General features: G+C 44.1%; 2 protein-coding genes across 7 annotated transcripts; one reads left to right on the top strand and one right to left on the bottom strand.

Moving 5' to 3' along the window:
• Positions 1-38,642: 38,642 nt before the first annotated feature.
• On the bottom strand, positions 38,643-97,796 carry CBX5 (chromobox 5). Of its 2 annotated transcripts, XM_055003369.1 has the most exons (5): positions 97,699-97,796; positions 67,800-67,977; positions 65,495-65,678; positions 49,094-49,191; positions 38,643-45,157 (listed from the first exon to the last, which is right to left on the bottom strand). In XM_055003369.1, the coding sequence occupies exons 2-5, from the start codon at positions 67,934-67,936 to the stop codon at positions 45,007-45,009; spliced, it is 570 nt and encodes a 189-aa protein (XP_054859344.1). In that variant the 5' UTR covers positions 67,937-67,977; positions 97,699-97,796; the 3' UTR covers positions 38,643-45,006. The 2 variants fall into 2 exon arrangements, with proteins under 2 accessions (XP_054859344.1, XP_054859345.1); XM_055003370.1 differs by lacking the exon at positions 97,699-97,796 and having other exon boundaries at positions 67,800-68,056.
• A 641-nt stretch (positions 97,797-98,437) lies between these two features.
• Positions 98,438-107,114, top strand: HNRNPA1 (heterogeneous nuclear ribonucleoprotein A1). Of its 5 annotated transcripts, XR_008598661.1 has the most exons (12): positions 98,438-98,552; positions 99,913-100,029; positions 100,238-100,384; positions 100,593-100,803; positions 100,907-100,999; positions 101,075-101,167; positions 101,682-101,753; positions 101,985-102,149; positions 102,828-102,976; positions 103,342-103,405; positions 106,668-106,739; positions 107,004-107,114. XR_008598661.1 is itself a non-coding variant. In XM_055003193.1 (11 exons), the coding sequence occupies exons 1-10, from the start codon at positions 98,538-98,540 to the stop codon at positions 103,396-103,398; spliced, it is 1,116 nt and encodes a 371-aa protein (XP_054859168.1). In that variant the 5' UTR covers positions 98,438-98,537; the 3' UTR covers positions 103,399-103,405; positions 106,668-107,114. The 5 variants fall into 5 exon arrangements, 4 of the variants coding, with proteins under 4 accessions (XP_054859168.1, XP_054859167.1, XP_054859169.1 ...); XM_055003193.1 differs by having other exon boundaries at positions 102,828-102,974; positions 103,343-103,405; positions 106,668-107,114; XM_055003192.1 differs by lacking the exons at positions 106,668-106,739; positions 107,004-107,114 and adding an exon at positions 103,641-103,969 and having other exon boundaries at positions 102,828-102,974; positions 103,343-103,405.
• Positions 107,115-107,674: the final 560 nt, after the last annotated feature.

The following is a 107,674-nucleotide window of genomic DNA, read 5'->3' on the forward strand; positions in this document are numbered from 1 at the left end:
CTACAAGTGATGAATGACACTTGAACGGCAAGTGGATTGAGTGGAGGGCAAGTGAACGGGGAGAAATACACTTGCCGTTCAAGTGTCATTCGTCACTTGTAGCTTCGCCCTCAGACTCTTACAGATGAATTTGTGTCTGTGTGGCGGGAACATCCGGAAGGTCAGTGTTGGCTTTGCATGTTGGTCATCTCCCTGCCCCTTCGCCAGGTGGCTACTACTACGTTTCCAGAAGGACCTAGACACCCCAGATGCCATGAGGGTCCTGGAGATCAGCGCCTTGGAAGCTGAGAAAATGAATCTTGCAGGTTGGATATGGCTGACACGCAGGGAAGGTAAGTCTTGTACTTGTTAAGCAGGGGTCATTTCGTAGAAAAAGAGCTGTAGGAACTCATTTGCATATGCCACACCCCTTGACATCACCAGCCGTGTGTCATTAGCATAACTGATTTGCATATGCCACACCCCCTGACATCACCTATCCTGGCTGTTTTGGACCCAATCCTGGCCATCCAGGGCCAAAATTGGGCCCAAAATGGCAAAAGGGGGCTGAAAATGGCCAAAAAGGGGTACAAAATGGTCAAGAACAGGCCGCTGCTGAGTGGAAGAGTGATCCACCACCCGTCAGAGGCCCGATCTGGGCCATTTTGGCCCCAATCCAGGCTGTAACAGGCCCAAAACGGCCGAGACTCAGGTGGGCGGGGTCACCTGACATGTGACCTCTTTGGGGAACTGCCAGAACTGCGTTCCTGCACATTCCCCCTCGAAATGAGCCCTGTTGTTAAGTAAGATCATGGAGTCATAGTGATAGGAAAGAAGGGTACTGTTCTGAAGATGGATAGTTAGAACACTGTTTGGCCATGGGTGGGGGTGGGGGTGACTCCCTGGTCATTCTTGCCTGGGGGAGCGCTTGTGGACCCACTTCAGTAGAGTTGCCCCCTGCTGTCAGTCTGAGAGCATAATGCATTCCAATGGTCATTCAGAAATTCCATGTATTCCTACTGGCATTCCAACAAACCCATGGATCCCAATGGCCATTCTCTGTCATATGTTTTAAGCTACCGCCTCCAAAGGAACAGCTCAAAGGAATCATATCATAACTGAAGGTGGCCTTTTGGACTGTGGGGTGGGAAGAAACAGAGCAGAAAAGAACGTGGGAGGGAATGTTTTAAAGAAAATGTTTATTCCATTTTGATTTTCTGGGCAGTTCAAGACATCGTACCTGGTGCAGTACTATTTATTCTCCCTGCAACCTTGTGAGATAATCTCGGTGAGAGAGGGGACTAGTCCAACGCTGCCCAGTGGGTTTAATGGCTGTGGAAAGATTAGCACCAACTTCTCCTAAGTCTAAGCTTAATACAATGTCCCTGGCATAACGGTAACTTTCCTGCACAATGTTAATTTTCATATCTTTCAATTCTCCAAATTTAAGTTGACTCAAATTCAATTTGCAATTTGAATAGTGGGCTGCAGTGGTTTTTACGGATTCTGGTTTTTGAATACTGTCACATTTAGAGGTTTTAGGGTGAACAAAAGTTTTAATAGCGAGGCTGGATAATGTTCTTCCCCTCCAGGCCAGAGGTTTTTTAGGTACTATTAAATGACATCCTATTATAAACCTATCATGTTTTTCATACCATGAAAATCCCATTTTAGATTTCTGCCTCCAACACATGTTTTTGTGTAAAAAAAAGTAATGCATTTGGGAATAAGATTGCCAGCCTCTAGGTGGTGGCTGGAGATCTCTCGGAATTACAACTGATCTCCAGGCAACAGAGATCAGTTCCCCTGGAGCAAATGGCTGCTCTGAAGGGTGAACTCTATGGCATTATACGCCACTGAGGCCCCTCCCCAAACCCCATCATACACAGACTGCACAACCAAATCTCCAGGAATTTCCCAACCTGGCATTGGCAACCATATTTGGGAATTAAATTGTTACCATTGCTGTGTAATTAAAATGTATTAGGGGTTTTGGAAGGAGGGAAGGGAAGGGAAGAAAGAAAGAAAAAGAAAGAAAGAATCTTTGAATCCAGTTTAAAAAAATCAAAATTTGGAAATGTTCAAAAGGGGATGTTGGCAAATTCTGAGTTTGTCTCATTTTGAATTTGTGTGAAACTTTGCTGCCAATCCCCGGATTGTAATTTTAAAAAAAACCCAAGCCCCTCTTTCCACCACACTCCATATCCTGGTCCCTCTTTACTGATGTCTCCTAGACTAGATCCTCTCTTCCAAACTTCCTGTGAGTTTAATTTGGGTATATCGGTATATCAGAGCGAAGCCTTGGGAAACACAAAATCCTCTCTCCTTGCAGATGAAGAGGAGCCGGATCCTTTCCCGTCCGTGGAGCGGGACGAGATCACATTCGAAGTGCTGCTTTGCATCGCTGTCCTAATCCAGAACCGGAAGCAGCTGCTCAAGTACCAGGATGTCAATGAATTTTTCTTGTTTGCAGAGAGGTAGATGCCCTACATGTTCTTTGCTGGTTTCTCCTAAGCTCTCATCTATCCAATAGATGGGCAGACACTGGGGATAAAAGTTTGTACCAGTGGAATAAATCGAGAGACATAATCGTGATTAGCAGAGAGTTCACAGCATTTCTCATAGACTGTCTCAGTAACCACTGAAACAACCCTTTAATGTAGGCCAGCAGACTGGAGCAGAGTCAAGGCTCAGGAACAGTATCTTTCCAGAAGCCAACTAGTGAGATCTGGGCTGGAGTGGACATCATAGCCAGCTCTGTAATTGCTGGAGCACAGTGGTTAAGTGGTTTGGTTGTGAATCAGCACTAGAGGTGGGCATGAACCGAAATATGAACTGAAGTTCGTCATGGACCGAGCTGGTTCGTGGTTCGCTAACCGGTGGTTCGTGGGAACTCATTTTGCACAAACTGTGATGAGTTTTAGCCCAGTTCATGTGGTTCATATTTTGGTTTGTCATGCAGACAGCCTGGTGCCAATCAATCAGTTTCCTAGGCAATGGGGGGAGGCTTTCTGCAGACCTGCCATTGACCCAGAAGTGATGTTTTCATGAACCAAACGAACCAGTTCACAAACTGGGGCAAGTGCGTGAAAGTTCGTGGTTTGTGAAACGCAACCAACACCAAACCACACGGTTCAGAATTTTCCCAGTTCGTGCCCATCTCTAATCAGCACTCTACGGGTTCAAATCTCACTACTGCCATGAGCTCAATAGGTAGCTTTGGGTAAGCCACTCCTCTCATCCCCCGCTCCCCAGCTGTATTGTGGAGATAATAACAACACTAACTTGTTCACCACTCTGGGTCGGGCACTAATCTGTCTAGAAGAGTGGTACATAAGTGCAGTTATCATCATCGTCTTCTTCTTCGGACATCATGTTCCGAAGTTCATCGCATATTCTGTTGGACACCCAGATCCCATTCTTGATGCTCAGGAAGGGACCCAAATGTCACAATCACCTTAAAGAAGAGGAGCATTCCATCACAGGCCTGTATAATACGTGACCTGTTGCATTCTGGCCTGCTCAGTGCTACTTGGCTTATTTTTTTCCAGCCCCAGGCAGGAAACCTTGCTGATACTAATGTAACCCCCAAAGTCAAGAGGACCAGGTTCAACATTTATCAATTCAAAATATAAATGCAATTTATTTAAACACAACTATGAAAACATTCCCAAAGCTATTAATACTGGATCAGTAACCAGTGACCCCAGAGTACCGTCCTACTCACAACCCCCGGGGTAAAGTGTGCAGACAGTTCTGTAGATTTGGCCAGAGGCTTTGCCTGGAACAGCGTCCCAAATATCTAGCAGGCCTTGCCACAGCAGTGCTCTTCTTGTGAAGATGCTGTCTGAATCCTGGGGCTTGCTGGTTGCCCTGGGAGCAGTCTCCCTTTTCTCCTAGCAAGATGAAGCGGGGCAGCTCTGTGCCAGGGCGCTGGTCTCAAGCAGTCAATGAGTTCAGCTGCCAGCAATTCCTGCTCTTGCTTGTTCAGCTCTTCCCAGCTATTGCAGTTCTTCCGGCTCTTCCAGCCAGTAGTTTCAGCTCTGTAATGATCTTAGCTCCAAAGCTTGGAAACAAGCTTTGCCTTCCAAGCAGCAGCAGCAGCTCTTCTTCCCTTTAGTATTTCCAGCTAGCCTAGTCCTGTATAACGCCACTCCTCTTAGTCATGGTCTTTTTTATATACATGCCCCATGGGCCTTTGCTAAACATGCAAATTAAACAACCCTAGGTACAGCTCAGTTATCTGTTAGTCTGGTCTATGTATCTGCAGTCTATTAATCAGGCCTAGGTCCTAGGCCCCAAACCCTTTTTCCAGTACAGGTTTACACTAAAGACATAGTTGCCTACGACTTGCCTGCCCCAAGACTACCCTCTATATAGATCCACTAACAGACAACAAGGTTCCTGTAACTGAATAGATGGCCTGGTAGATGTTTAATGAGATCTGGAACTATTTGGCCAACGTTAAGAACCTTGAAGCCTGATTAACTGCCATGGGAGCATGAAGTGCACGTTTAAATCTCTCCCTGTTATAACCAGCAGGACTTTAAAATGCTTCACTTTGGCCGAATAATGCCTGTAATGAAAAGAGAAACTGGGAAACCGTTATCCGCAAAATTCAAAACTTGGGGTCATCCACCGAAACTAATGGATAGCAGGTTTTTGGACACCTTCGAAGGAAGCACTCCAAATGACATAATTGCCCCAAGCTGCTATAATCATTCCTCACATAACTGTTGCTTTTTAAAGAAGTGTCAGGCAAATAGCAAAGGAGTTATGTGTACCAAAGAGAAGAGCTTGTTGAAAGCTGGAAATGCAGCCTCTGTATTTACAGACATGAGCTGCTTCTATATAGAGGTTTTCCCCACTTTGGTTTCCAAACCGGAGCATTTTGGGGGAAGGAGGGCATCCGCAAGATATTGTGCTCTAACCATCCATTCCCCATCCTCGGCTCACTTCCCCAAACCTGATCTGCTCCAGTCTGTTTGGGAAGAGCGTAGTCTAAGCGTGTTATCCTACCGTCTGCATGGTGTGCATTTTCAAAGGTCTCGCCCATATCAACGCCTTTTTCCTTATAGAAAAGAGTCCAGTAGCACCTTTGAGACTAACCAACTTTACTGTCGCATAAGCTTGTGAGAACCCCAGCTCTCTTTTTCAGATGCAAGATAGTAAAGAGTCCAGTAGTACCTTTAAGACTAACCAACTTTACTGTCGCATAAGCTTTCGAGAACCACAGCTCTCTTCGTCAGATGCATGCATAAGCTTTTGAGAACCACCGCTCTCTTCGTCAGATGCATGCATAAGCTTTTGAGAACCACCGCTCTCTTCGTCAGATGAGAACGATGACAGATGACCGTTACAAAGGGCTTTCCTTACGCAAGCCCTTTGTAGCTGTCATTTTCCCTGACATGCCACTAGAGGGCGTTTTTTAAAAAAATTGGTCATAACAACACTATAGCAACTATTAATTTTAATATCTTGCGGCATCGCAGAGGAAAATGAGAGCCACACAAGGAGATAGCAGAGGAAAGTGTGCAGAAAATTTCTGTGTGGAATTCAGTGTGCAATCAGTGGTGGAGAAAGGTACAGGTAGAATCCTCACCATGTGGAAACAACCAGGAACTATCAGATGATAGCAATAAATCTAAGGCGAGGGCGATGACCAGGGATACTGTGCCAGGTCGTCATGGCAGCCTCGATCATTCTATTTGATCCTTTCTCCTACCTCTGTCATCTGCCACAGCGCATGAGAGAGGGGGTAGATGACTCCTAGAGGTGGTCTGATGGTGTTTATTTTGTGACAGGTTGCAGGGTAGACTTCAACTGAGCTCGCTGAGAGGAGAAGATTGACACGGGGCCCATGAAAGCCAGAATCTAGCAGGAAGGGCACATCCAACCCTCGAGGAAGAATGGGCTCACGTGCCCCCAACAGAATGAAATGAGATCTCACACACACCCTTTGGAAGCTAGTCTCCGAAGAAGCATTTCAGTGGTGGTCTGGAAAGCCTTGTAATGAATAAACATGAAATCCTGGCTCCCCCTTCAAGTTTGCCATCTAAAATCAGTCTTGTAAAGTACTAATGGTTCAGGCTTCTCAAGGTCCTACCCAAGGAAAGCTGGGAGTTGTAGTTCTGATAGAGGTTTCTAGCAGATAAACTACAGAGCTGAACTGGTTTAATGTCAACTCTTCAAAGACGGAACTGACTGAGGTTCTTACAGATGTAGTTCTGTAAGGAGAACAGGGTTTTCTGACAGAATTTTTATTTGCACTCTCACCAAACTACACTTGCAAGGATTCTTTTGGGGGCGGGGGAAGAGATGACTGTTAACCTGGTACTCCTATATAGGTAAGGGGTTGTAGCAGACATATGCCCCAAAACGTTTCTGCAGTTTTACAAACAACAGCTCTCAAGGTTCTTTGGAAGAAGCCAGGGGGTTGCGTCCTTCAAAACAGTTCATGGAAGGAACTAGTAAGGCATATATTTCCTCCCGTTCCTCTAAAATCCACTTTGAGGGACCGTCATGGACAAAATGCATCACCGTTGAGGGGGCTGCAGTGAGGAGAAGGAATTGGGAAAAACTGCCTCTCCTTTCTCCTTCTCCATCTACCATGGGCACAACCCAAACCCGTTCTGCCCTATGTCCCCCCTGCTCCATGCAGCTCCTTGTTCGGCACTGCATTTTGTTCATGAGGATCCCTAAGAGGATTTTCAGGATAAAATGTGGGTTGCTTGGGAAGGAGGGGAGATGTGGATGGGGGGACTTTCCGTTGGCGAAATGGCACCAGGGAAAGAGCTCCATCACCCTTCCTCAGTGCCATGAGCGTGATCTACATTGGAAGTCCCTGCAGTTGCTTCTTAGGTCCACTGGAGCTTTTTTTTTAAGGGCCAGTCACGGAATTCTAATATCCTAAGACTACTGAGGAATTACACAATTTTAAAGTTGACAATTAGTAAAGTTAAATTGTTCAAGATTTCCTATTTCTTGGCTCCATCATCAACCAAAAGATTGAGACTTGGAAGAGCAGCTGTGAGGGAGCTAGACAATATCCTTAAAGATGAAAATGTCTCTCTGGGAACCAAGATCAAGATCATCCAAACTATGGTATTCCCCATGACTATGTATGGATGTGAAAGTTGGACAGTGAAGAAAGCTGACTGGAAGAAAATGGATTCATTTGAAATGTGGTGCTGGAGGAGAGTTTTGCAGATACCACGGACAGCCAAAAAGACAAATAAGTGGGTACTAGATCAAATCAAGCCTGAATCTTCCCTAGAAGCTAAAATGACAAAACTCAGGCTCTCGTACTTTGGTCACATCATGAGAAGACAAGATTCTCTAGAAAGGTCAATCATGCTAGGAAAAGTGGAAGGCAGTAGGAAAAGAGGAAGACCTAAAACGAGGTGGCTTGACTCAATAAAAGAAGCCACGTCCTCCAGTTTGCAGGATCTGAGCAAGTCTGTTAAAGATAGGACGTTTTGGAGGTCTTTCATTCACAGGGTCACCATAGATCAGAGTTGTCTTGACAGCACATAACACAACACACACAGAATTCGAATATCCTATGTATTTTGGCACGTAAAATGATGCATACTGGGATACAACCTCTCATCTTCAGATACATATCGTCAGAGGAACCTCTGAGCAAGCTCTGACTTTCCGAAAAGGGATTTTGGGGTCACGGGGGATAGCTCGATAAAAATGCCAGCTTTGTATGCAGCATCCATGAAAAAGGCTCATTCCATTTTAGGGGTGATGAGAAATGGAAGCTTAAAGATCAGCTGTTCCCATCTCCAACCCTGCAAAACGCTGAGCGTTACTGCATGTTGCCTGTCAGATATTGTCAAATATTGATTGATTGCTACTGCATAATCAAAGCATGCCAAATGCTGAGGCTGAACACGAAATAATTGCGGGATATTTGCACATTCATAGAATAGTCGCCAACAACGTTTGTTGAGGAGGATTTTTATCATTTGCTGGAGAGGGCGCGGCAGGAGGGGTCTTTTCGACTCTCATTGCTGTAACATTCTAATCAGGATTTCATGAAAGTGAAAACTGAAATGGAGAACAATTTATACTCGATGTAGCAAAGGGGCAAGGAGTAAGATAGGACTACACAGCACAGGCTTTGCCGCTGTGGGTGCAACACCAAAACCACACTTCTCCAAAAAATCCAGATAATACCGCAGTGTAGCCACAAGCATCCAGCTAGCAACAAGGCACTGACACTACAGCACTGCCTATTGTAAGGGATTCTGTACCACTTGGAGCCACATACACCGACTGTTCCAGGCAGCTGCCCTGGACGCCCCTGTGTCCCTGGCATGCAAGCAGGGGACTTATTCCAGCAATAGAGCCCAGGCTTCCCGGATGCCCAGGTTTCAGGGCAAGACACTGAAGCAGCTGCCCGCTCAGCCACCCCTCTCCTTGCTCCCTGGCTTCCTTCATTTTGCACCAGGCTGCATTAGTTACTGAGAGTACAGTGCAGGAGGGAAATAACAAACGGCCGCGTGCCACCCGCTTCCCCCTTTAATGCTGCTTTATTACAGCTGCGAGTTCAGGCGCAGGTGACGGCGCCATAAACCGCAGCTCGGGTGCTGGCAGAGAAGCCATTTATTAAAGAGAGTGAAGGCAAAGCAAACATTAAGAAGGGCAAGGAGATTACCGGGAGAGAAGTTTCTCACAAAGATGCAACACACTATAAAACTGGCTGAGACTCCTTCCTAGGCCTGTGACCTCCTGGAAGCTACGTCTTTCTTTCTTTTTCTCTCTCTGTTTCTTTTCTTTCTCTATTTCTTTATCTTGTATTTGTCTCTCTGAGTTTTTTTCTCCCCATTTTCTATTTCCATTTTCCTTTTTCTCTTCCTCATTATTTCTTTCATTTTCTTTTGCTTCATTTCCCTCTTTTCTTTTTTCAGTTCTCTCTCTCTGTGTTTTCTTTCTTTTTTCTCTGCATGAGGGCCACATACTGTCCTTATTGCTTTTAACATTGTTGCTTTTTAAAAACAGTTTAGAAAAATTACAACTAAGGATGTTGGAGGAAGGGAATATGATAAAGGTTTACAAAACTACACATGGGCTGAATCCACACTTACCAGCTAAACAGTTGGAATGGCGCATTTTATGACGTCATCACACCACGATGCCGCTCTTATGGCGCGATGATGTCAGAAAGTGTGGACATCATCATAAGTGTGGATTCAGCCATGGTGTGAGGACAATGGAGAGAATGCCTTTTTTGCTGTCTTCCAAAATATTAGAATTTAGGGGGCAGTGGATTCAGGACTGACAAAAAGTATTTCTTCACTTTGATCTCTGTGTCCCAATTGGGAGGGGAGTATTTAGACCGTTCCAGTCTAGCAAGGTTCTTCTTACATTAGCAACCATTAAGCTCTTGATGATACCAACCAACCACAGAGTTTGGAGAACAAAGGAACATAAAAAGGCATTTGTGCTGGTTTCCCCCAAACCAGGGGACTGTTCATTCTCTAACAGTCCATCAAAGTCTATTTTCTGGAAGAACTGTAACATCTTCCTCTCAGCTGGCATTCAAGGTCCAGGGTTAACAGTATGGAGGTAACTTTAATATGACTGAGTATTTCATTTGTATTACAATTTGCTTTACTTTCAAACTGTTACTTGTGCCAAATTCTTGGAGAGGGGGCTAAAAATGAAATTGAACTAGTCACTGTTTTTTAAAAACCTTTATTCTCCTATCTTTTTTCAACATGTTTTGCTTCTTTCCCCCCTTCCCCCCCTTTAAAAACAGCTGTTAGTGTTTGAACTTCAAAGGGAATTAGGTCATAAATTTGTCACTGTGATCATGTCACAATGCTCAAGGAAGATATTGCCTTATGTATTGTATATCTTTTGTGGCCACCTTGAAAACCGGATGTGAGGATCAATCAGGAATCTAAACTTGAAATGTAGAATAGTGTCCCGAACATGATCACCCATCCTCAGTCTTCATGGCAGATATTAGGTGTTTAACAAACCAATTACAACAATGTCCACTTGGCCATAAATAGAAGGGAACAGAAGGCCAATTCCTTGCCTCAAGACAAGAACACCCTACCACAAACGTCTAGGCAGTTCACCATATCTAATTCATTCTTTATAGTGTAGTCCTAAACAGAGCTACAACCTGACTTAAATGGACTTAGAAGGATGCAACTCCAGTTAGGATTGCAGAGTGCCACATGGCAGAGAGAGACTTACTGCAAAGAGAGTCTCCAGAGATTTCTCCAAGGAAATTCCAGAGTTATTGACCTGCCTGAGTCCATCGCTTCCTCTAACCCTTGTTAGCTGTGGTATCTGTGACATCTGGATGCAAACAGTCCATGAAGCATAAAAACAACTGTTTGTTGAGCAGCACCAGGCCTTGTGTATGCTTGGTCACAGAAATTGCTGTATAAGGCAGATTTACATCCCTACAAGGAGGATATTTCCCTCTATGGAACAGAGACAAACTAGAGTTTGTGCTTTAAATGGGATTTGTTACTTAGGTCTGGTGGACTAACCAGAGTTTCTGAAACAAATCATAGCTCGCTGAGCCTCTGTTTTCATAAACAGCTGACAAGGTGATACACCTGGGTCTAAATTGTCTCATTTGAGACTGCAGGTAGATGCTCATGTTTTTGAAAGCACCACCATACAGAAAAGTTCCCTGCCTACAGAAAATTAGCTTGTCAGGAATGAGACTAGGGTCCTTGACATCTAGTTTTCTACTTGCCTGAATTTTTTCCCCCCTGATAAATTCAGATATTCAAGACTCCTCCTGCAGTCTGGTGTAGTTCAGTTTGAGAAACAATAAATACGAAACTGGAGGTGTCTTACAGCACCTTCAAGACTTACCAAATTTTAATTCCGCATAATCTTTCATTAATTAAACCTCACTTCCCTCAGATACATTGGTTTACCACTTTATCTGTGAGAACGGGGACTCTGACAGAGCGTGGTGATGCTAATAATTCTTAGTACAGAGCTTTAAGTCCACACAGCATGTTCCAGGGAGATGTGTGTGTGTGTGTTTCCACCCTACAACTCCCCAATAATGTATAATTGACAAAAGCATGCGACATAATGTCATTGTGTTAATGTTTCCTCGCCTCCTTCAATCGGTAGTCAATAAAATGGGTGGGGGGACTCTAACACAATGACATCACAACACGTGTTCTTTCAATTACATTTTACTGAGAAGACATGGGTCAGCGAAGCCCATGAGTCTCCCCATAACATGTACTTTGGACTTTATGGTGTTCAAATGTTTCCCATACATTACCTCAATAATGCTTACAGCCACCTTGTAATGTGGTAGGTCAATATTTATTATTCTCGTATCATAGATGAAGGAGGGGGGATGACGCTGAAGGAGTAGGAGAGGATCGCCTGAGGCCACCGAGCCAGAGCGCGTGGCAGGGAAGGAGATCTGACTTGCCCAGTCTCGAAGCCCCTATGCCCCATCTGCTGGTTATACTGGACAGGGTAAGAACTTCCCGGAGTGCATATCGAAGACCATGATAAAGATAACATGGCAACCTGTCCTTTAGGAGAGGGGGCAGTTCTAACGCAGGACGGCAGCAGGGCCCCCCACAGATAATCTGAGGCCATCCTTCTCCAACGAACACAACCCCAGAAGTGGACAATGGGCCACAAACACAGAAAGAAGAATCTTTGCATTACATTTTTAAAACCTTTTCAATAGTTTACTGTCCGCCAAATGGCTTAGATTCAACAGAGCGTTCCTGCAGAGGGAAATATTTCTACCTGTGGAATTTGATTTCTTCTCTCTGCAGCCCAAATACCCCTCTGTGTGTGGGGGGGGGCATTGGGGGCTGCAACCAGAGGGGGGAGGATCCAAGACAGCAATCTTTAGGATGAGCTTAAGGGGGGGGCATGTCTAGTACATGTGTAGTACATGTCTGGTACATGTGCATAGGGGGCAGAGATGAATCAGGATGTCAAAAGAGTCTGGGGGCAGACTAACCTGAGGGTCCCCTTGTAGAACTGGCAGTGCCACGGTGCCTGCCCAGCTCAGGCCCAGGTAAATTAAAAACCTGCCTGGGTGGCCGGGAGGGAGAGCTTAATTTCCAAAAACGAGTTGCCAAGCAGCCCCACTAATCAGGGTTGCCAACTCCGCTTGGGGACATTCCTGGAGATGGGGGGAGGGCAAGTTTTGGAGAGGGATCTCAGGTGTACAATATAATGATCTATATCATCCATTTCCTCCAGGGGTCTCGGAGATCGGTTGCAGTGCCGGGCGATCTCTAGGCTCCACTTGGAAGCCCTTTCTGCTTCCCCTCCTGCTGTGCGTGGATTCACTCCACCGAGGCAGCTGCCCTCTGCCCATGCTCCGGAAACTATGAATCTTCCCAAGCGGATCTCGAGCAATGAAAGCCCAGGGGGTGGGAGGCACAGGGGGTGTCCGTTTAAACTATAGTACACGTGTCCTTGATCTTGGACACCCACCCACCCACCTCCCCAACCACTGTGGCGCCACCGCCCTCCTTTGCCTGTCCTTCTCCTCGCCCCAACAGGCGGCTGAGCTGTTCCTTCCTCCCTCCCTGCCTCCCTCCTCCTCCTCCTGGCAAAGGCAGCTCATTACCCGAAAGATATTGACAAACTGGAAGCAGTTGGGAGAAGGGCTACAAAAATGATGGAGGAGGCTGGGGGGACTGAGTTATGGAGGCAGATTAAGGGCGTTAAATATGTAGAGCTCGCCTGCGCGGCGATTAGAGGCGGGGAGCGCGGCGGAGAGGAGCGGCCGCCGGGGAGGGGAGCGGCCCCAGCTGGCGGGAGCCGGATGGAGGGAACAAAGGGAAGCCGGCAGCGAGGAGAGGCGAGGGGGGGAATGATGGATTCCTAAAGCAAGCGGCACCGGAGCCGGATCAGCCCCGCCCAGGCAGCAGCCCTCGCGCAATCCCCCACTTATTTTAGGTTCCGGGGATTTTGTGGAATAAACCCAACTCTTTTTGGTGTTTGGTTTGTCGTTCTCTCCATGTGGAGTCCTGGCCTGCCAAAATCCAGCAGGTTCCACGCTAGGCTTACCAACATCCAGGTGGTGGCTGGAGATCTCCCGGAACTACAACCGATCTCCAGGCGACAGAGATCAGGTCCCCTGGAGAAAATAGTAAAAAGTCCAGCAACGTCTTTAAAACTAACCAACTTTATGAGCATGAGCTCATAAAGCATGAGCTTTCGAGAACCATAACTTTCTTTGTCAGATGCTTTATGGTTCTCGAAAGCTAATGCAATCTGACAAAGAGAGCTGTGGTTCTTGAAAGCTTGTGCATCAGATGAAGAGAGCTGTGGTTCTCAAAAGCTTATGCGACAATAAAGTTGCTTAGTCCTAAAGGTGCTACTAGACTCTTTACTATTTTGCAACTACAGACTAACGTGGCTAACTCCTTGGGATCTATGACCCTGGAAAAAATGGCTGCTTTAGACGGTGAACTCTATAGGATTATAACCTGCTGAGCTTCTGCCCCCCCCCACAACCCCACTCTCTCCAAGCACCACCCCCAAAATCTCCAGGTATTTCCCTCCCTGAAGCTAGCAACCTTTCCACCACAGCCACCAACACGACCCATCAACAAGGCTAGGTTGCCAACCTCCAGGTGGAGGCAGGAGATCTCTAGGATTACAACTGAACCCCTGGCCACTGAGACCAATTCCCCAGGAAATGGCTGCTTTGGAGGGTGGGTTTTAGGGCACTGTACCCTGCTGACATCTCTCCCCTCCCCAAACCATGCCCTCCCTCAGCCTCCACCCCCAAATCTCCTGGAATTTTCTACCACAGGCTTGGCAGAAGCCTGACATCTGGCTAGGAAGAAATAATGGAGGGCTCCATAGATCTGTCTGGCTTGCTTTCGGAAGTTTGGAAGCAGCTTTGATAAGTTTGACTTATCAATAAAATAAAAAGTATTGCCAAACAAAAGAAGAAGATTTGATGAAGCTTTAAAGATGAATGCTGGTGGAGTTCTTGCCTGCTCAACTGGTGAATTTGTAAGCAAGATAATAGAAAAATACAACACACACACACACACAACCAGCACACCCTTTCTCTTCTCATACCAACCGTCCCCAACCTCCTTCCACCGCCAAGTTTTTCCAGCGTGGCTAGGGCAGGCCATCAATCCTGGCACGGTGTAATTAACATAAAGCAGAAGCAATTAATGGATTGCATTCCTAGTCCATTAAACCAGAAACGGATTTGGAGTTCCCCGATCTGACATTTAGTACCTTTTAGCCAGTTAAATACCAATTGCTTATTAAAAAACTGCACACTGATGTTTAGTGCCTGCTAGGATGAATGGCTGGCAAACAAACAGGCGAACGGGCACCGACTGCAGAAGCTGGCTGGGGACGTGCTGGCAGCACAGATCACGGCGGTCCACCTAGCGGTGGACGATAATGGGATGTCAAGAGGATTCCCGAAAAGAAGAGGCATTTGGAGTAAAAATGGCTTTCCAACAAATACTGGCGGGGAACTTGCAAATGGTTGCTGCTGAAAAGACTACAGTTCCCATCAAGACCTGTTCACACTCATTTTACTGTCTTCTGCAGCTATTGCAAATATCCAGTGCTTTTTTTTCCAGCAGGAACGTGGTGGAACGCAGTTCCGGCACCTCTTGAAAGTAATCACGTGTCTGGTGGCCCCACCCCCGTATCCCGTTTCCTCCCTGCACGCAGACCAAGGTGCCCAGCCCTTTCGCAGCACGCTGAACCTCAGCGGTGGAGAAACAGGAGCAGGCGCCACACCCTAGCTTGCCAGGGAAGGGCTGCCTCTATCACTGCTTCTTTAAGAGCCAAGCTACAAATGACGCCTGACACAGGTTGGACACTTGTCAGCTTCCCTCAAGTTTTGATGGGAAATGCAGGCGTCCTGGTCTTGTAGCTTGGCTCTCTGACTGCTGTCCAACGGACTTTTCAACTGTCACTTGTCCAACATTCCGCCAAGCTGCCTACATTTCCCATCAAAACTTGAGGGAAGCTGACAAGTGTCCAACCTGTGTAAGGCGTCACTTGTAGCTTGGAGTCTTCCCGCCCACAAGGGTGCACTGGGTGGTGAAGCAGCAGGCTTGGCCAGTCGGCACAGGAGATTTCCTGTCCCTTGAGCCGAGACCAGACTCCTGGGGGGCAGCTGTGCCCTGCATGGTCCTGTGAGTGCGTGCAAAGCACACGCGTGTGTGGTGTCAGGAGTGCCACCTGCTGCCAGGAGTTGCCCTGGGTGCTGGCAACACACACTACATCACTGAGTTCCACCACCTTTATCCCAGAAAAAAAGACCTGTAAATATCTACTTCCTCGCTTGCCCAACCCTGCTGCTGTTCCCCACTGACTCCCGCACCACTTATAAGCCAATGCTTCTCCCACCGTTGCATTAGTGTGATATAATGGATAGCGTGTCAGACTAGGACACAGGTTGGAATCCTGGTTCTACCATGGAAGCTCGCCAGGTGACTTAAATGAGCCAGTCACACATTCTCAGCCTAACCTACCCCACAGGGTTGTTGTTGTGAGAAAATGGAGGAGGGGAGAACTATGTTCTAAGCCCCTTAAGGGTCCCCATTTGAGAGAAAAAGGACTATATTGGTCAATCACATTTTTCCCACAATGCCAAGATGCAGAACGTTTATTTAGTTAGTTCAATGTTATCCCACTCTTCTTCCAATGAGTTCTCTGTGGTGTACATGGCTGTCTCCTCCATGTTTATCCTCACAGCAAGATATAATGACTGGCTCAAGGTCACCTAGTAACTTTCAAGGCAAGCAAGAATTTGGAGTAAGGGTCCCAGGATGGACCATGTCACCACTACACTACAATGGCTCTCATACTGTCCTTCTTCTCTGGTATCTCATAAATTATAGTCTATTTGCTGTCCCTATTTTTTTAAAAATGTTAGCCTACCTGTAAACTGGAGTGCTTTCACTTCCCTAATTAGGGTTGCCAGCTCCAGGTCAGGCAATTCCTGGAGATTTGGGGGTGGAGCATGGAGAAGGCAGGGTTTGGGGAGGGGAAGGATTTAAGCAGGGTATAATTCCATATAGTTCACCCTCCAAAACAACCATTTTCTCCAGGGGAGCTGCTTTCTGTGGCCTGGAAATGAGTTGTAATTCCGGGAGCTCTCCAGCCACTGACTGGAACCTGTAACAATTGGAAAGGAAACCCTTATCAGGAGAAATATAAACACACTATTAAACAATACTTGCAAAGAGAATCATTTATCAGAGTTAAAGTGCCCAAGTGCTGAACTTTTAGAACCATTCATATATTATTTATCATAGTACAACAACATCAGTCCTGATACATTCATCACAGTACAAAAAGCATCAGTCAAAAATCACACTGTACACCCCTATATTTACAACACTACAAATCCAAGGGTGTCCAGAAAAAATCCAACAGGTAAGTCCTTTCTTGATGCAGAAAATTTTACACACCGTTCTTAATTGCTGTTTCCTTTATTCTTTTCACAGGTATACCAGTGGACAATGGCAAAACCTTCCAAGCCCGAACTGAGGCCGGCTATCAAGTCACGCAGATTTCGTCCAAAATGGACTTCTTCAGGGGACTGGATCTAGTCCACAGTACCAGTTATCATTTCATTAAGAATCCATTCTTACAACCCAGAAAGCGGCGCTCATATCTTTAGTCACTGACTGGAACTTGGCAACCCTATGCCCTAACTAGCTAACCAGATACAGTAAATGTCGTTGGAACAGTTTGAGTCACCACTATTCTATAATGTATGACCACACCCAGTTCCCTTTTTGAGATTAAACACTGTTATGCTGAAAACTAAACAAGTAAATGGCAAAAAAGAGTAAGGCATCCATTTATAATCAAGTAATAAATAAAAATAATCTTTAAAAGGAAGCATTGTGGGCTATTTACTGACCCACCAGTATCCAAAGCCAACACACAGAGAGAGAAATCACTGAGTATGAAGAAGAATAGCCTTCAGTATTTTCTATTTCTAAGGGCAGAAATGGATTTTTGAGTATGGGAATCAGGGTGGGATCCAGCCAGCATTTTCGGTTAGTTTCCCCCAGTTCTCCACCTTACTACAACTCTCGATCCCACGTATCTTTTTCCATGGAGTTAGGATTATGATTCTCAGCAGAGGCTTTTTGGGTGGTCAAAGAGGACCCCTCCTCACTTTTTCACGAGTGGAAAAGCTGGTTGGAACATGCCGTAGGGATAGCCAGTTTGGTGTAGTGGTTAAGAGCGGCAGGACTCTAATCTGGAGAGCCAGGTTTGTTTCTCCACTCCTCCGCTTGAAGCCAGCTGGGTGACCTTGGGTCAGTCACAGCTCTCTCGGAGCTCTCTCAGCCCCACCCACCTCACAGGGTGTCTGTTTGCGGGGATAATAATAACATACTTTGTAAACTGCTCTGAGTGGGCATTAAGTTGTCCAGAAGGGGGGTATATAAATTGAGTGTTGTTATATTACAAACCCCCCTATTTTAGGATCTATTTTAGGAGTACAAAGGGTCTTGCAAAGTAACTCTGCCAGTGAAAGAAGGAGAGCAGTATTGGTTAAGATTTCCGCCTGCAGCCACAACACAAGATAAGGAAAGCTCTCAGTTGAAGTTATCCCCCTTCTTAATGTGTTCTGGAATATGCGGGCTTGAAAGTGTTAATGATGAAGCATGAGGATTTGTGGGCACAGTTCCAAAGCACTATACCTACAGTGTCACCATGGCAACATCTGCCATCCTAAAAACACACACACACAAGCCTTGTTAGCTAGGGAGCCCGGAGAGAGGGCCCGGAGGCACAAACCCCAACAAACTCTATAGGCTGCAGTTTCTTCCCTGCCACAAACCTAATCTGCCACAGATGCAAAGGTGTCAAGAGGGAGAATTACAGAGATGGAGAATCAGGGAATGAGAAACAGCTGGACTGTAAACAGGTACACACCCATACACAATTGCAAAGGCACGTTCACTCGCTAAAAATGTTACAGAATCACAAGCGTAAATAAGCGCACATTTGAGAAAAGATATAGTGGGTTTAATTCCATATGTAATCCTTCTCTACCCTTTATTTATTGCCTGCAGTTCTCTTAAAGGGAGAAAGGCTGTCTTTGCCACCCATCCGTTCACATGTGCATACCTCCTAGCGCTCTCCTGAATGGCGTTCCTTTAGTGATATCAGCAATAAGTGATGCAACTGCCCTTGAGAAAGGAGAAGGTGCGCCAGGCTCTGGGCCATCCTCATTTCTCCGCATTCTGTTCCACCACTATCATATAGCCCCTTCTGCTCCTCTGCCTTTTGTGCTTCTCATTTATTTCTGAGCAGTTCGTATGGTTGGGGATACACGTCACATCTGAGCGGCTCAGCCAACTGGTGGATTTCCCAATGAATCTGAAGCCAAAGCCCTTCAGCTCTGAAGCACAAAACAGCTCCGACTACTAGGTATCTATGAAATCAAAGCAGCTTAGCCAATGGCAAGGAGGGACTCACAGGCTAATAAGGCAATTGTCACAGGTTTGATGCTTTTCTGTCTTCTTAATTTCCTGTGATTTGGGGTTTGTTGCTAAAGCAATCGAATTCTGGCGATTGTGCAAGTCTTGAATTTCCATCTGACACCTTGTTTGCATATCTACAACCAAAGAAAGTATCATAAAGCATACACCATAAAGTGTATAGAAATTTGGATTGGGTTTATGAGGAGTGGGAAGTGGGGTTTTGGATTGGGTCTATGAAGAGCAGGAAGTGGGGTTTTGGATTGGGTCTATGAGGGCTGGGAAGTGGGGTTTTGTATTGGGTCTATAAGGAGTGGGAAGTGGGGTTTTGGATTGGGTCTATGAGGAGTGGGAAGTGGGGTTTTGGATTGGGTCCATGAGGGGTGGGAAGTGGGGTTTTGGATTGGGTCCATGAGGGGTGGGAAGTGGAGTTTTGGATTGGGTCCATGAGGGGTGGGAAGTGGGGTTTTGGATTGGGTCTATGAGGAGTGGGAAGTGGGGTTTTGGATTGGGTCTATGAGGAGTGGGAAGTGGGGTTTTGGATTGGGTCTATGAGGAGTGGGAAGTGGGGTTTTGGATTGGGTCTATGAGGAGTGGGAAGTGGGGTTTTGGATTGGGTCTATGAGGAGTGGGAAGTGGGGTTTTGGATTGGGTCCATGAGGGGTGGGAAGTGGGGTTTTGGATTGGGTCTATGAGGAGTGGGAAGTGGGGTTTTGGATTGGGTCTATGAGGAGTGGGAAGTGGGGTTTTGGATTGGGTCTATGAGGGCTGGGAAGTGGGGTTTTGGATTGGGTCTACAAGGAGTGGAAAGTGGGGTTTTGGATTGGGTCTATGAGGAGTGGGAAGTGGGGTTTTGGATTGGGTCTACGAGGAGTGGGAAGTGGGGTTTTGGATTGGGTCCATGAGGGGTGGGAAGTGGGGTTTTGGATTGGGTCCATGAGGGGTGGGAAGTGGGGTTTTGGATTGGGTCCATGAGGGGTGGGAAGTGGGGTTTTGGATTGGGTCTATGAGGGGTGGGAAGTGGGGTTTTGGATTGGGTCCATGAGGGTGGGAAGTGAGGTTTTGGATTGGGTCCATGAGGAGTGGGAAGTGGGGTTTTGGATTGGGTCTACAAGGAGTGGGAAGTGGGGTTTTGGATTGGGTCCATGAGGAGTGGGAAGTGGGGTTTTGGATTGGGTCTATGAGGGGTGGGAAGTGGGGTTTTGGATTGGGTCTATGAGGGGTGGGAAGTGGGGTTTTGGATTGGGTCTATGAGGGGTGGGAAGTGGGGTTTTGGATTGGGTCCATGAGGAGTGGGAAGTGGGGTTTTGGATTGGGTCTACGAGGAGTGGGAAGTGGGGTTTTGGATTGGGTCTATGAGGAGTGGGAAGTGGGGTTTTGGATTGGGTCTACAAGGGGTGGGAAGTGGGGTTTTGGATTGGGTCTACAAGGAGTGGAAAGTGGGGTTTTGGATTGGGTCTACGAGGAGTGGGAAGTGGGGTTTTGGATTGGGTCTATGAGGGGTGGGAAGTGCGGTTTTGGATTGGGTCTATGAGGAGTGGGAAGTGGGGTTTTGGATTGGGGTGGGAATTGGGGTTTAACCCTTTAGTCCTCAATTGGTAGATTTCTCCCACTTATCCTTTAAAAAATTGTCCTCTCCCCTTTTTAAGGACAACAACAACAGTGCAGGATGGCATGCTTTGCTAAGCAACACAAAGCAGAGTTTGAAGGTTTAAATCTCTTCACTTCCTTGCATGGCTTCAGTCCAAATCAGGGCCACACAGTGTGCAATTTGCCTTTTGCAGATAGACAGCGATACATGATTGTGGTGATGTCTGCTCATGCCTTGCAGAATAAAGTCTGTGGGGATCTGGCTGACTGGAGCAAGAATAATCTCACATGACTGAGGAGGGAGAACAAACCAACCCAAATTGGCAAGGATGCCAAAGTCCTTGGCATCCTTGGACTTGCAATGTTTTTAGGAGATGTTACGGCTTGGATCAGTGGTTCAGTGCAGATTTCACACAAAACCACATTTTTTTAAAAAAAAAACCAACTACAGTTAGTTTGTGAAACCAGGAATTGCCTGCTTTCACTCAAATCACCAGGGAATTACTCAACATCACGGGGAATGTTGATTATACATAAACATGTGCATTAAGTATGGCCTGGGTGGAATTTTTTGCCGGTTTTCCATCATCTGATTACGACCCTAGTAAAATTCTGCCAGGAGGTAGCCCTAAATGTGAAAAACAGTAAAGAGTCCTTGATTTCTTATTTCTCAAGGATTGCAACGAAAGGGGGGCACGAACCAGGAAAATACCGAACCGTGAGGTTCTTGGTTTGTCACATTTCATGAACTATGAAATTTCACAATCTTGCCCCAGTTTGCTAACCGATTCATTTGGTTCATGAAAACAGCACTTCTGGGGCAGCAGAAGGTCTGCAGAAAGCCCATCTCCACCCCTCCCCCCATTGCCTAGGAAACTGATTGACCAGCACCAAGATGTCTGCAGTGATGAACCAAAAAACAAACCAAACAAACTGGCCTAAAGTTCGTGGCAGTTCTTCAGAAATGGGCTCTGATGAACCACCAGTTCGCGAACGACGAACCTGCTTGGTTCATGATGAACTTTGGTTTATATTTCAGTTTGTACCCATCTCTAATTGCAACAGTTCCAACTTGTGTGTTCGGCCTCCATCCTCTGTCTTTCTAATGAAGGATCACACAGTCCTCAAACTAGCCCCAGCTTTTGCCCCAGATGCAAGCTTTCTTCTCTCCAAGCTGTTGTGACAAGCTGAATCGGTTGAATTTCTACATCATCAGTAGGTATTAAAGGCATCGGGCATCAGTCTGGGATATTTAATCCCAGAGAGTAACTTGTCACACAGGAGTTCAGCAAGCAAAGCTTTTTCTATCGTTTATCATCGTGCAGGGAAAAGGTTCAGATTTCCATATGTCAGGCACATTACTCAGAGCATGTGAATGTATTCCCTCCCCCCCACATCTAGGGTTACCAACAGGCCTGGAGAAAAAAAGTCCCTTGGACAGAGAATAGGATATTATGGATGTTATTTATTTCCATGTAATGAAAAACTTTGCTTGCCTATTACTACACTTTACAAAGTCATATTGGTCATACCACTACCCCATTCAAAGAAGCCTTGGATCTTATTTTCCTGGTGGCTCATGCAAATTGTGAAACTCTATAGGATACATGACTGTCACTGTCTGCTAACAGGAACACAATTTTCTCAATGGTTGTGGATTTTCTGGGCTGTATAGCTGTGGTCTTGGCATTGTAGTTCCTGACATTTCGCCAGCAGCTGTGGCTGGCATCTTCAGAGGTGTAGCACCAAAAGACACCTCTGAAGATGCCAGCCACAGCTGCTGATGAAACGTCAGCAACTACAATGCCAAGACCACGGCTATACAGCCCGGAAAATCCACAACAACCATCGTTCTCCGGCCATGAAAGCCTTTGACAATATACAATTTTCTCAGTTTCTGAAAGGAATAGGAGCAGAGGCAGTGTTTTTTTTAAAAGGTGTCCACCTGCCCTTGGGTCTCTCTGCACCTGGTCAATCTCCTTCTGTCTGGTCCAGTTCTTGTCCACGTGCCACTCTTCAAAGGCATCTGCAGCTGTGTCTATAGGGAAGACTCCCAGTGCCTTTAAATGCGAATGGATGTTGCCAAGGAGGCTATGAGTGGTCTGACGTCTCCCCTGGCACAGCCCCACCCCACCCCAGCAGATCTCTTGTGCTGTGCCCGGTTAAAGCCTTCCAGTGCCTTTGCCAGCACTATGCACCACGGACCTAATCCTTCTTATGCTTTAAAGAGGCACTTTAAAACAGTGGCACATCGTAAACAAGGAAGGCAGCGGCCCTGCCAGCTTCTCGCCGGACTGTCCAAGTGCAATATGGGATGCAACAGATTCCAGGGGCTTTAGCTGACAGATGGATGTCCCCTGCCACTTGTTTTCTGCCAGCGCCTGGGAACGAGAACCACTTCACACAGCTATTTCTTTTGAAAGCGGACACAGGCCGGCTCCTTAAGGGAGTCAGTCTTTTGAGTGCTCCAGGACAGGTCCAGATTTCTGAGCAGGCTTGCCAACCTACCCATATTTCGTTAGCTCAGTCAGCAGAACTGTGTTCGGTGCCCAATATTGCGGCTTCACCATGAATTAGGCCTAGGGAGATACGTCAGTATTTTTAACATCAAAAGTTGCCAACCCTCACCCAGCCCGTTATACACAACTGTAGAATGGAATTAAATCTGAATGGGGAGTGCTTTTGTTTTCGGAAAGGAGACACGTAAGACGGCCCTCTGATCCACAAACTCTGGCCCCTAACAACAGATGTGCCTAAATGGCACACTTCATACATGCTCAGAGGTCCTTTCTTTTTATTATGATTTTACATCATCTAGCTCTGATATTCAAACTCTTTATTTGCTCCGGGAGTTGCAAATAAATGAAGGAAGAAATAAATTATATTCAAGAAAATGGAAGGATTCTTGGATGTGCAATGCAATGCACGCATACAAACAAGGTTTCTTTGTCCATGGAGGTCAGACTACCCACTGTCTAGGGGAATAGGCAAGTTTTGCTCCCCGTAATACTGCCCTAGGGTTGCCAACCTCTAGGTGGGGCCTGGAGATCTCCTGGAATTACAACTGATCTCCAGACATCAGATTTCCGTTCCCCTGAAGAAAATGGCTGCTTTGGAGGGTGGACTCTGTGACATCATATCCTGCTAAGGTCCCTTCCCAAATCCCATCCACCCCCAGGCTCCATCCCTCCAAATCTGCTGAGATTTCCCAACCCAGAGCTGTCAATCGTACACTGCCCCCTTGTGCACTTTATTTTTGATCTTTAGACTGAATGCAGCCCAGTGGGCTGCCCTAAAGGGCAGGTTTATCGCAATGGAAGAACACCCAAGTTGTCATCCATTCATTTTGTCTCCTATTACACATTGGTTTGGAGATTCTGACGAAACTTTCCACCCGTGTAATTTTGTCTTTGCCAGTTCTACCCCCTGCCACTACAGATCCCTGATTCGTCCCTCCAGCCATTCTTGAAGGTCGCTTGTCTCCCAAGTCCGGCATTCCAGGGAGCTCAATGGGAGGAAAGAGGCAGTAAAGTGCTGTTCTGTTCTACTGACAGAAGTGCCTTCCATTAGTGGGAAATGATGCTGCAACCCATTGTGCTTATGGGCTGCTAAGGAAAGCCTGTTGCAGATTATCAAGAGTTCTTTAGACTTAGAGAAAGCTGGAGGGGATTACCAGTAAAAAAACACAAAGCCCCTGCATGCCTCCCTCTCTTGTTGAGCTCTGATTCTGTCTGATAGCCACTCTCCCTGGGAGCTGAGAAGGGGGCAGAGCAGGGGAAACGAGTCACTAGGCAGAGAAAGAACCAGACAGAAATATCAGCAGTTCTCTTTTGGCTTGAGCGTTTGCCTCTGATTCCCCTCTGCTTGTCTAAAGGGAGCATCCAGAAAGAGGCTACTATTCATCTGCTGAGACGAATGTACAGCAGGAGTCTTACAGGAAGGTCACCAGCCCAGCTTGCAGCCCTCCCTCCTTGAATTCTGTGTCTTGACGTGACACTAGAGCATGACAAAAACCTCGAGCAGGCTACGTTATATGGTAGGATACAGCCCTGGTTTTGCCTTCTCTTCACTGCATGAGCCTTTCTACAGAATCTTGTTTGGTGTAGTGGTTAAGAGCACAGGACTCTAATCTGGAGAGCCAGGTTTGATTCCCCACTCCTCCACTTGAAGCCAGCTGGGTGACCTTGGGTCAGTCACAGCTCTCCAGAGCTCTCTCAGCCCCACCCACCTCACAGGGTGATTGTTGTGGGGATAATAATAACATATTTTGTAAACCGCTCTGAGTGGGCATTAAGTTGTCCTGAAGGGCGGTATATAAATTGAATGTTGCTGCTGTTGTTGTTACTTATGCACAGCAGCATCTAAGCACAATCTCCCTAAAAGGTTGCCTGTCGCCCCACTCCTCAGTGCAAGATTTGATACCAGATAAGAATTTAGCATCCTGCAACCTCACACATGCCCAAGCACGTTTGCATGAAGCAACCAGGAGTTGGGGGCGGGGAGTCCATCCATGTGTTCAGGGATAATATGGCTCAGCAGATTCAAGACTCTTTGCAGGGGGGTGGGGGTGGCCATCACATTTGGAACAGTTCAAAGAATTCTAGGTCAGCAGCTCCAGAGGAGTTAGCTGTGTTAGTCTGTAGTAGCAAAATCGAAAAAAGTCCAGTCGCACCTTTAAGACTAACCAACTTTACTGCAGCATAAGCTTTTGAGAATCACAGTTCTCTTCATCAGATGTGTCATCTGACAAAGAGAACTGTGGTTCTCGAAAGCTCATGCTACAGTAAAGTTGGTTAGTCTTAAAGGTGCTACTGGACTCTTTTCGATTTAGGTCAGCAGGATTGCACATGGAATTCCTGTGTGATGTGGGCCACGGGTAATGTCCTAAGTACACCCCATTGCCATGAAATGCGACTGCCCTGTACACTGGTCCATTTTCATGCCGCTGCATGCCAATAATTGGCAAGCACACACCTGACACACAAGCACTGCTCATAAAGCAGCACATATGCTCATTCAACCGTATCGGTGCACCTGTGGAATGCTTCCATGGGTTACGAGTGTTACCCATATGGTTCATGTCACATATAAATTGGGTCTTGTTCCTGATCTCCATTTCAAAAGAGAGAGTCTGTAGTACACTGTCCTGCCTGGCAGCCCCACGCTCGAACCTACAAGCTCTTAAAACTTAATACTGGAGAATGAGAGCAGTCTGACTTCACTCCCATTCTCATTATACTAGAATCAAGGAGGCATAATCAATTAGACATAGGTTCCAGCTGTCAAAAAAGTAGTGTTTAATAAGAAATTTGCAGCTATAAGAAGTGTGATGCTTGCTAGCTCAAGAAGGCTTTTAAAAAAAAAGGATTAGACAAAGTCATGGAGGATAAGTCTGTTGGTTATGACTTCCAAAAGAACTTCTCTGTACAGAAACAGTATACATCTGAATATCAGAGGGAGGGAGGGAGGGAAAGGGAGAGAGGGAGGGGGAAGAGAGAGAGAGAGAGAATGAACGAAAGAATGAACAAACGAAAGAACAAACGAAAGAATGAAAAAACGAAAGAACAAAAGAATGAAAGAACGAAAGAACGAACGAATGAACGAACGAAGAAAGAAAGAAAGAAAGAAGAAAGAAAGAAAAAGAAAGAAAGAAAGAAGTTGCCATATTAGTCCTGTTGGTGAGCTCCCAAAGATACTGCCTTGCTGTAAATAGAATGCTGAGCTAGATGATATGGATCCAGCAGTGCAATTCTTATTGTTCTGTGGTGGCGCGGGGAACGCATCTTTCACATGCTCAGAGATACTATGCCTTTAGGTGTTCAGTGATTATGCCCCTCACACTGAAAACACATTCTCTGACTGAGCCACTAATCGCAAGCCTGTGTCATGATTAAACCCCAGCTGGATTCCACGCACTGAATGACTGCAAGTTGGAATCCTTGTCTAAACCCCACCATATCCTCTTTCTGATTGTTCGCTCATATATACATAAGCCCAGCAGTTGCAAAATCCATCCCTTTGTCCTGCCTGCCCTTTCCACTTCAACGAGCAGTGCCATCTTGTGGCCACTCGGAGACCTACCAGACACTTTATTTCACGCAAATAAACACATCCTGGCACATCATGCTCAACTCATTTGCTCATCCAACGCACAGCCAATCCAAAAAGCCCATGTTGCTTCATAATGTGGAGAAGAGTGTCTGAAGTGGGGTTGGCTGCTGCCTTACTTCAAGCCTTTAAAACCTAAGATGACAAAAAAGTGGCCTAGAACTGATGGGAAACTGCTTGCATCTTCTCACTGCATGCACAAATTAAATTCTGTTCCAGTTTGCCAGTCAATTATATATCAGTGCTCCTAGGATTAAAGGCAGTGAGGTGCTAGTATGTTGGCTGCAAGAAAGTTCAAATCATTACTGTGCTATGGAATCGAGTTGTTGTTAGCACTTATGCATCCAAAGCTGTGAGATGCTCTAAGGACTGGGTGCCTGTCTGACTGGTTCCTGTGGGAGGAGAAAGAGCACTGGAGAGATTTCTGGTGGGGGGGGGTTTCTTCAGCATTCGCTTTAGCAGACAGATGGAGGCAAAGAGGAATTCCTACCGGACAGCAGGTCCCTCACCCATCCCACTTCAGATTCCCAGAGAGAAAGGGAAAGATCTTGCACCCTGGAGTGGCTTCAGTGGCTCCCAGCTCCCCTTTCAGCTCAGAAAATTGTGCTCCCTTCTTCACACAGACACCCATCTGCACCTTTCCCAACTAGATAGGAAGAAGACTTCTTCCAAACCCTGATGACTGCTTGATCGAAATAATCTGACTCTCCAGAGCCATTGAGGAGATCCATACACTCATTAAGACACATTACTGTTCCTTTTGTCCTAACCAAAAAGTGTCCAGTAGCACCTTTAAGACTAACCAACTTTATTGTAGCATAAGCTTTCGAGAATCACAGTTCTCTTCATCAGATGCATCTGACGAAGAGAGCTGTGATTCTTGAAAGCTTATGCTACAATCAAGTTGGTTAGTCTTAAAGGTGCTACTGGACTCTTTTTGATTTTGCTCCTACAGACTAACACGGCTAACTCCTCTGCATCTTTTGTCCTGAGGCCAACTAAACTGAAAAAGGCCAAAAGCTAGGGGATGAACACAACTAAGAAAGCAAGAGCCCCCCAACTACAACAGACCATCAATCAACTCCAAAAGTTATTTTTTTAATTCAAAGTGCGCTAAGTGCATATATTACATACAAGTTCATAACCATATATACAATAGTCTATATTCCACCGATCCAAGATGCATACATTCCATCAATTCTGTTTACAAATGTTACTAAGACCGACTACTCCTTGAATAAAGCAAGGTAATGAGCTGTAAACACATGGGTAATAAAGTGCAACTAGTGCTGTGCAAAAAGTAAGCTATTGTCCGTTAGAGTATACAATCCTCCAGTCGACATCTGTCTCGGGACGTCTCTGCCCTCTAACCAGAGACCAAGCCTGCAACAGCATTATACGTTGATGAACATAATATTCGGTTCTCCTCTTTTGATATATGCACGGGTTTCCTTTCCTTACAATAATTTAAAAATTGAAGGAGTTCATCGTCCAGAATTTGGAAGAAAACCTGAAGAGGTATGGAGCCAAACTCGGGAAAAATCGCCCACGTAAAAAAGGTCTCGGTCTAATGTAACCCAACAGGCTCTTGCGAGGATAGAAAATAGATGTTGGGAGAGCATGTGTGGTGTCCTGAAGGGCTTGGAGGAAGAACGGGATTTTTAAAAGCAAGAAATAAAACACAAACAAATGCTAACTACAAAAGTGTCCGATATAAAAAAATTCACCACCACAAAATCTAATAGACTCCCAGGCTACTTCTGGAAAAGCTGCATTTTTCTCCTCTTGCAGCATACCTGAGGAAAGAGCTGTTATTGGAGACAGCCATTCCACAGCCTGGGGCAAGCACAGAAAAGACCCTTCCCTTTTAACTGGAGAGGACAGCTGAACCATTTTGTACACAAAGTGCATGCATGCGACCTTTGAACTACGGCCCTTTGTGGCAGGTTGAAGTTAGGAAAGGCATTCTGCATAAGTTTTATTATTCTGTTCAGCATTCCAGAGCTGAATGCTGGAATGGAAAACAAATCTGGTGGACGAAGCTTATTTATTTTATTTATGTACCACTTTTCTCCCTCATCAGGACTCAAAGCAGCTTTATCACATTGTTCTCCCCTCCTCCACTCTATCCTGACAACAACTACCTTGTGAGGTAGGTTAGGCTGAGAGATTGCGACAGGTTCAGGGTTATCCGGCAGAGCTTCAATGGCAGAGTGGGGATTCCACCCCAGTCATCCCAAATCGTAGGCTGACACCCTAACTACTATGCCCCACCAGCTCTTGGACCAATTAAGCTTTGATCACAGCTTAGCACAGTCATGTTTGAGTAAATCACTTCCTCTTCGGTTGAGCTGTTATCACCGAAGAAGCATCAAAGCGATCGAGATGATAGACAGCTGGTCAAAATGGCTGAGCTACCTCCATCCCATTCTCTCTCCCAAATCAATCAGCCCCTGGAGGGGGTAGGAAATCTTTTGTCTCTCTGACCAACACCTGAGGAATTCGCTTGAAGCCACACAGCTGACAGCTCCCAGATGCCGCCCCACCACAGCCGGTGCGTTTACAGCGAGCAACCAAGGGTCACGTATCATAAACCCAGCCGGTGCTACAGATGTCTTCATAATATTTTACGAGGCCATGCACAGCGTTACCCATAATTCAACGGGGAGCGTGAGAGAGCAATAAGACAGGGGGTTGGCAAGAAGGAGCAAAAGTTTTAAGGGTGCCCACAGCTGGAAGGAGGTTTTAGGGAGCCTCAAGAAAAGGGGGAGCAGCCAGACTCCTGTTCCCAATGCACCCAGCGCCCTCCCTCCCTACTCGGCTTCTAATCTGCAGCCCTTTCCCATAAGTTCGGTGCCTGTGTGCAGATCATGGCCTGAGGGCAGTGGCTCCTTTCTGGGGGTTGAAAAAGCATGATTGCTATTTGGACGGCACAGAGACCATACTTATTTTGCAATTGCTGCCACCTGTGATGTGTACTGGCAGATGTGAGATGAAACGGAACAGCCCACTCCTCAGGGATGGCGTGCAGCATGCTTGGCGGCAGGAGACAGCCCCCAGTTCATTCTCCAGCATCTCCCAGTTGAAGGATCTCAGGGCTAGGAAATGGAACTGCATGAACAGGCAATACTCCAATGCATGGCTAGAGCAGGGGTATCCCTCACCAGCTTAACATGGTCCCTGTGGGTGCCATGGGGCCTGTTGCTAGGTTTCCTGGTGCCCGTTTGACAAAGCATATCTTCCCCCAAAGCAAAGAACCCAAACTTGGCTTTAGGGTTACCAGCCTCCAGGTAGTGGCTGGAGTTCTCCTGGAATTACAACTGATCTCCAGGCGCCCCTGGAGGAAATGGCTGCCTTGGAAGGTGGACTCTATGGCATTATACCATTCTGAGGCCCCTCCCCTCTCAAACCCCGCCCTCTCCAGGCTCCACCTCCAAAATATCTAGGAATTTCCTAACCTGGACCTGGCAACTGTAGCTTTTCTACCCACCATTGGGGTAGAAAATGCTTCCAAAAGACAGAGCTGGATTCACCTTCGTGTTTGTAGGTAACATTCATTCAGAAACAGCGGCTTGCAACCCCCCTACAAAGGAAGGAAGGCTACCGCCCACCGGAGGGCAACAACTACAAAAATTTAAACACAATTCATAAGTGTCAATCTGAAAACTTTTTAAAGTGCTGGAAGTGCTCTATTATATAAACAATGAATACAATAAATACAATCTTATGTATACAATGTGTAACAGTAACATTTCTAGGAAGAGTTCAAAAAGTAGCTTGACATTGAACACCAATTTTCAATAAACACACCATACATAATATAATAAATCCAAACAGCTTATTGCAATAAATACTGGTTCCTATGGAAAAATATCAATTGCTAGGAAATTTTTTGCAAGTAACAATTTTTCTAGTCCATAAACATATTGTGATTGTATCTTCTTTCTTTATAGGTCCATATGGGAAAAGATGTGATGTCTGACTTCTTTAGAAGAAACCACTTGTACAGAATCTTCAAAAAGAGACTGTCAAGATGGAGCCTTTATCCACTTTCTCAAAGGCTCAATGTTATCAAGACCATCAAAACATCTTTTTGCCAAACAACTTCAATGACTGAGAGCCAAGCTACAAGAGACGCCTTACACAGGTTGGACACTTGTCAGCTTCCCTCAAGTTTTGATGGGAAATGTAGGCATCCTGGTCTTGCAGCTTGGCTCTCCGACTGCTGTCCAACGGACTTTCCAACTGTCACTTGTCCAACATTCCGCCAAGCTGCCTGCATTTCCCATCAAAACTTGAGGGAAGCTGACAAGTGTCCAACCTGTGTCAGGCGTCACTTGTCGTTTGGCTCTCAGAGATTGCCAGGCTAGTTTATGACACCATGAGTTTCATGACAGACTGTTTTCTGCGATGGCTGTAGGACTTTTTAAATAAATGGGATGGCATTGGTTGAAGAACAATGTTCAGGCTGTTTTATCATTGTTATCTCTTGTTTTATTTTACTCTTTCATTGTTAAACCGTGTGCACTGCTTTGAATGTTAGAATTGTGGTGAAATAGTAAAGAGTCCAGTAGCACCTTTAAGACTAACCAACTTTACTGTAGCATAAGCTTTCGAGAACCACAGCTCTCTTCGTCAGATGAGTAGAAGAGCAAGACTTGAGAAGCAGCAGCTCCTTAAAGACCAACCAGATGTCCAGGGTATGAGCTTTCAATGGTCAAAGCTCCCTTTGTTAGATACCAAACTCTCAAAGACCTTATATCCTGGAAATCATGTTGGTCTTTAAGGTGCCACTGGACTTTAATCTTGTGCAGTGAATTCAAGGCTGAGGGTGACATTTGAACCTAGGCTCCTTATTCACTCACTCAGCCACCATGCTATAACAGGTCCTCTGTTATCAACGATACTGAATGCAACAGCACTGGCTCATGTCAGGCATCTCAGCAAACCATGGTGTGCACCAAGCAGAGGTTAGAACCCGAGTCAGGAAAGAAGAGACCGTTCCCTGTTACTCGTGTGTATTCGTTTTCTCACCTCTGTGCATAAATCCACTCCTGCCTCTGGGCTGCGGCAGCCCGTAAAGATAGAACAGCCTCTGCAATGATGGTTCATCAAATCAGACACCACACCAAGTCAGGGTTACTACAGACTATATTTTGCAAGCCCGTTTTAAACCACAGCTTAGCCATTCAACCATTATTTGTTAATTCAGACACCATACCAAACTAGTTAATCTCCCTTAACTATGGTCTGCTTTAGTATGATGTCTGATGTAGCAAAGCGGAAGCCCACCATTCTGGAGAAGAAAAATACTATGCACAATAGTACGAAACTGATTGATTTGTATAGGAATAAAGTGAACAAGCGCTCAATAAATACTATTATAATAACAAGAAATATTTTATACAGAGAATATACAGTATTCAAATCCCAATTCAGAAATATCTTTCAATGTACATTCGTTCAAATGTGGGCAATGGTGATCAAGTTCATATATATAAATCCAACTACACCTGTGTCTTTCTTATTCTTCTAGGTGTGTGGATCCAGAAAAGGTATGTATAGTTTTCACAGGTAAATAGAAGACAGGTCGAAGACTGCTGTCTTAAGTATCAGATTCTCAAACATGAAACTTTTTTTCTTTCTTCTTATAGGCATCCACCTATAAGAAGATTTGGATACTGTATAAGATTTGGATACTCTATATTGTATATACGGTATATTTGGATACTGTATATTTATTGTTATTATAATAATATATTTATTGAGCACTTGTTCACTTTATTCCAATACAAATCAATCAGTTTCGTACTATTGTGCATAATATTTTTCTTCTCCCGAATTATGGGCTTCCACATTGCTTCATTGGTTTTGTATTCGGGAAAGCTTGTTCGGTATAGATATTGGTATGATGTCCGAGCTAACTTTGTTGTGATCCAGGAAAAAATATAGGGTTGGATCCACTGGATTAATTCCACTAACTATGGCCCTCTCTCCCATCACAAGGAGCCTTCCTCTTATGCAAGATAAAGAAGAGATATTTACATTCCTGTGGAATACATAGTGGTGCGCATCCCGGGGAATGCTTCTTGCTCCAGGAGGAAAGCACCATTCTCAGCGGAAGAGTGGAATTCGACCCGCATTCTTGTTGAGCCTTCGGGTTGCTATCTCCAATCTGGAAACTTTCCTGAAGATTTGGGAGTAGTACCTAATGAAGTCAGGGCTTGAGGGGAGGAGGGATCTCAGCGGGATATATTGTCAGAGTCCACTCTTCAAAACAGCTGTTTTCTCCAGGGGAACTGATCTCTGTAGTCTGGAGATCAATTGTAATTCTCAGAGAACTCCAGGCACCACCTGGAAGTTGGCTACCTAGTTGAGCCTGCACACCTTTTAGCCCATAAAAAGAGCCTAGGGGAAATATTGTATCATGGCCTGTTTTAGGCTCATTTCTGGACAGCATCGCATCATTCAGCGGTGAGGAGACAATATAAGCTGCTAGGTGCAGTTTTGATTGACAGCTTCACAAGGGATGGGGAGAAAATCTCTGAATGAGCAACCTTTTTCCCCCCTATGGAGCCAGAGCAAAACCTCCAAGCAACGCCCAGCAATGGGAAACCCCTTTGGTTTTTTCCAGGCAGACATGCCACCTGGTGGGCCTTTGGAGAGCAGCAAGCACTCTGTGTTTACAAAGCCATGTCAAATTGATTAATCTCTGACAATTAATAAACATGCACGGTAAATTCATAAAGTTTCCCGTGTACTATAAAATAGCAGTAAATTCCAGCCAACTATATGGTGTAGATTAACTGCATATAAATACAAAGAGTATAAAATATCACCGATAGTAAAAGAGTTCGTTACAGTCTAATTATATTTCCGACTTGCCTTTTTCATCCATCATTTTTTTATTCTGTTGTATAACTGATAGAGTGAAATACACCCAGCTACCAAGAGATCTGAGTAACTTTGCGTAACTCTATGCTTTTATTCTTTAATGAAGATTAATGCTCGCTTTAAAGAAAATTAATAAAAACCAACCCAACTTTAAAGTGAGTGAAACAATGTACTCGTTGCAACTTAACTCCACGTCTGCTTCCTTGGGAACAAGTGCTACTGAATTCAGCACCAGTGACTCCAGAGTAAGTATGTGCAGGGTCACAGCCTAGGCCACTGATGGCTTCCAGCTCACTGTGGTGTGGTGGTCTTATAATGATGCTCCAAAGGACAAACACAGAAGACTAAAAACTGTTGTGGAGGATAATTCTAACTGGGTAGCCATATTCATGTTCAGCAGCAAAGTGAAATGGGAGTCCAGTTGTTCTCTGATGTGCCACTGGACTCCTGCCTTGAGGGAGAAGCAAAGGAAAGTCATCCTACCAGGATCCCAGCTTAAGGGTTTAACTGTTGTTTGGCACAGACAGAAAGGTAACAGGTGCTGCCTTTCCCAGTGCCGCTTCTGCATCCTACATCCTACAAAAAGCATCAATTATAGACCCACAGAATGAGGCAGAGCAGGGGTAACATCATCAAAACAAGAATGGCCAGACTGCATCAAATCACTGACCCAAAACAAGGAGGGCTCACAGATAACAACCTTTCCCCTCCTGACTGGTCCAACCTGACAACCAAAGGCAGAATGCCTCTCAACTGGGCAGCCCATGGCCAGGGCTCATTTCGAGGGGGAATGAGCCGGAACACAGTTCTGGCAGTTCCCCAAAGAGGTCACGTCAGGTGGCCCCGCCCACCTGACTCTCGGCCATTTTGGGCCCATTTCGTCCTGGATTGGGGCTGAAACGGCCCAGATCAGGCCTCTGATGGGTGATGGATCACTCTCCTGCTCAGCAGTGGCCTGATCCTGACCATTTTGGGCCCCTTTTCGGCCATTTTCAGCCCCTTTTTGCTATTTTGGGCCCAATTTCGGCCCTGAATGGCCAGGATATGTGATGTCAGGGGGTGTGCAACATGCAAATCAGTTGTGCCAATGACACATTTCCGGTGATGTCAAGGGGCGTGGCATATGCTAATGAGTTATGCTAATGAGTTCCTCCAGCTTTTTCTATGAAATGACCCCTGCCCACAGCTAATAGCCAGCGAAGACCCATCCTCTGTATTTTGTGTCCAACCCCTTCAACCCCAGCCCAGCCAGCAGCCATCACTACTTTCTGTTGCAGGGAGTTCTACAAGTCAGCTTCTCGTTATGTGAAATAAGAGTGGGGTGTCGTGTTTAGAGCATTGGACTAGGATCTCGGAGACTCAGATCTGAATCTCCGCTCTGCCATGGAAGTTTGCTGGGTGACCCTGGGCCAGTCACATACTTTCAGCCTAACCCACCTCGCAGGGCTGTTGTGAGGATAAAATAAAGGGGAGAATCATGTACACCACCCTTGGGAAAGAGGTGGGAAAAAATGTACTAAATAAATAGGAAGCAAAATAAACAAGGAGCCTCGTGGTGGCACAGAATGGTATAATAATATAACAGAACAACAACATTTGGTTTATATACCGCGCTTCAGGACAACTTAACGTCCACTCAGAATGGTTTACAAAGTGTATTATTATCATCCCCACAACAAAACACCCTGCGAGGTGGGTGGGGTTGAGAGAGCTCCTAGAAGCTGTGACTGACCCAAAGGTCATCCAGCTGGCTTCAAGTGGAAGAGTGGGGGATCAAACCTGGTTCTCTAGATTAAAGTCCCATGCTCCTAACCACTACACCAAACTGGCTCCCAAGCCCAACTGCAGCCCAAGCTCCGCTCACAACTGAGTTCGATCCTGGTGGAAGCCAGGTTCACGTAGCCGGCTCAAGGTTGACTCAGCCTTCCATCCTTCTGAGGTCAGTAAAATGAGTACCCAGTTTCCTGGGGGTAAAGTGTAGATGACTGGGGAAGGCAATGGCAAACCACCCCGTAACAAAAATCTGCCAAGAAAAGGTTGTGATGTGACGTCCCCCCATGGGTCAGTAATGACTCGGTGCTTGCACAGGGGACTACCTTTACTTTTTACCTAAATAGGAAAACACCTCTTTTTGTCTGTCTCGCTTCTTTTTGTGCAGCTAATCCTAAAGTTATGTACCTCCATGGGCACTGAATCTGACACGTGTTTCAGACCCATGTGGTGCTCTGGATTAGGAGAATTATACTTTACCCCTCGGCCACTAATCTTCCAGAAGCCAGCAGAACATAACTGGAGCATGTAGCATCCGCCAAACAACAGGGGGAGTTCTTTACCACCTAAATCTATGAGACATCCTGCCCCCAAGCTGCCCCAAGCTATAAGCAGAAGAATAGGTGATAAATCTTAACAAATAAATGTAGTTGCTTGCAACAACAAAAAAGCAACTACAAATTGCATCACTAATGAATTGGGCTTCTTGATATCAGTTGTCCTTTGCAGTCCGTTATGGAGCTTTATTTTCCGTTCATGAGACCTTCTTGCTGGAGAAGCTAGAGCTCCCGGCTGGTGACTGAATAGGATGTCACTATGGCCGATTATGTACCTGCATTGCAGAATTGTGCTTCAGCCACCAGGTGGCAGTAAAGGAAAAGCTCAGGGAACCACCAGGTACAAAGAGGCTGGGTTTCCATACCAGGCTGCATGAAGCTTGGGGGGGATTTGCTCCCAAATCTCTTTCCAACAACAAAAAAAGGAGCTCGACTGAGCTAAGGTGGGAAGAGAGACGGGAAAACTGTCGTCCAAGGCTGAAGCAGTTGCAACACTGGCAAGACAGCAGTGGCACAGGCTGTCTCTATGTCTGGGGCTTTGCCTCCATCATTCTGACCCAAAGAGAGAGCTGAACCAGGACATTTGGTCAAATTTCAATTAGTTCCCCAGACAACTTAAGGCAAGGTACTGCCTTTCAGTATCAGACACCCACCTGTGACAAGGGGATACCGTCCACCTACCTTACAAACAGGATTGCCAATTGGCCTGGAGCAAAATTTGTTTTCCCTTTAATAAACTTAATTTGTGTGAAATGGTAGCTATTCATGACATGGAGGTAAATAACATCCAATTAAGCTTCTGCTAAATGGACAGGCCATTTTTCTTTGGGTCTGTGGGCAACTCTTACTTACAAATGCTATCTAGGAACCCTCACTATGTTAGGTTGGCTCCAGTGAGCTTCCACAGTAGAGTAGGAATCAAAGCCAGGTCTCCCCGATTTTAGTCTAACACTCTAATCACTACCCCATGTGTGCACAGGTAAGTTTGTGTATTACAAACAATACCAGATATTTTCATATCCATGCAACCTGCTGTGTGGTCTCCCATCATTGAGGGCCTGTCATCATGAATAAGTAAGGAGTCCAGTAGCACCTTTAAGACTAACCCACTTTATTGTAGCATAAGCTTTTGAGAACCACAGCTCTCTTTGTCAGATGCATCAATTGGTGCATCTGATGAAGAGAGCTGTGGTTCTTGAAAGCTTATGCTACAATAAAATGGGTTAGTCTTAAAGGTGCTACTGGACTCTTTACTGTTTTGTGACTACAGACTAACGTGGCTAACTCCTCTGGATCTATGCTCATGAATAAGATTATTCATTGTCACAGGAGGAGAGCAGGCTTTGCCTTCAATGCCTCACCAAACATAGTGCTATTTTTTAGGAAGGCACTAGGGTGGCAGAAAAACCTCAAGGACGCCATTGTGGGGGAGGCTGTACTTGCCCGATGCTGGCAACCCCAGCTGTTAAGAATCAACCAAGTCTTATGCAGCCCACAGGTTTCGCTACTGGGGTCTGTCTGTTAGTCACCCTAGGGCAGGGTCCTCCAACATGGTGCCCATGGGTATGAAGGCATCTATCCATACTTCCCCCGGCACCCACTGAGATTTGAAGAAATGAGGTAGGGCCATGGCAAGGCAGGGCTTATTATTGGCTGCCCTTGTTCAAATTAAAGGTTTCCTCTGCAACAGTGAGCAATTGCAACCACTGCAGGACCTGAGCTTTCCTAGGTCAGGGCACGGTTCCATTCCCCCTTCAGGCTTTCCTTCTTTCTCCCTTCTTCTCCATATTACCTTAATATCTAAAATAAGGCTGCTGTATGGATACAATATGGTGGTATCAATGTTTTGCAAACTGCAGCACTAAAGGAGTCATGTATGCTGTACAATTTCCCTACAAACTGATGAGAGAACCACAGGATTCACAACCAAAGCGTTCTTCTTCCCCCCAACTGCTCCCTCACCACTTTAGTAATTTTTTCCTATTAAAATGGGGAATGTTCTTCTTGGCATCTGAAGAAGTGAGCTCTGACACACACAAGCTCACGCTGGAATAAATGTTAGTCTGCCAGTCGACTTCTATTTTATTTTGCTACAATGGACTAACATGGCTATCCCCCAAAAAGAGCTGTAAAGGCCAGGATTTGCAAATCTAACGGATGGGAAAGAGGCAAGCCATGCTTGTTGAACACTTTTAAGCCCTCAAATGCAGAGAACGATTTACAATTCCGGCTTATTGACACAACTGAGGCACCTGGGCAGATACACTGATGCAATAGAAACTGCATTAAGCTTTTTTAAAGATAATGGCCAGTAAGATTTGCTAAGAGATTGGTGTTTTGTGATTTCTCTGTGAACACCCGTACTCAAATCATTTATGAAAACCGATTATGCCGTAGTCAGTATGCTTTCTAACATGACTAGTATTTTCATTATTTCAGTTTTTAAAAACAAAACACTAAACCTTAGGTTATTGAAAACAAGCCTTTAAATACAGGCTGGACATGGTCCAATGAGACATTATTGATACACTTTCTGATATTTTGCCTCTGTGAGTACTATGTAAATGTTCAATAGTGTAAACTTGTTGATCCCTGTCTGGTTTATACGCATTTTTCACTGACGTAGGATAAAGTTGTGTTTTGAATGTGGTATATGTGTTGGACCACTGAAGAAGACAGGAATGTTGAAATGCATTGGTCTTCTGTCCGAGGGTTGATAATACTGTTTTACATGTTGTTATTATTGGGGGACGTTTTTATAGTCAATTAAAGGATGCTTAGTTTAGATCTTACTGGTTTCCAAATATAGCAGGCTTGTTCTTCTTCAACCTTTGTTGCAGGTTCATTTCCCCATCTCCTTCTACAACTCTCTCAGCCTAACCTACCTGTTTATATATACCATGTAAATTTTCTAAATAAATAGCAAACCATGCTAAATGGTTGTGAAGATAAAATGAGGATGGGATAATTACATATGCCGCTCTGAGTTCCTTGCAAAAAGGGCAGCATAAAAATGTGCAAGGCACATAAACTGAAAAATCTTAGCTAGGCTACAAGACAGAATCAGCAGCACAACATTGGAGTAAAAGAGGAAAGGTTACAAAACACAGGTTTGGAGGTTGAGACAATTCTAGCTCTGGAAAAGCTGGAGACGAAGTATGTGGGGTTGCGATGGAGGGCGCAATTTTGTGCTTCTGCTACTGGCAGATTTCTATACTAGATACTAACGCACACATGGAAGAGAGGGAAGAAAAGACAACAGCCTGTATTGAAAAGTAACCATTTATTAGAACCAATACAAGAAGTATGAAAGAGAGGGGATGAGGGATACAGGGCAGAGGAGAGAGGTTTGTTTGTAACATGTCAGACAGTACAACAAACAACTTCTTGTTTTATAAACATTGTAGCGTTTTAAAAATGTGGCTTGGGGGGGGGGGGTCAGAGATCTTGGCTGAAACGTCACCAAAGAGGGTGGCTCATGCTCACTCAACACTCACGCACATGTGCGTTAATTGACAATCTTTTGAGGATGGCAGCACGCTACTGGGGTTGGGAGGGAAAGGCAAAAGTGCCACCCCAAGAAAAGTCCCTTTTCACTCAAGACGGCATTCAGCGAATGCTGCTTAAATTGAACCTGCAGCTACCCCCCATGCCCAGCACCAGGATCTTAGCTGCCCTCTCTCAAGAGTTGCTTCTCATATGGTCCATTTTATTCTCTGGCCAGATCCAACCAAGTGCTCATGGCTCAGCTGAACTGCTTGGCTTAAGCAGGAGTGGCGTTTTAGATGCTTCTGCAACCCTTTAGGCTGGGGGGAATTGTGACTTCAGTATGTTAGAAACGATTTAGAATAGCTGCCTGGCTGAAGCACGGCTGAATCTGGGCAGGGAAGAAAACGAAAGCACTCGACCATGAGTGGAAGAGCGGTTTCTCAGAAGGTAAGAAATCTGGACTTTGGCTTGCAAAGTAATGGAGAAAGATCTTTCATCTTAGGACGGGGTGGGCAGCTGAAACGGACTTCAGCGGGGAAACTGCTGGTGAACTGTGCCTTTCGCCTCTTGGAAATGCAAGATCATATACTAAAAACTCCCCATGTTAAGAATCAACCCTCCAAAGGCCTGTTTAAAAAGCCACCTTTAAAAAAAAAACTGGAGAAGGGGAATCCTGATACCCATACTGCTACAGCTGTAGGCAGGACTCTACAACTGTAGTGAAATCTGTACCTAAAATCCAACGTGCTGCCTCCGGAAAGGCATCTCTGATAAGACGGAATCCAGGGTCTCCCCTCCCCCACCCCCACCCTCTCCCGTTTCAATTGATGGGAGGAGACAGAGTGTCATTTCAGTTCATACCGCCAAGGCAAGATTTAGATGCCACCCCAGGTAAAAAGCAGACCGTTAATCAAAAAATTAATGAGTTTAATTAAAACAAAATTAATTCTCCCTCTCCGTATTTTATTTCTCCGAGGCGACTCTGGGCAACAATTCATTTTTTAGACAGCGTGCTAAGAAGAGGCAGCATCAGTAGACTGCACCTGCAAATTGAATGTCTCGGCATGAACTTGGTCTATGATGAATTCAGAGAGGAAGTACTCCATTAAAAAGAAAGCGGGTACTCAGGAGGGGGAAGGCGACCGAAACAATTTCTTTAAAAAAAAATTCCATACAAGTTACAAACCTCTGGCGAATACTCCAGATCTGAGATTCAAACCTCTTCCTAAATACACGTAATACCCTACAGCCTCAAAATATAAGACACCGAAAAAGCTAAACACCAATTATGTTCTGGTTTGCCACTGAAACACTGAGACCAGGAGCCAAAGAGTGAGGAGGTGGGATCAGTTCAGAGGCCACCTGAATGCAGCATGAATGGCTTAGAAATCCTGGACGTTTTGAACCGGCCGGCTAGTTCTACTGCGCTAAGGAACACACAACTTAGGGGGTCTTCAGATGAAGAGAAAGAAATGGGGGGGGGGGAAGGGAAAAAAAAGGAAAAAGATATCCCCTTCTCTGTTACACAAGAATATGGGCATTTGGATATACTTAGAGAAAAGAAAGTCGTCTTTTCTTAACAGCCTTTCTGCAACGGGGGGTGGGGGGGCGATAAGCCCTTTATGAACACTATCGAGTAACCTTACGGGAGACCTGCTATACGCCTTTTATTTCCCTACATTTTGCTTATTGAAAAGGCTGAAAAGGATTTTCAGTTTCTCCATCTTGGCCAGCTGAGGGGGCCCTTTGTGTGGCTGGCCAATGCTGGTGCATTTAAGCTTGGCAAAGAGCTCTGAGCACCTCCAAGCTGAGAAGGGCTATATGTGACATTTCAGACTAATGGGGCATCCCTCCCCTCCCAAAAAAGCGGGCAGGGGTGCATTTGACTCGCTAGCTATTCTAACAATTTTTTCCACCTGTAAAGTATCACACACATACACACACGCACGCACGCACGAAGGGGGAATTGGACTGGACGCGAGCAGATTTAACGGTTTAAAATCACACGCACGCATGCATCTCCAAGAAATGATAGCACAAATACTTGCAGAGGAAGGAAAGGAAGAATCAATGTGCTGTGCTAGGGATGGTTTCAAGACCCTCTCTCTCCTCGGACGGTGACATTACCAAACAACCTGCTGATTTCCCATCCGTTTCACCTGCGCTGTCTTTTCAGCAAATGCACGATTGCTTCTGAGCATTTGAAGTCTTCTTGATGCAAAAGGATGAACAGCGGCTTGCGAAACAGATAGCATTCATACTGCAAAAGTGATGGGCAGGGAACTGTGGGAGCTGGTGAGCACTGGTCATTTCCTGTTTGGTTTTTTTTTCTTTTTTTAACAAGGAAGGCCTGGAAGTTAGTTCCTCGCTGATGCTAGGAAGGGAAAGACCTACTCTGGCAACATCCCAAGCTGCCTCCACTCCCAAGAACCAACCTGACCTTGGCCTGCCCTGTCATTCGGCCCTTGGGGCAACGTTTGATGCTGCTCGTGGGCTGGCGAGAGAAACAAGCTCGAGAGCACAGAGGCATTCTTGGGTCCCAGCCAGGCTTCATTCTGCCGGGTCAGAACACAGGCAAGGGGCTTCCTAGGGCAGATTGCTCATCCAAAGCCTCGTTTCCACAGACCTTGCAGCAGATTCCCCACATGTCCTTTGGGCTTCGTTTCCCACTCTCCCCCACCCCCATTCCAGACAAGGCTGAGATTAGTAAGAACAAGACAAACAAAGAGACGCACCTGCACGCTCTACGATTTCGGGACAGGGGGATGCAGAGGAGAGAGGAAAGACTCAGTCCGAGCTCGCCTCTGGAGGCTGGATCAGCTGGTGGGCAGACTCAGTGCAGAATCCTCCCCAGATTGCCTTTTGCTATTTCACAGGCTGTATTTTCAACCAGACGTAACCACCTCTTCTCTGTGCTGCTGAGAATGAATGAAGTCTCAAGGCTTCAGGTACGCAAATGAGACTTGGGAGAATCCCAAGGCTTTACTTTCCCCTCCTAGATTCTTCTGCTCAAATGGAGGGCTAGTTAAAGAAAAGACAGAACAAGGCAGAGTGGGATTGGCTCTAAGGAAGTATAGACATTTGCACTGGATAAGAACACAACGCAAAAAGCGGCTGGCTCCAATCGCTATGAGGAGGGAGTAGTGGGCTTTCTGAGAACAGGTGTGTGTATGAGGGTGGTGGTGGAGAGATGGGGGAACTTCTTCATTCAAGAGGTCTACATGTAAAAAAAAATAGGGCCCCAAGCCCCTCGCGAGTTCCCTCAAAGTGACTGTTTGAACGACACTATTTATAGAAAATTAAATCCATCTTGCCTCACATATCCTGCTTAGGGCAGTTTGCCAGCCCATTATGTCTGCCTGGGGAGAGAAGGTGGCTGTGGAAAGACATGAACACGGAAGGACTAGCTCAGTCAGAGTTCAGAAGAGCCCATCGGCACCCGCACGTCAATGGAACTGCAATGAAAGGCAGCCTTCCAATGCCAGGCAAACAGGGGCAAGACATGGTAGAGACCCAGAGGGTGGGGCGCTTCTGATTCTCTCTGTTGTTCTTCATCTGCACGTGCAGCGTTCAGTTAAGCACAAAAAGTGTGGGGCGGCCTGCAAATCTCTGACTTATCTCTAGGATTTTGACACTTTCATGCCAAGAAAAGTCTCTCAAATGGAAATATTTACAAACAGGTTTCTGTTCCACCATTTCCTGCTGCAGAACCCCCCCCCCCCCCTATCAAACTAGAACTAACATCACAAGCTTTCTCAGCAACCCCACTTAAACACCCCCAAAGTATTAGAGTATTCTCATGCACTAGGCAGTAGAAGATTATATTTTCAGGCCCGCCCAGATGCAAAGCCCACTTGCTGCTTGACCTCTGGGGTAGCAAATGTTCTTGGCTCAGGCATGCATTCATTTAAACCCCTGAAAAGCGAAATTTGATATGTGATCCCAAATTATGTGCCAAGTGACTCTCTGGAGGATCTATCCAGATACAACACAAACTGCTTTCTGTCCTAATCAAAGTGACACGGCTACATCCAAGACAGAGGAAACTGTGAAGTTACTCTTGCTCTGGGAATTCGAGGTCAATTACAAATGAATGTAAAGTGTGTAGAAGAGGAGAATGTTACCACTAGTAGTTGAGTGAAAACTCCATGGAGGTTAGTACACCATATACCAACTTCCGATAAGCAGAAATTACTGACAGCACTGGAGGCATAGAATAGAAGAACCATCTGGATTGTCAGCTACAGGAAGACAGAGAAAACTGAGCTTTGGACTCACAAAACAGAACTGAGCAATTGTACAGAATGGGGATTGCTACCAAGCTTTTTAAGAAATGCCCCTTGCCCTTTCTACCTCTGTAAACAGGATCAAAGTGACTGGGGAAAGACAACAGACAAAAAGGGGATGAGAAGCCAGACCTAGAAAGAGATCTGATGGAAATGCAGAGACCAGAGACATTTCAATTCCACAGCGGAGAAACCTGGCCCGTTTCAAAAACCAATCCTTTCGATGTCTCCCATGAAGTCTATTACCAGCATGCACAACCCTTGTCAGCCCTCTGACATCCAGAAAATAGCGGGGGGGGGGGGAGAGAAGCTGGCACCAATTAATACTGTCAAACTTTTGCCTTCTGTTGTCGAGAGTGATGGCAAGTCTGTCTGCAAGGAGGAAAAGGGAAGATCAAACTATTAACGATCTGCTAAAATTCTGAAGGGCCCTATGTCCCGCCTAAATTACACAATTACAGGCATGCCATGTCAATTTTTTTTTAAAAAAACATGCACGTGAAATGTTATGGGCAAGGGGCGCTACAGAGGGGATTCCGCTACCTGCTTTCTGTGACCGGCCCTTCCCCACATTGAACAAGAAAGCGCCGGAATTCTAAGCACAGAATTGTTCAACAGCCACAGCACCAGTGCAGAGAAAGCCTATGTCTGGTGGCAGCTGAAGAGAAACAAATGCCAGCCCAGAGCAGCTCTTGCACCTTCAGAGCTGCTCTGGGCTCCTGACACACTATACCTGGCCAGAGGAGGCCAGGTGCGTGCAGTGACAGGGGCTCACAGGAGGCTTCTTCTTCCAAGTTATTTTGCTTTTTAAAAAATGCGGAAAATGTAACCAGAGTGAACTTTATTTCTTAAGAGATACTGGAAGGCTCAGGACCCAAACAAGAAGAGCTCCGTCAACCAGACATTATCATGCCAGGAACGTATGCCATATATACGGAGAAGCCCTTACCCATTCTCACGGTGACTGAGCGCAGAAACTAATCCAGTTTGGGGACCACAATGCTTGGCCTCTGAGGAGCAGTCACAGATGGCAAAAATTATCGAAGTATGGCACACAATGCTCACACCTACTAACACAAGTTACTGTGTGGAAAGAAAAATGGAAGACGAGGATACTGGGTATGGTTAGATGCACGGGCAGGTGTTAAAGGGGGGGGGGAGAAGAGCTGTCTTTTTTAGCAATACATTTTCTGGTGATTCCCTTTGCAGGTTACTTGCTCCTGCCTAGCAGCCAGAGAATGGGCACTGGGTAAAAATGACTGGGGCCACTGTAAGTGACGCTGGCACTGGGGCTCTTGGTGAGCTCTGCTCTCTAGCACTCTGGAACTCAACTCAGCAAGATGTCAGCTGTTCTTAAGCAATTAAAAAGGAGCCCCATGGAGACCTGCCTTGACCAACGGGGTGGGTGAGGGGTTTTTTGGGGGGCGGGGCATTCTCAGAATCAAAACTATGTATTGAGTCAGAGGGCGTCTTTCCCCAATACAGGTAGCTCTTGTCGCTTTTAAAGCCCTCTCTTAGAGCAACAGTATGGAATGATTTGCAACAAAGCAACATGATGCAAAGTGAACCACCAGGCAGGGGGGGAAAGGCCTGCAGGCTCTGAGAGGGCTTTCAAAGCAAGAATCATGTTCTGGATCGTGACATGAGGGGAGGGAGGAACACACACACAGCATGTCAATCTCTTGGAGCAAAACCGAACGCGACTAACACCATTTATGTTATGACTAAACCAACCAATATCAACGTTTCTCCTGTGGAGCACAGTAATAAGCACATTTTCATGGATGTGTTTGGGCTGAGGGGGAAGAGAAGGGTGAAATATGTACAACTGTGTGTGGACAGAAGACCCTGGTCACTTTAGCTCTTCACCGCCTCTCGCTCTTTGTTCTCAGCATCTTCTGGGTACGCATGCCAGGTCAGTCTCTCTTCATAAAACGCTATCACAATTTGAGGGCACTTCACGTTGGCTTCTTTGGCTAGAACCAGGTCAGCCTCATCCGTGTCTTTCCTGGAGAAAGTGAGCAAAAACAAAAGAACTGGCCGTTAGCGCATCAAAGCAGAGGCGTCTCACCTGACAGCACGGCGCATGCAGAGAAACAACACTCTGGGCTCACTTGGGACTTCAAATTAGGGCTGCATGTTATAAGTGGCGTATTAAAACTTTACTGATTGATGGGCACAGGTCAGTTTTAATCAGTGTGCTTGTAGCGTTGATTTTTACGGTTATTTTGGTCCAGGTGTACAAGGATTACTATACTATATCCCGTAAAGAAAATATACCCATTACAGCTATATAGAAATATTGTGATACTGTACTGACTCACACCATGTAATCTGCCTTGAGTCTCAGTGAGAAAGGACTATAAACGATGTCGGTAATAGTAACAGTAACAGTAATGATGATGATGATGTGGCCTTTCCTTCTAATAATGATCAGCAGCATTTGGTTATGAAACAGCTTCTGAAGCTTGCTCTAGTCCAAGAACGCTTCTGCTGGAATACATTTTTTTAAAAGTCTTTATGCTGCCACAAGATTTCCAGCTTGTTTTCTTAATAAATTATTTTACATTTTCTCCAGGACTTATCAATTAATTGTTCAAAATGTGTATGATTAATCAACCGATTTTTAATTGACGGATAGCCACAGTTACATTACTACTGCCCTGATCAGCAATTAATTTTCGGGGGGGGGGAGGGGCACTGTGATAAGGGAGCAAGGGACAGACCTCCTAAAGTTGCCTACCGCCAACATTTGTTTGGGGCTGGGTTGTTTTGCCCTGCTAGCTAGCTCCTTCCCCATCTCACTACTGGATGGGCAACAGGAGAGTCGGGTTGGCACCTCTCAGGAGACCTGATCTGGCTCATAAGCCTCCAAACAATAAGTCCTACAGTCGTGGTGTCCTGACTGCTGTTCTCATTCAAAAAGGAATCCCCCCTCCCTTCCCGCTGACTGATAAAGCGCAAAGATGAACTCCTCCACACAGCTCCTCTTCATCCCTAAAATGGAGGCCCAGATTAGGTTCAACTGCAAGAAGGAGGGGCTCTCTGCTCTTACTCTCCTATCAAAGAGGACCAGGAAAGGGGAAGGGGGGGAGGAGAAGCACAAAGAAGCATCTCCCACAAAGCCTTCACAGGAGCTCTGAAATTTCAGGGGGGAAAGGAGAGGGGAGGCCCTCTACGTTTCTTCATTCCTTATGCAAAGAGGGCGCCAGGGGGGGAAACTGCTTACGGGGGCGCACATTTCCTTTATCTCTGTCAGCACAGGGTTTCACCCTTGCATTTGTCCACCCTAGAACGCACTGCAGAGCAACTTGTAATCTGTGGGATTACAGGACTTGCACAGCTTTCCTTATTCAGCTGCCCGCTTCTTAAAAGTTGCTGGTGCTGCGCCTTGCATGTCTATCCCCTCCCCTTTCCCTGGTGCCATTTTGTTTCGAAAGGTTGGGGAGGGAGCTGCCTGCTTCTCAGACAGCACCGCATTTTAAGACGTATTTTAAATCTTAAGGGGAGCTGCAAATATCCACAACAACGGATCGAGGTACGATGCTGACAAAGGCACAAGTGCCGGGCACACCCAGTCCTACAATTGGACCCCTTTCCCAGCAGAGAAGGTGCGGAATTGTGTGACTGCAAAGTGGCTCCGCCAGCATAGCAAAAAGAGAACAGAGAGAGATCCAAAGTAATCCCCATCTCCATTCACTGCCTCACATCTTCTGGTGGTACCTCCATCTTAAGTAAAAATACTCCGCGTCCTCTGCTGATCCTAATAACGGAGACGAGGCATCGGCTAGCTCTTGGGTTCTGTTTGCACGTCACACACAATGGAGACCCCATCCACCTACCTAAATACTTACCCCATAGTTCCTCCTGACAAACCTGAAACTCCCCACACAAATGAAAAGTACCAGTTACCTAGCAACACACTAGGGCAGCAAATACTCATTGGCACAGTCAATTAGCAGGCCCCTCCATACATGCAATTATTGAGATCGTGCGACAAACAGGGATTCTGGGGCCAGAACTCTTTAACGGCTTGCCACTGCGCAGACCTCACACGTCTGCTGGCCCGATCCTGAACATCAGAAATCTTAAAACATGGATTTTTTTCTTCCAAGTTTATGTTCAACATTAGCAAGCCCCTACTGCTTTCCAGGGCGAAATTTTATTTCCGTTCATCACTGCAACAGGCCATTCATTTTGACAAAGCTGACTGAAAAATAAGCACAACAAATCCTATAAGATGGGGGAGGGGGAGTTGGGTTATTTTAAGCCATTTGGCCACTGACATATCGGAGAATATTCCGTATTTCTACAACTGATGGGAAAGTATTTAAAAGGTGTCCGTTCGTTCCACCAAGGCAAGCCATCATTCATTAAACGGCAAGCAATTGTCCTTTGTCTGAGATCCTCAAAACTTAAAATGATTTGGTTAACAAGGCCAAAAAGTTAATACATTTTATTAATGAATATCAAGTGATGTCAGCTGCAAAGATAAGATTTAAAAAGGAACATATATGATACAATGTAATAAAAAATTAGTGCAGACTTCGCAATATTTCTGCAGTGTCTTATAATAGGGGTTATTTCCCAAGCCAGCACCCAATATCTAGAAAAATAAGACATTATTTTGAAGTGGTTAATTTACCCATACTCGGTGTGGCCTAGAAGATAGTAAACCTACAAGTCCTGTGTTCAGATCTACTCCAACTTGGGCATGCCGCATTCCACTGGCCTCAATTCCTACCTGCAATATGGCAATAATGCCTAACGAACCCCTTCAGAATTTTTAATGAAATCAATGGCAGTATTATGAAGAACCTTGCACGTTCAAAATATCTTTTAGAATCAACACTGTAATCGGCACAGCACTGGTTTCCCTGTCCTTCTGCATTCAGGGCAGAGGGAAATGGCAAGCCATCTTACAGAGAGGCTATCAATCATTGTGCAGAGCAAGCCTCCCTTTGATATATTGCCTGGGACCAGGCCTTGTACACACAGCCATTTTTAACAGCAATCGCAACACAGGTGATATACTACAAAGGAAGTTTACTCCAATCAGTGACCGTGATGTTTCTGATGCACAGCAGCGCATTACAGTGGCCAAAATGTGCCAGAAAACACCTCTGGTGCTGTTCACTCCTTACGCACGGCATTTGGGAGCACAGCAAATTAGCAGGGGTGGCATGAAACCACCAGAGCATCATCATGTCCCCGTGTTCTCTCTCCCCCCCCCCGCCAAACCCCTTCCCCCAAAGAGCTGTGTGCAGCTGGGTTCCCTCCCCCACACCGCATGCAGGAAGCACCATCCATCTCAGCCCAGCCAGTTTCAGAGAAAGCAAAGCAAGACAAGAGGCTTATTCTCTGCTGCACTGCCACAGGGACCTCTCCCCCAGTACGCAGACCTGGTGGGGCAGGGAGGTGGAGGGGAGGCGGATTGTGTAGCAAAGGCAAGCTCCCTTGGACACAGCTGTGCTATAACCTCTGCCAGGCAGATAAGCTCAGGGCTCTTTGTCTTGGGGAGCTGTGGGGGAGGGGCAGCTGCTGCATATGTAGCACACAGCTAACCCTCTCTGCCTGCAGGGAGGCTTCCCGCCAAGATAAGCCCAGGAGCAAAAACAAGAGGCAAGTCAAAACCTTTCCAGAAGGATTTCCTGCGCTCTGACCGTTTGGGGCATGGAGGGGACTCGGGAGAAAGCGACAGAGCGATTCAGAAGGCGCCGGCTCCTGGAGAACTGTATTTACTGAGCAGAGGCTGAGCCCCTACTCGAGGGAGAACAAAGCCCCATCAGAGAAAGAATGAGCTGCCCCGGGGCCATTTGACCATGTCCTCTTGCCCGAGACTGAAGCCGCTGGCTGGCGGCTTCAAGGAGGAAGCCTCAGATCAGAAAAACAGACCATTTCAAAATAAAACAGTCCCAATACCGAAAGAATTAAGCACACTCACCATTTCATGAGGAACATTAAATCGCCGCAGGAGTCTGTGGCTCCGATGATCTTTTCCGGCTCCAACCCTCTTTCAAAGCCCCTGGCGATATCGGTGCTCTGGCAGAGAAAGAGAAAGAAGAGTTAAGGAATCCTTCCTGCCTCCTGCTCCTTGGCCATTTCTCCCTCAACCATGAAGCAGAGGGGCTTCAAAGGGTGCTGAGAACCAGGTGATAAACAGATGCCGAGCGAGGCTTAATGGTAATTAACAGAAGGGGGGGGGAGGCCTTTTTTGGCCTCTATTTTGGCTCTATTTTTTTTCCAATCTCTGATTTATGAAATGTTAGAGGGAGGGAAGCAGCAGGAGGAAGAGGAAGAAATCTTTTTTTTAAAAAAAAAATCACATATAGGAGTCGCCATTTAAAACAGGCGAGAGAGGCATCGACAGGCAGACCAAGGGAATTAAGTCATCTTGCCTTTGCAGCTGTGGCAGCGGCAGCAGCCATTCGTGATTTCCACAGCTCCCCATCCCTGTTACGCCTCCCCCGCTCCAGAGCGCACCACCTCTACGGGCTCACGCGGTCCTCGAGGTCTTTGTGCCGGTGCCGTCAATGGGTGTGTCCCATTCGTACGTTGTTGGGTTTTTGGTTGTTTTTTTTTTTTTTTTGAATTTGCAACCGAGAGCTTAAAGCGCCGGGGCCCCAGACAAGGGTCGGTCAGCTCCCTCTGCACATACCATCTGAAGGCTGGTAACAGCTTTCAGGCGCTGCAAGCCTGGAGCGAGAGCGTGTTCTCCCTGCTCTGCTGCAGGAGCAGCAGCAGCAGCACCACCACCACACGCTATTCTGCTGGAGATCCACACATTTGTTGCTTACACATACTCTGTCTAGCAGATGCTAACTGCAGACCAAGCAGTTAACAAGAGAGAAAGAGAAGAGAGAGAGAGAGAGAGAGAGAGAGAGAGAGAGAGAGAGAGAGAGAGAGAGAGAGAGAGAGAGCGCTTGGCTTTTTTGGAGACAATAAAACCAACCGCCAAATGAAGAAGTAGAAGGGAAAAGCGGTGTGTGTGTGTGTGTGTGTGTGTGTGGGAGGGGGGGAGGGATATCTAGCTGAGGGTAACCAGGAGAACACAGACTGCAGCAGAACTGAGTTAACTGGCTTAGCAACTGGGAGACCCAGTGGGAATTCATACATTCACAAACCAAGTAATCAGACTCAGAAGAAAGTCTGAACAACACTTTGCTTTCGCCTTTCTCAATATCCAATCCAAACTCCTAGCTGAGGGTGGCTCAGGGTTATGTTCACCCCGGCTTCAACCAAAAATATTTTTAAATGACCGCATACAAAGGCCAGAAGGAGCAGCTTCTCCAGGCCACTTCGTAAGTTACAATTCCCCACACAGAGATAGCGGGCAGTGGAGGACAATATGAAAAAGTTGTACAGCCACCACACTGGTCCATGCAAAAGCCCCCAAATAAGAACAGAGTCCATGTACTACCTTTTACTGGACCAACCGAACTGGCACACTTGCACAGTGTTTTGAGCTGATTTGGTTGTTCCAATAAAAGAGATAACATGGATTTTGCTCTTGAAGTGGCCTTTGAAATTTATTGGCAGAAGGGGAGGCGCTTAATGCAGCCCCTTTATTCAATGAGATATATTAAGTTCCGGAAGGGTATTTTAAACATTTCACTCCCAAAAGTTCTTATGGTAGCCGAATATAATTCTGCATGCAAAGATCTACAGCTATGGTCTCCTTGTAGACAGTTAGAAAAAGATAACACTGTTTTAAAGCATCTATGGCATCAAGAGATTCTCTTATACAGCGCAATAACAGAATTATGTGCTAGCTTTCTTTTTGAAATATTGCATCTTCAGCCACTATTTTATTTCTTGCTATTTCGAAAACAACTGTACTGCTCAGGAGAATAAAATACTGGGTTTTAAACCAGTTTTTGGTAAGAAACCTCCGCATTGTGTCATGGCACCCAGGAAAATCCCCGAATCCGTGTCCCTGCCCTTCATGCAATTTTTTTTTTTAAGTAAAAGTAAAATCTGATAATAATGGGTTTAACTATCATAAAATTCAAAGACAAAATTCTATATCAATAATTATAACTTGGAGAAAGTGAAGAGCTTGTGGGGGGAGGGGGATGCAGGGACACTCATGGGACCCTTGCTGCTCATTTCTGCACTGAAGTGTTAAACCCTCAAGTATATAAACTATTACTCAAAGTAAATTCCACAGTGTTCTGAGCAAAGGACAATGTTTGTGGCAGCAATCACTGATGGTACAGCACAGGATCTGACACACACAAGAGGGTGGCCTCGTTGTATCTTTATCAATCCAGATACTCCTCAGCAGGATTTGAATCCAGTGGCAACTTTAGAGCCCAACAAGATTTTCAGAGTCTCTAAAGTACCATTAGGCTTAAATCCTGCTGTTCCACTGAACATTTTTGCTGTTCTACTGCAGACCAGCATGGCTACCCACCTAAAACAGATCTGCCCCACTCACATATAACCAACAACAGCACTCGCAACTATAAATAACACACAATTTACACCCAAAAGTAATAGAAATTGCTTATTAGTTATTACAAAAATGTATAAAGTGCTCAGTGCCAAAGTGTACTTTACACAATATTTCACAAAAATTACACTACAGAATTCAAGCGTAAGTGACATCCAACAACGTCCCTTTAAGGTAGTCCCTTGAAGCTTCCCGAGTTCTTCAATTAGCGTATATTCTTGCTTTGAGAGCTCGAGACTTCCTTAAAGTGGGTATGGAATTTGTCCACATACAGTTTGAGATGAACATGGAAACCCGACACACGTTGAGGAGAATCCCAAACAGCAAACTGCAGGTAAGTACGGCATAGTAGCCAAATGAAACTGACTGATGACGCTCTATTCTTCTTTGTCTCCTTATACAGGTGGATTTCAAGGAAGGAAGGAGAGCCCAACCGGGGCCCCCCTGGCCCTACAAGCTGCTGGCTTGATCGTTCAGCTTGTTTCACAACACAACCACTTCCTCAGGGGCTGCTCTTGTAACCACCAATACAGTCAAAGAGTTCCATAATAGGACCAAAATTATTCATGTGCAAACATTCAACGCACTACGGGACCATCCCGCAGTGCGTTGAATGTTTCCACATGAATAATTTTGGTATGCTAGAAGTGACATCATCAGAAGGGGTGGAGCTTGGGAAGAGCCATCACCTGACCTTTGACTTGGAAGTGACATCACAAAAGTGACGTCACATCCTTGCTAGGCTTCACCCACTAAGTCCCCAGGTATTTTCTGGATCAGACCTGGCAAACCCAACGTTTTTATTGAAAATATGAAAGATGAAAAGAAAGAAGGGAAAAAGGAAAAGGGAGGGAAAGACATGGAAAGAAAGAAGGGAAGAAAAGGAGGGAGGGAAATACACGGAAAGAAAGGAGGAACAGGAGGGAAGGGAGGGAGGGAAATAAACTAAACTAAAATAAAATGTATGGCCATGCTGATACTCAGAAACCACCGGGAGCCACACAATATGTCTAGAAGAGCTACATGTGGCTCCCAAGCCGCAGTTTGGCCACCCCTGTGCTAGGGGAGGGGACTGTATGGGTATTTGTGGGTGAAATACCAAATGCAGGGCTCATGACCCTACTTAACCCTCTTATGTTATACATCACTCCCTGTGATTCACATGGGACTGGGCAGACCCACGCAGAAAGACTAAAGTTTGTCCCTAAGTGTAGAAGAAACAGGGGGCGGTTATCACAATCAACTGAACATTTGTCCTACTGGAATCCTACTCAATCTCACTGCTTTCTGCCTTCTCAATACTTTCTATGAGTATTGCATGTTAAATGTTTGTCTACTAAGCCTCCATCTCACCAGAGAAAACTTCATAAAGGAGACAGAACCAATTCTCAGACATTCAGTCAGTAGCATACGAAACAAATCTAGTTCCTCATGTCCACCTATCTGTCATGTTTGAGGTACAGGGTGCCAGAAACAACAACAAATTGGTGAAGCACTTATGTGATCTATGTGTAGAACTGCTTCTTTCCTCTGCATACACCGGGTACAGAGTGCTCCAAATCCAACACAGGCATAGAAACTGTGCATACTGTATGCATAGCCACCAAGGAAGGCAAGATGATCATGAACTATCTTGGATCATGAGCAAGAAGCACGTGCATGTGAGAGAGACAGGGAAAGTTGGTGCACAAAGCATCGTTCCCTTAGTCCGTCCCCTTCTCCCAGCCTTATCTCCCTGCTCGTTCATGCTGGCCTACCATCTGGCAGAAAGTAACCCAGCTTAGAAGCTCTGATGGAGGGGGGCAGATAAGAAAGGAGCTTGAGATGCCCTGTTCCTCTGCCTGCCTGACTAGCATTTAGTAAGGTAAAAATGTAGTAGCTTCCCATAATGAAACACAAACAATAATTAAGCCACAAGCAGAAGCTCCTTTCCTGTCTCTCGTCAAGTACAATGAGTGCATTGCTTTGCTCACGCTGCTGATGCTGTACATGCTGTATACTGTTCGTCGCAGCCTTGATCTGAGATGCCAAGTCCCTCAGAAGACAAATGCACGCCTGTTCATGGGCCTTTGCTTCCTTGCATTCTTCTCCCTTAACACAGCACTGCAGGCTCCTATGTAACCTCCAAGAAATGAAGAATGCCATCTCTGCACCAGGTACAGCCACTGTTAACATATGGAAGGAAAAACTGGGTAGTTTACAGTGCAAACCTAAGAAGACAGATCAAGATGGGTCGCCGTGTTAGTCTGTCTGTAGCAGGAGAGCAAGAGTCCAGTAGCACTTGTAAGAGTAACAACAACTGTGGTAGAGTATGAGTTTCAGATACCCGAAGAAGTGAGCTGTGACTCACGAAAGCTCATACCCTACCACGTATTTTGTTAATCTTATAGGTGCTACTGGACTCTTGCTCTGTCTTAAGAAAACTTACTCCGGTCTTCAGTTCACTGATTTCAATGGGCTTAGACTGGAGTAACTCTGCATAGGATTGCACTGTTACTATCCTATCGAGTACAGTTTCATCCTGCTCTTCTCCTCGAAGGAGTTCAGGGTGAAGTACATAGTTCTCCCCTCCTATTTCATTTTCACAGCAATCCTACAAGGGTGGATTCACTGAAGACGGTGTGACTGGCTTAAGGTCACCCAACAAGTTTCATGGTACAGTGGAGATCTGAACCTAACCTTTTCAGGTTCTAGTCTACAATTAACCACTACATCACACTGCCTTTACTACTGCAAAGTTACACTATTTTGGATACTCAAAGCCTGGCCCTGATATCTCGCCAGTGGTATTCATACCTTTCTATTTTAGTTAGCTTTGAGTGGTTGAGCCAAACTGTTATAGGGTTTTGGTCAAAAATGTATTTTTGTATAATACACATTATTTATTGATCAGTCACATTTGTATTACTGATCTTCCTCCAAGTAGTTCAGGGCAATATATATATATCATGCTATCCCATATTACTGTCGCAGCAACCCTGCGAGGTATACTGGACCAAGGAACATGCCCAAGAACACCCAATGAGCTTCACTGTAGGGCAGAAATTTGAACCCCAGTATCCCTGGTCAAAGCCTTGGGGAAAGGCTGTGGCTCAGTGGTAGATTTGAATCCGGTGCCTCCTTGTCTGTTCACATAAGCCTTGGCCATCATATCTTCCGTCTGTATGGGTATGTGGTGTTCTGTAAGGAGATCCTTGAAACTCCCTAGGCCCAAACTGATGGCTCTTAGCTCTCAAAAATTTACACTGTTGGCCCTCGCCTCTTTTGACCAGGTGTTCTGTGTCATTCTTCCCTGTGGGTGGGCTTCCCAGCCTAATAGGCTTGCATTCGTGGCCATCACTATCCTCTTTGGTACTCCGAGTGGGGGGCTATCACAGAGCGGACAGAATCCAGTCGCCAACTGATCTTCTGTTTGAGATTCGTTGGGAAATGGACCGTTTTTGGTCCTCTTGTGTGTATTATCACTTCTTGGTATGGCAGCATGCATCTCTGGAGGAAAAGGTCTTTCATGTCATCCCCTATCGGATCCTTTTAAGCGGAGATGCTGGGGATTGAACCTTGGACCTTCTGCATGCCAAGCAGATACTCTACTAGTGAGCCATAACTCCTGCTTTATGAGCATGAAAACCTTGACCACTGGAGGACCTCCTGACAGGATACCATCATCCCCAGTAGTTGTACCAGTAGCATAACCTCTACTTTCTGTTTTCATAAGATCTCTGTTGCCATAGTCTGAATCTTCAGTTTTCTTTCTTGTGAAAGGAAGACTCTGTCTGGGACTGTGTGTCTATCATCACTCCCAAGTGGACAATTTTCTGGGTTGGACGAAGACAGCTCTTCTCCTCATTGATTGCAAAGCTGGGATCCCACAGGCAGGCTATCGTTCTTTTCACTGCTTCCATTCTCTGGTGTAGGGATGGAGACTTGATCAAGATGTCGTCTCTATGGGTCTGTCGAATCAGACTATGCAAATAAGCCTCCGATAGATCAATGGAGGATAGAAAATTCTTCCTTCTGGGCGGCGTCCACAACAGATTTGAGTGTTTCTATTCTGAACTTTCTTGCTTTGATACGTCTGTTAAACCATTTTAGGTCCAAAATGACTCTTCATCTCCATTCTTCTTTGGAACTAAGAATACTACTCAATATACCCTTTTAGGATTTGTGCGGTTCCGACACCGGTTCTATGGTCCCTATATTTAATAGATGTTGAATGGCCTTTTACAACAGTTGGTGTTTTTTATCTGACCGATTCTTTGGGAGTTGGAAGAAGTGTCTGGGAGGTACAGAGTTAAATTCCAGTGAATATCCATTGGCCACTGTGTCCAACACCTGTCTGTCCTTCACAGTTTGCTGCCAGGTATGTGCAAAATGTTGCAATTGTCCTCCAGTCCCTAGTGTGCCTATTAACTTGGCACAGTCACGCTGAGGTCCCCTTCTTCGACCCCTTGGTGTTCTGAATAGGTTTGTCAAAGGAGGATGGTCTGCTGTCCTCTTGAGGTTCGGTATGCCATCTTCCCTTGGACTATCAGAAGCACCCAGGGCACGAAGGACTCTTGGACTCCCCAAGGGGCTGAAACCTCTTTCTCAATTTTTCTTCCTTCTTACTGAGGGAAGGACTTTTTCTTTTCTTTTCTTTGTCCTCTACTAGGTATTTGTCCAACCCTTCTCCAAATAGGTTAATGCCTCTGAAGGGAACCACAGCTACCCTGGCTTGTGCTAAGAAGTCCACATCCCAGTTCCTAAGCCAAGTGTAGCACCTGGCTGTCACACTGGATTCCACGGCTCTTGCTGAAAACTGTAGGGCATCCAAAGATGCATCTGTGGCAAAGATGGTTGCTAAAGCGATTTTCTTGATTTTGTCCTTCTGTTCATTAAGGACATTGCTGGTTGCTGCAGCCAGGTCTGCAACCCAGGAGAATGTGGCTCTAGCAAAAAAGGGAGCCTGCTGTCGGTGCTCTGAGGAATGTGGTAGAAGCTTAAAAAAAATTCCTGCACAGAGCTTGTTGATCCTCCTGTCACAGGAATCCTTGGGTATATCGTCCACATCCATAGGCAACACGGATTTGGACACTCAGCTGGTCTCCAGCTCATTCACCACAGGCAGTTTTATCTTCTTCGCAACCTCTGGGACCAATCAATAGTAACTGTGCTTATATGCCACGCTCCTAGACAAGTAAGTGCCCTCCTCAGCGCATTGAACAAAGTAATGTATCATTATCCCCATGATACAGCTGGGGAGCCGGGGCTGGGAGGAGCCGCCCACCCAAGGCCATCCCGCAAAGTCCACAGCAGCAGTGGGAGTCGAACCAGCAGAGCATCAATTCGCAGCCCTGCCACTCAACCACTATGCCACATCAGTTCTGAACTTTGAAAAAAATGAAGTGATTAGCTTTTAGTTTAGCTGGAGCCTCCCACTCATCCTTCATCAGGTTGGGAAAGGCTGCTGGTTAGCCTTAGCGTCCTCCCCTGACAGATCCCTATCCTGGGCCTTCTCCCTTTCGCTAGCCTGATGGAAGACTCTGGAAGAGGAAGGGGCTAAGGAGTTTGGAAGGTCAAAGTCCCACACTGCTCACTGATCCTTGGAGACAGCTAGGCCTGCCTCAGCAGACATTCCCGCCAAAAAGAAAACTTTCCCGCCAAAAAGAGAACGCGAAAATGGAAGTACACCACAGGTTTCTCTCTGTTCTCGTGCAGGCAGAGTATTTAGAGAAGGAAAATTGAAAGGGATGGGGGGTTACCAACCAGTTAAAACTTCTCCCCCTCTTTTTCCTTCAACAGGCCCTGACCCCATTGGGTTGATCTGAATGTGGTTTAGTCGAGCTGCTCCTTCGTTGTTACAGGGGTCTGCTCCTTTAAACCTACGGTAGCTGCCACTACAGTCAGAACTCCAAGACAGGCTGTTACAGACCCGACTGGGCCCTCGGCTCTCCTGAGGAGGTTCCTCCTGGCCTGGAGTCTACTTTGCTGCCGTGGGCCTAAGATCACCAAGGGCCATCTGCATTTGAGTTCGTTGCTGCTCTGAGCAATACTGGAGAGGGGGAGCAAGAGAGCTCTACCCTTCCTTTGCGAGACTTTCCCTTCATCTTTTTGTTTTTGAGAATGGAGGATTAAAGTGGGAGGAGAGTTTGGGGGGGGCAACTGGACCTTCTCCCCTTTCTCTACCCTCTACAGTCCTGATCTCCACTGGGTCCATCTTATCGTGGCTTAGCCAGGTCCTCCGAATTGGAGTTGCTCCTTTGCTGTTAAGGGGGCCCTGCTCCTTAAAGCCCGAGGGACTTGCCACGATTGTCGGTCTCTGGACAGGCCACTGCAGACTCACCTGGCCCTCGGTTCTTCTGAGGGGGTTGTTTACTGCCGTGGGCCTAGGAGCACCTAGGACTGTTGGCTTGAATGTGGAGGCAGCCCTTTCCTTCCTTTGTGAGCCTTTCCTTCTTTTTGGTTTCTGTGCTCTCTGAGTGCCACCGACACCGTCCTGCTCAGAAGACAGGGCCAGAAAGACTGGCAGTCCCTGGGATAAGCCCCTTCCCTCCGGGATCAAATCAGCTAGCTGACCCTGCCTTAGGAGAGGAGGAGCTATATCCCATTCGTGAGGAATGCTCCACTCCTAGGACTGCCTGACAAAAGCAGGTCTCATCTGGTGGCCCTTTGTGCAAGTCCCAGTGCTCAAAGGTACCTACAGCTCAATCCACCAACGACAATTACAGAACTCTCTCTGTCCCAGTGATCGAGAAGAAATGTCAGAAAATGTCCACCTAATCCTTTGACCTAAAGCACAGTTCCACAAACAGCAAAGGGATCACTGTTGCTAACCATCTCTGGAACGCCTTTCAAGACGAGCAAAGCCATGGTCAGATGAGTTAGCCAAGGACCCTGTTGACTTGGGGGTTAACAAGCAGGCGCGAGAGAAGCTGCCCTTGCAGTTCTAAAATGCGCTCATCAGCAGCTGGCTGTCAAAGGAGATAAGCAGCAGTCTGCCAGCACAGGAGGAGAAAGCAATCTCCTCGAGACAGCCTGCCAAATCAGTCGCAAACAGCAATGCTGAATCTGGAGTCAGACTGAAAACTATGCCTAAAAAGTTATCCAACTGGAGGGTTGGAAGGTGAACGTTGGCATTTTAAGCCCGCTTCCAGGGAAGCCACACACAATTGCGACTGCTCCCTATTGACCACACTATTTATTCAGCCTCCTGCCTTCTCCCAAACAAATGCAGGGCCTTGTTGGGGATGGAGCAGAATGGTATGAAAGGTTTTGTTGCTACGAAGATATCTGAACAGGGAAACATATATTGATCCTGCTCTTAATAGCCATCACCGTTTGGGGTGAACATTGTGCTGCCTGTTGTCTGCTTGAACTACTGCCAATGTGGCGAGGAGTCCTGGAACTACAGTAAAGATCCTTGAGGATTTTTATCCTGATCCTGGAAGAGGAAAGATGGCCAAGGTGGTGTAGTGGTTAGAGTGTCAGACTAAGATCTGGGAGCTGAGGTTCAAATCCCCACGCTGTCATGAAAGCTTGCAAGATGATCTGGTTGCTCACTCTCAGCCTAGCCTACCTCACACAGCTGTTATAAGGATAAATAATAATAACATACTTTGTAAACCGCTCTGAGTGAGCATTAAGTTGTCCTGAAGGGCGGTATATAAATCGAATGTTGTTGTTGTTATTAAATGGAGGAGAAGACAATGATGTAAGCTGTTTTGGGTCTCCACTAAGGAGAAAGGTGGGGTATGAATGAAGTAAGAAAGTGCCTCAACTTTCAGAAATGCAACAGGCTGTGCAATTGCTGTCCAATGTGCAAGCGTACCAGAAGCAAGCCTGCTTATGGTGGTGTTCAGTGGGGATGGGGGGAAGAGAACTTAGCAACACCAACTAGAAGGATGAGGCAGCCAACAATACAGCCCATTGTTTCTATGTCTTTAAGGGATGCATAACCAGCAAATACCAAGCAGGAAAGCTTCACCAGGCTACTTTCTTTGCCTACTGAGTAGCAACAGTACATCTGGCCGATTTGTTGGCAGCCCAAAAGATGGTTCAGCGATAGGAAGGGAAGGGAAAGAACGGCTTCCCCTCTTCTGGAAAGCAAAACTACTTAATTTGGGAATTGAACAGGCAGTCTGGCAGTGGTGTACACAACGTTTCATCTCTGCCACAAATGGAACTTATCAGAAGAACTGTGAGCCAAAACACACGTTAAGAAAAACCTAGGTTCAGCACGTGTTCTCTTACCTCAAGGTTTGCCGGGATCTGTAGGAGTCCTGGAAGCTTAAAGTAGGCGTCCTGGAAGCTTAAAGATCTATAGGGGTCCTGGAAGCTTAAAGTCCTGGAAGCTTAAAGGATCTGTAAGCGTCCTGGAAGCTTAAAGGCGTCCTGGAAGCTTAAAGCTTAAAATACAGGCGCCTGTATTTCCCTTTCCCTTTTTGCTGCTCTGTAAATGCTCAACTTTAAGCTTCCAGGACGCCTACAGATCCCAGCAAACCTTGAGGTAAGAGAACACGTGCTGAACCTAGGTTTTTCTTAACGTGTGTTTTGGCTCTGTATCTCTTGCTTAGCTAATGCTAGAAACAAATTCAAGCTCTTTCCAAAGGAAGCAGTTTTGTAAGGGGAACTCAGGGCAGGGGTGTGCTCTGAGCCCAGGCATACGCAACTCTAAATGCCACTGCTCAAGTGTCGGTGTCCAAGGCTAGGAGAGTTTAAAAACTCAGGAATGGAGGGAGATCTGGAGGTGAGCATGGGTAGTTCCAGAGACGGACAACTGAACTGGCAGGGGGGAAGGTAAGAGGAGATTCGAAGTTAAAAGGCTGTCAAGAAGGGAGGTCCTGAACCCTGAGGAGCAACTGGTCTGATGGCCAGCCAGGCTAGAGGCAGTTATAAGACTGGGAGCCTCAAGTCCTTACAGAAGTCAGAGCTGTACTGCAGTGGCAAGACTTGCCACCAGCTTATGGGCAGCAGGGCAGTTGTTCCTGCAGAACTGGGCTGAACAACTAGCTTGGGGTCCAATTTTCCTCTCCATTCTTTTGGCAGCACCACCACCAGCTAGTCACTGGAGAGGAACAACTGGCAGGCCATGCCAGAAAAGCTAGAAGGATCCAACCATCAACAGAGGGCCTGCTCAGCAGGATAAACTGACTATAGATTTCAAGTTTTAACCACACTTAAGGTTCTAAACCACAGCTACTACCAACCATGGTTAAATATTCTGCTAGCGCTCAGCTCTGGTGGACAAGCCTAGAACAGCTTGAGGCACCATCTCCAAGGGGAATTACACAAGGTAAAAATGCTGTATGAGGAGATAAGATGCTTCAACAGGAACCAAGCCACTTATTTTCACAGTGGACAGTTTTACTTCCAAAACTTTAAGGAGAATACATAATGGGTTATAAAACTGTAATCCAAACGCACTAAGGATAACCTGCTGGATATGAAATATACGACCTTATTACCCCTTATGATTTCATTAAGGGCCAACGGTAGTGGTGCAGGTTTGAATCTCTAGTGACTTAGCCATAATTTTGTACAGACACAGCTGTAAAGGGCAGGGCATTTCTTCAAATAAGGTTATAAAAAAATAACGAACACATAGAACTGCAGGAGATTTTTTTCTCCTCCTGGAAGGGAAAGACAAGACATAAAATGCCACTCAACAGATCCTCATTTATACAGAATTTCATATGTTCCCATTCCCCCATAAAGATCTGTTTTAATAACCCATGTTCTCATACCTCCTCATACATTAACTAGCTAGTGGATATGGCAAATTTTAAAGTAAAGGGGCAAATTTTAAGCAAGGTGATACATTTGACCTTCACAGTATTTTGCAATACCCATAAACTTAGTTGCCAAGAGCCATAGGGAAACTACAGTCTGTCGCTATGTGAATGAGCCTGGGGAACCGTGTGCTCCTTTCCTTTCTGTTCGTAGCAAGCTATTGAATTAGTTCCACTTTTGTGGCAGACAATAGTTTGCCATTATGTCTGGACCAAACAACTAAGTTCAGACCAAACTGTTACTGGCTCTCCTCCTTAGTTGTGGCTGTGTGTTTGTGTTATATGTGTTATTGAATTACTCAATTATTTTATAAATATTTTAAATTCTGTTTTAATGTCTCAAATGTTTAATGCTTATATGTTTTAATGTTTTGCACCTTGGGGACACTATTTGGGGGAAAGGCAGGCAGCACAGAAACGTATTAAATGAACAAGCTATGATCGGCACTATCTCAGAAAACCATATTTCAAACCAGGATTAAACCACAGCTTGGAATCTTGGTCTGAAGGCACAAGTCATTGTTTGGTTATTTTTGACTGAGCCATAAACTGTGGTTACTCCAAAAGTAAAATATTTTATTAATCTCAAAAAATGGCAAAGGATTCCCAAAGCTTGTGCATGAAGAGGCAAACTATGACTTGCTATTAAGAAAGAGCCCTGCCATTGTCTCTATTCAAAGCTCTGAATATGTCACATTCTTCCATTCCAAGATTTCACCATACAACCCTTTGTACTTGGACATAAAATTCAGCATTCTGGGATTCTGGAGTTTTCTGCACGGGTTTTTTCCTGTCTGTTCTGGCCCTACACTGCTTTGATTTTTTCCCTGATTTCCTCATACATTTTTTTTTGGCCTTTAGTTTTTGCTTTAGGTTTTTTGGTTCCTCCTCTCCTTTTTTCAGGTTCTTTTGAGACTACTTTACCATGATCTCCCCCCCCCCAAACCTTGTGCATAATGTTTGACACACCCATAATGTTTTGTTTGTCCTGCCCACTCCCACCCATCTTCAACCCACTTTTCAATGACTGGACATTCATCACCATCAAAGCCCTCTTCCCCCTCCCACCTTTCCCTACTTTGTTTTTTTTAATTAAAATTTTTGTAAAAAATAACAACAGAGATATAACAAAACAAAGAAAGGAGATAGAAACAATATAAACTAGAAGAAGGCTTTCAATTTTCTCTGCAACAATTATAATTACAAAATTTTCTCTTACTCTGTGTTTACAAAGAGAAGCTCTTTTTTTTCTATTGTCCAAATCCTTTATCCATCAAACTCATCAAATCATTATCTGTTTCATGCAAAAAAAAGTCTATAAGGGGTTTCCAATCAACAATAAATGAACATTGTCTTTTCTCTAATCAGTGAAGTAAGTTTAGCCATTACTATGAGCTCCAACACCTTCACCAACCATTCCTCTATTGCAGGCAATATCAGACTCTTCCACTTTTGCGCATATAATCTCGCTGCCATTGTCACATATATAAACAAAGCTCCATGACTTCTTTCCAGCTGAGTGTCCCTTAATCCCAAAAGAAAAGACTCTGGTTTCAACTGTATATTAAATTTAAAATCTTCTGAATTAATCATTGTATTTGTGTCGAATTTTGTTTTGCTTTCTTACATGTCCACCACATAGGGTAAAATTTTCCTTCATACCCGATTTCCCCCCTCTTTTTAAATGTTAATTTCATATTGCTATATCTACCTACCATTTTAATAGTAGATGTAACAGATTCTCTGAATTCTCAGCTTTCATTTTTTTTAAAAAAGTCTCTACCCAATTCCACTACAGATATATGCCCTTTTCTTTATATCTCTGCAAGGGAAGGGGCTAGAGACTTCCTTTTTAAATGAAAGCTGGGAATTCAGAGAATCTGCTGTGTCTATTATTACAACAGCAAGTCACTACAGCGATACAAAAATGATTTCTTTTTTTAATAATGCAAAAGCCCTGTTGGCCCAAGGGAATGAGGGGGCCACTTCTGGTGACAGAAAAGGCAGCACAGTTTGAAAAGCACGTAGCCGCTGCTGCAGGCCTCCATCTCCTGGCTCTGCGTCAGCTCGGGCAAAGCACTCCAGTTTGGACTGCAGTGGTGGTGGGGGGGGGCTTAGTTATGGGTGGTGGAGCTGCTCCCTTCTTAGCCTTCCCCGTGCAAAGACTCCCCCTGTGTTCATTTTAATGTTTTTTTTAATTCAGCCCTTATATCGATATAAGCATGCACAGACATGCACAATGATGCCACCAATGATGGCAGCCCCCTCACTCGAAAATGTGATTATTTAAGGAATGTATAGAACAAAATAAACTTAACTCCACAAAAGTAAAAATGCAAAGGGAGGGCAGATGTGTGGAAGAACCATACCCAAACTGATTCCAATGCTTGGGGATCAACAGCTAAGAAAATGGGAAATAAGTTGAGTGTGCAGAAAAGCCCTTTTAAAAAAGATTTCTAGTGTTAATGTGTGGAAATGTCTCACAAAATCTCACAAGAGTGTTTGGAGGGGGGCAGGCTTTCAACGCCCTGCAAAGCTCTTTAACTTTCTGAATCATTAGCCTAATAAATGAGGCAAAAATATTTCATTTATACTGGTCACAAAATTCGTTTTTATTTGCACAGCACTGATTTTGCTAAGCAACAAAAATTATAAACCTGTGAGATAGTTTGTATCTTCAAATTTATCTTCAAGTCTTTTTCATCTGACACAACATCCCTGGCTGAAACACATATACGAGGCTTTGAAATAGGGAGTTACCAATCCTTGAAAAAGTTAAGACTCGATACTCCTTACCTATGTCAAGAAAAGTCTTCTCTTGCTACACTCCTGAACAGAACTTTATTAACATTTACCTAAGAGCTCATTCAGATGGTACCAACTCATGCTCGGTTTCGCTACTAGTCACTAAACTGGAACTGAAACTGCCAAATAAACAACAGCAAAATAGAAATACTTTTCTTGCACTATTATAGTCTTCATGGGAGCCACCTTGATTACTGCAACTACATTGGTCTTGCATGTTTATCATGCCCGCTCTGTGAACAGACAAGGACTGGGTGGGGGACTATCATAAGCTTGAAGCCATGTGGATTGATGGCTTTGCCTTGAATGCACGTTAAAAGCCACCGTTTGGACACGCCTGTAATTCACAGCTTTCAGCCAATATCCTTTCCAGTCACCTGTATTCCAACAATCTCTGCCACAAATGTATAAATAAAACCCAGAATTCAGTATGCTTATTGTATATATACTCGTGCTGGGGGAGGGGGAGAAGAGAGAAATAGGGAAAGGTCTGATGTCCCTCCATAGTCGTCACAAATGAAAAGTGTGGAAGGCCACCACAGCTGTGAAACGTCTACTCTACCTCATTCCGCGCATGTCCAGAACCCCTACAAACTTATTAACATCAGCTTTCCCCATCTGCCCTCCCTGACATGGCATAGCTGCTCTTGAGCACCCTGGAATTACAATACCAAGGGATATGGGTGTTTGGACAGTACATTCTTAGCAGAGGATTGCTAAACTACAGAGACTTATTGCTTTCAGCTCTCCTTCTCCCAAACAGAATAAAGGTGAGAGCCCAAAACAGTCCCAGCAAGAGCGGCTCCAGTATAAATGTTTAGGGAATTCAAGGCGACATGGGCTTGTTTATTGTCACAATTATAAGAGTGCTTTAAAAGGAATCCTGCTTTAGCCAGGCTTTCAAACAGTAAATTGCATTCCTCGAATCTTAATCTGCAGTAGATAGTACTGCGCGGTTGTTCCCTGCTTGATTGTTAATCTTTATTATATTTTAAAGGCCATAATTATTTTAGCGATTCTTTTCTTTACAATGAGTGGTGGCAATTAGCTCATCCTGTTTTACAGGACAGCTTTCCTCAAGAGTGGTGTGAAAACTTGGCATGGATGAAACACAGCCAGCTTGAGGTTTTGCTTGGAGAAGATGCCCTTTTGGCTTTGAATACTGAACTTAAAAGCGGATAGCTTTATCCATGCGATTTTAGAGAAAGCCAACAGCTGCAACGAACAGATTCGCAATCCAATGCTTAAAAAATAAAGCTTATGACTTGGATACAGGAGAATCCATGACGGAGTAACGCCACAAGGGGAAAAAGCTTACCTCCCTCTTCTTTTTGGCTTTGAGATCCTCAGCATTATTGGCGAGGCTTGATTTCCGCTTGGCACTCTCTGATTTCTCCCGGGGTTTGTTTTCACCTTCTTTCATTTTTTTGTATTTTTTCATAAACTCAGAAATCAGTTCAGGGCAGTCAAGGTTCTTCTCAGGTTCCCAAGTATTATGCTCCCTGACATGATAAACGAAGGAGAAGGCAGGAGGAGGAGAGAGAGAAAAAAGAAGAAAAGTTTAAGAGTTCCCATCTAATTAACAGGCATCAATCGATAACTTAGGGAGAAACGACCATGTGTAAACATCTGTGACTAGAAGTTTCCCCTACTTTCTTAAGGATGGCTGGACTCTTAGAAAACCAATATCGTATACTGGGTTCTCATGATTACTACTTACTCCAAGCAAGATTTGCTTTAACCCCCTCATATTTAAACTTTGTTCAGTTGCAAATTGGGGGTGTATCTGGCCCCCAATCAGCTGGAAGAATGCAAAGCACATGGCTGCCCTGGTGTCTAACATAAATTTACCTCACATACCCCTGCCCCCAAAATTACAGCAGGGCTGGTACCTAAAAATTAAGATTCTGTATTTAAAGCATTTTTCCAGAACTCATACTAAAATGCATTTCTGATCATGCTAGAGAGATTTGCCAAAGGGAACGTTAGGTATAATGGATTAAGTAATAAGTGAATTATCATACAATCACATATGTTTAGGGGCTATTCCTACTATTCCATCCTTGAACATACAAGCTGTCCTAAGAAGAGTGCACAAATAACTAAATACTATTCCACAGCAACAGTACCATGATAATTTTTATTAGGCGTTGGACCAATTAAAAAAAACCACCCAACAGTGAGCTAGCTTTAGTTCTCTCAAGCTTGGTGCTAACCCCTTCCCCTCAAAAGTGTATATTCAGGAAGCTACAGAGGTAATGCTTGAGGAAAGCATGGCATAAATCTCTCCTACAACATGTTACTATCTTAAAGAGTGGCTCAGAAAGCTGGTTTTTAAAAATTCATTTAAAGACATTTGTAGGATGGTCTTTTCTTTAAGGCTCAAGGCAATTCAAGCCTCTTTACCAACCAGTTTGTGCCAAATGCAAAACATTAAAAGTTGCATCTAAGCACACTGGGACAAAGCAGCAATGCTACTCTCCCTCTGGAAGTACAAGGGTAAATAGTTTCCAACAGAGTGTGTTCTTTGATTAGTAGGGGCATGGTATCCGTTTGATTAACTGAATTACTGGAGAAAGATCCTGCCCCAGTGCTGTGGAGGTGCTGATGAAAGTGATACAAAAAAAGGCTCTCTCGATTGCCGCTGTCTGCTTGGTAACTTGCCATCCCAGAACCAAGTAGTGTGCATCCATTTAAACACCTATCCCTCAAATATGAACCCTGTAGATTAGGAATCTTGGCCACACTTTATGGATTTGTTAAAAGCGGTTTGCCGGAAGGCAGGAGACTTACAGAGACAGACAGACACACGAGCATTGCATGGAGAGCAGCTCTTTTATACCGAGACAAATGAGAACAAAGGGCTGCCCATTCTTTTTTTTAAAAAAAAAAAATCAAAATGCTGCATCATGTTCACCCAATTTCGGCACTCTGTATAATTTATGCAAATCTGTATGCATCTGTCTTGCGGAATTAATTATTAATTGTGGGAAAGGGCGAAGTATGCTGGCCACTGCAACCCCATTTCTGGATCACTGGAAATTCAGCCCCTTTTTGGCTTCTGAGAATTCAACCAAGCACTGCCCCACTTACTTTCAAGCTTATCGCAACAGCCTTAAGGGCTAGAATGGAGCTTTTTTGAAATTAAAAAAAAAGAAGAAGCAGTAAAAGCAGATTTTAAGGAAGCTTGAAGAGTGCACACAATTCGGTACAGAGGGAGCAGGATTAAGATCCCTTTCCCAAAGCGGCAGTTCACAACAATATTTAACACACAACCGTGTTAAATATCGTTTAACCCAAAATCCTAAGGTGCCTGATACCCAACCAAGAAGGAAGTCTACTCAGACGAGAGTGCTGGTGAATAACTCAAGTGGAACTACCAACTCTGTGAAGTGAGAGAGGGAACGCAGATGCCAGTATTTCCAGAACACCCTTAAGGCCCCAGGCCCTTGTGACCCACTCATTTAAATGGATGCACTGGAGTGAGGAAAGCAAGCTCCCACCCATGAAGGTTTTTTAGGAAAGCTTGGAGGAAGGCAATGGAGGTTAAATTTGAAGCACTGCCTGGAGCTCTGCTAACAAGGAAGCTCAAAAGCCCATGTTAGAAGGAAAGTTGGACTTACTCAGAGAATCCTTTCCACTTGAGAAGATACTCCACTTGACCCTTCACAACACGCCTGTCTAGAACCTTCTCCACAACATACTCCTCCTCATCTTCAGAGGACGAACTATCTGCTGTCCTCTTGTTTCTCTTGCCCATAGTGCGGAAGTTGCACCTAACGCACCAAGGCTACCCAATTCCTGCAAATCGGAAGTGAAATGTTAATCGGTGGCACTGAAATGGGCTTCTCTTTTCAGAATCTCACCCACCCGCACGGCACTTTGCAGAGGTTTCACTGCTTTGCTAACATCCAAAGCCTACACAAAGGTCTGAAGGCAGAAGAGGCAAACAGCTACTATAAATAAAAGGAAGAGGCATGTGACGTACAAATGAAATAAACATCAGGCCTTTTATTCCTGGTTCCACGAGGCAATTTTTATGGACCTTGATCCAAATTTGGTACTCCATTGAGCAATACACAAGTCTATCTACATTCTACTGAACACAAACGGTGCTTATACTATTCAGCACTGTCCCATCTGAACTACTTGTTACCGAACAGCTCAACAAGGATGGCTGTATTTACCTTGGAGAAAACCAAAGAATGGAGACGAGATTCCTAGCTTTCTGCAAACTATGAAAAAACGAATTATTCAAAAAGGCTTTTATATTGCAGGCAGGGGCTTCTCAGAAGCTTCACTAATGAGTTAAATATGTGCTCCTGTGAGCTACCTGTGCTTCATGTGGTCTAATGACAGCCCTAGAATTGCTTATGTTCTGTTTCAGCATTTCCTCAACTCTATACTGGATTCTTACTAATGCTATGTCTTTGTGTTTATTTACCCTAGGGCATAGTTTATGGAAACGTCCTTGAAACTGACTGCACTAACCTCACACTGTGTAATCCGCCTTGAATCTCAGTAAGAAAGGCGGACTATAAATGACAAATAATAATAACAATAACAATAATGGCACGAGTTCCACTGAATGTAACCAGAACGTACCCTCCACGCATCTGACAAAGAGAACTGTGATTCTCAAAAGCTTATGCTACAGTAAAGTTGGTTAGTTTTAAAGGTGCTACTGGACTCTTTTCGATTTTACTGAATGTAACAGCACTCACTGTTGAGTAAACAGGCTGCAGACGCAGCACGCTCACTTGGAGCATAACAACTGGGCTCTACAAGTCGACCAAGAGGAGGGGAGCTCGGTCAACTTACTATTCTGAAGCCACCAGGTGAAGCTTCTTTGTGGACAGATGTGACCGGGGGAGAGGGGGCACAGATCATCAGAAAGGCCATACTACAGTTTACAAGACAAGCTTCTGCAGAACCGATTGTTTGTAGTGGCTCAGGAAACTTTAACTGGACAGATATCAATGCAAAGACAATTGGCTTGTCTTCATAAACCTGCCGTACTTTATGAACAAGTTAACAATTTAACACTTTGTGGCGATTTTTGTGTCTGTTTTTTGTAGGACTGCAGGTGCCTATCTGCTGTATATTAGAAAGTCGAGGTCTGGGGGACATTAGAAGCGGGGGGGGGGGGGGAGAATCAAAGACATTTCACAGAAGAATGACAGATCCAAAACTGCAAAAAAGGAAAATGCTCCATGTTGTTCTCTATAACTGGGTAGTTGATGACAAATAATTTGTAAGAGAATCTGAGTGCCAAGTACCAATTAATTTTTTTTTCTAATAACACAAAATGCCAACAAATTCCTTAAAACCGAACATGACTGTATTTTGGGATGGTAAAAAAACTGAATGAAAAAAGCGAGGACTTTTACAACCACACAACAGAAGCTGAATCTTCCATTTTTATTGTTTAAATTTGAGATGCTGCAGTACTTTTGAATTTCTAAAAATCTATCCTCTTTATCCTAAGCAGCTGTATCTTCCCCAAGTAAAATCAAGATATTATTTATTTCTACCCTCAACAGGATAGCTGCATACAGACCTGTTTCTGGAGTATGCAGTCTTTAATTGGAAAGTGCTGTGTGAGTTATCAGCAGCCTGATACATTATTTAAGCACAAAGGAAACCACGCACAAACAAGAGAAAAGCTCGACTCAAAAGCAGAGCTGAAAACTAAAATGGATTGATTCTTTCAGGCGACTTCCTATGACTGCAATAAAGCGGACGGTAGACCTGCTGGTATTCATGGATCAGTGGTTAAAGTTCTGTCACAGCTAGTTATAAAACGGCATATTTTTTCAGGGATTTATAACTTGGCTATAAAAATTCACTGCAGCTTGAAATACGGGCTTATGAGGTCTCAGACCCTGAGTGAAGTTTAATACCCCTCCCTTCCAAAAAAAGAATATGCGCATGTGGAAAAGAAATCAATTACACCATTTGAGTTACAAGACTGAAAAAGTTGTTATAGCTGCTTTGTGCTCTTATAAATTATACAGCTTCCAATTTTAACAAGTCTGAATTTAGCAAATCATTAGTCCATAAACGCTGTGTGGTCCAGCTGCACGTGGCACAGAAATTGTATTCAACTTTTATTTACGGATTGCACCCTGCTGCCCCCACCCCTTACTACAGACCTTTGCCATTGTGGAACACATACTCACCCCCAGTTGCAATTAATTACTCATACTACGCGAACAAGTGAAATTGGGTGTTGCAGGTTTGAATGAAACGCAGTATGAGGCTTATAAATGAAGGTTCTTAATAATTTTCCAAATAGAGTCATTGCTAGTTCCCTAGAAAACGAGTATTTTTATAAACCTGTTAAGCGCATTTTTAAAACAAATTATAAAAACACAAGGAGGAGACGTATTTTGGCAAAACCCAGGAAATGCCACATTTCAGCAGGCTCCAGTTTCTTAACTGGAATTCTGTAACGTGTCAGTTTAAGTCAGATAGTTAACGTTCTTTAAACAGCTGTTGTAACATTGCCTATGGGTGCCTGGTAGCCTGTCCCAGGGCAAAAGCAAACACTGCAACCAGCACACCCTACTTATCAACAGTAAGAAGTTAGTTAGTAGTAGAGCATCTGTGTCCTTGGACAAGTATATATTCACAAGAAGAATATATGTAGCTGATTTATACTGAATCATACCCTTGGTCCATCAAGGTCAATGCTGTCTACTTAGACTGGAGATGGGTCTCTAGGTTCTCAGTTAGAAGCCTTTCACTTTACCTACTACCTGATCTTTTTAGCTGGAGATGCCAGAGACTGAATCAGTAACCTGCATGCCGAGCAAATGCTCTACCACAGATGTAAAAGGGATGATCCAAATGACACTGGTAGAGGGGATGATGTTATTCTACCATATTGGTATCTGATATAAACAGAACTATCATATAGTGATAAGACAGCATGAAGAAGAAGGGAGGCCGCACCGAGGCAAAACAAAGGGGAGGGGGAAAGGCCAATTGGTGCAAAGGGAAGAATATTTAATAACTGTATAATTGAATAATTATACATATATGGAAAAGACACTAAAAGGAAGATTTCCTCTGACGAAGCTGTACGTGAAATGCGTAGTGGTGTGCAATTATTAAAGATTCTTCCTCTTGCACCAATTGCCTTTTCCCCCCTTCGATAAGACAGCATGAAAAAATGTTTTTGTATTTTGAGGTTTCACTTTTCTGTTCAAGACAGCTGCATAAAAGCAGCAAGTTTATATTTGCACAGCCTTCTTATGCTCAGGGCAGACTTATGCACCTCGTTCCTGATGATGCTTTGGAAGTGTTAAGACTCTAGGGCAGAAAAAAATGGTGTGCGTGTGTGTGTGGGGGGTCTCTATTCCACCCGACACAAGCAAAACTGCCAACAACAGCTGGGAACATGTTAGCATTTTACAGCGACATTAACATGCTGTTAGCCTCTCGGTACCTCTACAATTTGCACCTGACAGTGGTAAATACTACTGTTAAAACCAACTGAGATACTGCTGTAAGCACTCATGGTCCTACCTCACAACTTGTTTGAATTAATCTTTATCATCTTGCAAACCCTAAGGATTAAGTAACCCTAAAGTCTGCTGAAAATATCCCCCTGGCATAACTCGAGTTGATTAAGATCTATTAATTGTTACCCAGGGGCAGATGGGGAAAGGACTGATACATTTAAATCACAACTTTGATTTAATAATTTTCAAACTTTAAATATGGTGCTCCAAACAGTGAACGGAAAGCCATGGAAGATCTCCAGGCCTGTGCTGACTCTACGAGTTTCATACTTTTTGGCACTGGAGTTGTCCTAACCAAATAAATCTGGTCTCCGTCATCTCAAGAAATCTGACCACCACAATCTGACCACCATCAAATCACAGCCTGATGCCCCAAATCAGACATACCACAGGAGGGGCAAGCACTTTTAAATCCCATTCTACTCTTTCCCGATCTTCACCTGCACAATTCTGAATACTCTCCGTATCTTAAGAGGCTAATCTCCACTCACACACACTTCCCAATCGACTTACATCTACATATTCAGTCTTCCAAGCCATTTGTGTTTTTCTTTTTTCCGTTAATTTACATAGTTATATTCTCCCGCATACCTGGTGAGTCCCACAATATGTAAGTTTTGTTGCTTTCATTATTGGGTGAGGAGACAACAGTTGCTCTTTCATCAGATATTATGGGCAGATACACACCTCAACTGCTAGGGACTTGGGAGCTAGATGTTACTAGTCTTGTGGTGTGAAATGCTAAACTGTACACAGAACTCTTATGCCTGCTAAATTATTCTGCAGGAACAAACACTGTTCAGCAACTAAAACTAGCAGTAATAAACAGAACTAGAAACATCAGCACTATCCAGATTTAAGGAGGTTCACTTGAATGATCAAAAATACACAAAGGGTCAAAATATGCCCTGCAACCAATATTTATTAAACCTAGTGATTAAACATTTCATTTCACCGTACCTGTCTGATAATCAATTTCCTAGAATATAAAAGAACAGAAAATTGATGCTTCTGAAGTCATCTCTGTGACTGACACTTGAAGGCAATTTTTAAGGGAATTTAGCTTCCATCACTCAGTTGTGGGATGAGCGCACACCAGTCAACTGAAGCTGACTGGTGGCAGGCCTTCTGACCTAGAGACGGCTACAAACACTTGAAGTCCATTCATGGGGTCTAAATACCACTGAAATAATAACCAAGGGGGACTTCTGGATCTTGTCGCCTAAGCCACTCTAATCAATTTCTGGACTGTATCATATTTCATTCTCATACTGGACTGCTTTCTGAATCACTTCTGTGCCGTGCATATTCGGCACACTTGTTTTATTTTTTAGATGAAAAGTTGACGGGCCATGCAGGCTTCTCCAGATGTGGTGCAGCTGCCCTAATGTCAAAACATGTTAGAAACAAGCAGCAGGTGTTACATTCCAAATGATGAGGTGGAGATTCGAACTTTTAATTTTATGCTTACACGTTTTTAAAGATGACTGACAAAAGGCTGCAAGCAGAACAATAACGGAATTCCTTAGCTGCAGCAAAAAGAGCCTGGTCTTATTGCGGAATGTGGCATTAATGCCAATTAAAAGAACGGCTAGTTAAGATTTTAGAAATCTTCCAAACTGAAAAAAACCTGACCAATGAAGTTATGAGCAATCCTAAACAGCTTAGAATTAAATCCTGCGTTATATAATGTTGCTCAGTCTCAGAAACTTCCTTTAGAATTGCAGTCTTAATCTAGGAATAATCTGTTCTTAATAGCAACAGAGTGACTCTAGGTACGTACTGGAATTCTTACTATAAGCATGAAAGATTAACTCCCCCCCCCAATTTGATGATTATTTAATAAAACTCTTTTTAAAAAACAGTAAAGAGTCCAGGAGCACCTTGAAGACTAACCAACTTTACTGTAACATAAGCTTTCGAGAGCCACAGCTCTCTTCGTTGCCTGCACCCAATGAAGAGAGCTGTGGTTCTCGAAAGCTTATGCTACAGTAAAGCTGGTTATTCTTAAAGGTGCTACTGGACTCTTTACTATTTTGCTACTTACAGACTAACATGGCTAACTCCTCTGGATCTTTAAAAAAAAATGATAATGCTGACAAACTAAGGGTACAGTTCTAATCATTCTTACCAGAGAACAATTCCCGTTGGACACAGGGGGATTTTACTGTGCTTGGGATCATGCCGAAATGCTACGAAGAATCCTGTGGTACCTTACGGATAAATATATTTATTGTGGCAGGAGCTTGTATAGAACACTACTTTATCATATGCATGGCATGGATATCAATCGTATGCATGAGAGGGACACATGCAAGCGGCAGAAGGGGGGGGGGATAACGTGTTTCCAGGCTGAAATTAAACGACACAAGAACACATCCCTGAAAGCAGAAATACCACACACAATTCAGCCCGTTCAAGCGAACGTAACTGAATCACTCTGAGTCAAGCAGTCCACCAAAGCTAACAGGACTGGGCACGCTCAGCCCTCGCAGGACGGTGCTCCATCTGCATCAATAAACTAATGTTGTCTTGAAGGTTTTCCTCCACATGGCACCTAAGAAAATTTGTTTGCACAGATTTGGAGAAAGAAATTTAGTGTTCCCGTTTTCTTCTCAGGATTGGTAGACGAGGAAGCAGTTCTCTCTATTTAGATTTGTCATTCCTGGCAAGAATTAACATGGGGTGGGAGCTAAGTTTTTAACATTACGTCTTTTCGTCTGTTTTACACCTTATTTTGGCTGATTAAGTTTTAGAAGTGATATTAACTATATGGGTTCTCTGATAGAACTAAATAAAATCTCAGTTCAAAAAACCTGTGTTCAGACCAAGCCTGACTGGGTAGTTCTTGGTTCTTGAAGATAAAAGCCTTCCCCCCCCCAAAAAAGAATGGGGCAACTATTAAAATATTAAGCACAGTCTGAAACCTACAACTCTTATAGTCCAGACTTTTTAAAAACCTGCTTTATAAGTAGGTTTCCTACTGTGGAGCGTAAACCTCAGACTCCTCATCAGAAACATTACCAAGTCATCTGCACTTGTTCACAGAAAGTGTAACAGGAAAGAAGAAAAATAATTAGAAAGTGTTCATTTGATGTTAAGTCTGAGCGCCAGCTGTTATTTACAAGCCATATGGAACTGCAATTAACAATATTCTGGTAATACTGTAAAGCAATCTCTAGAACCAAGCATTTAAAATTTAAACATCTAGTTACAAAAACATAATCCAGATATGCATGTCTTATGGTAACTCCATAAATTTTTGTTACGGTTCCTGCAACACTCAATGCTGTTTGATGTAGAAACAATCCTTGTACATGTCTCCAAGCTTTCTAAATGTTAACAAAATTTCCAATGAGGGACTAAAGAATATGGTGTGTTAAATTTACTCCCTTACCAGAAACTTTAGATCTTACTTGAAGAAGGTCCTAATATTTAATAAGGAGCGGCTATACTGCTCCTTATTAAATAATAATTTCAGTCTATGGTTGGAGGGGAATAGAAGTTAAGCAAAAGTTAAGCAAAACTGAGACTGAAGACTTCCTATGTTTACAAAAGATAACATTGGGCTATAATAACACATAAATGTGGATTATGGGTCCAGATTCCTGGATATTATGCACTGATTATTCCTATCTATCGTGAGAGAGTCACCTCTACACTGGAAAGTCTGTGTATCATACCGGTTAGAATGATGGACTGGGATCTGGGACAGCCAGCTTTGCATCCCCACTCCGCCATGAAGCTTGCTGTGTGAACTTAGGCCGGCTACACCTTCTCTGCCTAACCTACCTCACAGGGTTGTGGAGAGAATAAAATGGAGAGAAAAAACGATGTAAGCCACTTTTGGTCCCCAATGGGGGAAAAGACAGGATATAAATAAACAAATCACACCTTCTAACAGTACAGTGACTAACCTATTTTATGATCATAAAGCTGCACAAAGGGGTCATACAGAGACAAGACCAGTCCTATAACTAGGGGACTCCCTAGATAGTAAAAAAAATGCATTTTAACAAGACCCTCCCCCACCCCAAAAATTTCAGTGAACACTGTGTGCATTCCAGGAGGGGGGGGAAATCACAGACAGCAGTTGAAAATCAGTTCAAGGGGAAGAAAGCAAAAGAGTAAGAAGGTGAAACCTTTGGAATTCTGATTCAGGATGGTGGGCGCAACCACAAAATGGCTGACACAGGAAATGATGCCAACCGCAAGATGTAAGGAAGTGAGGTTATGCATAACCCTAATAGTAACTCTTCAACATTTCGACAGAAGCTGTTTAATAGGCTGCCTTCTACAATGAACATATTCTTTAAAAACATTCCCTGCATATACACAGCTGACTTTTAGTCACACAATAAAAATCCTTGTGTTGCAGTGGCAGCTGCTGCCAAAGCAGCTTTTTTAAAAAACCTGCACAGCCAATTAGATCTCCATTGGCCAATCAGATGTCTCGATGGCCAAAAACCTCACCTGAACCTGCCTAATTCTAAACACACTTGGTGGGTACCACAAAAGGATTTGAAGGGCTCCACGGCACCCATGGGTGCCACACTGGAGACCCCAGGCTTAGAGTGTCCTGGAGGAAATGACTGGGGGCAGCATGGAAATTTCCCAATCATTTATCCCTACTGCAATTCCTTTTAAACCTCATCTGTACAGGATTAGCACTTACCCGAGTTTACCTGAATTGGAATTTAGGAGCACCCATACTCAAGGCTAGCAATAATCACATCAAATTACAGGCAGGGGGGATAGCACTAAGACACTTGCATGCACACAGAAAGGGATGGGGTAGGTGGCAGGAATAAATGATCCTACAACCTGCTTCCAATCCCTAAACCATGGTCCTTGATTATTTTTGCATCCAGGTATTGTATCAGACAGTTCTTTTGCTGCAGTGACCATTTTGACGGACAGGAAACTAGGAGGCTTTGTTATTCATAAACAGGGAGTCTTTTCTAATGGAAGTTTCTCCATGGCTTCACCCACAGAGAGTTTTCTCACATCCTAGCTTTCTACTTGCCTTTCTACGTTTTCCTCATCTTATCTCCAGGCTTCCTCAAACCACAATATGAGAAAGCAGAGAGAAACTATGAAGACACGGAAAAAGAATAAACGGAAAATGAGGATGTGAGGAACCTTGGGAGGAAAAAAATGCTGCAAGACTGCAGCAAATCCATGCAGAAAGTCTCAGGATAATTCCATCATTGACTGTTTTTTTACAAGCCAATCCAAACTGAATTCTTTTCTTCCTATGGATGTTGTGCTTCTATAGGTGCAGTTCAACTTTTTAAAATTCACATGCAAACTATTCATTTTTGATGTGCTTAAACAGATATTGCCAGAAGATTTGGCTCCAAAGATCAGAAAGAGACAAGTTTTAGCTAATTCCCCTGCTAACTCCCCAAACTGGTCTCTTTTGTACCATATCTCTGGCAACTTCCCTGTGAGCAAATTTGACTGTACAAATGCAGTGGACAGAATGCCAAAATAGGAGCCCGGTTCAACCCCCAAGTCAACCATGAAGTTCACTGAATGGCCCTGGGTAGCTCTCCCAGCATAAACTACCTCACATGGTAGTTGTAAAGATAAAAATAAGAATATTTTGAGTTATTCTAAGCCCTTTGTATTAACACAAGATAACAATTTTAATAAACAGAGGTGTGAAGGGTCCAGAAATTTTGAAGCCATGAAAAAAATGGAAGTTTTGGAAAAATTGAAATATATGCAATACTTACCTATAAAACAAACTTCTTTTACTCACTGCACAACAAAGTTTATCATTTGTCACTCACTCAACATACAAAATTGTACTATCTGGCATATTTCTGGAATTTACAAGTATAAACTTCTACCTTTACTATAAGAAAAAAATTAATACTTGAGAAAGTGTTGCAAACTGCTATATCCTCTGCTACCACACCACATGAATCGTTTATTTTTCCTACCTTTCAGATGGAAAAAATTTTCGAAGGTAGGAAACAAGCTATGTGCTAAATAACAAATTATACAACTTGGACACAGACTTTCAAGGAGACACAGTAGGTAAGGCTACCAGTATGTTTGGATATGAAGCCACACTTTAAAATGTTGAAAATTATGAGCTCTTTAACAATGTATTATTATTTATTATTAGACACATTATAGCATATTAATTGTTGTCAAAATAATTTACATTTAAAAACATTGAAAATGCCATATACGTTTACAGTGTAAGAGTGTTTTTGTTTTGCCAATTTTCCCAGTTTTGCCCCCAAACTTCCCAATTTTTCCAGTGGAAAAACTGAGAAAGTTCTCAGACTTTTTCATGCTTCACATTTGGAATGAGTAAAATGCTTTGTAGGAAAAAGTTCTTCTCATTCAGAAGAGAAAAGATTTCATATGATTTTTTTCCAGTGCTCCCGTAGATTTATCACTTTCTCTGTCAGAAAAAATATTGGGAAAAAGGCCTCAAAAACATTTCCCCCCCTGAATTTTTTCTTTTTTTCCCTCCAAACCTTTGCATATCTAGTAATAAATTACATGAATTCTATTTCATTTTTAAGCTAATAGTCCTCTTAATGAACCTAACACACTCACTGGTTTTGCTGTTGGCAATTGGACTCCACAATTTAGAATGAGATCAGGACTGTACTCCAAAGCAAAAACTAGAAGTTCCAAACTTGGTCTCACTCTTCTAGCAAAGCCAGAATGATCGTTCATGTATTTGCCAAGGCCGGGAGATATTCCAAGCACATTTTTACAAAACTAAGATAAAGGCTGAAGTTTAATCTTCTCCCAAAAATTTGATGAAAGGTTTGGCAGCTCCTCTTTTAATGCACAGTATAGTTTTGTACTCTCGAATCACTTCAATGCATTTGTCAAACAAATTATATTTAAGCTATATAGCCTAGAACTTGGACACATAAAACCAAAATAGTACTGAACTTTCATCCACCCCGTGCAAGGGTACCCTTGGCAGCCTCTTAACCATCCATTATAATCCAAAGCAATTTCTCTCTGTAGCAATTTAAAAGCTGTAAAAAATATAATGGCCGATGACAGGAGAAACAAACCACACCAGAAGTTATTGAACCTTGTAGGTTCTCTCAAGTGTCTCTATTGACATTTAAGTGTGAGTTATTGTGCCACAATATCATAAAATGTGCTCAGTGTTGCAGATATATTGTTATTTAAATGGCACCCAAAAAAAATCAGCTCCAAAGAAGTAGCAGCTACTACTTGCAAAAAGAGAAAGCTCTCTTATAACCTTGCTGTTGTGAAATAGAAATTTCAGTTACTTAATTTAGAGAATTGATACAAATGGGTTTTGCTCTGCTCAGTATTGTTCACTTGATTCACAAACACAAAACCCAACAGACCTCAAGCTCAGAATTATAGTTCCTCCCCAAGAAGTGCAATATGGATTTTATAAGTCTATTTATAAAAGAATTCATTTTACAGCTGATTATAAACTATTTTGTTCCATGTTAAAACACATGGTTATTCTTCTGTAGGGTTTGCCATCACAATAAATGGTACAGGTATAGAACCCCCACCTCAGAATTTGGAGAACTAGCAAGCTCCAAGTACCTTGCAGGGACTTCCGCCACAGGACACCCACTCCCAAACAGACACACCTCAAACATGCCCTACTGGCATGAAGAAAATTCTCTTATCTACTGTTCTAGAAATTGTGAATCAATCACATACTAACCCAGATTTTGCCACTACCCTACAAATGCCATACAGGTAGCCAAACATTCCCCCCCTACACAACACACACACACACACAGAGAAGTGTCACTACTTTCACATCAGACACCCCCTAAAGCTGCCATGCATTTATATCTCTACAGGCAAATAAAGCCCTCAATAAACTTATTAATGGATAAGAATATAGAGTTTTAACATTCATTCCATACAGGCGTTCGGAAAGGTTGCCCTCAAAAAACAGAATTAACTCTTAAGATTAACTTTAACCCTAGAGTTTTGCTTTATAGGACTAAGGCAGTCCAGGCCTTAACTCCAAACAAGGGAAAAAATATATCAGGCCCAGACCAGAACCATGTGACTTTAAAACAAGTCTTCGTAGAACAGCAAGAACATCAGTAGAATATCACCTTCATGTACACCCTTAGCTTTAACATCTATCACAGTTTTAAAAGTTCACAGCAAAGTCTGCATTAGATGATTTACAGTCACATCCTAGTGACTCAAGATGGGCCACTGTCTTAGAAGCATTAGCATTTAAATTGTGACAACTAGGCCTTACCATTAGCACTCTATTGAGATAAATAAGGGAAATTTATACCTCGTTTTGATGCAATTTCCATGCGTCTAGCTATAAATACCAGACACAAAAGGTGATCTTCTTGTCCAGAAGCTTTTTCTAAACCAGCCCAGTCCCCTATATTTCATATCACTGCTTGTCTGTGCTAACCAAAGCAGCTTCACATCAGAAACTAAGGGCTTATTGAAACATACTGGCAACTGAGAACGCCACAGTTACTGGATGAATTTTTGCCCGACTTCCTTTTTAACACTGCTCTGGGGAGCTGGATATTTGCACCTACATTCACATGGATATGGGAGTTATATTCACGTGAATATAGGAGAATCAGCCATGCTTCTCCACTGTTCCTATACTCTTCCTGCAACTGGGCAGACAGAAATCACAAAGTAGCAAGAGAAGCAAGCAAGAAAAAGAATCCATCTTGTGGACCCAAACCCTGGGTTCTGCGCAGGATGCAGCAACTGCATAAAAAAAAAAAAAATCAAGACCTTCTTCAATCAGTACTGGGGGAGGGGGGGAGGATGCGTATATAAAAATGAGCAGCTGATGCAGATGTATAAATGATGAAAATGGGAGAACCTGATGTTAGGAATGGTTTTGCAAAGTAACTTTTAAAAATACACTATAAACATTATATAGTAAATGTCATCAATATAGGTCAAACTAGTCTGCCAACAACTGAACCAGCAGCCTCGCACTCTCTTGCATCCTAAATATCTTTCACTTGAGCACAGTGTCCTTGAAGTCAGGAAGATTGCCATGTTCACCCACTGGCTTACCCATGGTGCTAATTCTAGCGTTCAGCTTCTATCTGTTCATCCTTTTATTATGCAAAAACTGTTCTGTTGGTTCTTCGGCAAACCACTGAAGGGCAAGGCTGGTAGCTGATGACATAACACTTTGCATAATGAGGAGGCGAATGAACTCTTCTTGATAGTGTACTCCAGATTCCACCTAGCTCTCTGATAATGCTCCCCACATATATAGGGGGAAAGAATCAGCTCAAGATTGCATGCCAAAGAGTGGAAGAGTGTAGAGTTTGTCAGAAAATATGTAAATGGCAGAGGATGAGAGTACAGAGTTGTATCCAAACACATGTGATATTATGCTTGTAGGAAACTGAACATGCATAATTATGTGTTAGAAGCAGAAAATAAGTTTATGGATGCTGAAAGGCAAAATGACACAAAGGGAGTAAAAATAAAAACACAAAATGAAGAAAATATGATGAGAGAACATGTCAAAAAGGAACCAAAAAAGAAACAGCATAAAATTCTCATGCAAGTGGTTTGATTTCTGAAAATATGATCTCATGTTCACTTATATTTCACTGAGACTAAAAGTATTCAGTATTTGTCCTTTACTGCACAAAAAAAATATAATCTCATTACAACATCTAGTTTTAAGCCTGTTCCAAGATGGATTTTTTTTCATCTTTTTTTTCAGTGATCCCCAAATCTCCCAGTTTTTCCATTAAAAAAAACTGAGAGGGGGAGCCTGCATAAATTCTTCTACCCCCCCCCCCCCCCGATTTTTGCATCCCTACTTGAACCTGTGGTTTAAACAAACGGACGTCAATTTTTTTTAGCATGTCCCAACTGTGATTAACAAAGTTTTCTCTGAAAATAAAGCAATACATATTGTAGCCAACTAGCCACAACCCCCGAATAAGAATCAACATTTGTTGATTTTTTTAAAAAATTGCTTGAAATACCTAAGCCTGATGAGGATCTTGTTGAAATCAGATCAAAGGACAGAGTCACAGAAACCATAATTCAGCTCATGCAAGGAAGAACAGGGGGCACAGAGATACTGAGGCAAAATACACAACAGTACACAATTCATATACAAAATTCTCCATTAAACTATATCAAACATTAAAAATATTTTCACTGAGAATCATTTTAATTTCTTTTTAAAATTAGACAATTAACGCATTTCCAAGATAAAGGCCCTATCTTTCATCTGCCTCAGAAGTTGGTGGGAGCCACAAAGGAGGGGCGAAGTGTTCAGGCACTGTATGGGAGCAGTCAGCCTCTTAAATGTACAGGTCCAAAACAGGACCAGAAATGGACAGCCTGTGAAGTTCTAGAGTGACGTGCTGCCTGTAGTTCATGCTAGGTAATGCATTCTGGACCAACTGAAGTTTCCAAACCAATTTCAAAGGCAACCCCACCCAGAGTGCGTTACAGTACCCAGGGCCTGGAGATGACAAGTGCAGAAATCTCTATGACCAAATTATGCTTTGGGTAGAATGGCTACAAGCAGGTAAATAGTCCAAAGCTGGCCAAAAGTGGATGTTATATACTACATATGAAGTCTTAGCATTGATGTGTAAATACAGACTTAACAGGAACCCCCTGCTCAGGGGGCATACAACCCCATGGAGCATAGACTGCTTCCCAATTCCAGTCATCACCAACCAGCTGTACCTCAGTCTTACCTAGCCTGTATTAGTTTATTGGCCTTCAAACAGCCAGGGTAGTGTAGCAGTTAATGCCCGATTAAGATATGGGAGATCAAGTTTTAATCCTACTCTGCCATGGCATCTTGCAGGGAGACCTTGGGCCAGTCACACACACGCAACCTTACCTACCTCACAGAGTTGTTGTGAGGATAAAACAGAGGAGACGATAACAATGTAAGTCACTAGTCCCCATTGGGGGAAAGGAAGTAAATGCATAAATAATCACATCCAAGCGATGGTCCAAAGCATCCACTTGAACCCAATGGAAAAGAGGCGCAGCGTCATGTGTCATGAGCATGATGACATTTCAGTCAATAATCCTAGCTCATGTAGAGTAGTAGTGTGGAACACTATGGCCCAACTTTCATAGCACAGAATAATACTTCCTAAGCTCCACTTGCTAGAAATATTCAACCGCTGGACCATAGTGCCCCAATCCCCACCCCAGCTAAATAGTGCAATTCCAGAAGGATATTGTGGTTGATGGTATCAAAAGCTGCTGGACGGTTCAGCTGAACAGGGAAGCACTGTGAAATTTACGGTTTCTCCTCAACCCTTTTTTGAAAAGAGTGGCTCCATCTTTTTCACTGACTTTGGTATGGCTAATTTCTTAATTGTATTATTTATTAAACAAAGCAGTGCTATTCTGGAGCGGGTCTTTATTGTTTTTACATTTTCAATGACTGTCTTATATTTTTGTACACCATTCTGAATTTCAGAAAGGTGGCAAAGGAAACATCTTAATTTAAACTTCCACATCCCTTGAGGTGGTGTACTGCCTCTATTAAGTTTGACGGCTACAAGAGGTATTTTCAGTGCAGCTGATAAAAAAAAAACATTTCTAGCTACCATGGGCTCATGCTTATCATAAAGCTGAACCAGGTCAAACAGAACTCCCAGACTCCGTACTACTACAGACAGAGAAATTGTAACCCCATCAATCAGAGGTAATATAGTGAAAGGAAGACCTCTGACTTGAAATGTTCCATTTCAGTCTGTTTGCCTTCATCCATCAAACCATAGCCTCCAGGCACTGGTTCAGAACAGAAATGACAGCTTCTGGGTGTTAAGGAAGAGAAATATAGAGCTGGGCGCCATCTGCATACTAATGGCACCTCATTCCAAAATCTCTCTCCCAGTAGCATCATAAAGGTATTAATTAAAATCTATGCTACTACCAAATCTTCTGGACTACCACCACACAACCCCCAAAAGGTCAAAATGGCATCCTCAACAGCCACCTTCTATATCAACCGGAACAAAACAAATGAAATCAGCAGAGAGCCAATTCCCCAACAGAATGCTGGAGACAATATAAAAGAAGAGTGACATCCTCCGTGTCAAGAGCTGCTGACAAATCCAATAAAAAAAGAAATGTGTTGCGCCCCTGCGTCCATCCCTATTCAAAAGATCTTCCACCATAGCGGGAAGGTCTCCCTCTGGCACCATAAACAGGCCAGAAGCCAAATTGGTACCAGTCAAGAAAGGGCAGGATCATACAGAAATGTCTAGAATTGCTCCACCAATACATGATGTATTAATATTTTGCAAAAAAAAAAAAAAAAAAAGGAAAAAAAAGGAAGAATAGATACAGATCGAAAGTCAGCCAGACTCTCTTTATATGAAGATGATTTCTCAGGAAGAGAACGAATCGCTGCCTCCTTAAGAGAATGCGGGGCTATCTCCTTTTTTATCAAGGCACTAGCTATTCTGACCAAAGGTGTTCCAAGTTGACTAAAGCTGGGTTAGTTACTGCTGCTTTCTGGTTCCTCCGTGACTGATTTGCTTACAAGCATCACCTGCACAAGAAAAAAAACCGTACATAAATAACGTATAATGGTCATACAATTCCAATTTTGGGGGGAGGGGGGTATTTATTTGTTCAAAATATACCAACCTGTAGCCAAAGGTTTTCTAGTGGAGAGGGGGAAGGAGAGCTTCTCTCATCCATGGTACATGAGATCCAACACAGTTTCTTTTTCTCAGTAATATAAGCTGCATTGTTGAGATCACACATTTAACATATTTTACAAACCCAGTGGACATTAATACCCCAATGCTACATTTTCATCTCAAACAAATAAGCTTCTACAACTGAAGGCCTATCTCCGTGTTGCTTTTCATTGCAGAATATTTGCCCTCAGTGCAGGGTTAGCATTCATCTGTAGATAACGTCTGCATTTTTGTTTAAATCTGGAACATTAAAAAAGAGACTACAGTAAAACAAACAGCAATTTGCCTAAATGTAATGTACAACAAAAGAATGATCTAATACATATTGTATACAAAATGCACTGGCACTGAATTAAAAAATCATGTATTCACTATATTTAATGTCCCCGAGCCTCTGGCTCCCACTCCTCTCAAATAATCAGTGCCCTCATCAATGATCTGAAGGGAAGTACACATACACAAGCCCGGGGGCTGGATCAGAAGATCACAGGTGCAACACTAACCCATACAAGTGGTTTGACAGGACATGCACCCAGAAACCAGCCTCCACATACTTGTGCCTTTAACTGGATCAGGGATGTCTGAAAGCAGACCTCAACATATGAGAATTATGGGTTGCTTGCTGTTTTCTTAAAACACTGTGAGATCAAATACGTACCTTTTGAAATGAGTCGGTAAATTCTTTTCCCATCAGTTTTTACTCCATGTATTCCAGGAACTATGCATTTTCTTATGCCTCGCTTCCTTTTTGTGATGTTGCCATTTATTTAGAGGCAGGAATGCATGCTGTCATGACAATGCTGAAGATTCAGTGTCAATAATACAAGTCTTCTTTACTCTTTGTTTGTAAGTTATCTGCAGCTAGCTTCCCTATTGCTTTGTATGCTTCAAATTCCAACAGTTTGTTGGCACAGATCGTCTAAAGCATAATTCAGACTTAAAAATTATTCCTTAAAAATTACACATTTAAATTTAAAGTATTTAATAAATTCAAAAACAAGATAGAGCTTATTTTTAAAAAGCCTCAGCCTCAGAAGTTTTTTACAGCTATAGCGTAAGACATGATTACTCACGCACTGTGCCTTAATATGAAACTGTAACAGTACAGTATTAGGACCAACGAAACCAGCACAGAATAGTGAACAAACTTTTAAATTCACCTAATCTCTTCTTCAGGCTGGCTTTAAGCAAAGCAAAACAACAAAAGGGGGAGGGAAGAGAAGGTTGCCAAGCCTAAGCTGAAGACTGTAACAATTTTAAGATGGAGTAGAGAAAACATGGAGTGTGTGCACAACAACTCAGAGAGGTACTTTTTGAAAGAATGACTGGTTTATGGTTACCCAGTGAACTTCTTGACTGGAATCTGAGTCGGGATTCTCAGTTCTGTTTTAGTCCTTTTCCCCACACTAGCTCTACAGTAGACTTAACAGGCCAATATGACCTTAAGCACATTCTAGTGGAAAAGATTGGGGAGTTGCTAACACTTATTCTCTCTGTTACAATGCACTAATTGTTTTGATTGTATTCAGTGTGAAAACATGAAGTATTTTAATTGGATGTGCCACTGCTTCGGTATCCTTACTGAAACGGTCAGTGTTCTTGTAGAGTGAAAACATAACAAGGCCAGAGATAGATCCGAATTACTCCTTGTTTTTAAAGCAGCCGTTGCATCTTTCCCTCAGTAGCTTTTGGCACAACTTGAAGTATTTTTTACACATAACGTATCCTCCTGTGGTTAAGAATGCAGCATTTATCATGTTGAGTTCCTCACAGAAATAGGACACAAATGTAATAAGTAAGAACAATTTCAACTTTTACCATTAAAGGAGTAAAAAAAAAAATCTGCAGTCTAAGTTAAACATATATATGATGCAGTGGTCATTATGTAAGCAAAACACAACTTTACTTTTCATTAGTCGGGAAAACACTTAAAATAGAGGTCTCCCCTTACAGACATGAACACGCATGGCTCATTCCTCTGGCCTTTGTCTCCCATAGTATGGGGGACACAACTGAAGTCAGAAAAACTGGGATACGGAGAAGTTCTCAGAAAGGCTTTCAGAAGCTTAGAATCAATTCAACCAATTCATAGTGACATTCTAAACTGGAGTTTGCAACACCAAAAGGATTATAAATGGGTTTAATCCCAATTTATAATCGCTGGTCGGGGCGGGTGGGTGAGTGGGTAGGAAAGACAAACTCCAACATGCCCAGCAGCCTGCATTCAAGATATCACAATGAACTGGATCTTGATACAAGGCTTCCGAAGCCCAGGAATGGGAAGGGGAGAAGAGAGATGAATATGTAAGCGCTGCTATAAACGGTTTGTTCCCCTTAGAGGTTTAAATCAATTCCCAGTCCACTTGGAACCACTGCTGTCAAAGGAGCCTACTTTTACACAACTGTTCATAGCAAACCTATCCACACCTACTCAGAAACAAGCCACACTGAACACAATGGTAGATATCTTCCAACGGAAGAGCCACTTAATTTAGAGAAAGACTCCAAACTTTTGCTCAGCCAAGTGATAGCATACATGCCAACAAAATTTATTTCTAGAGTTAACGTACATAGGATTGGACTGTTTCTTAAACATGTTCTTAACTCCAAAGGGCGTAAATCAAATGACACATCTGTAAAGTTTAGATACTTATACTAAAAGCATGCCGTTTCTAAAATGTGAAGGTGACTTAGCATACAGTTACGGAAATGCTGTGGAGGTTCACATTCTTAGGCTGTAACAGATTAAATCATTCTTATCACTACAATTTCAGAAATAAAACCAGGTTCTTCAGTCCATGAAGTATTTTATAGTCTTCAGAACAGGCATAGCTTTACATAAAGAGGAAACTACTTCAGATATAAAGTTCTCTCTCACAATGTTGATCTTGTAAAGAAGGATTAAAAAGAACAGTTAGAGAACAGGTCCTGAAAATCCTTGGGATAGCACAAAGGCAATATTCATCCTAGAGATGTCAAATTTCTGAGTATTTTGAAGCCATGGATCTCACCCTCACCCTTATTTTACTATCACACCTCAATTTATTTTACTCCTTTAACAACATAAAATGCATCATTTTGAATTTAGCATATAAAATGTACTATTTAGATATTCAGAATGTCAAAATGCCTTAACAGTGCAATCCTAAACAGAGTTACGCCCTTCTAAACCTGCTGAAGTCAATGGGCTTAGAAAGGAGCAATTCTGCTCAAGACTGCACTGTTATTTTTTTCCAGAAAGAAATCTGAAAATATATCCAATACTTGAGAGAGCTGCAAACTGCTGCATCTTATGCAGCCTTAGCACACGTATCTTGCTTTTTGCATTATGAGAAACAGGAGAAAATAATGGTTAAAATTAGAAAACACAGTTATAAACAAAACAAGGTATTATCTGAACAAAAACAGTCTCATACAGTCAGGAATAGGACTACCAGTGTATCTGGATATCAAATTACATTTAAAATACGTTTGAAAATATGTTGCCCACGGTCTACCTTGGAATCATTATCAAATACTGTTCACTGTTTTACACAAAAATCTTCATACTGCACATTCTGAGCGAGTGATGCTCTTACAAAGCTTTTTAACTCATTTCAAAAGAGAAAATATTTCATAGGGTTGTTTTTTTTAAGCGGTGAACTTCCTGTCAGAAAAACTGGGACGGAGAGAAGTCCTCAGGGAAAAAACAAAAGGCCGAGAACATTTCCCTTCTGAACTGTCCCCCATTTCCCCCCCAAAATCTTGCTATCTCTAGTTTATCCCCAACAGGACGTATTTTAAGTTTAAAGGACACGGTGTGGTCTCAGAAAGAGTGTATTTCACCCCTTTGTTTTTAAACCCTAACAAAAGTGGTGAGACTTCAGTATTTCACATGGTCCTTTCATGGGTATCTTGGATTTTGTCACTATGAGCACTGACTACTTTCCTATCCTTATTTTCAGGTACAAGAGTCTCTGGGCTAATGCCTGTTTCCAGAAGGTAATGCTAACTCACTATTGTTGGAGGGAACAGCCCAGGTCATTGTTCTCTGCTTAATGTTAATGATATCTTTTCAGCTCTGAATGAACCTTAATTAGAGTCAGACAGGTATAACAATCATTACACTCAGAGCTTGGCATTCGAAGGACTCCTTCAGGCTGTAACAACAGGACATGCTGCACCCTAATCCTATCACTTCCACATTCCTTCCCCTTGCCATTCTTTCTCTGCCTGTGTGTATATGCTATTAAGTCACCATCAACTTATGGCAACCCCTGCAAGGGGCTTTCAAGGCAAGTGAGAAGCAGAGGCAGTTCTCCAGTGCCTTCCTCCACAGAGACTTCCATGGTCGTTGCCCATCCAAGTACCAACCCTGCTTACCTTCTGAGATCAACCTATACCATGCTGCCTTCCCTCCCTTTGCATACTACTGACTGCTGCAGATCTCTCTCCTCTATGGTAGCAAAGGCTGAAATAGCAACTCACATGGCATTCACTCATCACAGCCTAGCTACGTTAATGGCTACTATGAGCCCCACCCCCACCCCAAAGAGCTCCCTGGGCAACTGCCTCTTTTGCAGGCATGGGTTGGGCCCCTACAGAGGCCACCACTGGGGGGCACTGGTAAAGGGAGAGGGCAGGACAGTGTAAGAAAGCATGCCAGAGCAGCTGGCTCCTCAGCTACTTCTTACCAATCAGTGCACCCTCACCCTTCCCTGAGCCATGACTCGGGTAATCTGTAAGGAAACTTGGGAGGGGCAGTTAGTCAGACATTCTGAACTTAGGTCTCCTCCCACGTGTGAGTGCAAGCTACACCCATTTTTCGCCAAGTTTAGTTCTCCCAAGACACTCTTTTCCCACCATCGTGTGCATCCTCTCCAGCCTCACGCTCCAAGTCCCCATGGTAGAGGGCTGTCAGGCAGATCCTCCAGCCATGTACCTACTTACATGGGTTCCTGAGCATACCGGCCAGAGGTTAGGGTGAGCAGGGAACGGGTCACCGGGAAGAAGGCTCGGCCACCACAGGGGCGCAAGCTGACTGGCTGCCACAGTAGTCGGCATCCTATGCTACGCCAGGAGGCTTGGGCCGGACATGGGGTGGAGGCGAGTTTTCCCCTACAATAGGGATCTATGGGCTACGTCATCATTTTTGTGGCTTAACTTTCCGGTGCTACAGGGTGTGTTCCGGTGCCCAGAACAGATTAGGGAGCAGACTAACTCATGCCCCGCCCCTCAGCCCACCTCCCAGCACAGGGACTAATGCCCCAGTTGCGCCGGGCTGCCGCACTGTCATGAGGGAGGGGGGTTATGAAGGCATAAGTCAAGGAAACGCAGATGCATTCAGGGTGCTTCCCCACCCACCCCCAACGATTGCGCTGCCTGTCTAATGAGAAATACTCATAGAAGAACTATCTGGGTTGTCTTTCAAATCAATTGAGTCTTAACAGACCTGATTCTCAAAGGTGCTTTGAAAGTGACGTCCTTTTGTTTTTTAAGAGCCATATACAAATCTCAAGGAAAATTTATGATAGCTTGTTTACGCTATGTTTCAGAAGCAATCATACAAAATGTTTTTTTTTTATTAGAGGTATTATGGATCATTCGGCCCATTATAGAAATGAGTAAGCATATGCCTATTTAACAAGCATATGCCTGTATCAACTACAGATACATAATTATGTATGAAATACCACGGATGTTCACAAATAATTCTGTGAATACATTAAAAATTAATTTCAAGTCGACTGAGTTATTTCCTCCTCCACAGAGTTACCTTAAAATCCATCAAGAATAGTCTTGTAACAAAGCTGTTTTCTAGGTTTTCCCAGTAGCTTTCAGCCATCCTGCAATCTCCTGAAACAATGTATCTTGTCTTTCGCAAAAGAACAGATACAAATACATCCATCTCAAAACAAAGAATGCAACTTCTACATTTTGCATGCTCTCATTGCCCTTACCAAGCACCAAAAGTAGTATTCAAGAGTGGTCATTCTGATCCTGAAATCAATAGCTGATTTCTCATCTTGCTGAGAAACAAAAGTGTTCAAGCCTTATGTAAGATTTAAGCCCTTAAGTTAAAAAAAAAAATGTAAACTAGCTACAAAACAAGAAAACGCTTAAGTTCTTAAACATTTACTCATTCTTTTGACAGGTATAGTAATATCACTAGTCATTTTCAGCTCAGTCGCTTAAATTACTGAAATACTTCTTTTAAGATACGAAAAGGGTTTTTATTAGTGCAGCAAATCAGGAATACAAACATTTTGTTACATATTTCAAATTAGCTCTGGACAGTTAATAAGCAGATCTGTCTGTTCAGGAAGTGTTCAGGCAGCACGCTGGGGAAGGCAATATGCGGCAACTAGATAAAAGTTACAATGCAAGAAAAAATTAATGGGTAAATGATAGTTACCAATTTGCCTGGTTGTAACTTAATTGGCTTCTATTTTACTGTGCGTAAACATTTTCATTATAAAAATCAGGATGTTCACATGAATAAACATTGCATGCGATTAGATAAAGTCTAGATTTTAGCAAAATGTTTGTCAATTTTCACAACAGTTGTGTTGCACGGATGGAGACTCACTGAAGCATGGGATTTGACTGAGGAATTAGATCGCTTATAGCTTAATCACAAACCCCGGACACTGCCACATCACCAATACTAGTCAAGTCCCACAAAGCTAGCCAGCATCCTTCATCTTCTCAGCGAGGAAACAGCAAAAGGATCCAACTGCAAAATCAGCACAGCAGCTACATAGACATCTACAGTGATACTGGCCACACTCACCAGAGGCAGAGCAGAATGCGAAAAATGGCTCTATGCCAGCCATCTATGGAAGCAGCCAACCAAATGCATAACAATGCAAGGAACACAAAGAGCACATCATGGGAAGGGATGCAGGAAATTGCTAGGAAATTGAGAGGACCATAGCAAGCTCAGTAAGAGTCCGGTAACTACCCCCCTCTGACTTAGGCAGAGGGCAACTGAATTCACTCCTGCTAACATCTTCCCTTTTGGCCAATGGATACGCTGGGGAGGAAGCATGCTTGCCCCAAACCTACCTCCTCTGCTCACTCAGCAGAGGAAACCCTCTCAGAAAGGCCAGGCCTCTCTCAAACAAAGGTTCAGGTCCAATAAGGGAAGAATGTCCTGATGATCAACCTCTAGCAAGGCAAGAAGAATAGACACTAGAACGCAACAAGAACGCACAAACCATTCACAGTTATTCTGTCATTTTCCCAATAGCTCTCCGGAGAAAAACATTCAGGGGGGGGGGAACTGGAGTGACGGGGTTCAAGCCAACCAAGGGAACAACTGGCAATAAAGCAAAACTTACCATCTGGTTTGGAAAAAAACAGAAAGAGGACTGAAATCCACACCTCACACACTGCAGACCAATCTTCTGTACAAACACCAAGACAGACAGACCACACATATGTATAGATAAAAACCGGGACATTTGGAATCCTCCATTGGCTCTAGTGCCAAAACCAGAACTATATACCAGACCAGAAAGACTACCAACCAAGATTGTGAGCAGAAGACTCAGCATGTCTGTGGACGGTGGTTCAAGTCCCTAACGGGGCTGGGTATCAAACAGCCCTCAAAGTCCAAGCCACAGCTGAAATTTTGCACATTCACACCCAAACACTTCAGATAGGCAGCGCATAGCTGACAGGCTGCTCATACTACACTACAAGACTCAGCTTGGTATAGTGGTCAGAGTGTCGGACTAGGATGTGGGAGGACCAGGTTCAAATCCCACTATGATATAGAAGCTCACTGGACTAGTCACACACACTCAGCCAAACCTACTTCACAGGGTTGTTGTAAGGAAAAGAGGATTATGTAAGCCATTTGGGGTCATCATTGGGGAGAAAGATGGGGTATAAACGAAGAGAATAAATTGGCTGCTCCGCACACCAATGTTTTGCTTAACACCATCCCATGAAGCCTGCCCTCAGCTGCTTTTGTGAGGTTCATTACCACCACCTGCTGCCATTCATCCCCGCAACACTTGCTCTGTGTCTCCCCTACCCATCATGCAGCCTGTGTGGTTTAAGAGAGAACAAGAGGACTGTACTGATTGGTTGCTCCAGACACCAATGGTTTGCTTAACGTTCTTCCATGACGCCCGCCTCTGCCTTGTCAAGGCACAACTGTGCAGATAGTCAAGGCAACTCTCTGTCTCCTCTGACTGGGAGTCCCATGCTGAAAGCAGCTGAGATTAGTAAAGGCAGGGGTCGGGTGTAAATTGGAATGGGGTTGACCATGGGGTGGGATTTGATCACTATCAAGCATTTAGAGAACAGCATCAGGAACAGTCCTCCAGTTTGCAAGATCAGAGCAAGTCTGTTAATGATAGGACGTTTTGGAGGTCTTTCGTTCATAGGGTGGCTGTAGGTCGGAGGCGACTTGACAGCACATAACACAACACATCAGGAACAGAGCTGTAACTGGATGGCAACTCAAAAGTATAAGACTCCTGTACTTTCAAAAGCTGCTCAAACAGAATGCAGAATCGCAGGGGCAGCTGACCTTATCACAGCTGCCGGTGAGAGGGACAACTCTGCTGACTGAATGGTCTGCCAAGCAGCTTCCACTGGTGCAGGAGCCACACGAGACCAAGGCAGTCGGCAATCCCCCAACACCACCATCAGATGCAAATCAATCGCTTCAGACGCCGGACACGTTGCTGGCTCAGAAGGTGGTTGGCACTGCAACGTGAATGGGATGAATCCTGGCCTCTACCCCTGTTGAAAGGCTGTCTGCAAACAGCTAAAAGAGAAGCAAGGACAGTAACGTTCCACAGCAGCAATGAACAATAAGTGGGCTTCAGCGCATGTGCTCTTCTAGTTCCCATACTTCCTCACCTCCCCCCATGGTTTTCTCACACTTTGGGCTGGATCCAGTGCAAAGTGTGCAGATCTTCCCTGTGCCCTCCCTCGACCACAGTCCTTATCAACCCCAAGAAAGCTCATTCCCAGGGTTGCAGAGTTCACACCGACTAACAGCCAGAAAGACCGGTGGGCCATGGTCAGGAAGGTGTGAAATTGCTCCCTTCTTTCTCTTCCAACACTGGGCTCTGCTGACAAAACAGTAAGCAGAAAGATTTCATCCATTTCTACCACCCTGCCGCAGCCTCTTCATCTATAACACCAGGAATAAACTTTCACGGAGTCAGAATGCTTGGGGTGGAAGTGGGGTGGGGCAGGGAAGATCTATAACTATCAATACCTTCTTCTGACAAATCACTGAATCTGATTCAACGGAATACTTACTTGCAGGGAATTACACCGGAACTCTGTCTGCAGTTCTTTTCTAGGCTGCTCCATAGGGCTCTTGTTCTGTAGGGCCAGCAGTACATACGGTTGGAATAGCTGGGATTTGGGCACCCTGCTTTCCCTACTGCGTAAGCAGTTAAACAGACATGACATCATACTGACAATATAGTCATGTTCTGCTAGCCTATCCTGGGGGAGAGGGGAGGCTTTGGGGCACTGTGCACACTTACTACCAGCAACTTTGAGGGGGAAGAATTGTTGATCCAAAACACAGTAAGTACACGTTTTGGGGCAGAAGAGGAAGAATGTGCAGTAGCTGATTATCTGAAGTAGCATATCCCCCTCCCTTACTTACCAATGTATGGTGCTTTTTCCATGCATCCACAGTCGGAGGAATAAGGGTCCAGATTGTTCCAAGGCAAATACCTGAAGGGTTCTAAACAGACCAGTGTTAGCAATACATTGTAAGGTGTTTGTTCTCATACTTGGCTGCTTGTGCAAAGTGCTCCCAAAGTGCTTGTGCAAAGTGCTCCCTTTTGTGCAAAGTGCTCCCTGCTTGTGCAAAGTACTCCCTCTAAATTTCTCATCACCAAAACCCTGCGCATTTTGTGTTCTAAATGTACACAATAGCTGAGGGTATTCTTTGGTGGTTACACAGTACTTTTCTGATAACGGGGGGGGGGAGGTGTGCTGCTAAAACAAGATGAATTTTTAAAAATTTAGTGGTAACTAAACTTTTAAAACTACTTGGTTTAAAATAAAATGTATATACCAATGTAGCAAATGTCTTAAAACTGACTCAAGATCTCCTTTTAAACAGATTGAATAACGGCTGCTTTTCATGAAATAAAGAATATAAGAGTGGGGGGGGGGGAATTAGACTTCTGAGTGTAATGACTTTATTCAAAGCACATAACATTCGGTACTTGTTACTATAGGCGTCTTCCTGGACTTAAGAACTAGTAAAGTCACAATATCTTGTGAACTTCCAAGATTTGTGTCAGGAATAGCTTTGAGAGCGGAGATTGGGGCAATGTTTTATGAAGCAAAGGCTTGGTGGAGAGAGCATTTAACTTAAAAATTAGGATTTTGAAATCAAACTTAGAATCAGGTCTGTTAAGAGTATGGAACGCCACAAAACCTTCCCAACAACACTGCTGACCACAAGGCGTTCAAACGGGCAAGCAAAAATCCCGTTTTGTACTTTGAGACAGCTAACTTAAACAGTTCGGCATTTTTATTGGAGGAGGGATACCAACAGAAAAAGAACATACGCTGCTTGCTCTAACCAACATGCTGTGATAATGAAGATTCCTCAACCATCTTTTGATTAACTTACTCAGTTCACTGCTTCTCATAGTTTTTATCATATCATGGGTGATGCCCAAACATGATAATTCGCATTCCAAATATTTATCCCAATTACTCGTATGATGATCTGACATAACTATGTATCATTGCTCCTATTTCAGACAATCAAATATAGGTTTATTAAGTACATTCACAAACTGGATAGCTGAACAAAGAAGCTCTCAGTAGCTTCTAAGACCATCAAATATAGTACCCTTTTGGACCACCTTTCAGGTTTGAGACTGCAAGGCAGTGTTCTGCAGTGGTTTCAATCTTACCTTGAAAGCAGGTATCAGAGTGTAATGCTGAGGGACTGTTGCTCTGCCCCTTGGCCTCTGGGGTTTCACGAGGATCTATCATCCCCAACGCTTTTCAATATCTATGTAATACTGCTAAGAAAGGTCATCTGGTGATTTGGCCTGAATTGCCAATATGTGGAGGACACTCAGTTCTATCTTGCACTTTCAGCAATACCAAGAAGACTGTGGAAACTATGAACAGGTGCCTGGAAGCAGTTTTGGGATGGATGAGGACGAACAAGCTGAAAATCCCCAACAAAATGAAGGTGCAACCGGTGTTGGGAGGTTGATCCTGGAATGAGGCCCTCTCCTGTTCTGGATGTGGTTGCACTCCCCCAAAAGGAGAAGGATCATAGCTTGGGAGTGCTCCTGCAGAGGTTGGCTAGAGGTGTCTTTCACTAGCTCTGGACAGAGAGACAGTTGCAGCCCTTCCTGGGCAGGAAAGATCCTGTCAGTTTGGTGGTGCATGACCTGGTAAGCATCTAGACTAGATTACAACAATGTGCTCCACATGGGGCTGTCCCTAAATACTACCCAAAAGCTACAGCTGGTATAGAATGCTGCAGTCTGAATGTTGCCTGGAATGACTAGTAGGGACCATATCACTCTAGTTTTGTTCCATAAAAACTCATATTGGCCCTTCTCTCTGTTTGTGCCGAGTTTGTATGTCTATATGTTTTTACTGCACTGTTAAATATTTTACACATACATGTTAAATTCTGTTTTAATGCATTTGTATGTTTCTGTAAGTAAACAAACACAAGAAACAAAGCACCGCTTTAAAAAAGTTTGACGATGCTTTCCAATGACATTTGAGAGTCAATTACATACAAACATTTCAGTTTTCTTCAGAATATCCATAATCCATGCTACCACAGCAAAATTTACCACATTCTTATAGTAAAAACTGTGCTCTTCTAGACAGATTAGTGTCCCACTTACAACAGTAAACAAACTCAGTGTATTATCCCCAAAATACAGCAATGGAATAAGGACTTTTATACAAAATGTTTGTCTCTCTCATGGAACCGTTGCACAGGCAAATACAACTGTAAAACAACTAGCGTAGGGCAAGTACCGTTTCTTATGTTTTCATTTGTTTTTTGGTACAACTGTTTCATAAAGTAGTCGTAGTAGCTGACTAAACAATAACATAGGAACCCATACAGGTTAATATCAGTTTGCAAAGCTGTGCCAACATGTACCTAAAGAGCTACATTGCAACAGTATCTTCTACCACACAAGAATTCTGTTTCTAATATTAAAGAGTTCAATAGCACCTTTAAGACTAACGAACTTTATCGTAGCATAAGAAACAGTTTCTTCATACCCTCCATGCATCTGACGCAGAGAACTGTGATTCTCCAAAGCCTATGCTACAATGAAGTTGGTTAGTCTTAAAGGTGCTACTGGACTCTTTACTATTTTGCAACTACCAACTAACACAACTAACTCCTCTGGATCTATGTTTTTTTTTTTTTTAAAAGCCCACTAATACCAAGCTTTGTGCGAAAGCCCTATGAGCTGTAGGATAGGAAACACCATTAAGAGTTCATAGCAAGGCGAGTTCCCGATACTGCAGAGATTGCAACTGAAGCACAGGGATACAAGTTGCTGGACTATCCGATTGAAAAACAAAGGTTTATGGAAGAGGATTTGTAAGAGAGAGATGAGCAGAAAGATAAAGGGGAGAATCAGGAGCGTGTTAAACTGGCACTCGGCTTCGGAGGTGGAAGGAAAAGCCTGCAGCATGGAAATCAGTATCTCACCTCCCACCACCACTGCCCCAGCCCAGATCAAGGCAACAGTGCAGGCGCCAAAGCTCCCCCTACGACATTTTACTCCCACGAAATTCAAAGGACTAACGTGGACACGGGTTTGAAACTAGGAATAGGAAGAAACGACAAGCGGAGCCTGTTTGTTAGGTGCGAGGAGCAAAAAGAACAAGAGTGGCGACTCCCTCCAGGGACTCATGGCGGGAAACCAGACCGCCCCCCCCCCCCAATATCTTGCATTCAATTCCACCTCAAAGGAATGCTACATACTCCAAGCCACTGGAGGCTGAGAGCGCAGCCATTGGCCTCTCTGAGCGTCAGTCAAACTCAGTTGCCCCACTCTCCCGCCTAATCCCCATTGTTCCATTGGCGGAAACGCCTGCCACTCCACGCATGTCCCCGAACCTCCGACTGCCTCAACCTTCGACCCGATACGCTGTCAGTCACTTCTCAGGGCCCCGCCCAAGTGACATTCCCCGCCCCCTTTTCCAACGGTACCTCACGAATCAGTCCCCCCCGAGACCACGCCCCCTTCCCCATAAGAATTAAAAAGCTCCCGGTAACGCGCTGCCCGTCGAGACCGTTTTCCGTGATCGCTCACCTGGAGAAAGTAACGGGGTCGAGACGGAACCAACTCCCCCTCCCTGGGTTGTACCCCCTCACAGCCGCCGCTTCTGCGCAACGCCCGCCAAAACAGCCGCCCAGGGCGCATGCGCCAATCCCTCCGCCCTTTCCCAGCTTCACGGCGCTGCTGTGAGGCGCACGCAACCGCCTTCCTGCGACGTGCGACACTTTTTGACGCATGCGCACACTTGTAGGTTACGCCTCGCTGTGTGCTATAGTGCCGGAAAGCAAGTTTTTGTCTAGTCAGAGCTGGCCTCGCCTTTCTACTCTACCCCACATCTTTACTAGCTCATAAGTGAGTGAAATATAAAACATTAACGTTAAGAAACGTTGGAGTTCATTTCTGTCTCGCCTAAAAATGAATGAGGTAAACGTTAGCCAATCGCAGACCGGCTGGGGTCGTAGCAGCCAATCGTGACTAAAAGCTGGATGCCCACTCAATCACACAGAAACTATGCAGCTGAAGAGGATCTTGCCTTCTGATTGGTCAGAGGATAAGAGAAGGGCGGGAAAGCACCCCGGTGCGAAGGGCGTGGAGAAAAACTGACAAATAGAAAGCGAGTGAAGGCGGGGATAAAGAGACCAGCAGGCGAAGCCGAGTGAACGCCCTTCCAATAAGAGACGTGTAGCCGGGGCTTGGTCCAATGAGAATCGGCGAGGGAGAGGCGACTAGCCAATGCGAGTGGGCGAGGGGCGGGCGCTGATATTGAGGCGGTGGCGCACGGCTGACTCGGCCCTTTTCTAAGTCGGCGCGAGTGGGAGTAGTGTCGTTCGTTTTGGACTCAGGCTAGGCCTCGCCTGATTATCGCCACCATCATGTCGAAGTCTGAGGTACGAATCTGGACTTGGTCCTCTAATTTTCTTGTCCTGCACGTAGCTTCAATTTTCCCCACTTGTAGAGTTTTCTATATATTTTAATCTATGGATCGTCCATTTAGGGGTGTGGTCCGTCGCCTCTTGAAAAATATGGCCTTAAATGCTCGTTTCCGTATCGGTTGAGACTCACGTTTTCTCCCTTGTTAAGTGTCGACCCCCCTCTTTTACAATTTCTCTTTAAAAAATTTTGGTCATTCGTTATTTCCAGACTACGCATGCGCGTCAGTTTCCACAGGGCAGGCGCCATTTTTACACTGCGTGGCGTTCCCCCTTCCTTTAGCTGGCGCCTGCGCAGTGAAACGGAGAGTTACTCCTCTAGTCGGCGCCTGCGCACTTCGGAGCTTTGTGGGGGTTGGGGCGTGCCACGTGTTCCTTCGCATTGTCTGTGGATTCTCTCCGGTTCTCCGTCTTAACGTTGAAGGGCAGAATCTCGTTCATTTTTCATAACGGGATTCTTTCTCGTGAGTTCAGAATAATGCGTATGCGCGCGGGAATGAAACGGACAGAGCAGTGGGGTTACTCCGAAGTAAGTGAGCACAGGACTTGAACTTCTATCAGAAACTCAGCATTTAAAAAAAAATTAATTAGGAAACAGTTGCGTTCAGTAACCGTGAGAATTTTAAAACGATTCTTTGAGCTCAGTATGTTCTGTGCGTAGTATGTAAATATAGTAGTATATAAATATAAAGGCTAAAAACGGTATTGTATCTCCCCGCTCTTTTCCTGAATACTTTATTTTAGCCGTTGGTCTTCGGGAAACGTTGCAACAGTTTCTTGGAGGGAGTCAAATATGGCTGCCATTTTTGTGAATGGGGACTTTTAACAATATCCCTTTTCATTTTGATTGTAATAAATAAATAAGGCACCGAACAAACCTCTTACAGTTTTCTAGTTACCCACTGATAACATCTTTTAAATCTAATTAAAAGGGTTAGTTGTTCTTTTATCTCTTACCACACATAGGCTTACTTAACTCATTGGGCTTTATTTTTCTCTGCCTAGGGCCTTGCTGTTTAAGAAGGCAAAACAGACCTAAGTGGGCTAGTAGTTTAACTCCATATAGCTTTGTATTTCCATAATATAGTATAAGAGATATGGCCATAGGTGTTTGAAATGCTTTGGGGGGATGACTTTCTGGCCAAACGGTGCCGCTTCCATTGAGAGATTTCTTTTCTTGGTAGTATCGTGTGTAGGCTTTTATCAAAAGTATGGCACAGTAGATCCTCTGAGTCTGCCCTCCACTGCCTATGGTGGTGGTGAATGTACATGTAGGCAACTTTCCTGATTCCATTTCATCCACTTTCTTCTGTTTCAGTCCCCCAAAGAGCCTGAACAGCTTCGCAAATTGTTTATTGGAGGTCTAAGTTTTGAGACAACAGATGAAAGCCTTCGCAATCACTTTGAACAATGGGGCACACTTACAGACTGTGTGGTGAGTGGATTTGTTGGTTTGGCAATGAGGTGGTATAAAGTATTTGTGGTAAATGGCTAGTGGTCTTGTTTTTCCTGAAGGAATGCAGTAGAGACTAATAGACTAAAGGTGTGATGTGGTTTGACTAATTTTTACGTGCACACTGGAAGTCTAGTTGATCTGTAAGATGCTACTGGACCTGAATTGTGATTTTTGCTGACTCTCATAGGTGATGAGAGACCCGAACACAAAGCGTTCCAGAGGTTTTGGATTTGTCACTTACGCCACAGTAGAAGAGGTTGACGCTGCCATGAATGCCAGACCACACAAAGTAGATGGTAGAGTTGTTGAACCAAAGCGAGCTGTATCCAGAGAGGTAAGAACGGCTTTCTATTTTGCATGCAGTGATAAAAAATAATAATAAAATTCTGTGCTGTTTCTCCCCGAGCTAAAAGCTTGAAACAGCCTGCCTGGGTATCTAGCTGCCTGATCCACGTACAGAATTTGGCAGCTATTACTTGATCCTAAACGCGTTTGCTTAGAATTTCCTTGAGTTCAATGTGTCTGTCCTGTCCCTATTGCAGGACTCTCAAAGGCCAGGAGCTCACTTAACAGTAAAGAAAATCTTTGTCGGGGGAATCAAAGAAGATACGGAAGAACACCACTTGAGGGACTACTTTGAACAGTATGGCAAAATTGAAGTAATTGAGATCATGACCGACCGTGGCAGTGGCAAAAAGAGGGGGTTTGCCTTTGTTACTTTTGATGACCATGACTCTGTGGACAAGATAGTCAGTAAGTGTACCAGTAGCTTACCATAAACGCCTTTTGACTTGTTGCGTTTCCTGGCTAAACATCTGTTGGCAATGCTGACATCATTTTTACCTTCTGCCTTTAGTTCAGAAATACCACACTGTGAATGGGCACAACTGTGAAGTCAGGAAAGCTTTGTCAAAGCAGGAGATGGCCAGTGCCTCATCCAGCCAAAGAGGTGAGCTTCAGTTTGTTGGAAACAGAAACAGCAACTTTGGTTTTCTTCAGAATCACTAATGGTTGCTCTTTTCAGGCCGTAGTAGTTCTGGCAGCTTTGGTGGTGGCCGAGGAGGTGGATTTGGCAGCGGTGAAAACTTCAACCGTGGCAGCAACTTTGGTAGCCGTGGTAATTAATCTTAAGTATTAAACATAAGGGGGCAGAGAAGGGTCCGTGGGTATTTCTTATTTACATTATCTATAGTCCGCCTTTTGGGATGAGACTTGTAGAGATTTGAAAACAAGCCAGAATCTGATAAAGAGCATAGTTTGCAGAAAGCTAGGAGAGCAGAGGTTTTCCTGGCATCCTCCATAAGGCAGGAGCCACCACAGAGAATCCCTGTTGTGTGTGTCCCATAATCTCAGTATGCTTCAGGAATGGGTATTTCAACTCCCCCCCCCCCCCCGGTCGTAGTCATGCTCTCGCCACTGTACCATGTTTTCTCAACTAGTAAGATTGAGATTAGTTGGCAGCTATAGTTCAAAGTCCCCTCCCATGATAAGGATTGAGGAATACACCACCTGCAGGCTGGTTTTGGTTCTCTGTGCTTACATGTTGCCTTTAGTGCTTCTGCATCGAGTTTTAAATGTTAATATCTCAGTTGCCTGTTTCAGCTTTTAATGACTAAAACTGTTCTGCTTAGGTGGCTTTGGTAGTCGCAGTGGAGGTGGCTACGGAAGCAGCGGAGACGGCTATAATGGCTTTGGTAATGACGGTAAGCTCCAGCGGTCTTTTGACTTTCAGCAGTCTATGTTGGAAGCTCAAAAGCTATCCTTGACTTGGATCCCTGAGAGAATTTCCATGGCAGGGGGACAGTTTTTGCCAGTTCCCCCCTACCATGGTGTTCTTGTGGGTTCCTGGTCCACAGGAGCAGCACTTTGGGCTGCAATAGGAGAGGGGGGGTCAAGAGACCCATCCTCCGCTGACAAATCCCTTCCACCAGCAGAAGTTTCCAGTGGATCCAAGAACATTTCTGACCTTCCTACAGGTTATGGAGGCAGTGGCCCTGGGTACTCTGGAGGAAGTAGAGGTTATGGCAGTAGTGGCAGCTATGATGGCTATAACAATGGAGGTGGCGGCGGCAGCGGCGGCTTTGGTGGCGGCAGTGGTGGTAAGTATCAGCAGTTGTGTAGCCCTTGTAACGAACATACCACAGTCCTCAAGTTCTACAGCCTGTTTTGTGCATCTAATGGAGTGTTCTCTATGCGGTTGTGTATACACAGTGATACGAGAGAAAGGGTAGGTACATTGAAACTGTCAAAAGCCCGTTGAGGCTGTGCATAGTTTTTAGATAATAATCTTAACTGACCCAATTTGTAAATTGTTTTTGTTTTGGAACTGGTTTCCTGAAACCTTCCAGAAATAAGCACTAATATGCTCTTGCAACGTGAGCATGTTGTCAGGCTATATTGGCGTGAAAGCAAAACAGATGAAAGTTCTTGTAAACATCACATGACCTGAGTGTTGTTGCTTCTGCCTTTGTAGCCCATGCCCAGCAAAACGTCCTTTTTTGTTTGGGGGGTAAATAGAAATCTAGCTTGTGATCCTGACTCCCAACTCTAGAAAAACTTACCTAGATATTTTGTCATATGCTTTGGCCCCCTAGGGAAAACTGGAGGTGAGGTAATGCATAGTGGTACATAGTGAGGATAAAGAACAATTCTTTGTGGATTTTTTAAAAATACATTTGTGCTGAATAGACAAAATGGGGGAAGATTAAATAGAATTGTAGTGCTATTTGAATAAGAGTGAGATATTTACAATAAGTGTAAATTTTTTTTCTGTTCAGGAAGCAACTTTGGAGGCGGCGGAAACTACAACGATTTTGGCAGTTATAACAACCAGTCTTCAAACTTTGGACCCATGAAAGGAGGAAACTTTGGAGGCAGGAGCTCTGGCCCATACGGTGGAAGTGGAGGAGGTGGTGGTGGTGGTGGTGAGTATATTCAGCTAAATTTGAACGGATGAAAAGATTGAGAACTAGACAGTGCTCTGGCCTAGTCTTAGAGGTACAGTTTTGTTCAGGGCATTGTTCAGTAGGATTATTGCCAAATAAGTGCACGTAAGATTGCACTCTTAATCTTTCATCTAGCAATGCACCAGTTGAAGACTGGGCAGGTCTGGCTGTCAACCACGTGCTTGTTTCTTTGCCTGATCATCTCACATCTCTGCTCTATAATTATTTCTCCCCATTAAACCTGTATCTTCCTCGTTTTCCTGAATTAATCCTATGATCTTACCTCCATTCTTTTCTTGCTCTCTAGTGCCCATATTGTATCCCTGAAATATTTTTTTTTTTTTTAGGTGGCTATGGTGGCTCTGGCAGTGGTAGTAGCTATGGTGGCGGAAGACGGTTTTAATTCCTCGGTAAGGATTTCCTCTTTAACCCCTTTCAGTTGACTGCAGTGCTGATGTACTGTAAAGAGTAATGCTTAATGTAGCCGAGCAAGTTATTGAGTAGTTTAAGCATACTTGGAGTAAAATGCAAATGTTAAAGCTAATGTATGGATTGGCAATCGGTGGGAACAAAAGTTACTATTGGATTGTAGCCTTGAGTCTCAATATGTTTAGATTAACAACTTTATTCCATATTATTCAACAGGAAACAAAGCTTAGCAGGAGAGGAGAGCCAGAGAAGTGACAGGGAAGCTACAGGTTACCACAGTTGTGAACTCAGCCAAACACAGTTGTGGCAGGGTAGAGCTGCCTCATGAAGACATGTATTAGACAAATGCTTGTTGGCAAACATAAGGACTGTATTTGTGACTAACTGTATAACAGGATATTTTAGTTTTTGTGTTCTGTGGAAAGTGCAAAGCATTCCAACAAGGGTTTTTATGTAGATTTATTTTTTTTTCCACACCCATGCTGTTGATTGCTAATTGTAATAGACTGATCATGACGCTGAATAAATGTGTCTCTTTTTTTAAATGTGCTGTGTAAAGTTAGTTTACTGTAAGTTAAATGTGTGTGGGGTTTAGCTGCCTGGCTGGTGTGCAGGGTTAGCTTGAAAGAGCACTAATACTTGGGGGCTGGTGTCTTTTTTTATACTGGGTCAAAGACTATGGTAGGACTGTCCACACTTGCAAACTGGCACAGTAGCCTGTATGACTTTCTTTCCTGCATTTTACCATTCTGCTCAGCAAAGTCTGAAATCTTTCTTCATCTTTGCTACCTTTTCAGAGTGTAAGATAGTAAAGATTCCAGCAGCATCTTTAAGACTAAACAACTTTATTGTAGCATAAGCTTTCAAGAACTGCAGCTCTCTTCATTATATGCATCTGACGAACAGAGCTGTGGTTCTCGAAAGTTTATGCTACAATAAAGCTGGTTAGTCTTAAAGTTGCTACTGGACTCTTTACTATTTTGCAACTACAGACTAACGTGGCTAACTCCTCTGGATCTGTTTTCAAGAGTGAGCCATTTAAGTTAGAGAAAAGTTTCAAACGTTACTGAGCAGAGTGGTAGGATAGATGTTACCAGGGCTAATTTTCAGTGGGAACGCGGTGGAACAGAGTTCCGGCACTTCTTGAAAATGATCACATGGCCAGTCGCCCTGCCTCCTGATCTCCAGACAGAGCAGAGTTTAGATCGCCCTCTGCTGTCTGGAGATCGGGGCGGGGCCACTGGCCATGTGACCATTTTCGCCAAGGGCGATTTAAACTTTAAAAAACTCCCCCCTTGTTCCAGCTGACCCAAAGTGACATCATTGTGCGATCTTGAGTTCCACTACCTCTTTTCCCAGAAAAAAAGCCCTGGAAATTACTATCAAATTCCTTTTAGCTGAAATGGTTCTTAAGGGATTCCTTGACTGGTATATAGCTATTGAATTCAGATGAGATTCTTGCTAGTGTAGACAGCCCTGGACACTTGAATCCAGTTGGTTCTGGGTTGCTGCAACTGCAGTGTCATTATCGCTGGTTTATCAAAACAAGATTAAAACTATTAGAGCTTTATAGAAAGTCAGTCTGTTCCGGGTTGTGGGATTTCCAGTATTGTGGGAGCTATTGCCAGATTCGGAAGGGGATACTCACAAGGAGTGTTCCCTCTATAACGAGCAGAGAAATTCCTTGTAGAACTTCCATTCTTTGCTAGATGCATGTTTTGGGTGTGGTCATAAATCACTTTCTAAGATGGTTACGAAAGAAAGTGCCGTGCAGCCAAACTGAGGTTGGAGGGTCGGGGATACTGCAGGACAATTAAAACTAAGCCAGGTTCTACGCTGACTGCAATGGGATTAGATTGGTGCATTTGAGTAAAAACTTCAAAAAAACTTCCACAGACTATATAATTCGTTCCTTATTGTCAGTGTTAAGATTAAACTTTTCTGTCAGGAAGCAAGATTCCAAAGCAAATGGGGAAATGATCCATCCTCTCACTGGAGTAAATAATACCCAAGATGGGTCTTGCGGCTTTGGCGCCACCAGTCTGCCAAAGCCACTTGGTACACATTTCTGTTCCTTCCAACAAAGGGTTTTTTTCCAATGAGGAGGGAATTTGGGGTCACGGTGAGGTTTGAATCCCCGAAAGTCCATATTTGTCCGCAATAGAAATGGAACTTTCAGGGGCCGTTTTCTGGCTCCATCTAAAGAAGAGCCTCAGTCCCTTCCCTCAGCTGGAACTAAAACCTCCAGTGAGATGTGAGCGCACCTCAAATTCTTGTGAACTAGGACCCACTGAACTTGTGCTTAAAAGTACTCAAAATTACAGCGGTGCATCTATGTGTGACTTGTTCCTAATTAGTAAATGGCTTTACTTAGATTGCAAAATGAATAGTTCTGATGGGTTTTATGTGGCTGAGTTTGCAATAGCAGGTGGATCCTTATTCTATTGAGGGAGACGAGACCTCAGAATTCATGGAATAATGCTCGTTTTTGGCATGGTAGCATAACCACAACAGAGGAGAGCTCGCCAGGAACCGAAAACTAAGTAGCTTTACAAATCCAGGAGGCATGCAGATGGTTGAGCGACTAGGAACGGCTAGCAAGCATAGCTCCGAATGGCTTCCAGCTCAGACGCTACCACAGCTGAGAGTAGACACGTGTGTTGAGTCGAGTGGACAGATAAGCCAGGTGCAGGCTTCTGCTGCTAGAAAGGAGTGCTCAGTGACCCATCGGAAGGAGGCAGACAAGAGTCAGGATCGTTGCTCTTAGGACTAGCAGTCAGACGCAGAAGGAAGGAAAGGTTATATTACTGTACTGGTAGGTAAGAACAGATTTTACTTATGTCATAATACAGTTTTGTTGCCCTGCTAAAATTTCTTGGAGGCTTGAGTTTACCTTGTAAATGTCAGTTCAGCTACTGCTTTATAATTTGTCCAGTGCTGTAATATACAAGCATTAGATGGGTAGAATGTAATATTGATTGGAAGATTAAAAAAAAAATCACTTAAAGGCCTTGAATGACAGGGCTGGTGAAATTGACCTGATTAAAGCATCGCCTCTTTTCACACCCTTCTGGGGTGGCCTTGCCCACTTAAATTTAGCCTAGTACTGGCAAGGCACTGGCTGTGCAGCTGTAAATACAGCAGGATGTTCATGGGGGAGTGGGGAGGCTTGCGTGAAGCATCTGTTGAATGTAATGCAGAGAGCTTGTATCAAGGAACATTAACAAACCTTCCTTTTTATAGGAGAAGAGGAGCTGCCCAGCGCTAGACACCTTCGTGCAGGGACTGTCTGTGGATCTTCCTTTCTCAAGAAAGGTAAACCCAGCAAACCTGGATCTGAGGAAGGTTGAGGTGAGCCAGGATTTTACTCTGGTAGCTTTATGGAAATGAGCCAGAGAAGTCACAAGAGCTCTTCAGGTCAGTGTCCAGGACCAGAGTTGGCTCCAAAGAGTTTTGGTGTTCTCTTTGTAGCTAATCGATGAATTTCAGGCTGCTGTTAGAATACTGGTGATACGCTTTGAGAAGAAATCTGTGTTAATGGTGCTGTCTTGTAACTTGGTGGTTTTCCTTCTCTTGCAGGACTCAACATGGATACCGTAAATCTTTCAGTGAAAGTTAAAATGGCTACTGGGTAGCTGAATGTGAATAATTCCTATGAACCTCTCTTTTGTATTCAATAAAGCTTTTTGCCACAACTGCCTTGCATTTTGAAACTTGCTAATATTTAAGGTATTCCCAGTCATTCAAAGGCAAACTGGGGCAGGGTGGGGAAAACACACCACTGTGGTACAAAGTCTCTTTTCCCCCCTTTTAGCTGAATACTTTGGTTTCAAGAAGGAAATACAGATTAGAGCGCTAGACTATAAGCCAAGCCTCTTATAGTTGTCCTAAGTTAAATATGCAAGAATTTAGACTACACTGTATGGCGCATAGACCACATGGACTTACAACTAGATGCTGCCTGTGAAGTCCTCAAGAGATCCAAATTCAGATGCACTGCAGGGGCCTGATTTGGCTTGGGAGCATCGCATGAATGGGGGCAGAGATCCTGCCATCCCCATGTTTGCTTGGCAAGGAAAGAGCTACACATGCAAGCCTTCAGTGTGCATGCCACTCAGGCCTCCCTTGGAACAGCAAGGCAGGAGAAGTTTTGATTCAGGAACACAGCAAGGCAAGAGCTTCTCCTTCCACCTGGTCCAAATCAGCCCCATGCCGTACTTCTGAATTGAGTTCCCGCAGCTGGTGTTCTG

Source organism: Eublepharis macularius, chromosome 19 (assembly GCF_028583425.1).
Source record: "Eublepharis macularius isolate TG4126 chromosome 19, MPM_Emac_v1.0, whole genome shotgun sequence".
In the NCBI taxonomy this organism is placed as follows: Eukaryota; Metazoa; Chordata; class Lepidosauria; order Squamata; family Eublepharidae; genus Eublepharis; species Eublepharis macularius.

What these genes read in the sequence shown, in the direction of transcription:
- CBX5 (XM_055003369.1), bottom strand. Translation starts at nt 67,936, where the DNA reads ATGGGCAAGAGAAACAAGAGGACAGCAGATAGTTCGTCCTCTGAAGAT. An exon ending in AAGTGGAAAGGATTCTCTGA is followed by an intron (nt 65,679 to 67,799) that starts GTAAGTCCAACT and finishes TTATCATGTCAG; the next exon opens with GGAGCATAATACTTGGGAAC. An exon ending in AAGCCAAAAAGAAGAGGGAG is followed by an intron (nt 49,192 to 65,494) that starts GTAAGCTTTTTC and finishes TTTCTCTGCCAG; the next exon opens with AGCACCGATATCGCCAGGGG.
- HNRNPA1 (XM_055003193.1), top strand. An exon ending in CTCTGTGGACAAGATAGTCA is followed by an intron (nt 100,804 to 100,906) that starts GTAAGTGTACCA and finishes TTCTGCCTTTAG; the next exon opens with TTCAGAAATACCACACTGTG. An exon ending in TAATGGCTTTGGTAATGACG is followed by an intron (nt 101,754 to 101,984) that starts GTAAGCTCCAGC and finishes TTCCACCAGCAG; the next exon opens with AAGTTTCCAGTGGATCCAAG.